Source organism: Thermobia domestica, chromosome 12, assembly GCF_964235325.1.
Source record: "Thermobia domestica chromosome 12, izTheDome1.hap1.1, whole genome shotgun sequence".
In the NCBI taxonomy this organism is placed as follows: Eukaryota; Metazoa; Arthropoda; class Insecta; order Zygentoma; family Lepismatidae; genus Thermobia; species Thermobia domestica.
The window spans coordinates 116,425,707-116,554,165 of NC_137465.1; the positions used below are offsets into that span (position 1 = coordinate 116,425,707).

The 128,459-nt window shown below is 35.8% G+C and overlaps 1 protein-coding gene across 3 annotated transcripts; it reads left to right on the forward strand.

The window, feature by feature from the left end:
• The first annotated feature begins 11,249 nt into the window (after positions 1-11,249).
• Positions 11,250-113,488, forward strand: LOC145666601 (uncharacterized). Of its 3 annotated transcripts, none has more exons than XM_081734006.1 (5): positions 11,250-11,448; positions 27,360-27,514; positions 28,245-28,449; positions 36,951-37,794; positions 99,856-113,488. In XM_081734006.1, exons 1-5 carry the CDS (start codon positions 11,397-11,399, stop codon positions 100,028-100,030), a joined length of 1,431 nt encoding a protein of 476 aa, XP_081590132.1. In that variant the 5' UTR covers positions 11,250-11,396; the 3' UTR covers positions 100,031-113,488. The 3 variants fall into 3 exon arrangements, with proteins under 3 accessions (XP_081590132.1, XP_081590134.1, XP_081590133.1); XM_081734008.1 differs by lacking the exon at positions 99,856-113,488 and adding an exon at positions 55,007-55,144; XM_081734007.1 differs by lacking the exon at positions 99,856-113,488 and adding an exon at positions 73,982-76,301 and having other exon boundaries at positions 11,251-11,448.
• Positions 113,489-128,459: the final 14,971 nt, after the last annotated feature.

A 128,459-nucleotide genomic window follows, 5' to 3' on the forward strand; every position in this document is an offset into this window, starting at 1 on the left:
AAGTTATGATTTTCTTGAGAGGTCACGACTATATGAGTTTCAGATGGGATTAAGCAATGTTTTGAGGCAAACCGCGTCCCAAAATCGAAGAAGTTTGACAGTTCCGTATCCTTTATTCTGTCTACGTGATCTTCCCCTACAAGATAATAAATACATAAGCTTTATCTGTGCCTGATCATAAGTTTCACACGTACGGAAAACTCGTAAACAAATAAGTCCAGTGCATCAGCTCTGGATACACAGTGCTGCATGAGTAAATCCATCTAAAGCAAACAATACAAAAACTGATTTTTGATTTATCAAGTTCACTTTAATATTAATGTTTTTTTAAAAAGAGACTGATCACTTATTTTCAGGCTGCAGTTAAATATTGTGTGTGACAAGGAAAGCAATCAAATGTTTTCAAACAGCAATTAGATATTGTGTAAAAAAGATTAATTATTTTGAAGCTTAAGTTATATAATAATAATATAAGTAAAAGAGAAAGACAGCAATCAAATTTATGTATGCAGAAGAATGACTAAAATTTAAAAACTTCTCTTTCAGTCTTCATTAATACCGGTTAAATATTGTGTGTGACAAAAACAGTTGATATTTTTCAAACAGTTGAATAATGTAAAAAAGGAGGATCAATTAGTTAATTTCAAGCAACAGTTATATAGTAATAATATAATAATAATATAAGTAAAAAGAAAGACAAATTAGCAATCAAATTAGTGTATACAGAAGATTGAGTACAATTAAAAAAAGTCTCTCTCTGGTCCTTAATATCGGTTAAAAACAAGGCAAGGAAAAGTGCAAAAAAGTATGATTTCTTTTTTAAAAGAATACTATAAAAATATAATATACACACTTTTTAAATCTTGTTATTCGCTGGTAAACCTCTAAAAATAATAAGATGGCGTGGTGACTTCGGTACTCATGATGATCAGCAATCAGTAAAGTGATAACCTCCCTTAAAAGTGGATTTATTTCGCTACTACAAGTTCCACTAATAACCCAGCAAGGATTAGTTTACCGTAATATAATAATAATTGATCTTAATAAAAAAGTTCTTATCTCCTTTAAAATTCTACACCAATATTTTTATTTAAAAACAAGTGAAAAAAGTGTTTAAAGGCAGACGGAACTCCTGTCTTCGTATTTGATCTTTTACTTGTGACTGTGTGTGTGTACGTAAAAGGAAATTATATCGAAACCGAATAGCTGGCACGTTCTATCATGTATGCCGACAGCGCTGCTAGTGGCGACACCTGGTGTCAACTTTTAGAATTAATAAGCAGTTTACTGTGAGGTGGTGTTCACGTTGGATGTTCGTGCGTACTTTCTCTCTCTCTTCAGGTATGTAAACTCATTTTGTGACATGAAAATTTATTATTATAAATAAATAAATAACCACTTTAAAATTATTGTACCTAATGAATATTTTAAAACAATTAAATAGGTTTAACAATCAATCGGGCTTTTGTATTGTACCATTAGTGATGAGCAAATGCAAGTCGAAAACCAAGACCAGGGTGGTCTTGGTCTTGGTCTTGCACACGTAGTCTTGGTCTTGGTCTTGCACTGGAACCCTTGTCTTGGGCTTGGTCTTGCACACCTAGTCTTGATCTTGGTCCTGGTTTTGGTCTTGCTTAGAAGTCTTGCAAGTTTTGCATTTAAGAAGTCTTATGCTTTTTATAGATAAATTTTACTCTGGATATAAGGGATAATAAACTCTACAATGCACCAATAATAACGGAAATACATGTATTTTTCTAAATGTAATATAGTTTACCTTTGTGTAAGTATGATGATAGTGTGATGACCTTCATTTTTTTAACGTGTCCACCCTTAACTACTTATAAGATAAATCACAACATTTCGTAATCTGTTTATAATTTTAACAGATCAAACACTCCACTGGTCCCCAAACTTGGGAGGCTATCCCTGAGACGCGTGAAAGAAAATCAAGACGGCACAGATTATTGGAATACCATGTATTGCAAAATTATTTTTACGCTCTAAAGGCGTCAGATTTTTCTTTTCAACCACGATTAGCTAATCCTTGTATTAAACAAATTTCCAATTAAATATTGAGATTTTGATTTTCTGATTTCAATATGTACTCTATGGGGCAGAAACATTGTATTATTCAAAAGCGATGAAAATTTGCAGGCTTTCGAAACATGGGCATGTAGAAAAATGAGAGAATTAGCTGGGTTGAACGGAAAACGAATGAGGTTAGAAATAGTAGCAGTAAGGAAGAAAATAATTTTAAATAGTGTTAACAGGAGGAAGAGGAACTGCTTGGTATATTGGTGGAGGAAGAACTGTATTATGAAGGACGGGCTAGAAAGTATGGTGGAAGGAAACAGAGGAAGAGGGCGAAGGAGACTGTATTTGAAGGAAGGTATTAAAGCAGCAAATTGCTACGTTAAGGCAAAGAGACTAGCTGAGGACCACCTACGTCGAAGTTTTTCAGTTCCAGCAAGTTACCTGCTAATAATAGTAGAATGGCTATGATGATGATGATGAAGAAGATGATGATATGTTCAGAAATATTGACCAAAGAGAGAGAGATAATTAAAATAATTATTATTATAATCAAACCTCTTAATATTTTAGAATAATTTGAGTGAAAACTGAAAACGCTTCAACTGTCTGTCTTTTGTGTAAACTCAATTTATGTATATACTCTTGACCTGTATTGGAAATACAGAATAACGGTATCAAACACCAAGTTATTTCAAGTCTTACTTGTGAATATGGATTAATAGCACCAATTGCCCACTTCGTTGGGTTAAATAAAAAATAATAATATATTTCGTTAGTCAGTCACTTTTTTACTATTTCTAAAGCGCTCTCTGATATAGGTCATTTTGATGACTTTTATATTTCTCTCCCCTCCTCGTCTCCAAGTTACAGTGTTGAATTTGGATCTAAATGACATCAGAAGTGTTACTGTTCGTTTTAGAGACCACGCAAACGATGGATTCGGCACTAATACCGATCATTTTCAATAGACTTATATATATGTCTATATATATATATATATATATTTATATATATATCCTCCTCTCCCATGTGGGGAGGCACGGCATCGGAAGTGTCATTGTTCATCTCAATGACCTCGAAAACCATGAGTTCGACATTGATATTGGTCAATTTGGATAATTTTTATATATCTTCTGCCTGTCCCTTCCCAAACTTGCAGTGCCGAATTTTCATTTAAACGAGATCGAAAGTATCACTGTTCACCTTAGACACGCCGAAAACTATAGATTCGACACTAATATATGGTCATTTTTTAACATTATTATGGATCGTCCCCCTTCGCCAAGTTACGGGGCTGAATTTGGATTTAAACAGCATCGAAAGTGTCAGTGTGTATTTCAGCGACCCCCAAACTATAGATTCCACTTTAATATCGTTTTTTTCGACCATTTTTAAGTATATCTCCCCTCCCCCTCCCCCTGCTGCATAGTCAAAGTGATATGACAGAAACCATCTCATTTCCGAAACTCATCTATGTTGAAAATGTTATTGAGACCAATGGGCTCGTTCAAGAGTGATGAATTCCCGAAGACAGTCATTTATATTTTTTATTTTTTACATATATCTTCCCCCTTCCCCTTCCATAGGTTGCAAAGTCAAAGCAAAATTATAAAAATCTTTCCAGGGCTGAGCTTCATCTACGTTGAAAATTTGATCAAGATCGGTTGGGTGTTTCAAGAGTTATTAAGTTTTTTATATATATATCCTTCCCCTAGGTTCTACCATCAAAGTGAAACACTAAGAAAACTTTCCAGTTCCGAACCTCATGATGTTAAAAAAAATTGATTGAGAACGGTTGGGTTCAAGAGTTATTAAGTCACAAACTTAGTCACTTTTGTTTTTAATTATATTCATTTTTGTACATCTCCCCCTCCTCCTCTAACCCCTATGTTCCTCCGTCAAAGTGAACTGAAGAATAACATTCCAGGCTTGAGTCTCATCTACTTTAAATATTTGATCGAGATTGGTCGGGTGGTTCAAGAGCTTAGGAGTCACAAACATAGTCACTTTCAGTTTTATAGTATAGATTTGTTGTTGTAGTATAATGTTACATCGCTCAATTTTCGATTTGCCGTATACCTAAGAAGGCAAAAAGTTATATTGATAAACAATTATTCAGCGTATAAGCATCCGCCCATGAAATAAAACCTGCGGTCACATGCACTAAATTTTGAAAATGTTATTTCGATAATAATTTTATGAGCACACATTAAAAATTTCCAACGGATGCTTGAGTCTCGAAGACAAGGCCATACGCATGTAGTCGACACCTATGGTGTAAGGAATTGCTGATGTTCTATATTACATTTCTCTTTAGTTTTAGATGAACACCACTAATATACTTTGAAATGAAATGAAGTATCTAGTTTAACGTCCCATGATTATGCACCAAGGCTAAGGGAGAAGGTGATCATGAGAAATGACTGAAATGGTGGAAGGAAGAAGGTAGGAGGAAACGGAAAAATACCGAGAAAATCCACGCACACGGTGTTTGTCTACCATAAAAGCTCACATGGCGCAAGATGACATCTGTGTGTATTGAAAACGAGCAATATCTACAAAAAAGGTGAACAACCAATTCAGAAAACGACACACTGTAGCTATATTCTACAGGAGCAGATCGACTCACACGGATTGCATAAACTACTGGGACCACATTCACTTCTGCATCATTTTACTGAAGCCAAGAAATCCATCCCCTTCTTTTTTTACATTCTATAAAAAATCAAGTAGTGCCGGTACTTGTGCAAGACTTTTGCGCAAGAGTCTTGGTCTTGGTCTTGCAGGTATGGTCTTCGTCTTTTTCTTGCATCGGGATTCCTGGTCTTGTTCTTGCATGCAAGACTCTTGCAAAAACTGCAAGACCAAGACTTGCGCTCATCACTATGTACCATCACCACTGGTTAAGGACCCCTCCCACCTTTTTCATATAGTTCCAAACAAGTTTCTCTTTAGAATATCGAAAAATTATGAGGAAAATAATTATAATATTGGACCATTTCCAACTTTTTATATACTTTTTAATACAATCACAAATAAATTTGTTCAGAGCTTGTAATATAACGATCCGTAAATAACTAGATCCCTCACAGTGACAGTTCATGTAATTTAATAGCATTTTCTATCCGTGTTTCCTAGGAAAGGAGATGGTAAATAATTAGGATTTCCTCTCGAAAATTAGGGGTACACAATAATTACGGGGTGGGATATCCCTTACTATTAATTTTAGTATGCTCACACTGAGTTTTCGAATAATTTAATAGCGTTTTCTATCCGACTTTCCTAGGAAAGGAGACGATAAAAGATTCGAACTCGCACCCCCAAATCCGGCACCTTGGCAAAACCATTTACTCAGCGCGTCTTCTATGGTAAAATTTCTAAGTTTAAACCCATACAAACCCTCTTTTCAGCTCGTCTTTGACGTTAAAACCTAAGTTTTAATCGTTGCGGAAACACTTATACCGTAAGTCGGCCTGTGCATTAACGGTACGCGTTAAAACGGCAGCAATAACACGTATTGTTTCCGCCTTTTACCATGAAAACTAGTCTGGTTAATTTACGCGTCTTTACCTAAAGACCCGAGTTCAAAACCCGAAATACTCCCGGACGTAGTACCGTAAACAACCGCGTGGTACCCCGGTAAAAATACCTCGCGTGCAGTACTTCATATACTCTGTTGTGAAATAACCTGACAATTATGTGGTTCAAACCTTAAACAGTACAATTATGTGGTTCTGATTGTTGGTAAAATGACCAAAGACAAGCTGTTCTGAAAATATACAAAATAGCTTTCTTAACTATGTAGATAGCTATTAACCAATTAAAAATTGACCACTAAAAAGTGTAGGTCCACGTCTCGTGTAGCCTTGGTATTGAACAAGTTATAACAATAATTCAACTCTTAATTCCTAATTTATTCCCATTACTTTTCATAGATTGTGAAATAAATATAACACGATTTTCAACAAGCTAGTTTTGTACTAAATAATTACATTATGTTCGTGGATTTTCCCGAACTTCTCCCGTTTTCTTCTACTTTCTCCAGTCCCTTATTTCATTCATTTCTCAAGGACTGTAATTTAATACCGATTAATATTTTTAGGGGCCGTTAAATATAATACGCCTTGTGTTTGTCCCTGTGGGATTTCCCAGTTCTTCTCGCTTTCTTCAGTCCATTATTTCATTCGTTTCTCAAGCATTGTAAAATAGCTCTTAACGCCTTTTCATGGAGCTAAGCTCAACAACTCAACAAGTTAGGTTGTAGTAAATAATTACAATATGTCCGTGGGCTTTCCCGGACTTCTCCAGTTTCCTCCCGCTTTCTTCAATCCCTTATTTCTCAAAAATTATAATATGAACTACTCTTATTCGAAGTTATTAATTATAAACTGGTTTTCAACAAGCTAGCTTTATTCGATACAATAACTGTGCCCATGGATTTTCCCAGGATTTTCCTGTTTCCTCCCACATTCTCATTCCTCCATTTTTTAACAGTTTAAGCTCCATCTTTATCCCTTTTCATACAAAAATACCATAAAATAACAAAGCATAAAAAACATGTATTTTCGAAGACGAAGAAGAAAAAAATAGAAAAAATAGGTCGCAAAAAGAAACACCGTATACACAGGTTAATATCAGAATATAAGGAAAAAAGGATAAAAATTAAGCATTATAAATTTTATTTGCCATATTAGGAGGTTATTCATCCAGCTTCATTTTCTGTAAAAAAAATCCGTAGACGATTTCAAATATTACAAAATGGGAGATTGGATTTTACATCTTATCTGGACAAAAAATTTTCAAAATGAAATCTACGTAGCTTCTGGGATATTGTAGACGTGTATTTCATAAATTAAAATGGTGATAGTATCAATTTTCTGTTCGTCTAATTTCAATAAACATATTTGCAAGTAATCAATTATCTCTCTGAACCAATACGAAAGTTGGTCACGTAAGTTATTCACCCAAACAGTCAATTCCGGCTACCCCTTCAGCCTGATATCGTCCAGTTCAATCACACAGACAGACTGTTCAGAACTGCAAAGAGAAGAAAGGGGGAAAATTGTCTGTATGTACGCATCATACAGTATGCACAACGAGGAGGAGGGAAATTTAGCTGCATAGTATTGCAAGCAAAAATATGTAGTCACACGTACAAAACAGAGTCGCTTCCTCCTCCTCCCTTCACCCCTAGCACGCATCATAGTGCTAGGTTAATCACACAGATACCTGCTTTTTCCTCCTCAGTCAGGTCATTCACATGCTGTATGCACAAGAAACCACCGTAAGCGTTAGCAAGGGTAACGGATAGTGGAGTTCATTGCCAGGGAATGGATGATGTACGGGTTTGCTGTTGTCACGAGCACAGAAACAAACTTTCACTCTCTGACAAGAGCAAGTTCACGGCTAGTTTCATTCAGTCTCCTGACTCCGAGCAAGAAGGATGTGCGAAGACCATGCTACGCAACGTGCTATAGCTGTGTGTTCATCCAAAGAATAAAAGATATACATACAAAGTAATAAATGAATAAATAAAGATTTTGCACCTCACAAGTTCGGGACGTCTTTCAGATTATCGGCAACGAGTAATATTTTACATATTACGAATGAATAAAGAAATATTTCTTCTTACCTTTCTCCAGTACACCTCCTCCTTCTCCTCCTACATGCCTTACTGTACAGGGCTTTCACATAAGGGTCCTGGAAGGACCATTTTTGATGGCCCCAGAAGAGTCCTATACCATTGGGAACTATTTGGGGAGGGGATGGACCATTCTCTTTCTCTTCTCCCACAGAGGGTTTACATTTTAATTTTGTTGCATCACAATTAAAAATTGTTCATTCCTGGCTAGCATACACTTTTTTGTCGTGGGAGTCCCGTGTTCGATTCCCATTTTTAGTACACTCACGTGGATCTGGAAAGCCAGGAGCTCATTTTTTTACATTTGAGGACCCAGGACGGCCATAATACCATTGGAGGGGTTCTACAATTATTTTCTATAAGGACAGAGTCCTAAATCCATTGGAGGGGTTCTGGGGTCCTAGAAGGATCCTACACAGGTACACTCTTCAGGGCATCATTCTCAAGCCAGGGTTTTTCTGGGGCCTATATTTTTATACTCTACCTAGTATCGAACTTGGCAATTCAGGGAACAATGAGTTTTTGAGGGGCCAGGGGCTAAACAATGTCCATGCATAGGAACATATTTTAACAATGAGTATTATTATAATGCGAATGTTCTAATGCGAATGCGAATGTTTAGAATGCGAATATTCTAAATAATGCGAATAGATAAAAGCTTCTCAAACCGGAGGCCATGGATCACGGTCGTAATGACGTCAAAGGTCATTCCACTTTTCCAGGAAACACTCAGACCAGTGTAACGGTCATTCAATTAAGACTACAACACTTTCTTCTCATGTAGTAATTAAGATGACAACGTTAACAACTCAGAAACAAGTCCCGTCAGGGCGGCATGTCTTTTACCGTGTACAAACCTACATCATACTACTTAGAAGTACTGAAAGTTTCACGTATTTGTTCACTATTTACTGTAAGTAAAAAAAAAGATATATTCATAAGTTTATATAAGTTCAGTACCTGTGTTACATTCATAAAATAATAATGTATATTTTACTTAAGTTCTTGAATCTATTTCTTTATTTGTTTACCTTAATTCTGCTTCATACTTGTCACATCTGTGGTATATGCAAAAGGCTTTGTATATTTTATTACGGAAAATGCCAAACTATGTGTATCTGATATATCAAAGAGTGAATTCAAATTTTTGTTATGCCATCTAATTATGAAAGAGCAATAGATAGACTATGCAGAAAAAAAAAATCAGTGTTGTATTATATGTTTTTTTTTCGAAATTTTTATTTATTAAATAAAGCCTTTAATAATTATTTCTCTTTCAGCATTTGTTTTGGTCCATCGTGATTACTTTTGGTACTTCATATAGTCGGTAATCTTTATATTAAGATTTTGATAGAGTTAGTAAATACTTAGTTAAGGGGATTCAGGTTAAATAGTGTATCGTTGAAGATGCTTAAATCCACCATATTTTCCGTGTCTTTTGATAGTACATTTAGACCAGGGCTGTCCGATTACAATAATCCCGAAAGCAATAACCACATTAACCGGAAATATCGAGGGAGACAAGTCGTTAAACTCTTCAACAAAAGTAATAAATGGGGCATTTGTGAGCCACATGAAATGACTTCTAGGATCTGCGGACCGCCTATTGGAGAACCCTAATTTAGATCGTTGTTTTGTCTTCCATTAATTTGAAGATTCATTCTCAGATCTTCTAATATTTTCTTCATTCTCGGTCAAATATGTGTTAACACACTTCTAATGCTAACAATTGATTACCTAATTGATTAAGCTGCTGTAGTTTCTGTTTCTACTATATTAGTGTTTCATTATTTCATTTCAAATATTCTGAATTTCTCGTTGGATTTCATACAAAAATTAGTCAACTTCACGGATAGAGTTTAGAAGCACTAAGGTTTTAATACGACAGTAACCATTAAATGATTAAGCCTTAACCATTAAAAATTAAATGATATATTAAGAACAGTGTCACTTATACTTTATAAAATACAGAAAGTATGATGTGACATTCACAGTTCACACGTTCGTTCTAAGCGATGCAAACTTGAATGTGTGACACAAAATGTTATCGTGTAACGGGGCTTTAATTTGATAGCTCATATTCATGATCCAAGCTGTTACTAAGTTCTGTAGCCTAGTGAAAAGGTCTTAAAATATGCACTGATCTATACTTGAATGCAATAGGATCCTCAGGTTTCAGTTCTTTCTGTACCATTATCATCTCTCCGCCACAACCATACTTCTTTGCGGTTTTCGTTTTAAATATAACTAACGAAAGTGTTGTTACAACCATTACATCTTTATTTACTTCACGCTTTAATTTTGGAGCCAACTGCACTTTTCTTTGGTGATTTGTTTGATATGTCATGACAAAATGGCTATCAAAATGCTACCGTGTAAAAGCACCATATACTTTCGATGCCATGGAATATAATACGAGATTTTTGGCAGCACATCTGCTACAGAAATTGTTACGATAAATGCTTCCGTCTAAAACTAGCCTTAAGCATGAGCTTATTTTGCTTTATGGGTAATCAGTCCCTGACCCTATCTCATATCTATATCTATATCTATATCTATATCTATATCTATATCTATATCTATATCTATATCTATATCTATATCTATATCCAGTGGCGTATTTACGATTTTGTTTCGGGAGGGGCTTTGCTAACTTTCGGGGGTGGGGGTGGGTGGGCTTTGCCTGGAAATGAGAAAATTCTGCATTATATTTCATTTACTTTACTATACTAAGTAAGATTTCGGGGGGCTTAAGCCCGGAATCCACCCCCCTAAATACGCCACTGTCTATATCTATATCTATATCTATAACTATATCTATATCACTGGGTGATTTCTACTGATATACAGGGTGGTGCAGGAAAATGGTAAAATTTCAAAATGCACTAATCAACACAGGATAATTCTCGTCTCCATACGAGATCTATCGGGTCAAATGGTTCAAAGGAATTAAACAGTCCTATCTGTTACTGTCTTCAAATGGGTAAAAATGAAGCCTAATATTGATCCAACGGGCGGTCCAGAATATATATATATATATATATATATATATATATATATATATATATATATATATATATATATATATATATATATATATATATATATATATATATATATATATATATATTTCATTTTCCAACTACCATTTTTCACTCTGTTGTTTGCTTGTAAAGTTTAATAAGTACAAATGTTCTATTCTAATATTCTTCCCTGCCTGTCACTTCATTACGGGGAGTTATAAATGATGTTGTCAGGGGAATGGCTGGAACGTTATTTGGTCCAAGGGCATTATTCCATTATAGTCCTTGCCAAGTTTGCGGACAACAACGCAACGCAAGAAATGCTATATGAACTTGAAAGTGGTATAATAATATCACAGTGGAATGAAGTCACAAGCAAAATAAGAGATGAATAGTAGGGTATTAGTGAACGACAGTTTATCAATCACCTTGAAGGATATTGTACTAATTCGATCGATTGGTTAACCTTTTACCATTTTATATGTCATTGGTCACAAAAGTTCAGTGGTCGTGAAATGTGCAATATTTTCTGGGTTAGTCTGTTGTGGTCCATTAAGGAGTGAAGTGATCTTGTGTAGGTTTTAGCTTTTGTGGAAAATGGCGACGGAAGTGTTGATAGTAAGTGACCTTTATTTTAACTGCAAAATGAGGTGATTAAGTCCAACCACAAAACTAGAAAGAACTTTAATGTGAAGATGATTACCAAGTTCATTTTGCTAGGAAGTACTTACTTTTTTGGTGTATCAGGTGCGTATTTTTAATGTTTATATAATGGCTATGTCTACCTGTACGTTTTTTTTTCTTCGGAGTAGCCCTATATTTATTGAACTTTATATGTTGATGCTGAATGCTCAGGTACTATTATGAAAAGTTACAGTTGAGTGATAGTATCAGCTTACGTTTTACTAACAAGAATTGATACTACAAAGGCTTCCAATACCAAAGTTCATTGCGTTGTTGATAATTGTTGTCAAAAATCTGATAACATTGATAGACATATTTGTAAATATTAATATTCACTTGTATTTCAGAGAAAAAAATTGAAACCTACAGAAAAATAGGAGAAACACATGAAAATGTTGGAGATGTCAAATAGTATGTTTCTGGAGTTAAATTCCATTAATCATCAGGATTAAAGTCCATTACTTATATTATGGTACACCAAACAGAACCTATTCTACTCTAGCTAATCTTAATTAAACTAATCTGAACTACTTTAAACTTACCAAAACTAACGTCTGTACAGGTGCAGAATAGTCCGTCAAATTGAAAAAAAAAAGTTTTCTCGCTTCAAAAAATTCTCTGACAACATTCTAGACTGTTATATTCTACACGTTCTAGGCTAGACTGTATATTAAATTGCGTGAGAGGTTGATAATGTGCTTCCCCTTGCGGGTATAAATACACGACGTCCTGACGTACGCAATAAGAGTGACTGTTCAAAAGGCATAAATCAGTTTGTGTTAGTGGCCACTAAGATCAAGAATGCCATCTAACCAAATCAGTGTAGGAGGGAAGCAGGAAAGTCCGGGCGGAGATTCATCCATAAGAAGATGGTGCGTCAGCGAAGGAATGCTGAAAATAGACGAGAATATATATAAGCTGCGCATCGATAAGTAAGGCCCTTTTAAAAAGAATAGTAGAGTAGGGAAGGGTAGAGTGGAGTAAGATATAAATAAGTAGGGTAGGGGTTAGGAACGGGTTAGCTTAAGGTTAAGTAAATTTGATCCATTTTCATAAAATTATTAGTGTGTAATTTCTCGTTTCTAAATAAGTATACCTGCTGGAGCGGGCGTTGTAGTTAACCCCAAAATTACTCCGCCTGTGGAATTCGTATGATGCGCAGTTGTATTTTGTATGCAGTCACTTATTTTAACTCCAGTGTAGCCCCCCTTGTAATAGTTTGACACTAACAACATTACACGTATAAACATAAATTATTGGTTTCGTGCGCTGTGCAGAAATGCTTTGGAAATTAATATCCTAGACAATCCACTTTCACATACATTCACTCATTTAAACCGTAGAGTTATTTTTACAATGGGCTATTCTCACCAGTAATTACCTTACCCTAACCTAAATCTACCTAAATTTCAAGGTGCCTAAGCTAGCAGCATGTAAAGGAATTTATGCTTGTTCCTGTATTTTACTGCAAATGCTAAATAATTGTACGTAATAACAACGCAACAGTTTTAAAGCCATACACATTGCGAGAAATATTAATTTGTAATATTTCGAGAAAAACTCGGTCACCATTCATGGGCAGAAACAATTTTCAAATTTAGAGGCTCCTTTCTTCCTTCATTATTATTTCATTGCTAATCCTTAAAGTTTATCTTGTCTAACTTAAAAAAAATTAAAAAAAGATGTTAAAATTAAATATACACCAGTTATTTACAATCATAATATTCAGGGTTGGCAAAAACCATGGTTTTTATTGAAAAAACCAAAACATCAGGTTTTTTTGGTTTAAAGCCGGGTTTTTGTTTATTTAAACCAGGTTTTTTTTGATTTAAATAATTTACTTTATGTATTTATATTAGATATGGGAAGAAATTTGTTTGTTTCGCCTTGGTGTTATTATGCAACAACAAGCTTATGCTGGAAGGGGTCACATAAGTTTAAAGCGGAATCCAACCCGCTTCTCGGCTTACATCCAAGAGAAATTGTCCATTTGGACACGAAACCATGGCTGATTGGTCACAAATGTAATTGCCGACTCACTCACGAAGGACTCTTGATAAAAATACGTTGTACTTATCTTTACATAGGCTTATTTGTTAATATAATTGTCAAGGGTCATTTCAGGACAAAAAGATAAACAGTTAGACAAGTAAAAACATTATACAGAATTATATATAAATCGGGGAAACTCCCGCCTTAGTCATTGGGAAAATACTGTTATTTAAATTTATTTCTGTGTAAAATTTTAAGATCGACGTCAGATCACTACGCTAAAACTAAGGTATTAAATTACAAATTTGGTATGTAGATATAATTCAATAAAATTAAAACAGTCAAATCTAATCTGATGTTGGAAGCTACGTAGGCAGTTGATAAATTTTGCCAATTTCTATCAATATGTTTAAGCAACCTTGACTTCTTTATAAAACAACAGGCATTCATTCAAGTAGAAATATGTAATTTGGTTTCATTTCGTATGTTTAGGCTTAAAATCCTTATGAAATACCAACGTTATCACGGAGAAGACTTTCGCTTAAAGAGACACCTCGAATCGCTACTTGGTTTACACCAGAGCCCTGCACGGGCCGGGCGCGCCCGATTCGGCCCGACCCGTTTCAAGTAATATCAAACTGGACCGGGCACATTTCGGGCCGAGCCGGGCCGGCCCGACTCGGCCCGATAGTCTGAAAGACGGTTCGGAAACTAATGTTGTCAGCCTATTTGTTTTTTTAATGTCCTCCACTACCTCTATTTTTGCCGTGTTTGTACGGTCTTACTGTCAGCCTATGTTAATCGTAATGTGTTTGGGAAACTGACTCTTTATTCAAGACTGCGATGTACTGGTAATACTATTACTATTACTACTTCTACTACTACTACTACTACTACTACTATCACTACTTCTACTATTACTACTACGACCACTGCTAATACTACTACAAGTGCTACGACTTCGCGTCAAAGTTAATATGTCTGGTGGTACCGAATTTACCTTCTAAGTACAGAATAAAATGGAGAAATGCTAGTTATTATGGCCGGTCTGCGTAGAATGTGAGTCGATGCTTGATCTACGAGGGAGAACAGTGGCTCAGTAGAACAAACACTCACATCTGGTGCTAGAGGTCGTCGGATCAATCCCTGCTCATGCAATGTGAGCTTTGTTGTGGACAAACATCGTGTGCATGGGAGTTTCTGGGGTGGTCCCGCTTCCTCCCACTGTTTCCTTCCACCAATTCCTCCCATCATCATCCATTCAGCCTGAGCCGTAGTTACCTAAAGAACGTATGGTAAAGTCAAGTACTTGACCTAGTAAGTAGAATTTGGTACGCTACCATTGGACCACAGAGGGCAAAACCATAAACTGGCGTGCTCATAAGATCAGTGCAATTTGTAGTAATGTTCAATTAGCAAGGCAAATATCGAATGGTGTTACATGTTCATGTATTGTTTATAGTATGATGCTACAAATATAACAAAATATAATGATCAAATAAATCACCAAATCGCCAGGGTCGATTAGGTGTTCCTGGAACGGTGGCTCAGCGGTTGAGCGTTCACCTCTGGTGTATGGATTCCCTGGTTTGATCCGAGCTCTCGCCAAGTGAATTTTGTGGTGGACAAACACCGTGTGGGGGGGGGGGTCGCGGCGTTCTCCTGTTTCCTTCCACTTTATTTACTTCACTATTTCATTTATTTCTCACCATCGTCTCCTTTAGGCTAGTTGGCATAACTTGGAACCACCTACCAAGAAGAATAAACTAATGGGTTGGGAAGATCGACATTCAGTCTCTGGTGAATTTGAGGATGAAGTAGACATCTACCTCAACATGTCATCATGTGTAAGAGAACTAGATATACTGCAGTGGTGGAAGCAACAAGAACAAACATTACCAAAATTGTGTAAATTAACGCGTCAGTATCTCGTCATCCCTGCTTCTAGTGCGTCTACTGAAAGAGATTTTAGTACTCAGGAACGGAGAAATGCTCTAAAGCCTGAAACTGTTGAATCTGTTTCCGTGCTATTCGATGCGTACAAGGACATACAGTAAAGCGATGTTCATTTTGCACTATTGGTTTCTTAGGAAACCTTATATTTTCATTTTCTTAATATCAACTATCCCTTCTATTATATGTGATGTTAAGAGGCATTTTTGATAGCGTATATCTATACATTTTTCATTCAGGGGACTTTTGAGGTATTTTTTGATCAACAATGATATGTGTGGATTTTGTTTTGATTTACTGCCTCGCATTCCGTCATATAGCTCTGTTATTTACTTGTTACGCACCGTTCCAGGAACACTTCATCGATCCTGGGGTCTGGGTGATTTATTTGATCATTGTTTTTTGTTATTATTATTGTAGCATCGAATTATAAAGAATACAGGAACATGTAATATGATTTGGAATCTGCCGTGCTAATTGAACATTACTACAAATTGCGCTAATCTTATGAACACGCCAGTTCATGGTTTCGGCCTCCGTGGTCTAATGTAGCGGAACAAATTCTAATTAGTAGGTCAAGGACTTGACTTTCTCATATGTTCTTTAGGCAATTACGGCTCAAGACGTATGAATGATGATGGATGAATTGGTGGAATGAAGACAGTGGACGAAAACGGGCTAATCCAAAAACTCCCACGCTCACGATTTTTGTCCACAACAAAGCTCACATAACACGAGGAGGGATCGATCCGACGACCTCTAGCACCAGATGTGAATGCATTCTACTGGCCAGACTACGCAGACTGGCCGTAATAACTAGTATTTCTTCGATTTTTTCTGTACTTAGATTGTAAAGTATGTACCACCAGACATGTCAACTCTGACGCTCGTAGCAGTTGTAGTAGTAGAAGTAATAATAATAATAATAATAATAATAATAATAATAATAATAATAATAATAATAATAATAATAATAGCAGTAGCAGTAGTAGTAGTAATAAGAGTAGTAGAAGTACAGTACTTTACAGTCTTGAATAAAGAGTTAATTTCCCAAACACCAGTGGCGGCGGTTGGACGTTAAAAGTGAGGGGGGAAGACATGATCTGAATATTTGTATATAAATGTTAGTTTTCCTGGTTGTTTCTAACATTTTGTTTGACGAAAGGTTGTATAACTAATAGGATACTATATTTTCAGTTAAAATACCGTATATCGTATATAATAGTTTCTTAAGTAAATTGAGAAGAACAACGCAAGTAGATACTAGCCCTTTGTACTCTTAAACAACGAAAGTGTAAGAAGAGATTTGATTCCTTGCTCATGAACATCTTAAAATTCTGTCTGGAAAATTGTGTGATCAGATTATTTAATAAATTTGCAAAACAAATAAATAGAAAGGATAATATTAATGATAGTAATGAATAATGATGCTTGTTTTGCAAAAGTTATATTGAAACTGAGGATTAATGAAAAACTTAATATTTAATTCCACACATGATATTAAATGTATGTTATTACTCTTAGAAAATGAAAGACAGTAAATACTACAAGCATATGCTACGACATTTAAAGAAATATTTGCTTTTGCAACTTCTTGAAATATGTTCGTTGCCATTAGGTGCAGATTTCACTTTCTTGGAACACATCAAAACACAACAATACTTACAGTCCACACTTCAGTTATACAAAATAAACTTAAAACCTAGAATTGTGTTCAATTTACTAAATTTTATTGTATATACACTCGTACATCCTTAAACACAACACTTCACTCGTATATTACACTACAAAACAATGGAAAAGGTAGAAGTTGTTTCTTATCACGCTCTTTTTAATCGATATTCCTTACTTTAGAAAGAAGAAAAGACATTTTAGGAACTGTCAATTTTTGTGCAATTAAAGAATAACTTGTGAAATAGGCCCTACTTTTTTGCATAATGTTCTTTCGATTAGCTTCAAAGCGGCTCACTAACATATCGAGCCCTTGTAAGAAGAAATGAAAGTATGCTGAAATTGTGCTCCAATAGGTTATTTTTTGTTGTTATTTTCTGTTGCGATTAAAACGCAATTACTGTAGCTTTCTTTACTCCACGGGAAGACAACCAATACGTATTCACGCAACAGCAAATATTATATGGCAGCATTTTTTCCTATTAATCAGTAACACATACAAAATCGTTACATTTCCAAATGAAACTATATACATTAATTGGTTACTTAAAAAAAGTGCGAGGGCAACTGCCCCCCTTTGCCCCCCCTAATCGCCGCCCATGCCAAACACATTACGATTAACACAGGCTGCTAACATTAGTTTCCGATCCGTCTTTCACAGTGTTCGGGCCGGTTAGAGCCCGGCTCGAGATTCGGGCCAGGCCGGGTCGAGCCGGGCACAGAATTCAGATCCATTCGGGTCGGGCCGGGCCGTCTTCGGGCCTGGGTTTGCAGGGCTCTGGTTTACACTTGAAAGAAGGGTTGTGGTTCGACCGAGAATTGAACATGGGACCCCTTGATTAAAAGGTGAAAGTAGATAAACGTAATGCGGATGGTTTGATATGTGGAAACGTCACCATGAAGTTCACACGATTTAAACACTTTTCTTTTTTCTTTTTTGGTTTAAATCAACTTCGTTTAAACCAGCCAACCCTGATAATATATTATAAAAAAAAAAAAAAAAGCCAAAGACAGTATATAATTAACTTGCAATTAAAAGAGTGTGGGGAAAGTTCTAGAACACAGGTCCCCCTATATAGGTCAGTAGCTAGGTTGCTTCCTTTCTGGACCAAAGTTTAATATTTAATTTACATGGTATTGCCGAGCGAGCGTTAGCGAGTGAAGGCGGGTTAGAGCCCCGCAGGGCACGTTGTTTTCTGTCTTTATTACAGCTAAATGGGAAGGGGGACCTGTGTTCTTGAACCTTGCCAGAGTGTGTTTATAAACTAATTTTTTAATAAGTAAAAGTCAATATTTTTATTAATTTGTTTTTTGCTTTAATCTTTTAAAAAAATAATAAAATAAAGGGTACGGCCTACCACACTAAACCGTCTCGTTCTCACCTGTTAAATTGAATCATATGCTGTAATTATTACGGAAACATGAAATGTAAATAAAATCATAAGAGTTTTCGGAAAATTTTGTATCGAAGAAAACTCACCCCACAAGTCTTATTGTGATTTTTTAACAATATAAAATTATTTATACTACGTTGTATTTTTGTTAATAGTTGTTTTGTTTATGAAATATGAATAAAATTGCCTGATTTGTTTTTGAGAAAATCATACGAGAAAAACTAATCCCCTGGAGCTAACTGCCTCTTCTGGATTTTTAAATGAAGAATATTTATACCATATTGTAGGTTTGCTAATGAAACATTTATTTATGAAATTTGAACGAAATTACCAGTTTGTTTTTTGGGGTATTACATATGAAATGAACCAATTTTTGTAGAAATTTGTACATAAACATAAACATCTTTGTTCTCTGGAGGCATCCATTCTATCATTATTAACTACAGTATCATTTTTTATGCTGAGTTTGTTATTTAATTCGACAGAGGTTGTTTCTGTCGTGGATACCGCTTTTCAAATGGTAAGTTACATGGTCTTCAACGGGCTATCTGCTTTTTCCAATCGCAGTTACACGATGTTGTCAATTTGTGGCAGACTACTGAGTTTTCGCAGCACTGCGAATGTTGTCAGTACTAGATGCACTACTTAGGAATACTTCATTACCATTAAATTACTGTCTTTAGCAAGTAGAAGAATGGATTATGAACACATAGTGCAAACTACATGTTTCTATTTCAACTGGTTATATGAAACAATTGTGAGAATCTTTAAAATACGTAGTCTCACATAACTGCTAGTAGACTTTGATTCAAGCTTTTGTTCAACATTTTCCTCTTTAAATCTAACCCGTAACCTATCACTATCGTTAGTTATTTTGTTTACTATTACAGGATACAAACAAAGGAACTTACTAACACTACTTGGGTTTTCTTTGCTTGGAGATGCGTATGTATATTGTTAAATAAACATTTTCGTATGTATAATATAACACAAGCATTAGCGCAAATCCCTGGGGGAGGAGGGAGGCATGTCCTCCAATCTTTTAACTGGGGAGAATTGTCTTGGGTAGAAATATGATTTGTGTCCGACTGGCACACAGGAAAGGGAGATAAAATTGATGACCTTGCTGTATAATGTACAACAGGTGCACCTCAAAAATCAGATTCATCTACTGTAATATGAATCTCCCCTCCCCTCCCCTCCCCTCAAAATAAGCCTCAGATCTGCCCGCCTCCCAATGTTGAAGACAACTTTGCTCCCCTGATTCTCCACAACATTGTTTTTCAACTTCATAAATACTCTGAACATCGCTTAAAAAAATATGGGAACGGTCTTACCCCCCCCCCCCCGCCCTTATGTTGAAGACATTTGCGCCGGTGAACACAAGTAATATAAAGAAAGAAAGCAGATTCTATTTCTTTCGAAAAACAATTCTTTATTCGGTATTGGTAGCGTGATTTTTCTTCCCGTTTCTGGTTTATCTATTTCATAATTTATTCCCCTCTCTCTCTTCCGTTTCTCTCAACATATGAACTCATGGTTATTGAACAAACGCATATGCATCTAAATACTACCATAAATCATTGCACCCAAGACAAACGACTGCTTCGAGATGCGGAAAACTGATACAATTAGGCTGGAGCAGGGCTTCTTACCTTTATCAGGTCTTCTTAGCTTATAACTATTTTTCGTAAATGGCATTCGCATCGTGTTTTCGTGAGCTGTAGAAAATATTTAAAAATTAGTTGTCAGTTTCTTAAGTGGTCGCAATAATTATTTTTAGAAATGAAATGAAGTGAAATCTTTTAAGTTTAACGTCCCACAATTATGCTGGCTAGGGTAAAGGAGCCGGTGGTGATGAGAAATGAATGAAATTTTGGAATGAAGAAAATGGAAGGAAACGGGAGAACCCCAAGAAAACCCACGCACACATTGTTTGTTCACCACAAAGTTCACTTGGCGCGAGCTGGGATCGAACCGTGACACCCTGCACCAGAGGTGAACATTCTATCACTGAGCCAGCGCGGCCAAAATTATTTTCAGAGTTTATATATATTTAAAAAGGTAAGAAAGAAATTCGCATCAGAGGAAGAAGAGCAAAAACTTAATTTCCAAAACTTTAAAAACACAGGCTTTAGAATTCGTTTCATGTGTGTGATTCATCTATACCAAAGCAAGGTAGTCCTCAGGAAGGGAAGCCTCTCTCTACACAATCTAAGAAACTAACCACGTAACAGGAAGACTGATGATCCTTTACACAACATATACCTAGGTAGGAAAATTAGAAGGGATTTCATGAAATAGTGATTAATAAAATTTGTAAGCTGTTATAAATTTAAGATTCAGGTAACACATTGACAACAAAGTACAAATCACCATTGACGATGGTGATAGCAGGATGATTTAGTCGACGAACTTTTAGCAGTTCTAATGGAATAAATTAAAAGACAATTTAGTTTATATTTGTATTTCCAGCATGGGCAGTAAATATTTTAATTTTTATTGGAATAACATTTTTGACATTATGAATAATGCTGTCAATTTATTTGCTGTAAAACTAGGTGGGAAAGAGCGAGAAGGGAAAGGGGGGAGGGCGAAATCTGGCAACGTTGTGTTAAATATCACATACCATTGGCTATTGTTCATGTTGCTTCTCATCTGAAGAGAGCTGTAGATGAAGACTTCTTAATTCTCTTAGTTCCTTTCTGCACCTTTCTCATATCTTACTGCAGATTGACACAGCCCCAGGTCAAAATTTAATCATCCATCAGGATATTGGTCAAAGAAATTTCCTTCCAGACTTGTGGCCAGATATGAAAATGAATACAAGATAAATACGATAACTGTTGCCAACGTTAGCCTCCTTAATTTAACAAACAAACAAACAAACAAAAAAAAAAAAAAAAAACGCAAAGTTTATTTAATGGGTGTAACGTGGGTCCTTGTCACCACGGCATGGCGCGTCATCAAATTGCGGATCGAGGAGAAGGCCTCTTAATATAAAGGTTAGCTGCGAATATATTGCATAAGTAGTCGCGGGCAGACGACAAGGGGTGGTTCTCCAGCTTGGGGATTGGGCATGAGGCTAACAACCTCATCCTGTAAAAAAAAGAAAAAAAAAGGCGCTTGTTCACAGTAGCCTGAGAATATTGTTATTTTAAATGTGCATACCAACAGAAGATAACAATATAAAAGACGATATGACGATATACCAACTCCTACGATATCATATGGAAATTCTCTTAGGAGATTTTAGTGCGAAGGTAGGACGGGAGGATATCTTCAAACCCGTAATAGGAAATGAAAGTCACCATAAGGAAAGTAATGACAACGGCGTTAGACTCGTGAACTTTGCAACATCAAAAAACCTTATCGTAAACAGTAGAAGAAGGTAATCTAGCATAATTGATGTTCGGTCCTTGATGTTGAGAAAATCATTCGGGAAAAGCTCCCCCCCCCCCCCCCCGAGTAAACTACCTGTTGTGAATGTTTCTAATGAAAAATGGTTTATTTCATATTATAGGTTTGTTAATGAAACACATACTTACAAAATATGAACAAAATTGTGAGAGTCGTTTTTGAGAAAGGGGCCGCGGTGGCTCAGTGGTAGAGCGTTCATCTCTAGTACCTGGGGTCCTTGGTTCGATCCCAGTTCGCGGCGAGTAAACTTTGTGGTGGACAAACATCGTATGCGTGGGTTTTCTCGGGGTTCTCCCGTTTCATCCCATTATTTCATTCATATCTTATCATCACCGTCTCCTTTAGACTAGCCGGCATAATTGTGGGACCTAAAACTTCATTTCATTTCATTCTTTCGTTTTTGAGAAAATAGTCCGAGAAAGCCCACCCCGAAAAGTAAACTACTCTTTCTCGATTTTCCTATAGATAGGGCCTACGCCTTATGCTAAACTATAAGGTTGATAATGAAATAGTGATTTATAAAAATTAAACGAAATCATTAGAGCCATTTCAGAGAAAATCACAAATTTTTGTTTTCGCCCTTCAGTACAATATCTTTATTTTTGGGAGAGGAGAAAATTGAAAAAATCCTTTGGAGAATCTTGCAAAACACTAAAGCGTAAAATTTGATGCAGGTACATTGAATGGTATGGGCTTTAGATATCCATTGAAATCTTAAATCTTTTTTTTTTTCCCAACTCATCGTACTTTTTTCTTTTCTTTCGTCATTCGAAAGTAAAAGTATTATTAAAATTAAGAGTCAGTACTGAAAATGTAAAAGTGGTTACTTGGAGATTAGGTGAACTCAAACATATGCAAAAAACTAACCTGTATAATATTCCTTTTAATGATTCCCCCCCCCCCCCCAAGTTTCCAGTACGTTCTGCGAGTACTCTTTTTCGGGGCTAAGGCTTATAGTCAGGAGGCAGAATCTGGAAAAGTCTTCAGAATAAGAAGTTTGATCAACCCGAGAGAGTGAAAGCAACCGGTGGTCCTAAATCATTAAGTTCACTATCCTGATCATTTCTAGACCACCGGTCGCTTGGTGCGAACGGAAGGTCCCTCCCGTACACCCCCTCTACTGAAGCTAAAAAATGAGCGTTTCAAATAAAAAGCCATATCTCCGAAACTGATCAAGATATTAATGCATTTCTTTTTCCGGTCTGTTCATGCTTTGGATAGACCCAATGGGTTTACGGAAAATTTAATTTAAACATTAAAACTGACATATTTTGTCCTTAATATTTTCTTTTTTGCTGTGTATTTACCCAATGAGCTGAGATATGGAAAAAACATCCCTCATTAAATTTGTAGAGCATTAAATTATCTTTCCAACGGTACTAATATTGTTAGGTTTACTTCCAAAAATAGCTGTACTGCGAGGTAAGTTTGAAGCAAATGCACCTTGATTCAAATGTTGATGCTCCGAATGGCACCACTGAATTCACGTCAGCTCACGTCAGTCAATAAAGGTTTTCTTTCCAAGATAAAAGCTGATTTTTTCCCCAATATTTGAAGAACAGTTCTCACCCTTCTCGCTTGAGCTCTCCTGCACTCTCATGATCATTTCTAGATATCCGGTCAGTTGATACGACGGTGTGTTAAGGATCACAAAATTTTGAGATAAGTAGACGCATCTTTTATAGTGTTAAAGTCCATTTACAGTTTATATTCAGGTTGATTCAGATTTTTCAACACTATTTGTGTGCAGTGTTTCCACCGGTTGTTGAAAATAATTCCTTATTTCTTTACCATAATGAAAAAGCAGAAAATATAAATAAGAACATATGTAAAGATCAAAATGCCCGACATCAAGTGAGCACACCTTCAAACATACATTTAGCGGCACGCCAGCGACTCGAATATTGACTTCCTTCAACTCGAACATTTTGGTTGGCAAACTACGAATGGAAAATTGGTGCCCAAATGGAGCACTCAGGAGTCTATGGCTAAAAGTTGCTCAGGGTTAAAGTCTTGTACATGTAAACATACGTGGAACACAAACAATTGCAAGTGTGTTTAGGCTTCAGTGGGGTGCATGAAAACCTGTAGCTGTAATGATAACAAGTGTTATAACTTACTTATATACACTTATGTATCAGAAAATGATTCATCTGATGAGGATTCAAAATACTAAAGAAACATGTAATTTTGCGCAGATTTGATATGATAATGTAGAATATTATTATAGTTTTGCTTGTTTCCAGAAATTAGTAAGTATTTAATGAAGTTCGATGTAATATTCTCATAAATTACATACAAATAGAGGTATTGAGATATCTGCAAAAACATTTTTTAAAGTGACCATTGAGAAAATACAGACTATTCTTGATTTTAGAAATACCCTTTAGGTGTAAAACGATGTTATCAATCATCCTATATATATCACCTGTAAATGGTGTTTGCCCTCACTTAACACATCTTTACATATATTCTTACCTTATTTATATTTTCTGCTTTTTCATTATGGTAAGATAAACAATTTTGTTACAGAAATAAGGAATTATTTTCAACGACCGGTGGAAATACTGCACACAAATAGTGTTGAAAAATCTGAATCAATCTGAATATAAACTGTAAATGGACTTTAACACTATAAAAGATGCGTCTACTTATCTCAAAATTTTGTGATCCTTAACACACCGTCGTATCAACTGACCGGATATCTAGAAATGATCATGAGAGTGCAGGAGAGCTCAAGCGAGAAGGGTGAGAACTGTTCTTCAAATATTGGGGAAAAAATCAGCTTTTATCGTGGAAAGAAAACCTTTATTGACTGACGTGAGCTGACGTGAATTCAGTGGTGCCATTCGGAGCATCAGCATTTGAATCAAAGTGCACTTTGCTTCAAACTTGCCTCGCTGTACAGTTTTTTTTTTTTTTTTTTGAAGTAAACTTAACAATATTGATACTGTACATAATTTAATGATCTACAAACTCAATTAGGGATGTTTTTTCCGTATCTCAGCTCACTGGGGAGATACACAGCAAAAAAGAAAATATTAAGGACAAAATATGTCAGTTTTAATGTTTAAATTAAATTTTCCGTAAACCCGTTGGGTCTATCCAAAGCATGAATAGACAAAAACCGGAAAAATAAATTCATTAATATCTTGATTAGTTTTGGAGATAGGCTTTTTATTTGAAACGCTAATTTTTTAGTTTCAGTAGAGGGGGGAGGGGGTTTGCGGGGGGACCTTCCGCTCGCATCAAGCGACCGGTGGTCTAGAAATGATCAAGATAGTGGACTTGATGATTTAGGATCACCGGTTGCTTTTACTCTCGCGGGTTGAACGAAACTTAATAACCACGTTTTCTGCCTCCCGACTATTAAGAATATCCCCTGTGCTGTTATTCATAAGTTTATGTTATGACATCAGTAATGTGAAAATACATACAAACTCTTAATATTAAAATAGTTAAGGCACAACCCTAAATTCCACCGATTCTATATTCAACAAACTTAAAAGTTTGTTAGTGAATTCTCTATGTCTCTTTACTTGCGAATTTTTCAATTTTGAGCTCTCCATTCAATCAAGAGCATCAAAAACTATCTGCGAAAGTGATGGAATTTTTCGTGTCACTCTTACCGTTCCCAAGATATTGGCCCAAAAAGTTCCGATTTCGGGAGGTTTAAGGAGCCATATATCGGGAACTATAAGTTATAGAGTGATGATATTGGTGTTTACCAATACCTAAGAGAATGGTAAACGTTTTGATACCAAATAGTAACCGGTGGCCACTGGCCAAGTGGTCACCGTTCGCCAAATATTGACCAAATAAGTTCGAATTTCGGAAGATTTAAGGAGCCATATCTTGGGCACCATAAGTCGTAGAGAGATGATATTTTGCGAATTTTTCAATTTTGAGCATGTGTCTTTATAAAACAACATATGGTAGAACGTTTTAACAGAACCTTTAAACAAATCATGTGGAAAATTTGAGTACTCAAGGAAATTATAAATGTATAGATATATTATAAGAATTGTTTAATGAGTACAATAATAAAGTACATTGAACAATTAGTATAAAGCCTGCAGAAGTTACTAAGAAAAATTCATTCTTTTTAAGTTCGTTCTGGCAGTACTCTTGGAGCATTCTCAACTAGTTTTTATTGTTATTATTATTAATAATAATATCTAGTCCTCTGATCTGCGTTCCATATGTCTTCCAATCTTCCGTAAGTTTAAATCCTATGTATTTCCTGTTGCCAATTTTATAAAAGTGTAACCTTTAGTTTACGCTTCTGTATGCTTTATTTATTTATTTTTATGTTTAAACATTAATGAAGTATTTGCAGTCTTAAATTTTGCTTTTAATAATGTAAGTTATAATAATCGTATTCCAGTCCTTCTCAAGATTACCTTTTACGGTGTTCAGAAGTGGGCTTTTAGTTCTAATATACCAAGCTTGAAATACGTTCCTTTCAATGTTATTGGAGGCCAGATGTAACACTTCTTTTCTTTGTACTGAATGTCATGTTTGGATAGGCCCAAAACAGCTTTGTTCTCGTAAGATTCCTTCAATCTAGTGCTCAGTTATCAATTATGAACTCACTTTGGCGCGGGAGACCCGGGTTCGATTCCCGGCGGGAGCTCATGGGATTCGGATTCCACGTTAATCAGTAGGTCCACGTCTTATATATCCTCGCTGCTGAACGGGACGTAAAACTCAAAAGTCAATCAATCAATTATGAACTCAGTGTTCAATTTGCTTCGAATTGTTAGAAATATATATTGTCAGAGAAGCAGTTGTTAATAAACTACACAATGAATAATGCACTGCATATCGTTTGGGTGGCATATAATTTTACTGTAGACGTCCGCCTTGGGGCAATGTTTTTAAACCATATTTATGACAAATCGTTTTGAGTTTTTTTTTTTTTTTCCAGTCAAATAAAGTAATTGATTTCCCCCTAATCGGAGTTTCATTTTGTATGCTCAGTTTAATCATACTCGTACTTACTGTGTAATGAGAGGCTTATACGTAGGCAGATTTATTTTAGGTACATTTTTAAAAAGGCGTTTTTCTATTGCCTGTATGTGCAAACCGAACTTCGCCGTTTTTAAGGCTAAATGCTTTACAACACGACCTGTTACCATGCATGCGTCAATGCTGTTCTGATGGCACTACACGGTACTGTGGATGCGATACTAGCAATTTTATTACTGTAATGTATCAAAAATATGCCATGATTTAAGTTTTTATTTCAGTTTTCTGGAATAGTGAATTTTCTTTTCAACAGCAATGCACATTGTTTCTGAAAGATTTATTACCACATCGTCTCATGTAACAATAGAATTGCCAAATACAGCTGAATAGATTGAATTAACCTGATAAATCCGAGAAAAATGTTGGATGTGTTAATATATGAATTATAATGATGAAGTAAAAAACCGCCATTTTTTCTACGAAAGTTTTTTTTTAGAAACAAAATTTATATAATGGAACAAATAAATAGTGTATTTGTAATATACGAACCGTTTTGTGTTGCTTTTGTTTTAGATGCCACTTCTTCCTCTGAAGAATGTAAAGACCTTAATGGAAGGAAGATTCCAAGTGGAATACACTTCGTTCCTGGTCCTGATACTTGTACTTTGTGCGTATGTGACAGTGGAAAACCAAAGTGGTGCAAGGCAGTTCTCTGCTCACCACCTCAGGTAAATATATATTGTGAATCCCACCTCCACTCCATCGGTATATTTTGATCTTTCTAACGTAAGAAGAAATATTTTACATTGGTGTAAGAATTAATAGCAGCTTAACTGCAGCCATTTACCTTGTTACTTTAATCCAAATAGGACATAAACATAACAAACTTACGTCCCTTTCATTTATTTTTGAACTATAATAGTGTTTGCAGTTGGATATGCACTTAGAAGTTCTGTTAGGTTTCAGGTGAAGTGTGTGTGCGTAGAAATAATTTTTGCTCTGTTGGCAAAAGGAAGTAATTTGAATGGGCTACTTTATATTTTTTACTTATATTGTAATTACTGCTAGAAAAAGTAACATATCGTTTTTAGAACATTGTCCAATTGCATAGAGTAGCCAGAAATTAAATACTGTCAGGCGGAAAATTTCTGTTCATTATTATGGTTTATTAGAATTTTAAATGTTAACTACAAAAGGAAGAAAATATGGCAGTGGTCTAAGAGAAAGTTTGTGAATCGTTGCTTTAACTTGTAGCGTAGTGCCGATAATGTGTGTTAATTTATACTAACAAGATGTGACTCTTCATCGTGACTATCTAAATATTAGATTCAGTCTTCGAAAAAGTTTACCGCCATTATACCATAATGTTTTGAATATGTTAGACTTAAAATTCAATGTTTAAAATAAATGTTAACGTGCTCAGTAACGTATGTATGTATATTTTCTTTTGTGTTACAGGATTGTAAGTCCTTTCGCTTAGGCAATTCGTGTTGTGAATTTATATGTTTGGACGATACGTTGCCGACTTCTCCATCCGGAGGTGGCGGAAATGAAAACAATACTGACCTAGGACTGCGACTAGTAGCAAGTGCGGTTACTGCAATTTTATCCTTGTCTTTATTATTCTTTTTGATACATCGTTTACGACAACGGAAAATACGAGGTAAGTGCATAATTGTTGAAGAGAATAAGAAGTACGCATTTTATTACTTTTTATACAGGATAAAACAGAATATAGTTTTCATATGTATTATTTTACTTTTATATTTGTTTATTTTTTAAGTTAATTTTTCATTGAAAGGGTAAAGGAAGGTAGTAATAAAAACAATGGTAAGCTGAAGATCTCACTTTGATTCCAGACCTATTCAGTGTTTTGAGTATTAGAAGTAGCCACTCCAGTAGCTGATCTTGTACGCTGGAAGTAGTAAAGTCGATTGTTTCGACCACTGCTGCGGCGAATACCCAAAAAGTTAGATGAAGTGATCCTTTCTGTTTACCTTTTATAGAACAAATCGTACAGCGAGATATTTTTATGTGATGGATTAAAGTTAGAGAGAAGCAGACATACATATATGCAATATGCGATTCGGGTATTATATTTGAAATTTTCACGTAAGTTAAAAGATTGGATAAAGCTTGAGTTTAGCAGTGATGTTAAAAATTTTATTCTGGTGGAATATATTGTACGGCACTAAATACCTCACTTTTTGTCTTAGTGTTAGAGGAGCAGGCTTTCCATTGCTCCTATATTTCCTGTTTTTCCTATATATTTGCGGCTCTTCCTATAAACTCCTATATTTCCTAAATTTTAACGAAACCTCCTATATTTTTGTGGCATTGCTACTTCCACTTGTAAAAATAATATAAGGAAATAAGATGTGGGTGCTTGGAGGACCTTTTTGTCTCCACAGTAGGGTGATTGAATCGAGACTCTTCTGTGTTTCGTCCTTCCCTGCTTATTGTCAAAAGATAATGAAACCAAACAATATACAGTTAGCACAAAAAAGTATTCATACCCCCACAAAATGGTACCAAAAAAAAAGTTTCGTCATATTCATTAAAAAGTTCTATGGAGTAGTGATTTTAAAGACTTATAAATTATTAATTTGGGTGTATCAATACTTTTTGCACTAATTGGAGGCAAATAATTGTAGAATGTTGCACATACAGGGTTCCCACATTCTGGAAAATCAGGGAAATCATGCATGGAAATGGAAACATGTCAATGAAATCATGCATTTTCCGTAAAATGTCATGGAAAGTTAGGGAACTTAAATGTGCAAGTGTAACATTCTTTTTTTCAATCTAACATTGTTTCCTCTCTATCAGTTGTACCGATTGACATGCGAAGAGGACCACAATGATACAGCATTCCCATGGTGACAGTGATGCAGTGTTTCTATTTCGTGCTGAAGGTGCTGTGTGTGTGTTGTGTATGTATGTATGTATGTATGTATGTGTATTTGTGTGAGAGACAGAGAGGGGGTAATTGAATGTGTACAAGCAGAAATCTACATATGAACTGTCATCTTCGTGCATGTCAGTTTTGAAGACAGAAAAACTACTGAAAAAGCTGAAGCATCAGATAAAGATAAACTAGCCTTCGGGCTTGATTGTTGAAACTTTTTACTGGGCACAATTAACAAAATTGTGGAAAGGAGCCTGCTGAAGTACAAACTGGTACGTACTCTGTCAGCTTTGGACCCCAGGCTACAAAAAAACAATCCAGAACTTGCTCAGACTAGGATGAAACGCATCCTACAAACACTGCATGAGCATAACAGAATATCTGATTCTTAGCTGAGAAAGCAAAGTGTCAATTTTTGTCTTTCAGTCTGAAATTCAGTGGTCTCATGACTTCAGAGAATAAAAAGAGAAGATGGGCAGCATCAGGTTAGATGACTTCTTTGCAAATGTCATATACAAGAAACAAGAATATTCTGATTTGTGGAATGTTGTGAAAATGCTCAGTTTCATCCCACGGCAATGTCTTAGTGGAGGGCGGGCTCTTAGTTACACACTTGTAGGAAACCAAATCGAAGATTCTGTGGTAGCGCAGAGGCGGGTGCATGATAACACATCATTCAATAAGTCCCGGGACTGGGGCCGCGGTGGCTCAGTGGTAGAGCGATCACCTCTGGTGCTTAGGGTCCCGGGTTCGATCCCAGCCCCCGCCAAGTGAACTTTGTGGTGGACAAACACCGTGTACGTGGGTTTCCTCGGGGTTCTCCCACTTTCTTCATTGCACCATTTTCATTCATTACTCATTATCACCGTCTCCTTTAGCCTAACCGGCATAACCGTGGGACGTAAAACTCAAAGATTTCATTTCATTTCAAAGTCCCGGGACTAACCCATAGATGGTGTTAGTAATATCAACTCGGCTTCGTTTTTCGAAAGAACAAACCTTCAAATGACACGTGTCTGATTTTCACGTCAATCGGACCATAAACAGCAAAGCTACTGGGGTGAAAGTGACGCTACTTGTGCATTTGTGGGAAAAATTGACAAAAACGTATTTCGTGTGTTAAAAAAAACATTGCTATTTAATTGGAAAAAATACCGTGCAAGCTCAGCAATGGGTTGAAAAATGTTATCCAAACTCTGCTCCGTCGAAAACAACCATTTGCCGGTGGTATGCTGATTTTAAGCGCGGTCGCACGGATACAAATCATGCAGAACGCTCGGGTAGGCCAAATGAAACAGTTTCTCCGGAAAATGTGAAACAAGTTTAGAAAATCGTGATGGATGACCGCAAAGTGAAAGTTCGTGAGATTGCTGAGATGGTAAACATATCAACTGGAAGTGTGTGTACGATTTTACACGAAAAGTTGGACATGAAAGAAGTCTTTTTCAAATGGGTGCCGCGTTTGCTCACAATGCACCGTGCCACAAGTCAATGAAAACAATGGCCAAATTGAACGAGTTGGGCTTCAATCTCCTTCCCCCACTATACTTTCTAGATCGAGCCCCCAGCGACTACTGGCTGTTTGCTGATCTTAAAAAGATGCTCCAGGAAAAAAGATTTGGCTCGAATGAGGAAGTCATCGCTGCAACTGAAACTTATTTTGAGGACAAGAACAAATCGTTTTACAAGCATGGTATCGAAAAGTTAGAAAAGCGTTGGAATGATTGTATAGCTCTTGAAACTGATTATGTTGATGAATAAAAATTAATTTTGCAAAACAAATGTTGTTTTCTTAATTAGTCCCGGGACTTATTGAACGATGTGTTACAATTATCTACTATGGAGGTGTAGAATCTGTTCCTGTTGATCGAAGAATGCTTCTCTCAGTTCGTTCAACTCGGAGACGCTATGATGAATACCTTAAACAGAAACGAATCAAAAGTGTAGAGGAAAGTAAAATCAAAGGGGAAAAAAGAAAACTAAGTGCTGAAGTTAAGAAATTGGAAGCAAAGAAGAAACAAATGGAATTATGGTACAAACAAGAGGGTGCTCTTGCAGAACAAATTCAAGAACTGAAAGCAAAACAAAATTCTGTTTAAATATGTAAATGTGAGGATTAACATGCCTCAGAGTTGGCAATATTAGGACTGATAATGGGAAACGGTGGCTCAGTGGTAGAGCGTTCACATCTTGTTCACGGGGTCCCTGGTTCGATCCCAGCTCGCGCTAGGTGAACTTTGTGGCGGACAAACACCGTGTGCGCGGGTTTTCTCGGGGTTCTTCTCTTTACACCCAATTTCCTCTTTCCACCATTTCATTCATTTCTCATCATCACTGTCTTCTTTAGCCTAGACGGCATAACTGTGGTACGTAAAACTTGAATGTTTCATTTCATTTTAGGGCCGATAGTCTCAGGGAGAGTTGGCAATATATTCCTGACTAGTTGTTATATTGCTTTTTATTGTTTTATCAAGCAAAAAAAAAAAAAAGTAATTTGTAATGTCAAGGTATATGGTACTGTATGATACATATCATTATATACTTACAAATATCAGTTACTCATATTGAACATAACAAATATGTAAATGGTAAAAGGAGTGTGTTGGACTGCTATGGGGATGGAGGAGGCTGTTAAATAAGTGTATGATAGAACTTACCCATATCTTCTCATTTATATTCATGAATTAATGTTAGGGAAAATAAGAATTTCTATCTGGGAAATCGATCTTCAGTTTTTTGTGGGAACCCTAACATAGTCAACTCTTAACTTAAAAGAGCCAACTGCAGAATGTTTACATTTTAGATTTTATTTTACACTTCAGATAGTTGCTTAATACTGGTGAGATACGTACGAAAACACTAAGAAACTCGTATAAAATGTTGCAACAAGATATTTATCCATTTAGTTATATTTAGAGTAGAATATATGTTTATATAACAATTGGTGTAATTTCCATTTTTTTTAAAAAATATTTTTATTTCTACTATTGGACAATTGAAATGTTTCTCCCAATAAGTAGAAATATTGTTATATAAGTTTCTTTGTTCCTTGCTCTTTCAAAATGTTCCAAATGCACAAATGTTCCTGGAAATAATTGAAATGTTTCTTTTTCACAGTTTCACGAAACCTGCTATATTTTTTCGTCTTGATTTCTTATTTTTTTCATCATTAGCATTGGAAAGCTTGTGAATCTTTGAATGGATTGTTTCAAGTGTGTTGGTTGTTAAATAAACATCGTAAACTAGCGGAAATTTTAGAACCTATAGTTTTTATACAATGGCAGCATGTATGGAGCTATACTGAAAAGACAGAAAGCTCTGGTTAGTGGACTGACAAAAGTTCTAAAGATTTCGAAAATTGGCATTTCCAATTTTTATACGATTTACTAAAGCACAAGAAAGCAATTTCAACTGTACGAGTATTACTTTTTCAGCTTTACACACTTGGGTAGATGAATTAGTTAAAATTAAAAGAAAAAACGATGAAGACATGCTCAGGAATGTTCCTAGTCATCTCATTTAGTAAAATAATAATAATAATAATAATAATAATAATAATAATAATAATAATAATAATAATAAGTAACAAATTCACTGGAAAATGCAGTTAAAAAACACTTGGTCCATTATATTAATGTATTTCATCGCCAGTGCCCTGTTCTCGATGGCAGTGGAAGTTTCTGCCTCGGATGGAAACCCGTGGGGAAGTTTTGGTTCCATTTTAAGCAGTAGACTTTGTTTCATATAGACTCGGTGCTTAAAGGGGAATCCAGTCGATTGATTTTCCACGTCGGGCCAGTACCACCCATCCACCAATTGTGGAGTAACTTAGTAAGAAATAGCGAGTCCCGATCTAGAAATGCATAAATAATAGCGTTGGGAACCGGTGTGTTGATTACACATTACACTGCAAAATTGTCTGACCGGCTATTGCCTTTAATGCCCATTTAAATCGGGAGTTTAAATCATGATTTCGCTACATTTTTAGTCTTGTTTTTAGTTACAGCATTCAGAAGACTTAATTTCAAGTGCAGTTAGTTCTGAACAATTCCAATTAAAACTCAGCAAGATTCATAACATATACCCATTTTGGTTAGATTTCTTTGAGAAATTAACCTTCCTATCCAGTAATAAATACTTTTTTCGCTCCACAACTATCTCTATCCTCAGTTTCAAATCTTCACCCTGTTACAACCCTCACCCCACTGAAGGCATGTTGCAGTCCGTAAACCGAAGTATTTTCTTCGTTCTAAATAGGCCCTACAAGCAAAAATCTCCAGTGGACACGGAAAGGTCTAGTGTGTCTGTTTTCTTAAGTTTTAAAAAATGAACTGTTTGCAAAATATACTGAACATCCACAAATTTATTGCACGAGAAAAACAAGTGTACAGAAGATTATGTATCTTGAACCATTATCTTCCCACTCTTCCACATGTATCATTCCACAAATACGATTTCCTTATCAGTTTGTTTCTATCTTTAATTAACATTAATTAACAATTTTTTGGTCACTTTTTCGTGTAATGCATACTACACATATTACGAAATTGAATGTAGAATTTATGTAAAGAACAATTATTATTGAAGCCTCTTATAGCCATTACGGAAGAAGATCTAAGCAGTTCGAAGAGAATAAGTATGTAGCGTGTATAATAAGGATTTGCAGGATTGCGTAGGACACACTCACTGAGAGACAAAATCTCGGGTTCAAATACAGTGAAAGTAATCACGTAATCAACTTCCCTTCTTTCAGTATGTACCTTAGGGACTATATGCAAATTTACCAAATAACTTCGTTATCTGAACTTATGAAGTCTTTTTCGTCTGCACTATTGTATATGCTTCTTGAAGTTAATTGGCATCAACTGGATAATGACATTGGTTCCCATACAGTTCATTTATGGTTTTTAAACACTGTCCATGTCACACGATAAGTACCAATACGTAGAGATAAGAGAAGAAGGCGTTCGTTAATTTTGTTATAACTTAATATAAAGCATAGTGTTCAATTCCCTCCCTCCAACATCTGACATCTTCACTAATTCGTAGGGTTCATTATGCAGACAATTTGCAGTCTATTTCACCTCTAAAATATATAGAATAATATCATCTGGTGGAGAGTTACTTTTTCTCTCATTACTTCATAGTTAGGTCCATTAGCCCACACTTTCCTCATCGCCAATAAGTTCTCTTTCTTACCATTGGCTGGTTGTTATCCGAAGAAAACAAACCATTAATTATTCATTTCGTTGATTGGACTCCCTGTTTTTTGCCTAGCTGTGAGATGAAGGAAATTTACTTCTGCTCTGTTGAATTTTTCAGTTCGCTCTCTGTCTCCATTTCTTCGCTATACACAAGCTACTCACAGCTAGTCAGCTCTGCAGTGAACTGGGTGAACGCAAAGACTTGCCAAACGGCCATTTCAGCTCTCTTACAGGCAAAAACTGTAAGAGATGTCGAGATTTTTTTTTTCAGTCGATTTAGTGTCCTAACAATAGGTTCCTTCTCCTCCTTTAACCGTTTTCAAACCGGAAGGGTAGAAATCAACCAATTTTGTCTTCAACGTATTGCCATAGAATAGAAACGGTAATAAATATCGATAGGCAGTTTTCTTGCAATCGGCTCAGCGTCTTAATTGAACATACCATCACTTAATTGAACTACAACACTACCAAAACCAGAAGTGGTTAAAATTTACTATTACTTTCTGTTTCACTATTGATATCTATAGAACAAAAACGGCAATAGATGGAAAAAAAAAAAATCAATCGATTAAGCGTCTCAAGAATAGGTTCCATTTCCTGCGTTAAACTTTTATTCAAACAGAAAGTGTTAGGAATCAAACATTTCCGATTTCATCGTTGATCACCATAAAACAGGAACGGTAATAAATAACAACAATCGACTTTTTGCAATCGATTCAAGGTCTCAAGAAAATCCATTATGACCTGAAATGCTCTACCGAACCCGGAAGTGGTTGAAATTTTACTATAGTACTTGGGCTTCCGGTTTCAATGCTTATTTGCATAAAGCAGAAACGGCAAGAGAGATCGAAAAGTGGTTTTTAGACAGATTTAGTCTCCCGCGAATGAGTTTTGTCTGTCCGTTCAAACCGGAGGTGTTCAAATCTACGAGTTCCGTTACAGCACTGATTGCATTAAGGATAAAACAGAAATAGATACCGACAGGAAGTATTTTGATATATGGTACCCCAAGAACATGTTTCATGTCTGATTTTATTCCTCTATTATAAGTAGAAGTGATATACATCAATTAGTTCTTCTGCTTTCAATATTAATCTTCATAGAGCAAACATGGTAAGAAATAGCCAGTAGTGGTTTCTTGAAGTGGATTCAGCGTCCGGGGAACAGGTTCTATCTTAGATCTTGCCATCAGTAATTACAGATGTACTACTTTAGTTTTAAGTATTAAATTCACATAGTTTGGAAGTCTACCATAGTTTCACACTATGAAACGAAACTCATTGTTCTACTTAACAGAACTTCGTGACCTACTTTTTTCAGCTAATCTCATTTCATCTTTTATTTGTTTTACAAATATATTCCTTTTTCTATTTACATAAATTCCTTTTTCTATTTACATAAATTCCTTTTTCTATTTACATAAATTCCTTCGATATTTAGACAAATTCCTTTTTAATTCTTGCAGCAAAATTTTTGCGTGCATCATTGACTTGTATACATTTTTTAAAATCCAAATTATTTAACTCTGATCTTGCGCTTTTATGGGAATGTTTCGAACATCATAGTCTCAGTTATAGATTTATTTTTATTAACAGTTATTATTTTTTTTACAAATATTACTTCTTTATTAATTTATTAAAGTACTTATTTAATTTGTTTAAATATAATTATTTTCTCGAATGTGTCTGTGTGTGTGTTTTAAATAATATGTTACTGATAAGACTAGTAGTTTGACGTAATAATATTCTTGTGATAACAAAGCGTATTTTAATTGACAAGGTCGGGAACTTTCCTTATGTTATATGGAATTTATTCTTTGGAAATCATACAAAAATACACTTAATCCAAGTATTGTAAAATGAATCAGATCTGACTTTTTGGGATTATTTTAGTCATAATATTTTTTCAGAAAATTACTAATTGACGACAGTTATTTTTCATTATTGTGATATTATTACATCATTTAACCGTGCAGCATGTACTGACAGTTAGTTATATGACATATTTATGTTCTAAATATGATATGTTTATATATCTCACTTCTGTTTCTAGGACGGCAAAATCGACAGCTTCGTGAGGACCAACGAAGTTTAGGAAGCATCGGATATATTGCAGACAGTTTAGGCTATCTTCCAGGAAGCATGGGTTATTTGAGCAACGAAGACCGCATTGAATTCCATTATGAAGAACCTCCATCCCATTATCTCTTGTGGAAGCCTCCAGAGAATTATTTCCCACGTGGAGAAGCTCCACCTCCTTACGAGGAAGCTTTGGCTGCTGCACGAATAGAAGCGCTAGCCGCTGCTCCAACTCCTGCTCAGATTCCAGTTGCTCCAAACAGTGTTGAAACGAGAACTGCTCGGCGAGAAGAAAGGAGTTCGAATACTTCCGAGAGACACTCAGCTCCAATTTCTGTCAGTGCTATATCAGAATTGACCAGTGAGATTCGAGAATCGAGATCAGAACCCAGTGCAGATGTCGAAGCAATCCGTTCCGATGCCTTCTACGAAGACATGCGCACTGGAGGACCAGCGTCCGTTGTAGAATGTGTTAATGTCACCGTTCATTGTGCGTCTGCTGGAAACGAGGAGGCGGCTGGTGCAGGGGAGGCCAGTGCCGGTGCAGTGTGCCCTGTGTTGGACCCACTCAACAGTAATCTTAGTGTAATGAATGACTTGAATAAAAGTAATTGTAGTTGTCCAGATGATAATGATGATTATCGCAGTGAGTGTGAGAATTGTAAGAGTGCCCATGGGAGCAGATACTTAGATATTGAACCAAATATAACTCCACATGAGACGATGACTCTTCATAGGCGCCCACCAAATTATACCCAGGATGATGCTCACGATTATCGAACAAGCCTTACACTGCCAAGCCAAAGTAGGCGTTTAAGGTGAGTGATTATATCTGTAAAATATTAAGTTTTAAGGCTAGATTGTAAAATGTCTACATGAAAATATTACTAACTCGAAAGTATTTTCACCTTTTACGTAGGGATGTACCGATATATCAATATCGGTATTGGTGATATCGGTCACTTTTGAGAGTATCGATATCGGCAAATGGACACCGATATTTACCGATACATTTTCCGAACTATTTTCAGTTTGTTTAGTACTAACAGTGACACTTATATTTCATCGATTTCTTTTAGGCTTAAAGTTGATCTAAATTTCATCAATTGTACAATCGATTTCTTTATGCATAGGTACGTTTTTGATTTGCACTACTCGTACTCAACTGATATTTTTAGTCCCTCCATGGCAAAGTACAGGCGAAGAAAAGCCAAAGGTCCTCAGTCAGGATCATGGGTGCCCGAAGAAAATTTTCTAGGGAGGGTCCATACCATGGTTGCTATATTACGTCTGGTATTAATATACGTGGTTTGCTATATTACATATATATTTTCGTGAGCCAGGGGGGCCGAGCTCCACCCTGCCCTTCCCCTTCGGGCGCCCATGATCAGGATAGCAAACCCGTAATTTGAATCCCAAACGAGACAGAGGTTTCGACTCAGAAGAAAATACTTTGGAACAGGGTTGGCTGGTTTAAACCAAGGTGGTTTAAACCATGGTTTAAACCAAAAAACAAAAAATGTTCGCAAAAGTGTAAGTGTTTGTAAAATCTTGATGAACACACATTTGTGGGTTATCACGTTTCACTCCCGTATATTATTCATATTATATTCAGACCTAAATTCCCCATTCATTACTCAGAAAGATTATACTACAAAAGCAACTTTTTTTAAAAAAAGTTTATAAATGTTTATTTTGTGATTTTTTGTAGTTATTATTGTTATGTAATTGCAATCGAAGAAAAATTCTAAATATTGTTTCGTTTCAATGTTTACTATTGATAAAATACATCGAAAATGCCGTACTTTGTGTGTGTGTGTGTGGGGGGGGGGGGTCATACAGACCCCACGAGAGGCATTTAGTGAAATAAGTATCTTTGGTATCTATTTATGTGCAAATGAGTCTGAGCCAAAGTGGACTCAAATAATTCGTATCTTTATTCACTTTTCTTATTGATATGCAGATTAAGTCGGTGTATTTCTTTAATTTGGACCAATAAAAGTCGTTGTTAACTAACTTGAACTAGATTAGTTCTTCTGTACTCCGTAGTACTTTGAAATTGTTCATATGTAATTCTGTGTAATTGTTTCACTTGTGCAACTGTTTATCTTTTTGTTCTTCTGAAATGACTCTTGACAGTTATATTAAGAAGCATGTAAAGATCAGTACAACGTATTTTTATCAGGATTCCTTCGTGAGTGAGTCGGCAGACGTATCGCATTTGTGGCCAATTAGTCCTGGTTCCGAGTTCAAATGGAGGACAATTTCTCTCGGATGTAACTCGAGAAGCGGTTTTTATTCCGCTTTAAGCTTATGTGACCCCTTCCAGCATAACCCGGTTGTTGCATAATAACATCAAGGCGAAACAAACTTACTTCTGTCCATATATGATATGAATATATACAGCAAATTATTTAAACCATAAAAACCTGGTTTAAACCAAAAAAACCTGGTTTAAACCAAAAAACAGTTTTTTTTTGGTTTTTTAAATAAAAACCATGGTTTTTGCCAACCCTGCTTTGGAAGAAACCCATAAGACGCTCACTTTGTCATTATTTTCTCCTAGTTACTGGTTAAAAATAGTTAATAAATAGTTTTATCGGTTTCGATTTCGCTTAAATAACCCTTTTATTATTATATTTTTTATGGTATACATAGCTACACCTAGTTCACCATGCGTAATTTATTAAACAATAAAAATTTGTAACGGTAGTATCCATTTGCATTATATGTATGCAGAGGCGGTGATTAGGGAAGCAGGAGGTAGTTGCCTCCTACTTTTTTGAAATGACCCCTTAATGTATATAGTTTCATTTGGGAATGGAAAATTTTGTACGTATTACTGGTTCACAGGAAAAATTGGTGCCATATAATATTTGCTGTGGCGAAGTACGTATTGGTTATTTGTCTTCCCGGGAGTTAAGAAAGCTACATGAATTGCGTTTTAATTGCCACGGAAAATGGCCGAAAAATTAACCTTTTGGAGCGCAATAATTCCAGCGTACTTTCATTTCTTACAAGGGCTCGATATGTTAGTTAGCCGCTTTGAAACTAATTGAGAGAACATTTCGCAAAACAAGAAAAGTCTTTCACAAGTTATTCTTTAATTGCACAAAAATCGACAGTTCCTAAAATGTCTTTTCTTCTTTCTAATAGTAAGGAATATTGGTTAAAAAGAGAGTAATAAGAATCAACTTGTACATTTTTCATTGTTTTGCCTACAGCATTTGATATTCCGCAGTTACAAATTGGTGCTGAAAGAAAGAAAAAATATTTCTTTTTTTACTAGTAGACACAACAATGCCCTTTTCACAGACGTAGCAAAGCCCTTTCCGTTGGCTTTTTTCTTTGAACAGAAAACAAGAAAGAAACAGTTGAGAATGCTCAAAGAGCATTGCCAGGACGAACTTAAAAAGAATTATTTTTTCGAAATTTATATGAAATTGTATATGATTAAATTCAATAGATAATGCATTTACATATTTGGAACCTGCGTATTAAGAGATCTATTGAATTAGCTATATTGAACTCTTACTTTTTATCACCGTATTAATATATATTGAAAATGATACAACCAGTGGCCACCGGTTACTATTTGTTAACAAAATGTTCACCATCCTCTTAGGTATTGATCAACACCAATATCTCTCTCTATGACTTTTGGTTCGCGAGATATGGCTCCTTAGATCTCCCGAAATCGGAAGTTTTTGGCCAATATCTGGGGAAGGGTGGCCAGTTAGTCAGTGACCACCGGTTACTATTTGATACCAAAATGTTCACCATCCTCTTAAATATTGACCAACACCAATATCTTCTCTCTATGACTTAACCGTTCCCAGATATTGGCCAAAAAAGTTTCGATTCGATGCTCATGAGCAAGGAATCAAATCTCTTCTTACTAGAGATGTACTTGAACCTCAACTCACATAGTGGAGGTGATGTATATATTTCCTAAAAGCTTGGTTCAAGATAAGATCAAAACCGGTTACCAAAATTGGGGGTCTCATGCATTCCGCTTAGAGGCAGCACTTTACTCATTTTTATTAAAATCTTTAAGCGTGTCCATAAAGTCCGTTGCAACCTCGAAAAATCTGAAATGGTGAGATTGATATGAAAACAGAAAAAACACGTCTTTCATCATTTCAAAAGTACAATGTATCAAGTAAAATAAATTTTACCAGGGTCCCAGACGGGGTCTAACTCAAAACTTTTACGTGGAAAGGGAGGTCAACTTGCATATCGTATGAAAGTTGGTGTTAAATGAAAGAAAATAAATCAAGTCTCAACTCTACGATAAGCCTTTGCAAAATAACGGTGCGTCAAAATACCAACACAACCTTCGTTGGAAAGTATAGCACTCATATGAATCTGAAACGGCGGGATAGATGTAAAAACAAAAAAACAATATGTCATTATTTCAAAAGTATAATGATCTAAAAGGGAAAAAATACTTTAATTATGAATAATGATTCAGGGTCCCAGACGGGATCCAACTCAAATGTGGAAATGGGAAAGGGGCTCAAGTTGAACATCATATGAAAGCTGATGTTAAAAAGAAGATGAAACAAGTCTCGACTCTTGATGATAAGCCTGTGCAAAATCGGGGTGGGTCAAAATGTCAACACAAGCGTCATTCAAGTCTATGGCCACTCCTACTAATCGGAAACGGTGAGACAGGTATAAAAACAAAACAAAAACTAGAATATATCAAGGAAAAAAGAATGTTCCAGGGTCCAACTCTAAAGTTTCAAATGCCAAGGAGGGCAAATAAGCACATCATGTGAAAGCTCGCGTTAAATGATACAGAATTGGACATAGGAGACGTCTCGACTGTCGATAATCATTGCAAAATGGCAGCGGGTCAAAATATACTAATCGAAACGTCTATAGCCACCCCTATAAATCTGAAATGGTGAGACGTGAAAACAGGAAGACGCGTGTTCCATTATTTCATAAGTAGGACACACTGAAGGATTTTATTTTGTTAGAGATCCAGATGAAGTCCATTTCAAAATATGTAAATAGGAAGGGGATTTATCTGGCATATCTTTAAAAAGAGTTGTTAAACAAGAAATGAAAGTATCGACATTCTGCGAAACCCTTTGCAAAATAGTAGGGGGTCAAAGTGACAAGATTTTTTTTTTTTTTTTAATAAAAATGTGCAAGGCCATTCCTAGAAATGTGAAGCGCCTTAAACTCTACGGGAGGCTATGGGAGACTTCTTTACTTTGGTACGTTGTACTTTTGTAGTGATGAATGATACGTTTTGTGGCTTTTGTTTTGGTGATGTGAGGACCATGTAATGCACCAAGGATCTCCGCTCATTCGATGACATGATAGTGAGGCCGAGCTCCTCCGTGGCTAAGCGGTTAGCGTACGCGCCTTTGGCGCGGGAGACCCGGGTTCGATTCCCGGCGGGAGCTCATGTGGTTCGGATTCCACGTTAATCAGTAGGTCCACGTCTCATATCGCCTCGCTGCTGAAAGGGACGCTAAACTAAAATCAACTCAACTCAATGATAGTGAGGCCTTAGAGTTTCATGCAATGGCTGTTCCATATCGTTATTCAAGAATACACATTGTTTCTAAACACCAACTGCACTGGATGAAACTCTTCTTCATGCAATGCTGATCATCGGATTTCGAGCACAATGATAACGCAGAATCACTTTTAGCGAAGCTAAAGGACAAATCCTTGACTGACTGGTAGGTGAATCTATGTATCCGCATTTCCAAATGCATACTTTATCATGTCGCGGAACCTTTCAGACTGTAACTGGTTCCGAATGACTCCGATGAGATGCTCACTTGAAAAGCAGTTGGTCATGTCGAGAGTGTCACCAGGTCCTTCATTTCTCACGTGTTTATGTGCTTTCTTAACCATCATCTTTCTGTAGAATATGTACCCCACGTCGAATGGTTGTCCAAAAGAAGTACATCCAGGAGTGATGGTTCACTGGTGTAAATCCGGAAAGTGCTCATATATGTCATTGTTCCGCATGATACCAGCATCATCTTTCAGCAGCAGAAATGGTGTTCCAATAACAGCTGCAAAATGCGGCAAGTATTCTTTGGTCATCATGCCAGATTTATTGGCTTTCAAAAGGACACCAGGGATAACAGGAAACTTCGACTGGACTCTTGCGCCGAAGCCGCCAGACGGTTCCCTGAATACGATGACTTGTTAGCCCGACAAGCTTTCCTGCCGCTGATATAGCTTCCTGAACTGTGTATGAGTGAGTCGTTTTGGATTCAGATCTCACTTGTACCACATCATCTTTCACGCCACGTTCCGTTAAGGTTCGGCGAGTCAGAAGTTCATAGTTGAAGCCACTCTGGTCGAGGTTCACAATTTGATCACGGTTGTAGTTGCCGTCATTGATTTCTCGTCTGATGTTGCAGACAAAGGTATCGAATTCTTTGGACCACTCCTCAGCTCTGGTGTGAGCTGCGATTGTCTTGACTTTTGTGACTTCGTGATTCCCAGTGCGTTTCGGCCAGAAGTGTGCGGATCCAAGGTCGAGAAGCTTTGAAATCATTGATTTCCAACTTACTGTCTTGACCCAAGGCCTTCAACTCAATGTCATTATCGGCCACTTGATAACATGTTTGTGGACTACGTTGTACCTTACACCACATGTTGATAGCTTCGCGAAGCTGAATAAGCTTCTCTCGTCCGGCACTCTGCTCCAAAAACGATCTAATTCGATTTATGTCACTGGTTCTAACATCATCTTTGGCCGCATAGTTTGCAACTTTCTGCTTCTTACCTGTTTCAGCGGTGTCCTAGGCGTGGAGCGTTTTTCACATTTTTTTTTGCTCGCTGTAGCTTCTCCAGATGGCCGATTCTTGAGACGTCGTAGGACTGTAATCTTCATCGTCAACAGGTCGTTTCGTTCCTTGACTTCAACTATCCATTGGTTCTACTATATGTTCAAATGTCACGTGATCCTCAACAGTAATCGTGACATTTTTAAAACACGAGGTGGTCACCATCATTTTCATGGAAGTTGGTACCCTGCAAGCGATAGATTTTGCTTCCTCGGAAGGTACCACGTCCTTATCGAATTTATTCAAGCTGCACAAGGCAGAAAACACACCATCCATTGTGGTCATTATTTGATCAAATACTCTTTATTTACTTAAGAAGCGAAAATAAAGGCACGTCGATCAGTCTCCCCTACTGAACGTAAAAAGTTCAAGTTTCTGCCGCAAACCTATAAGGTACCTATTCAGGGTGCTGCGATCACCTTTCTAGAAAGTAAGTCGCAGCGACCTTAACAGGTACCGTATAGTTGCGGCAGAAAATGGAACTTCTCATGTTTAGGAGGGAAGAGTCTGCGCGATTTCTTCCCAATTTCTCAGGCATTTCTAGTTAGCATAGTCACGACTTTTTCAATAAGTTTTGTCTTTCCAATTTTTACATAAACAACTTCCAGGCAGCGCCTTTTCTCTCGTAACCCAAACCTTGTCGTAGGGAGAGGACGTAAACCCTTCTGGGGTTCCTAAATAGTACATGTTCATGCAATGACAATATGGTTGACATGTTAACAAAATAACTATTCAAGTTCAGTCCCTTGACATTTGAAACTTTTGAGTTTGACCCCGTCTGGGATCCTGCTGGGTACTCTGGGACATTTCTTTTTTTACTTTGATACATTCTAGTTTTTGTTTTGTTTCTACACCTGTCTCACTGTTTCAGATTAATATGAGTGGCCATAGACTTTTCATGACGCTTGTGTTACATTTTAACCCACCGTCATTTTGCACAGGCTTATCGTCAAGAGTCGGAGAGTTGTTTCATCTTCTTTCACTTAACATAAACTTTCATACGACACTCAACTTGAACCGCTTTCCCATTACAACATTTTGAGTTGGACCCCGTCTGGGACCCTGAATCATTATACATTATTAAAATATTTTTTTTTTAACTTTGAATCATTATACTTTTGAAATAATGACATATTGTGTTTTTGTTTTTACACCTATCCCGCCGTTTCAGATTCATACAAGTGGCCATAGATTTTGCAATGAAGATTGTGTTGATATTTTGACCCACCGCTATTTTGCACAGGCTTATCGTAGAGAGTCGAGACTTGATTTATCTTCTTTCATGTAATACCAACTTTCATACGATATGCAAGTTGACCCCCCTTTCCATGTAAAAGTTTTGAGTTAGACTCCGTCTGGGGCCCTGCGGGGGACCCTGGTAAAATTTATTTTACTTCATACGTTGTACTTTTGAAATGATAAAAGTCATGCTTTTCTGTTTTCATATCAATTTCACCGTTTCAGATTTTTCGGGGTTGCAACGGACTTTATGGACATGCTTAAAGATTTTAATAAAAATGAGTAAGGAGCTGCCTCCAAGGGGAATTCAATTTTGGTAACGGTTTTAATTTTACCTTGACCCAAGCTTTCAGGAAATATATACATCACCCCCACTTCGTGGGTTCAGGTTCAAGTTCATTCCGGGTTAGATCTTCGTTGAGTACAAAAGGCTAGTACCTACTTGCGTTGCTCTTGTCAATTTACTTAATAAAATACGGGACAGGACGTTTGGGCGCCGCCATTTGGGCGCGGACGTTTTGGCGCTGCCGTTTGGGCGCCGGACGTTTGGGCGCAAAGCCGTTTAGGCGCCAGACGTTTGGGCGCGAGGTACATAGTAAAAATCACAATTTACGACATATAAAGTAAGCTGGGCACTGAAAACTAAGCGCCAATCAAGATATATACATTTCCTACATTTCTATCTTTATCTCACCTCATTTATCTGTATATTTTCTATCTCTATCTTATTTATTCATCTAAATTAAATAGTTTAATGCGTTTGTGGCATTTGTTGCCTAACCTCGTCATGGATTGATTTTTCGCTTGTTCACGATTCTTGTACTTCTGATCTAATTTTTGTATTATATAAGAAAGCTAGGAAATAAAGGAATCAGACGAACTGTTAATTTTCTTAATGTTAATTAAAACATATTGATTTAATTTTTGTATTTTTTTAAAGAAAGTTAATAATTACATATTTATGAATATTAAATTTTTTTTTTCTTTCGTATTACGTTTGCCAAACTCTTCTCTTCCTTAAGTCCAATAAAGAACTACCAATAAAAGATTGCAGCGTAGTCGCTAACACTCTCGCCTTCGGTGCGATCGGTCCCGGGTTCGATTCCCGGTGGGTAGCACTCTGTCGAAAAAGTGTAACACGCTCTTTCAGGCCAGCCACCCTGAATGAGGTTTTCCTGGGTTTTCTTCATTTACATCAGGCAAATGCCGGGGTGGTACCTAATTTATAGGTCCAGGCCGCTTCCTTCCTTCCCTTTCCCTGGATAGTGTGCTCCCTCAAACATGACGGGCTAAATGGCCTTAGATGCCGAGAGCCCAAAAATCTAAAAATCCTATATCCTAATCGAGTTGAGGGAAAGATATTTTGCATACATGGTGTGTAAGACATATTTTGCATACAGGATGTCTAACACATTGAGTTTAGGAACTGTAGTATGCCGTATTTCTGGTATCACTTTTTTTTATTAACATTCCAATATAAAAATCAAAACTTACCACACATTTTTTTCGTCCCATTGTAAGCATTTAATCTGCATTAAAGAAAGTGGCGAAAGAAAAAAAAAACAACGATTTCAAAGTGAAAAATAATAGTTAAGTGTACATATATTGGTCATTTAGCCACTAGAAATGTTTGACATTCACACTTATTGCGTAACTACAGTAGAAGGCCTGCTTTAAGTTTTTTTAATGGAATAGGCTCACTATGTATGTAATGCAGTCCATCATATGTAGTCTGTAATTTGGCTTGAAAAGTTATCAAATAAAAAGCACACTTAACTTTCGTTGAAACTTAAATTTACAAAATTTAATTGTTAATTCAGTTTTTATAATTTTGAAATTCCAGTATTTCTAGTATGTAAAACAAAATCCAGTATAATTCAAGGACTTCCACTACAGTAGACACCTTGTGATATCTTGATTCGAACTTAGTACTCAGCGCCTAACATAACGACTTTTTAACTCGCGCCCAAACGTCTGGCGCCCAAATGGCTTCGCGCCCAAACGTCCAGTGCCCAAACGGCGGGGCCCAAACGTCCGCGCCCAAACGGCGGCGTCCAAACGTCACGTACCGATAAAATATGAAATACAATATACGGTATTTTTACTGAAAAACTAGTATCCTATTAATTATACAACTTTTCATCAAACAAAGTGTTAGAAATTGTCAGGAAAACTAACATTGATATACAAATATTTAGATCATGTTTTGCTCCCCCTTACTTCTAACGTTCAGTCGCTGTCACTCTATGTATGTAAGAGAGACTAGTAAATGCAATGTAACTATCAAAGTAAATTATCACTCTAAAGATCAATCACTGGTTCTTAGAATTAAGTTTACACTATAAATATTTGCTTCTTTTTAGTTTATTTTATGTAAGCTGGATTAAATTTAGAGGAAATATATTTTTTGTGTGGAACTTAATATGAAATTCTGCTTGTCTTTTTATGTCTATTAGAATGTTGATCATTTCATTATTCTGAAAATTCCTGATAATATATAAGAAATGTGTCCAAAAATATCGGCCTCTTCAGTATCGGTATCGGGTATCGGTACATCCCTACTTTTACGTGAACCAAAAAGGGTCTTAAGTAGAAATATGGGGAGTTGGTATCATTGTTTTTAATGTGCATCCACCTGTGGGGGAGAACCTCATTTTTGGGAGAGCGAGAAAAAAGAAACAAAACTAACTTATAATTAATATAACATGGTTTCGTCATGTGCCCACAGAATGGCGCGTATGCGCGATATTAAATGAGCGATTGTAATTGAATAGCACAACCTTACGTTATCACCTAGAAATGTTCCTCTTCAATTTTTCTTCTAATATTTCGAGTGAGACACTCGAGTACTTACCTTCAGATACACAATACCTTGAGTCCTTCTCCAGAGCACGATTTTTACATGTGCCTCTACAAGGATAATTTATGAATATTGCTTAAGATTTTATTGCTACTTACGGTCGCCCAATAGTTAGAGATTGCTTCTATCATTGCGCTATACGTATAAAAATATATGTATGTAATCCTAATGTTGGTGCACTAACTTAGTTTACTAATAACCTTTTTTTATTAGGGTTTTAGGTTTTCTTTCCGATGAATTTTTCTTAATCAAAAAGTCATAATCACTCAACAGACAATTAGTTTAGATCGCTGTGTAAAGAATGTAGCCAGGTCAAACTTAAGTTTTTTATAACTGTATGTAGAAAAATAATTTGATCTGGCTACATTGTTCATACAGCGATTTAACGTAATTCTCTGTAAGTGATTAAGACAGTGTTTTGATTAAGAATCCATCGGAAAGAAATCCTAAAACCCTAATAAAAAAAGGTAAATTAAGTTAGTGCACTTATCTTAGGGCTATATACATGTCGCACTCACAGAATAAGCGTGTCGTAACTCAAAATAGGTTTTAAATTATAAATTTGTAATGTTAATAATTGTTATTTGTATGTATTGAAGAAAGGCTTTCTCTACAGTAATTAATATATATTGAAATAGGGTAGTTGGAATTTTCACCAGTGTTTTTTGGGTGGGGGAGGGGAGGGGAATAAAACCCACATAAAAATTAATGTCATACTCCTAAAAATGTACTTCAAACTTGGATGGAAATAATAACCTTAGTGTGTTTATAATTCTCATTTTTTTTTAAAACCGTGTTTGTTAGTACGCGCCTAGTTTCAGAATTGGCTTAAAATATGTATTTATCAAGAGAACGTCACCAGAACAAATTACCATTGAAAAAATAATGGTAATCATGCATAATGAATTTAGTTTGAGATCGATCAAATGCACTGTAACAGTGTTCAACTGTAACCTATTACATAAAAATGAAAATCATCTTTTTGTTGTCATATCACAGGGAAACGGTCAAGCCGTTGGAAATTAATTTTTTGATAGTTATCACATACCTCGAACTGGGTTTTCATCATGTTACTTTAATTAAAATATGTATTCTAAGAGGGGGAGAATGGAGGGTCAAAATCTATGCGAGAAATTGAGTATTTCACGTTTCTGTCAAATTAGAAAGATGGAAGTTCTCATTAAAAGTAAGTAGACCTGTGTGCTAAGGTTTTTGAGAATTTCCATTTTAAGGAGGCATTTTCTATAATTTCTTTCTTTACATTAAAAGCGATGTTGCTTGTTTGTGATCGGAGAAACGATTGAATAGTTTGAAATGAATTTTCAAACTCAGTTAGTACCTGCCTTGAGCTTTTTAAATTGTGTTACTTTGATTAATGAGCGCATTTTAATGAAAATAGTGGAGTTCAGCCCGTCAAATTACGAAGATGAAACTCGATATGTAAACTCATTAAAAATAAGAGGACAAATCTCTGTCCGTTTTTGAAAATTTCCGTTTTAAGAGGAGAAGGAAGGCATTTTCTATATTTTTTTTCTTCTGATTTTAATCAACGTTGCTTGTTTGTGATCGCATCACAGGGAAACAGTTGAACAATTTGTAATGAGTTTTTGAACAAAGTTAGTACTTACCCTAAGCTGGGATTTTATTATATAACTGCTTAAAGGGCATAAAATGTGGTCAGAATTTATGCCAAAAATAGAATATCTTCCTGAGTTTTTGTAGTCACACTCATTAATATGCGTATCCTAAGGGAGGGAGGAGGCTCAGATATTTTCCATGAATCTAATTGCCAGCTAGTCTAGAGCAAAAATCAATGAAACTACAGTCCCTATGTTCTTGTAGCACAAACGCGCGTGTTAATACAAAAAATATGTTTCTCCATGTGTCAGTTGAGTACAAATTGAAAACGTTGCACTGAAAAAAGGAAATAATTAAAGACAAACCTCTATCTTGTCAATACTAACAGGAATCAGATTGTGAAATTCCCTAATTCTTTTTGTGTATCTGGTGAAGTATGTGACGTAGGCCCTTAAGAATTTACGATTAATTAAATCACAATTATCTAATAATTGTATTGCACCTTAGGAATTAATTTGATGAAAATAATAATAGTAAAAATAATCATATTATGGGTTTTTCAAGTTAAGACATACATGTATATATAGGATGGACTATTTATCTAGATACGCTCTTGTAGCTTTTAAACTAACAAAGAAAAAATTGAGATTTTGTACCATGCAAGTATTGGCAGGGGATATCGTTTGGCATTCTCTATGATACCAAAAAGTTAACAGCGTTGCTAACCCAACATAAAGTTGTAGCTTTTCAAATGGCATTACGTCACATTATTACGAGTACATATTTCAATTCTACATGTAAAACGGAAACATACAATACGACACTTATCATGCAGTGCTACAAACTAAGGTCGCTACAGTATCGAAGAAAACCAGATTTTGGAGTGTTTTACACAGGGTTGGCTGGTTTAAACTTGTTTAAAAAAAAAAAAAAAAAACACCTGGTTTAAACAAAAAAATGAAAAATGTTCGTAAAAGGGCAAGTGTTCGTAAAATCTTGATGAACACACATGATCCACGATATGGCAAGTATCTGAACCCGGTTTTGAATATGCTGAAAAACTATTGTTTATGCTGTGCCTGTGGCAATAAATGTTTCAAGCCTCTGTGTCTTCTTTGAGTTTACCGCCCTAGGGAAACTTACTTTTTGGACAAGCTTCGTGTATAAAAAAAATTTAAAGACGTTTCATAATTATAAGCATTTGCATATAAAGTCTCATTATTTTTTTTAGTGGTTTTAGATTTAATGATCATTGTATTGGAGAGTACTTACAAAGAGCGGACATGAACGTGTCATCCGGACATCCAAATCAAACCTAGTCTATTCGATAAACATAAAAAAGATATGTTCATGCACAAAAAATTAGGTGCCATGGACAACGGAGTAAGTCCCAGGGGCCCATTACTTCTGTTAATATAAAGAAAATCGTAGACTCGCAGTGAAATAGCTATTACATCAACACTGTTCATTGGAAAATCATGGCTTATAGTTTGGCCTCCTTTGAAGTGGCTCCGGATAAAAGTACACAATCCAAATGTATCTCGAAAAATACTATAGGATATAAGAAATGACTCTACCAAGTTTTGTATTGATAGACGGAATAGATATGAGGAAAAAGCTTGTATACCAATACACGCTTTCACCTCATACCAGTACATGCTTCATGTCCCACGTTTATTCCATGTAGGCTAAGAGAGAAGAATGATCAATGAAAGTGAATAATTTAAAGGAATTGGCGGAATGGTCATGGAGGAGGAAACACCAGAACCGCGAGAAAACCAACGGACACAATGTTGTCCACCACAAACTCACATGTCCTAGAATCTAACCAGAGACATCTCGAACCAGACTTTAGCGCTGCACCACTGATCCACGATATTCCTCTGATTATGAACGTTTGTGATATGCTTTAACGAGTGATATACACAATGTTTTGTTCCACTGACAAGGAGACTTACGGAAGTGTCACTCAGCGATTTGACTGAAATTTTGCATACTTGTAGAACATCGAAAATTAATCGACACGTATTTTTTTTATTTGGGCAATGGTGTGGGTTTAAGGGTGGAAACCACCCTTTGAACGTTAGGGATGGTATCGAAGCGTAGTCAGAAAACAATCATTCAGTGTAGAAGAAAACATACTACCATGGAGGTTTTAAGATAGCTGATTCAGAATCTGACGTCAAATTTACAACATTCAAAATGACGGACCCAACATGGCGATTATAATTACAAAAGATCTTCTAGTTTAAAATACTGTACATTTAACCAAGAACAATCATAGTTGGCAGGGATTACTGCGAGGAGGTTGCAGACCGATTTGAAATTCCTTTCTGTACTTATTTTAATGAGTTACTTGATTGAAGTGCGTCTCTACACCTTCACTATTCGGGGTGCTTATGTATAGTGAGTCCCCTTGCCTCCCACTTGAAAGTGAATCCCTTCTCCTGTCACTAGTCGGGGTACATCTTTAAAGTGAGTCCCCTCTCCTTTTACTATTCCGGATGCTTATTCAAGTGTCTAATACAAAATCGATTTTGTTATTATATTCGTGGAGTGGTCACAATTCAGCAACTTTTAAACCCATTTTAAGAACAAAAGAGTACCTCAAAATAGAAACCATTCCTGCAGAAATAACTAGTAGGATTCAGCCTCTTGATGTGTTGTTCTTTAGGCGATAGAAAAAAACTTCTTGATACACTTCTGACATTGTCCTTCTCTACAACTATAACATTAATTTACATATCCGTAATAATATAACTAAGATCCAAACACTGATTGATAATCAGTATTCTTCTCGCAGATTTGCAAATCTTATTACGTATGCGTGGCACGAAAGCGGTTATTTGGAAGAAAAACTACTTGGATTTGAAAATCACATTTTGTTTCAAAGATGGTGCAGCAGTTTTACGATTTGGGCACAGTTATTGTCTTAATAAGCTGTGTATGTGGTGTAAACAATGTTTATGCATCACACACACTTATTTTTTTTTTTTTTTTTTATACGGAATATCATTACTGCAAAACATTTTCTCAATAAATTCATAATTATAATTGAGGATAGACTATAAAGTTCTGACATAGTGAAAGGCGAGGGGACTCACTATACATAAGTACCTCGAATAGTGAGAGGTGAAGAGATTCACTTTAATCAAGTATCTCGTTCAAATAAGTATAGAAAGGGGTTTCAAATCGGTCTGCAAAATTCTCGCAGTAATAACTGCCAATTACGATTGTTTTTGGCTAACTGCACAGCATTTCAAAGTAGAAGACGTTTTGTAATTGTAATCGTCATACTGGATCTTCCATTTTGAATTTTGTAATTATGACGTCAGATTCTGAATCAGCTATTATAAAATCTCCGTGGTAGTATGTTTTCTTCTACATTAAATGATTGTTTTCTGTATATGCATCGATATCACTCCTAATGTTCAAAGGGTGGTTTCTACCCTTAAATCCACACCATTGCCGAAATAAAAAAATACGTGTCGATTAATTTTCGATGTTCTACAAGTGTGCAAAGTTTCAGTCAAATTGCTGAGTGACACTTCCGTAAGTCTCCTTGTGAGTCAAGCAACATAATGGGAGGCAACGTACACTAATGATACTTTTTTTTTTTAAAAAAAAGGGCTAAACTCTTCAAATATTTGCTTTTGCGATTTTTTTCCCCCTTGTGGACCTCAGAAAACGTATAAAACGCAATATTTTCACGATTTATTCTTTTGCAAGTATACCACCATATACCAAACCTTATTCACACTCAAAGCCGACGAGAGAGAATACTAAATATGTTCGTATTTTCAGAAGATTATTTCGTGTGAGGGTGTTGAAAAGAAAAAGTTTAAGTTTCAAAGTAGTAGCACATGTAAAACAATGAATTTTTGCTAGTATTTCCCAGTTCAGTCTCGAAATATTTCCGGAGCGAGGTAGCCACGGCGATTGGAAGTATGATTTTGGCACCTAGATCCAGCGGTAATATTCCCTTCCCCTAATTTTTATTATGATATACCATTCAAGACATTCTTGTATCCTATTTCTGTGGAATTTGGAGAAAAATTAAAATGTCTCAATAATGTAATTAATTGTATTTTTCTTTATTTACTACATATTTTTAGAAGCTTACCTAATTTGTTTTTACATTGAAGTACTATTTTAAAACTTTTCTGAAAATCTCCATGTTACAGTTGTTCATTGGGAAAAGGATAGCAAATTTCTTAAAAAGTATTTCATTAGTTTAACGTACAGATAAAATTTGTTCGGTAGCACAAATACCGATTCTTTGGTTTGTTTACAAGTTTTTTTATCTACTTACCTTTATTTAGCTCTAAACTAAACCTTTATTTAACTCTTACAAGCATTCTTCATTAGTGGAGCTTTATCTTATTAAATGCCGCGGGTCAGAGAAACTTGTTGCTCTAGCACCTGGAAATCAGGGAAAAGATAAAAAATTATTTTATAAACCTTGATTTTCGGATTGTCGTATATAAGAATTAGGACATTAGATAACTCTTAGTTTGAAACAATAAACTTTAATTTTTACCGATTTAACTTCCCTCACGAGCCGCGTTTGCATGAACAGTTATTTTGGACAGAATGTTAGTTTAGTAGTAAAAGTTCATTCTTTGTTTATTGTTATATTGTGTAAGTATATTTGAAATTAAAAACGTTGAGACAACGTTTATCACTTCCCGAATTTGAAGACCTTAATAAATTCTATATATTTTGTATATATACTTGTTCGGCCAATGCTTCCACATAAAATGTGTTTCTAGACAAAAAACATATTACAAACTGAAGTTTTAATTTATGCATAAATTTTAAATTACAATTTCGTGGAATAAAAATGTAACTATTACATTTTCAGTACTGTTATTGCTAATACTATTAATCTTTTTGCTAAAGCGTTTCTGTCTTTGAACACTATTCCAATAGCTCTACAAACAGTTCGTTGAAACTAAAAGACCCACTTCATTCCCCGATTTGCTGCTTTTCTGTCTTATCGAATTATTAATTATTTTTCAATTTTTGAAAATTTACTTCTTGATGTTTTTCTTCTTCAAAACACAATAATCAAAAATATAGTATATTGTAGTAGGAAAGATGGAACATACTATTATTCCTTTATTGAAGTTGAAATAAATAAATAAATAAAAAAGAATTTGAAATGCAAAAAACCGTGGGGAGAATAAACTTCGGTTTTTTCATGAAAAGTGTCGTTTTTACCGAACAGTTGCATCTCTACTCTGCACAAAGAATGTGTTAAATTTGTAGAATCTTAATGATTATTACAATTTAGAAGTTAAATACAAACTAGAATAAATCTGTACGCAATACTATATACGTACGTTTTATTTGAACTTTGAAAGAACCATAGATAGTTGAGAAATAAAAGGTGGAGCATATATAACGTGATATAAAACCAAATTTCATACAGAGTTATAAGCATATTTGTTGGATGAAACTTCCAGTAAATTTAATTGTCATAAAAAGAAAATATAACATATTATAATTATTTATTTGCAGTGGTGGTTTTGGTTTAGATATGAAATCTGCTTTTGCAGTTACTGAGAATAGCAAATATGGAGACATTTGAAGAAACAAAACGATCCTGGGAAAGTTTGTGTGATAGACGGTGTTAGTGAAAGTGTCAACTTTTCAATTTGCAGGGCAACAGCGTTTGCAGGTTTGCGTTCATAATCACAAAAGGAAGCATAGTGGTTTAGTTAAGCTTTTATCTGGTGCAAAGGGTCCATATATTGATCCCAAGCCGTGAGAGTTCATATTTGACAGCATTGTGTTCATACTATCTGTGGCTTCTCCAATTTCCTCTACCCTCATTCCACCATTCCTATGTATTTGTTATTCTCTCCTAGAACCAAAAGGGTGTAATACGGGCCGTAACAATTTCATTGTAAGAATCATAATCGCAGGTCGAACATGTGCTACGACTCTCAGCGAGAAATATCGGACTGAGACGAGGTACAAAAAAGAATCTGCATAGTCACACAATAAATAGAAATAAATACACGCGGATTAAAAATAAATAAACAGATTGATTTTTTAAAGCTTTCCTATATGTGTTTTAGGGAAAAGAACAAAATCAGTCAGTTAACTCAATTAAAAGCAGCTGTTTTAAAAGCTAACAATGCAGTTGCCGTGAAAAGTGGAATACAGTCTATACATATACAAAAGTAAACTACAAGTTTTCGCTAAATGCGTTATCAAATAGAGAATAGAATAAATAGGAAATGTAGAATTAAAATTGAAACATCCGAATCCGAAGTCACGTAATATGTTATATAGTTGAAAGCGAAGAGAATTGAGTGAGGGAATATAAAACTGATTGGGGAACAGTTGGTCGGGAAGATAGAAGGAAAGGCATTATTAATTAAGGGAAATATACGTACACCGGGTGTTTCTGTAACTTACGGAATCACTGTGTGGAAATGCGTAGGTTCTGAGCTATAGACCGCCGAAAATCTGTCGGAATAATACAAAAATGTACGTAACTGGAGTTGTTGAATCAAGGCGCGGTTCAAGATAATATTTGGTTGTTGAACCTGTAGATTCCATTAATGTAGAAGTGGATGGAGAGCAGGGGCGGCGCAAGGATAGCTCCAAAGAAAATACCATATACTGCCTACCATACACAAAATTATGGCGAATAAGTTTATATTGTGATCACTGTCAATATTTTAAAAAAAGTACAATATTGTGGGCAAAAATGATAAAAATATGGAAAAATAACACATACGTTGAAGGCACCTTGACCTTAAATAAAACATTTAAGGATGACGCACAATGGCAAAATAAGCATTTTGAGATATGGAATAACTACTAAAATGTATCTGTTTCGAGCTATAGCCTACCGAAAGTTTGTCGGAATGATACAGAATGACCAAGATTAAGGTCTGGTTTAAGAAAATATTCCTTGTTGGACCTGTAGATTTCAGTAATGTAAAAATGAATGGGAAACGCGGGCGTCACAAGAATAGCTCTGTGAAAAATAAGGTATTCCGTGTGCCTTATTGGAAATATGAGGAGAAAACAGTTACTGTAATTGTTTCAAGAAGAAGCATGGCATATCGTGTACAAAAAGACAGAATGTTTGGCCGAAAAGCAATGGAAACGTTAAAGGCACCATGACCTCGGATATAACTTTCAGGAATGATGGATAATGGTAAAAGAACCACTTTGAGATGTGCAGCCGCTACCCTAAAATCCGGCAATAAAGTGTTAGAAGCAATTAAAATGATCAGCAGTGGGATAGAACTGCATTCTAGGCATCAAGACTGTCTCATAGTAGCTTAAAAGCTATCTTGTTAAGCTGAATTCTTGGAGGAAGAAGAATTTGTGATGTGAAAGACAACTGAGCGAGAAAGGAAGGCAATTGCAGTTTATCTCGTAACATTTGCACCAAGGCGAAGTCTGCTTTCGTGCAGTCCTCGTCTTCGGTAGTGGCTAAACTAACTCAATAGCATTCGCAATATCCTGATTTCCCGTTAGGTCCACGCCGCAGCTATTCACCTGACATATAATTCCTGTCATCCCCACCTCCGATAGCATTGCATAACGACGACAAACTGGAATAAACAACAGTAGCTCGCAAGTCAGGAGCATTCTACTTTTATGTTGGAATGCCCTTGAGCCACCCCTGTCTCCAGGATTTTTTCCAAGTATACTTCGGGAATCAAAGTCTCCGAGAGCTAAGATAAATTACGATTACATGACACCATTCTTGTGCAGGTCATGTCCTTTAGGAAATAGTGTCCCAGTGCAACCCCCTCACATTTTATTCCTTCCCCTTCGATAAAATTTTCTGGAAGAAAGTCTGCCCGTCTTCCACTAATTTTTGCATAATGAAATCTACAGTTCCTTAGACCGGACCTTGATCTGACAGTTAATTCTCCAGTTATAATCATTAGTGTATTTTTCCGACAAATTTTCTGGGCTATAGCTCGAAACCAACGCATTTTTGGATAGTAGTTCCGTATCTCAAAATGCTTATTTTGTCATTATTACCTTTGACCTCACCTCCATCGGACAGTTCTTTCTCAAATTATGGACATTTTTGTATCACGCTTTTTCGGACAGTGGTTCCTTATCTCAAATTGCTTCTTCTGTCATTGTTCATCATCCTTTCAAGTTTTACCCAAGATTACGAGAATACTTGGCTATATCATAATGCCTGAGCAATACATAATAATATAATGAAATCTTAAATTTAACGCTACATGGCTGTGTTCTTTAGACGAAGAGAGAATGATGATTGGTAAAAGTGAATTGTTGTGAAAAATGGTGGAATGAGAATGTGGAAGGAAATGGGAGAACAGAATGAGAATGAGAATGTGGGAGACATATCTGGCACACACACACACATGATTTAAGATTGTATCAAGGACACTTCAGAGATGAGCACTCCAACTGAGCCACCATGGCCCCATAATAACGTAAAATGAAAAATGATAATCGATAAAGATAATAAAAATAAATCCAAAATGAGAATAAGAATCGAAATAGTTGGGTGGGAACCGTAGAGTATTGTAATCAAAATCGTGGCTTGCGAATGTGATAGTAGTGTAAAATCTTCCTTCCTATAGAAATAATTGCCGCGTCACGGCATTACTTTTCAAATGCTGATTTTTTATCATAACATTTCTTCCTACTTCTTTCCTTCCATGTTCAATGGATGTTGCAAAAACTTAGTCACTTTCGTTTTTTGTTTTTTTTTTTTTTTCAATGAATGTTAATACGTTAGTAATATATGTATGTTACGTCAGATGCCTGATTCGGGACTCCTTTGTTCCAGCTATACGACATAATGTAAAATAATTTTGGAGAAACTTAACGACCGAACTCAAACTAGTTAATTCATTTCGAAGCTATTGTGAAAAGAAAAGACTTACCATTCTGTATATGTGGTAGGAATGGTGATTTTACTGAGGATTATGCAAAGACTTCATATTAATTGCTATCCTGAGTACGGACAGAAAATACATTTTTAAACTCAATTATACCCCCATGTGCTCATATGATATATTAATATTGTGCAGTACTTCTGATTTTATACTGATAGCTCAGTGGGTTTCCTTTGAAAAGTCTATTTATATTGATTGAGCATAACAGGTGTACACAAAATTACAGCATTACAGCAATAATAGAGCAATTATATCTTAGATTCAGCAATCAGCTGTTTTAGGCATAAATAAAACTAGCTGCAATACCTAATCTTCGTATGAGGAGATTAGGTTTATGGAAAATACTGGAATTTCCTTCCCCCTTACATTTCAATGAAAGTGTAATGATTAAAATCCATAAGACTTCTGCTTCTAGCGTGTAGAATATGTCCTTTATCCAAAGTAACATGAATAAAGAGCATATTCATGGGGTAAACTATTTTCCAAATGTCATTTCAAACGGATCAGCCGATTTCCTGAAGCCGAAGACTTTGAATTGAATTCGAATATCGTCTGTTTTCGATTATTTTCACATATCCCCTTTACCCACTCCATTCTCTGGATTTTAAGGGTGTTTTCCTTTTCCGACTAAATTTGGCCTTAAGTGTTATCGAAACTGCCACCAATCAGCTTAACGACCCAGAAAACTATGTATTCGATACTAATATTGAGCGCTTTCGATTATTTTATCGTTCCTTTCCACCTACTAGGGGCGATGGGGATGTATTTTTCCTCCCATATTATAAGTCATATGTGTGTGAAGTTTGGTTGAAATTGCCCCAGCGTGGAACATACATACATACACACATCATACATACACATTCATTCATCCATCTATGTGTTACATTTCGCTCCCACTATCTGAGAGAATTAATAGTAAACTGATTTTAGTTCGATCTTAGTAAGGCAGTTTGAATCGAACACTGCCCAGAAAATGTTCTATTCATAACCATAGTAATTAAAGCCCCCACAATGTCGAAGAACATAATATCGCTTATAAAATATTTTCTAAGGTATTAAGAAAGTATTTTGTCCAAAAGGTGGAATATATGCAATTATTTTGTATTGGTACAGTTATTCTTGATCTACACCGTAGAGGTAGTTAGCTATAGATAAATGTATAATATTTCATGAATTGAAATAGTCACTTTTGATAATTAATTAATAGAATGAAAGCAGACTGTGTTAAATAAAAGAGAAATAAAAATTCTCATTTATCCTCTTACTAAATCATGTATAACGTAGCCTCATGTATAAATCATGTATGAATTCTTGTCTAACAAATTTTCTCTTCGAAATTGATTTGACAACTTCTCAATATGGTCTGAGATCTACCGAAATAATTTTATCGTAAAAATTAAGACCCCTCTTAATAATAAACAGAAAAACACGTTCATTTTCATATCACTGTCCATTTTCAAATAAAAGCAGGCAGTGAAACAGAAGTATAGCGGCAGTTGTTAACTATAGGAATTAACGTTACTTCCAGACTGAGAACTTACTGTATTATAGATTCATTTTTCTTTCATTAAATGTGTTATATTAAGGATGGTTATTCAATGTAGTGCTGTACAATAAGAATTTAACATATAATACATCATTTTGTCTTAGCTCTTTGAGCAGATAGAGATTGAGAACCTCATCTCGACGTGTTGTTTTGTAGGAGACATGAAACCACATTTGTTTCTGATAAGTTGTTTATATTGCTTTGTAATAATTTATCTAGAAATGACTAAAAGAAATTAGTTTTTTTATCATAGTGATAATAAGTGCTTATGGGTCAAATTTCATTTCGCACTGAGTTATTGGGGTGATATATTACTATGGTGTTTCCTATCTTAGACTTTTTTTTTTTTTTTTTTAATGGTATAATTAAGGCATTGATTTTCAATGAAGCTTCCAAATCTCAACCTGAGATGTCGAAAGACTTCACTGACAGCAGATTGACATACATGTAAAATATCAGATTTGCTTGCAGTCTCACTTTGAGATCTGTAATAGAACCAACTCTCGCTGCTGGGATCAACATAGGTGGTAGTTATATTTCGAATAATTTGCTTTCCTTCTGTGTCTGAGTAATATGATATTCTTCTTAATTTTTTTTAAACAGTTGTTTGTTTTACTCCAGTCTGATTCAGGTTCATATCATTATGCAAGAATAGTAGCATCAAATACAGTGGAAACACTAGTGGATTTTTAGATTTAGAAATAATACTATATGGGAGGATGATATTACAGCAGACAACTAGTTTAAAAATAATCGAAATAAAAGAGGCAGAAGATGTGACCTCCGAGGTTCACCAATTTTGCCTTTCGCGGGAAATTGAAAGATAATAGGTTTTTGAAAATTTCTTGAAATAAGTATTTTAGAGCAGCCTTTAACGATACAGAGAAATACTCAATCATTTCCACGAGATATTCATGATCTAAGTTCTCGAATAATATTTTCGACTTCTCTCTGTTTAACGAAGTCAGGGTTTAAACTTAGAATGTTGCTAACACTATTCCACTTAGCTGATGCTTTATCAAGAAAAATGAATCGTCGTCAACATTGGAAGAATTGTTATCCAACTCTCCATATTTTATTATGTTTAGATTTACACATGATTAGTATGTTGAAATTCAACTAATAGGCAGGAGGTGAAGGCACTGAAGGAGGATGTCGGAGTATTCGATAAGGCTGAGGACCTATCGAATTTCGAGAGTGAAAATTTATCGAGTTGTCATCGGTTACTTGAAACCGTTCGAGTATTTGAAATTATTGAAATTTCGAGTATTATCGAAATTTCGAGTATTATCGAAGTTTCGGGTATTATCGAAATTTCGAGTATTATCGAAGTGTCGATTATTATCAAAGCAAGCTAGCCCCCTTTGCTAGGAAGGTCGGTATGAAATCTTAAGTGCCAGTGACAATGCGGATATTAATAATATGTCAGGTATTAAGGAAAAAAAGTATTTATTAATGCTTATATTTTACCAGTAATTTGCTAGGTTTAAAATTTATCAATGTCACCCCATAGGAAAGGGAGTGGATGCTAGATGTTAACATGGTTTCTAAGAAATTGGGTGGTTCAGATTCAAATCTTAAAGCTGTCGAGCCGTCCACTCTGACCCATTCTTTTCTGTCCTTTTTAGCCCGCCCTGTAAGAAGGGACAGGCTGATGTAAGGTCTTGCGCTGTGACGTGTGTGTCTGTGCCATCCAGAGGGCACCAGATAAAGAGATGCGCTTTTGCACACACTCTAACATTGTAAGTTAGTGCCACAGACAACAGAACCGGCACAGTAAAAGCGGTGTTTCTCTCAGACATGTTTTATGGGGGCACTGCCCCCCGGAGCTGTGAGGGTCCTCTCCCGGAGGAGATCAAATTAATACGTCTGTAATATAATAATAGATTAGTATCATGTGAAAATAGTATGAGCCCCTCCGAATACACTTTTTTTTTTTATTTTTTAAAGAAATACTGGGTAAAAGTTGTCATTGCACCATTTCAACATAGTGGCCAAAAGAAAATGGAGACAAGGGGAAAGTGACGAAGTATAATCACCCTAATATTCTAAACTAGTGAACCGAATCAAGTGATTCATTGCACCATTACTGACCTTAGTCACCTACTTACGGTTATAACTTCATGAGGCGGGCTCCGAAGGGTACCAAAAGCAATGTTCGGAAACGGCAAAATTGAGGGTTCTTCTGCGAACCTTCTTATCGGAGGGGGGAGGGGAATGGGTCCAATTACTGCGGTGCGTGGTCATAGGTATTTCAAGTGGTGACAAAACCGAAATTTTAGCCGCAGAAAGCGGTCTCAAGTTCCGATTTCTAATCGTTACGTATTAATGTAGTACGTGATTATAAGCATTTCAAAATGGCAGCAGAGAAGAAAATGGAGGACAACAAGATGATGGTAAAAAACGAAAATGAAAATACTCTCGAAAGGGTGGGCCTAGCTTATTTTTCACACACATGCAACAAGTATTTGATGGAAAGAGATCTTTAGTAATGTAATAAAATTTATTTTTCTGTTACCATAGCAGTATTCATCGTTATAATAATAATAATTATTATTATTATTATTATTGTAGTTAAAATTTAATTTCGTTGTATAACTTTAAACTATTCTAAGACATATCAATAATTTGGTGTAAAATATCCCTGCTTCACATAATAACCTACATAATACCATGAGTGTACCAAAAAAAAAAAAAAAAGGTGGGGGTAAAATATGCTACTGAAACGAATTAAACGTCAGATGCAAAAATGGCAGTAAAAGATTATAGTGATAATAGCAGGGTTTGTCCAAGTGGGCCCAGCCCGCCCGAAAAATCCCACTAGGTTTTTTCGGGTTGGACTCACCTGGCTTTTTGAGCTTTTTATTAGTATATTATTGGTACAACTAAGGTGATGACATTGAAAGTGATTTTTACCAGATTTTGGACTTTCCTTGGGCGAATTAGATGATTTCACATTAAGGTATACAACAACATTCAACATATAAAGTGTTTTCTAAGACCTTTATAAAGTTCTAAATGCACTGAATGAGGAGAAAAAAAAAACTCTGCTTGAGATAATTATAGAACAAATTAATGTATGGATTATGCTTATAGCCTGTTTGAAGTAACATATGCAATTTTATATTTTAGAAAATACTGTAAAACAAAATGCAATAATAAAATTTGAAAACATAGTGACCTAGAATGTAGAAATTAGTATGAAATGTGGCTAGGTCTTTCAGTCCACACAAATGTCATTGAAGATTAAAAAAATTACAAAACATGGAAAAACTAAAACGTGAAAGATATTTTCTAATTTAGTTTGAAATGATTTTCTAATCTACTGTCACTAAGTTCAATATTGCACAATGTGAAAGGATCACCACTCCATAGAATCTTCCTTACTTCCTGATAGTAAGTTAATTTCCACAGTAGCTAAGTTCAGTGTTGCACGGCGTGAGAGAATCACCACTCTGTATCTCTCTTACTTCCTGACCTTCAAAATCTATATATCTGAACTAAATTCACAGTTTTTTCCAGCTCAAGCCTGTTTCTAATCTTATTCCACATCAGTTCAAAAGTGCTCAGGAAATTCCCGTAATTGAACGCATAAAGTATCGGAAGTGAATTTCAACAATAAAACCATTTATTTTATGCTGGAAGATAATTATTTCATATAAGGCATTTTGAAACATTTATTTTATAAAACGTGAAATATGTATTTATTTTAAATTTAATATATTTGGTATTCATATTTGGCGAATGCCACTGAAGAGATGCTCCTGGGATGACTCGATCTACATTTGTTCGTTTGTTTGCCTGTAGCACACAGGGTGCAGTTTTCGGTCTTTTAAGTTGAAATTTTGAGGGTAGAAGCAAAAGGCATTCTAAATTTGTTGTATAGATTTTCGAGGCGATCCAATTAAAATTTCAAAATGGTGGCCATTTTTCAAAGCAGCAGTGAATAGAAAATTGTTGCAAACTGTGACTATGACAATCTTGAAATATAAATCACATTTTAACACTTTTACCCCAATGACATTGAAATATTTCGAAAAACTCCGATTAAACCCGAAAAACCCCATATGGTTCCAGGTGAGTTGTTTTTTTTTTTTTAAAAAAAAAAGACCCGGGTTTTTTCAAACCCTGGGTAGTAGTAATAGTATTAATAGTGAGAAAACAGTAATAATAGTCGTAACATCACGAATACGCTTAAAGAAAGAACAAATACTCGGATTCAAATAATTCCCCTTGTCGCAAGGCATCCAAAAACAATGTGTATGATAAAAGAAAGAGAAACATCTTAAAGTAAGTTCCATCAAAATCTTACAATCTGTTCAAAAGTTATCATCGGACGTCACAAACAGACAGCGCGGTCTATTGGGAGCTTCGCATCCAGAATTCCCAAAGTTTATTTCAATGATACTTGAATTTTAGATATTAGACGAAATTTTGACAATCTCAAATACTCGAAGGGTTTCGATTGCCGGATAATAAATTTTCAAAACCTAAGTTCGGTAAGTATTCAGCCTTATCGAACTTCCTTACCTCTACCTATATCAGAACCTTTCTCAATCCAGATCTTTATTTTAGATTCTCGAAAACCAGATGTAAAATTTTCCTTTTTCTGCCTGCCCTGTTGTTGGAGTAATCGGTGAAGTACCAGTTTGTACACTAATAGTGTCTTGGATTCCAATCCTGTTCGAATGATTCACTTTTCTCTTCCTTTTCTCTTCCTCCCTCTCTCTTCCCTGACATACTACTTAAGTCTTGTCCGTACATAAACATCGATCTTAAAGACGTATAGGAATAAACTCTTCTTTCACTTCATTTCAAAGGAGGCAACTTTTAAAATGAACACTCTGCATGTATGTAGTACATATTGTGTAAACCCATGATAACCTCGATTACATTGTTTCTTCCAAATAATCCGATAATCCCGAACTTATCAAAATATTCAAACGACTCGATAAATTGCAGTCATACTGAGATCTTTTAGCATTTGCTGCTTTCAAACAATTCGAGACTCACGAACAGTTCAAGTGTCTCAAGCTCGTCGAATGTTTCTAACATTTAGAGTGTCTCGAACATTTAGAGTGTCTCGAACATTTAGAGTGTCTCTAACACTTTGAGAGTCTGGAACACTTCGAGTGTCTTGAACACTTCGAGTGTCTCGAACACTTTGAGTCTGGAACACTTCGAGTATCTCGGAACACTTCGAGTATCTCGAACAATTCGAGTCTCGAAAGTTCGATAATTCGATAAAATTAAAATTCATTATCGATAAAACGGTTTTGAAATCTTATCGATTGTTATCGATTACTCGATTATCGGAACAGCCCAAGGAGGATGTTCGGGTATTGCGTCAGTGGTTGGTTGCTTCGGAGTTCGTTTTTCAGAATCAATGTTGTGTGAGGCGACCTGAGCCTACAGCTTAACGTAGGATCCGATATTAGTGAGCAAGCACTAAGTTACATGTTGTACTGAATCTTCTTCTAATATTATTCAGAGTTCTTAAGTTATAAAAATATATTGTAATTATAAATTCCGCATTGGTTCTAGCTGAGCTAAGTAAGTTGAAATTATTATATGTTAAATGAGGGAAAGAACGGTTTTTGCTCTCCGTATTTCTTCTATAGATATGAATTCGATGAAATTTAAACATTTAAAATGTGCCACTGCACCGAGTATCAAATTCGTCTCTCCAGCTTACCGTGCCAGTGTGTTAACCACTACGGTGATTGAGATCGATAAGTGTTCATTATTCTAGGCATTAAGTTGTCCAAACAGCAGAAGCCCTACAGTCTCTGTGGTATGAATGTTCGAGTCAAGTGTGAAATTGAGTAGCTTTTCAGAAAGCCACACCTGGTAAGAGTTATACATCCGTTTGCATCTCGCCTTCATTCAGGAGAGTACCACTATACAAGTTAGATTCGTAAGGGCTTCAATACTATCCTTCGATCTTATCTGGGTATTTTGAAGGTTCTTATCTTCCAACAGTATAACGCACACCCTTCCTACCGCCAACGTAACTCTCGAGCGCTCTCCTCGATATTCGCATTCTCTTCTGGCCTGCTTTCTCCGGATCTAAGCTTTCTCGAGTACGTCAAATTGCTCCACAGAAGTTCGCTAATCAATTTGGCATCTGGGAAAACCTAGGGGTAAATGGGGTAGAGCGTGATACTAACTATATCACCTCTTCTAAGTGCTTGGGGCATAGAAGTATGGAATCGTACTTTTACATTTGCCCTTTCCGAATGACGTGCATATCTTTACAAGTCCAGAAACTATGAATATCTTTTACCCTCTGTATACAAATAAGGAAACTGATTGTTCGAAAGTACAATTATGATTTTAAAAATAGAAGAAAATAGTGGAAGTTGAAAGATGAAGCTGAAGATCGAGAAGTTTAAAGAAACATTTTCAGGCCCACATCTAAGAAAGAAAAAAATATTAGTGCTAGGTCCTGCCAAGAGGCAGAATAGTAATAATAAAATAAGTGCAATAAAATTGAAGTTTGTTACGTAGATTTCTTATTGTCTCAGAATTCTTATGCTGATGTAGAGTAGAATGTTATTTTAAAGGTTGTTTTATTTAATCACTTAAAAGTTTACGTATCATTGTTCTGGTCCTATTATGACACTTCATTGCTATTTTATATCAATACAGTGTTGTTAAAATTACTAAATTATTCGAAAATTGTTCTAATAATGTACCTTCCTTTATTCCAATAATTACTGCTGTATCTACACAACACTACCAAAACAGCAGACTGAAAATTTGAAACAAAATTATACATTTTATTATATAATAATGGCTTTCGATAAAATAATTTGAAGTTAGCGCTGAAGAACAGGAGGATTGGATGGATGTGCAAAATGTAAAAACTGAACAATTTTGTACTTGAAATTCCGTGTGCTATTCACTGTCGTAGTTGAAGACGTTACGATGTTCAGAAACATACGTGATACATATATATAGCGCAGCAAACTCTTGATTATTCATGCGCTGGTTATTCGTACAGGGTATATTATTATTATTATTATTATTATTATTATTATTATACTTTGGTGAAGGAGATCAAAAGATTGAATTGACAAGAAATTTCAAATATGGGTGAACTGAGCACGCATATCTAGCATCGCGCGTAGCATAAGCAGTTAGGTGTTGCTATCTTTTGGTAAATCTGAAGAAAGAGGATTTCAGATTGCTGCTTCCTCATACTTAAAGTTGCACGTGGAATAATTTATTAAGAATAACAGAGAGAACTATACATATTCATAAATGAAAATTTAAACAAAAACACACGAAAAAGAAAATTAGTAACGTCAACTTGTTGACTGTAAGTTGAAACAGAAGTAATGAACCACTGAATGACGAAAGAATAACACCATTGGCAATGATTTCACTGCTATAAACATGTAAAAGTTTAGTGATAGAGCCATATTGGCATTATGGAAGTCATTGATATACATTGTGGATGTCGTAACAAACGTCGCTGAATTTATGTTGCATATTCTGTAATTTTGGATTTTTTGGTGTTCCGCCACATACTTCGTCCCTCTTAGACGTAATTCGGGACGCTGAAAAATATCTTAAAATTCAGGATGTTACGCCTAAATGGCAATCCTATAAAAAGCAACAATCGGAGCACAGGTAGTATAAACACAGTACTAAATAAGCGAACCAAACTGAAAGAAAAAAGAGGTAATCTAACAATGTTAATTTCTATGCAGTAAAGTTTTTTAATCAGAAACAATAGTGTAGAATGTAAACATCGTATCTTGACATAACATAGTGTCTTTTTTTTATCGTTAAAGCAGGAAAGGAAGCTTTGCCTTTCTAATTACAAATTAGTTATTTGTATTTTTCGAACATTGGCAGCATTTGCGTGTATGTTCGTGATTTTTTAGATATAAACCATTATTGTAACAAATCAGTATGTCCAATTAGTGTTTTTCGTTTATTCCTACCGTTTTGTCCGATGATTAGCACGAATAATCGGAAATTACATAGTGTACCATCGCTACACACATACATACTCACTTAATAATTGTCTTTTGTGAGTAACTTCGGAACGATTGAATTAGTTTGAGTCGTAGAGAGAACGTGATTCTGTTCGTTACCGAAATGATCATTGACAAAATCTCACTTCAGAATTATTGGTAAAAGAACATGTACAGGCTTAATTTCAGTTTTACTCCTCACGTTTATGGTTTTTATGTTAAAGGAGACAAATGATTAAGGAAAGTAAATGATTGTAAAAGAATTGGTGAAATGATAATGTAAAAGGCCCAGAAAACTCACGGACACGATGTTGTCCACTACATTGTTCCATGGTTGGGATCGAACAAGAGACCCCTCGCACGAAAGGTCAGCGCTAACTACTTAGCCACCATGCTCCGTTTTGCGAGCTTAGACATACACAAAAATACCGCGTACAACTTGTCTATCAATTAGTTTTTTCCTTTGTAGCTGTGGATTCTTACATCCCATTGTTTTTCACTTTTTTATGCAGTCGTTAGTGAAAATTGTTGTACACGCCATATATGTTCTTTTCTCAGTGGCTTCGGAACGGGTCTACCAAGTTTGTTTTCTTTTAGATAGAGACGGTGTAATTTTCTGTACAATGCTGGAAGTTATTCTAATCGACGAATTCATTCGAGAGCCATGATCAAAAGAAAATGTAAGGTACGTACCCATGTCTCTACATTAGGTAACGGAACTGTAAATAAGCAATATTTTTTTCTTCGTGTTAGTTGACGTATAAGAGCACGGTTTACATCATAATTGATAAATGTACTTTCTTTCTTATATCCGAAAATGCAAATGTACAATTTTAAATAAGAACCACGCTTTTCTTCATTCGTGAGCGATCGCAGTGAAGAATGTTAAGCTGTATATACGAGGGTATACTGATAAGTTCTTAACTTTGCCCAGAAAGAGTAGAGCTAAAGGGATGAAACTACACAGTTTTTCTCTGAAACTGATGTACTTGGTACAGGATGTTGCAACTTTTCTTATCCTTACAGATAAGATCCCTTTCGTTTAGGATCGAAACCAGGTCTGCGCATCATGCTAGACGTCATTAATGTCCGTAAGATGATACCGAGATGTTTCTTCAAGTTTGGAAAAAATGATAATCAGTGGAAGCCAGGTCAGACAAATAGGAAGGTTGGTGAACAATTGGAATTCCAGGATGTTTAGTTTCGCAGTCACAACATGAGACGTGTAAGCTGGGCATATTGTCATTCAAAATGAGAAATTTCCGCGGCGTTTTATCCTAATTGCCCAGTGGATCTAGCCCAGTAGGTTAGCATAAATACTCAATGCTACAAATTCGAGTTCCGAGGTAGATAGTTCACAAACAAAACAGTCTTCGTTCCAGAAAATTGAAGTCACGACTTTCTTTGCCGATTTGTGAATGCTTGGCCATGTACACCAGGAGTGGCGCTACTCCACTGACTGATTCTTGGTCTGAGAATCATAGTTATGGAGCCAGGTTTCATCCTGAGTCACTATTCGGGTCAAAAAATCCTAAGCAGTAGCCCTCAAAATGGATCAAAACTACTTTGGATGCTTCAATTCGTTCGGTACCACTTGTTATAATGAACTCAGCACGCTCCCGTGAGATGTTCAGTTTATATATATATATAGCTGATACTAGCCTGTTCTCAAGGATCAGTTTATGAGCAACATTACATGTCGGGTCGGTTGAGGTTGGACGGTTTACGTTGCGAGGTTTTACTTTCAACGATGCAATGACCAGTCTTGAAACGATCTATCCAGGCTTTGATCGTGCTATAGAAAGGACACTGTCCTCCCAGTATTTGTGACATCATAGTGTAAATGTCCTTTGCAGACTCTTCCTGTAGAAACAAAAACTTCGTGACACACCAAAATTGAAACTTGTCTAAGCCTTCATCACTGCTTCATGCCTGAAGAAAGAAAGAAAGAAAGCAGTAATCACAAGAAACCTATTTTGGCACCATTATACACTAAGATATTAAACTTTCAAATAAACCTACACACAAGGTTTTATGTGAACGGAACGGGAGCAGTGCGGCACTTTTCATCACCTATTCGTATGCATAGTGCGGGCCATTCGAAGAAAAATAAGAAGACTGGTATCATAATTTTTTAGTTTGTTTATTCAAAATTGGCTTTGAAAAACTTTTATGCGGAAATCTTATTCGGCTGGTTGGTCATAGATTTTTGAATATCCTTGATAGTATCAAATTTTTCACTCTTTAGTTGTAACTTCATCTTTGGAAACAGAAAAGCTCCTCTGTGGCTAAGCGGTTAGCGTACGCGCCTTTGGCGTGGGAGACCCGGGTTCGATTCCCGGCGGGAGCTCATGTGGTTCGGATTCCACGTTAATCAGTAGGTCCACGTCTCATATAGCCTCGCTGCTGAACGGGACGTTAAACTCAAAATCAACTCAACTCAACTTTGGAAACAGAAAATAATCAAACGGAGACAGGTTGGAAAGTAAGGGGATGGTGAAACGGTACAAGTTGTTTTTGAGCCAGAAACTGTTTAGAGGAGGAGAGAAAAATCCCGAGCGCGGTACAAGGCAGGACTAAGTCTACGAATGCGTCGTAAGTGTATATGAAGTGGCCGGTGTGTTAGGTGTGTCGTGAGGAACAGAGTTCAAAGTGACGCTGCCGTGCAAACCATCATCGGTGGAGGCTTATAATGGACGAATGGGAAGCCTTAGTGACAAGGATCGCAGAGCATTATAGATAATTGTCACCAAGAACCGTAGAGAGAATACGGCAATGACTGTGGAACTCAATCAACATATGAAAGAGTCTATTTCGATAATCATAGTCGGATTCGAGTTGCGTAAACTGGCGGTCAGATTGCTATTTTTAAACCGTTGATCACCAAGATCAACACTTTAGCTCGAGGAGGGTTGTGTCTTGACTATGCGGAATGGACTGTCAACGATTCTTTCATCTTGCAACAACAAACGATATTTATGTATGTTGAACCCCCAAAGAAGTATAAGTTCCAAAGTGTTTCCGTTTTGCGTGAAACATTGCGGCGGCTCTGCGATGCTGTGATTAGAGCTTTTCCGTGGACCCTCTAATTGTGCTTATATACAGATTTGCCAGTGATTATGTGGACATTTTACGTGACCTTGTGCTCCCTATGGTTCAGATGCTTCCGGCAAGTGACGCAATCTTCCAATATGACAATTCCCCAGTTTACATAGCTGGAACTGCCTCCCCCCCCCCCCCCGTCTCACTTAATTTCCAGACCTTAACAGTTTGAACACTTGTTAGTTCTGAAACAGCCTCCATAGCAGTTTAGTTCTGAAACTGAGCCTCCATAACATATCCTCCTTCATCCTTGCTGATGGAGCTAAGTGATGCAATTCGTGAGGAATGGTACATTATTCCTGTGGAAACCATTGGTGACTTATATGCCTGCATTCTGCAGCGAATTAGAACTAGTTTGCAGGCTAACGGTGGTCCCTCGCCATGTTAATCAGGTTGTATTTTCTTCAAATGTTTCCATTATTTTGATAACATTTTGCATATGTAGTATTCTGTGATCAAATTAACGCTCATAATCCATTACATATATGCTATGCATTTCATCTACTAAATTGAAATCACACTGTCAAATTTATATACAAGAAAACTTACCTAGTTTCTTGAGTACGTTAACTGTGCTAATTTAAATTTTGCATTTGGGATCAAGTGTTGTATATAAAAGCTTTGATTCTTTCCATTTGAGTTTTTTTTATATATATATATATATATATATATATTCGTCAAGAGCATTCATTGTAGCGAATAAAATAAGTCTGTTTGTCGCGGATTATTCTAGTTTGGTGTGGAAAAGTAGAATTACTACAAGGAATGTTGAATTTTAGTTTTTTTTTTCTGTTTATTGGTTTTTAATAGTGCTTGATCAGTCTTCAGGTAATATTGGTTATGGCTATAGTCTGTTAACTAATAAATGCGCTCTAATAGTAGTATAGTGTATATGATGTTTCAGGAGTGACCAAAATTTGACATGAGATAGTATCCATTATTCTGAATTAAAACAAAACAGAACAGAAAAGAGAAAGTTCCTAAAAGTTCGATTTTCAATGAAACCAGCGGTGAAGGATTCGAGTGGTGTGGAGAAGGTTTAATACGACCAGAAATTCTAATGAAAAGGAAAAACAGCCAATAGATTGCTTATCCACAGACTTCTTAATAATAGTTTAGAAATTTATTACGAAAAGAATATCACCAGTCGTTATTACCAATTGTGATTTGTTCCAAAATAATGAAAACGTGCTTTAAAAATAAGTTTTAGTTAGAAGAATTTAACACACCTAATCATCATACATTTATAGAGTTGTGATATTGGGAACTTACTTCTCCAAGTGGGTTTTCGGTGGGAACCCGTAATATATATATGCACGGTCTGTCCGGAAAGTAATGCCACCAATTTACAAGCATGAAAGAAAAAAAAAACAACTTATTTACATAATAATAAAAATAATACCTATGCATTAAAGTTCTTTAAAATATTGCCCTCCTGTGTTGATACATTTTTGCCAGCGGGATTTCCAGTTTGCGAAGGCACCCTGGAAAGCCTATTCAGGAAGCGCGTTTAAAGCCTTTCACATCGTCAATTGTTGTCCTTTTAGGGGATTCAAACAGAGAAGCAAAAAGAAGTTTGCGGGAGACAAGTCGGAACTATAGGTTGGCTGGGGAAGCGTTTTCACGTTAGAGTTGGCCAGGTAGCTGGTTACGGCGAAGACAGTGTGGGCTGGCGCTTTGTCATAATGACATTTCCAATCGCTGCTAATGTCTGGTCAGTCTCTTGAGGACTTCTACATAAAATTTAGCGTTGACAGTTGTCCCGGGAAGTACAAACTCACGGTGGGAGATCCCCTTGATGTCAGAAAACATAATGAGTGTAAGTGTTGATCTTTGATTTGCTTATTCGAGCCTTTTTGGGGTGAGGGAATGCCAAGGTGTGCCACTTGGACTTTGCCTCTTCATTTAGGGGTTGTACTGGAATATCCACGTTTCATCATCCATGTTAATATTGTCCAGAAAGTGAGGACCATATTCACACATTTCCAAAACGTGTCGACAAATTTCTACTCGACGAGATCTTTGATCGTCGATCAAACTTCTTGGGACAAGCTTCATGCAGACTTTTCTAATGTGCAAACCCTTGGTCGCAATTTTGTGGACGATAGTTTTTTTGGAATATTGAATATATCGGTAATTAAACGAACACCCATTATATGTCTATTTCTTTCACATGAGTCACATTTTCGTCGTTTGAGGAGGTTGACGGGTGTCCAGCTCGTTCTTCGTCGTCGACCTTTTCACGGCCTTCCAAAAACGCCTTGTGCCATCTGTAGACTTGCCTTTGTGATAAACACTCATCCCCGAAGGCCTGTTGAACGATTGGAAAAGTTTCCGCTGCAGTCTTGCTGAGTTTCACACGAAACTTGTTCGCGTATCTTTATTCCAGTGAGTGCTTGCATCGCGACTTGTACAAGAGATGAAACAAAGGTTTACGAAATAGCCCGTCCTTTACTCAGAGAGCTCGGAGGCAACTGAGCAAGCACTCACTCGGTAGTTGACTTACACTACTTTCGATCCCGGCGGATAGAGCGCGCTACAACGTACAGTCGCTTCACAATAAAATGTATGGCATCTTTCTGAACAGACCTTGTATATTTCAATTTTGTATCTGTTTTGTAACTTGAGTTTTCCATCATATAAATAACTAATAAACCTAAGTACTGCCGTTCATAATTTATCAAATTCGAACATGAATTACCGAATGTATTGAGATTTTTTTTTTATGTCGGAGTAATGGATACTGTTATCTTGCAAAATTCTTGTTATTCCTCCTGAAACACACTGTGTAACGTGATATTTCTTCTCTTTTAATTTTACAGAGCATGCCTATTTTGCTTTATTGCAATATATTTGATAACTAATATTAATGAAGTAGATGCACTAATTCTTTTTTTGTAAAAATAGAAGAAAGTTGTAGCACATTGGTAATTTTCTTCTTTAGACTTCCATCACTGCATGGCAATCCATCCTTTTCTCTACATGGTACCTGTGAGAACTGGTTCCATAGCACCCCGGCTTCATCTTCTACTTCATCTGAAGAAGAATAATCGAAGTACTCATAGTATTACCAAATGTGTTGGCGACTTTTGCGGATCTGACTGCCAATTTGACCTTGTAGATTTTTTTTTTTAAAGTTTTTAATAGATGTATGTAACATATGTGCCAAGTCCATTGTACAGTTTTTTTTTTTTTTTTTTGATTGCTCATTGCCTGAGAGAGCAAAAAGTATACACGAAAATGTGATACATACTCATCTGTCATACTTTTTATTAATTTCTTTCTTTGCATAATATGTTCTGTTTCTCTTGTATTTTTTGATATTCTCATTTTAACTATTATTAACTTCAAGCTCTGTTGCATTTAGTGGGGTGTAATTTTCGGTGATAATGCGCGCAAACTTTGCTTACATATCTTGTATTATTATATGTTATTTTTGTTATTTTTTTTCTATCATAAAATGATGATTATATGACAGTAATGGTCATAAGTATATTTGTTACATTATAGCTTCTTGAAATATTTTTTTATAATTTTGCTGAAATACAAATTGAATTGTATATTATAGGGTAACTACTTTTTTATTTACATTTTGAATGTGTATTTTCATGATATTTTTGTTTATGTGTTGTCAACATTCCGTTTTGTATATTGTTTATTTTTATTAAACAACGTTAAACTCAATTAAATAAACATATTTTTGGTGTTCTATGTTTTGTTTATTTTAACTTATGTTTCAAACATAGTGACTGTGTCGGAGTTTACTAATTTGGAGAATTATTGTAATATAAGTTAATTGCTACAATTTTACATTTCAAAATTAATCAAAAACAACAAAAAAGCATAACTCAGATAGAAATTCGGAAGGAAAACAAAAATTAGCATTCATACCCTTCGTTCGCAGTACCTCTAATAAACGATTCAAATGCCACCTTGAAAGAGCAGACAAATACTACGCTCCGTGAAAGATCACAAAAGACTAGACACCGCAAGTATTTATTCAATCTTATGTGAATATGGCTTGATATATCTTGGACAAACAGGAAGTACAATAAAATCCAAATGTGAGGAGCATACAAGATATATATATATATATATACGATTAAATCAACCAGAGAAGTCAACATTAGCGCAACGTGCACTAGAACAGGCATGTGCCAGTTGGAACACGTGGTGGGGCAATCACAAAGGACTTACTGGCATCGAGGTGCGTACGAGAAAAAGTATAACATTTTCACAAGAATTGAATAGCTGTATTCAATGGAGAAGCTCATTCTCGTACACTAACATATAGGGAACATTAAAACTTGTTTTGTCGGTTACTAAAAATATTTACTTACTAAAGAAAAAAGTAAAAACCTTAGTTATGGCGAGTTTTGAAGCACAAAATTGAGTGGGAAGGGACGGGACTGAAGAGAAACGTTAGTTTTTGGATTGTTTTCTCATCGTTGTAAGTCTCACTGCGCGTTCAAGAGTTGCAGGTTCAATTCAGTTTAAAATATTAGGTAAGAAATACAGTTTAAATAATGGGTCAGACGGGACGGATGAAAGGAATTAGAGGACCAGAACCGGTCCGAGGGCCGGCTGTTGTACATGGCTGCACGAGAAGAAGAACATAAAATTTTATTTGAAAACGCATTCGTTATATCCAGATTCACCCATAGATATAAAAGGTTATGAGAAGCAATAGAAATATAATTGAGTGATAGTACATTGAACAAAGAGGAAGGTTTGAAATTAAGTAATATTTGGATTGTTATTACAACAATAATAAAAAAAGAGAATAACAATAAGAAAACAGCTATATTATAAATTTGAATGAAACTGTGAATTATAACAATATTTGATTAATTTTGAAATGTAAAATTAATCGTAACACTTAAATTATATTATAGTAATTCCGCAAATTAGTAAAACTGACGATGAACGCAATCAGTGCATTTGAAACGTAAGTTAAAATAAATAAATCACGAATGGAACACCAAAAAATAAGTTCATTTAATTATAGATATCTCCGTGAAAATTATGTGGAATATATAACATTAAACTTGTCAATTACTTGAACGTCGTATAACGGGCCTCAAAAATGTTAGGCATTTGTAAATGTAAAAAAAAAAAAACTTCTTTATGAATGACTGTTTTCTTCACCATTAGTTGGTGTGTTACAGAGTTAATGTTTTTTCTGAAGCTGTACGTTTAGACATTTTTCGTATAGCTGTTAAATTTGTTAAAGTGGAAATAAAAAGAAAGTTTGTGTAAATCAATTTTAATGAATATATCAATACCTATACGTAGTAGTTGATCAGCCATTTACTCGGCTAACTATGTACAATATGATGAAACTGTTGTCGAACATACAACATTAGCTGCATTACGTAGTGTACCACAAGAACCAAAACTAGAATGGGAGAGCGTTCATGTTGCAATTATTTTACGTACCTGAAATTCTGATTTTTAAAATATCTTACGCTTTCAAGCTTTCGGATCTCACCTATAGCCTTGTTCACAAAGGATAAAAATAGGAGAAAAATAATGAAAACATGAGGAAATAAAAAGAAGATACTTACCAGAGTACAACAGTGGAAAAAACACTTTCAAATGATTGTACAGCACTTTGTGAAATATATTTGTAGAGTTAATATTTTGGGATCGAAAACTTAATGGAAAGACTGTTCTTTGAAAATTTGTTTTTATAAAAAGTTCAAAACTTAACATTGATAAAGGTTATTAAGCACGTAATAGGAGAAAGTATTTAAAAGAATACACAGAACATTGGCACAAAAACAAAAACTTTTAACACGAATTGGCAGCCTTCCCCGCTTGAATAAAATAATACATCGTGAGTCCACGATTTTACAACGTGCTGCACAACCATTTGACATGTAATCGCAGCCATCGACAAGGGGTTTTCTCGCGCTGCTCTACCCTGTGAGTCCATTCCGTTTTATTTTCTCCTCCGTGGACAAGACTAGAGGGACAGCCGAAAGCTAGGAAGTAAGATATTTTCAGGAATCAAAATTTTAAGTAAATAAAATGATTGGTAAAATTCCAGAGCATGTTAGTATATTATCTGCAGATGTCGCAAATTTATGAGCATTGTTTTTGAAATTATGAATCAGAGATAACGATCTTGCGACGCTATAAACATGAATCTTTGTGACAGAATAGGATGTAAACGTATATGAGCATATCAGTGGTGTAAAAATTTAAAGGAAATAACACTGCCAAACTGAAATGTGTAATTTTAAAATATTTTAAAATAGTAAATGAAATGAAAAAAAAAAAAAAAAAAAAAAAAAATGTGCATGGGTCAAAAACAGCGTTCTTAGATAGACATAGGTCGTCTTATGCAGAGTTGTTTTGACGTATGATTAGAGTCATACTAAAGGCCTGACTACTTCAGGAAACATGTTAGTGGAACTCTTTAGTATGGCACTAATCACGCTTCAGAACGAGTCTGCATAAGGCCAAGGGTGTCCATAAAGTGTGTGCTTACCCACAGAATCTTAGAAATGACAAAATACTGAAAACACTGTGATATATGTATCATTATATTAAGGGTTAACTTATGAGACGAGAAAATTCTTTCCAACCCGCAAGGACAGAGTCATTTCAAAATTCTGAAGATAGTAACAAAGAGAGATGTATATGATGTTCCTATCCAAAATGTCAGACAATCAAAATGTTTATTTTTCAAGATCTTTGGAAAATTATGTTACTTGATCTTTGTTTAAAATTTTGAGGTATACCGTCCACCTCGTTCACGGGGATGGAGGGATGAACTATTTCCAGCTCATGAATTTAACTTTTAAAACATGAGATAAATCATATTTTAGTAATTTCTGATATGATGTTAGGTGCGGACTTCTGTATACACTCTTTCTGTTTAAGAACGCATTTTAATTATTTCTTTCCTCACATGGTATAAAGAAGGTACCTCTCAAAGTTGGTCGGTATATTTCTTCTTATATCATAAAATGTATATGCTGGGTAAGTAATTTATTTCACAATGAACTTAAGGTAAAAAAACACCCATCAATTTGTTGTCGAAAAGGGACATATAAATGTGTTAAACTTAACTCATCCTTAGGAGCGGGCTCACGTATGTAAAATTTTAGGTAACTAAAATTACAATATAAGTAATACGATATATTGTTTGGGAAGTCTTTTTTTGACTGTACATCTCGACAAATCAAACTTAATTTTTTTGAAAATTGTCGGTCATTTTATTCGGTCACTAATAGTTTTCACGTAATTTATTTTAAAACCATTAGTGTTTGTGAAAATTGCTTATGGCTATCAATTTCACGAACTGAAGTAGTTCTGAAAATCTAAATTTAAATCTTACCTCAGTTATAAAGGAGGTAATCTCATTTAAAGTTTGTAAATAGCAGTATGATTCGTGTGATATATCGTTTGAAAAGGCTTTCAAAAAGTGTTCCTTTCCTTAAATTTAGTTCGACATATTTTGATAAACTTAATTACCAGGGTTGGCTGGTTTAAACCAAGGTGGTTTAAACCATGGTTTAAACCAAGGTTTAAACCAGCTGGTTTTTTCAAAAAAACCAACTGGTTTAAACCAAAAAACAAAAAATGTTCGTAAAAGTGTAAGTGTTTGTAAAATCTTGATGAACACACATTTGTGGGTTATCACGTTTCACTCCCGTATATTATTCGTATTATATTCAGACCTAAATTCCCCATTCATTACTAAAAAAGATTATACTACAAAAGCAACTTTTTTTAAAATAAGTTTATAAACGTTTATTTTGTGATTTTTTTGTAGTTATTATTGTTATGTAATTGCAATCGAAGAAAAATTCTAAATATTGTTTCGTTTCAATGTTTACTATTGATAAAATACATCGAAAATGCCGTACTTTTTGTGTGTGTGTGTGTGTGGGGGGATCATACAGACCTCACGAGAGGCATTTAGTGAAATAAGTATCTTTGGTATCTATTTATGTATAAATGAGTCTGAGCCAAAGTGGACTCAAATAATTAGTATCTTTATTCACTTTTCTTATTGATCTGCAGATTAAGTCGGTGTATTTCTTTAATTTGGACCAATAAAAGTCGTTATTAACTAACTTGAACTAAATTAGTTCTTCTGTACTCCGTAGTACTTTGAAATTGTTCATGTGTAATTCTGTGTAATGGTTTCAGTTGTGCAACTGTTTATCTTTTTGTCCTTCTGAAATGACTCTTGACAGAGATCAGTACAACGTTTTTTTTTATCAGGATTCCTTCGTGAATGAGTCGGCAGACGTATCGCATTTGTGGCCAATTAGTCCTGGTTCCGAGTTCAAATGGAGGACAATTTCTCTCGGATGTAACTCGAGAAGCGGTTTTTATTCCGCTTTAAGCTTATGTGACCCCTTCCAGCATAACTCGGTTGTCGCATAATAACATCAAGGCGAAACAAACTTATTTCTGTCCATATATGATATGAATATATAGAGCAAATTATTTAACCCTAGAAATACCAAGGGGGGGTCAATTTTGCCCGCGCCTCTTTTTTTGTTCAATGTGAATACCTTAAAATGTTCGTATAATATATCAGTCATTTCACGCATTTTTTGTATATATACACTACCAGTGCTGGAAATATTCTCGGTTCTGAAATTTGTTCAACAGTTTAACCATGAGGCAATAAATAAGGTCTGAAAATTACTTGAATCGAGCGCGGGCAAATTTGACCCCCCTTGGTACTTCACGTAGCTTACGCGAGCATGGTCTTTCTAGGGTTAAACCATAAAAACCTGGTTTAAACCAAAAAAACCTGGTTTAAACCAAAAAAACCGGTTTATTTGGTTTTTTTAATAAAAACCATGGTTTTTGCCAACCCTGTTAATTACGGTATAAAATGAATGTTAATTTTCTTAGGAAGTCAAGGTTGATACTTTGTATGTATTTATTGCATCAAAACCAGAAATGAATACAGGGTATCCACAAAATCTCGGATATTTATTTATGAGAGAGAGAGAGAGAGAGAGAGTTGAGTTGTTGATTTTGAGTTTAACGTCCCGTTCAGCAGCGAGGCTGTATGAGACGTAGACCTACTGATTAACGTGGAATCCGAACCACGAGCTCTCGCCGGGAATCGAACCCGGGTCTCCTACGCAAAGGAGAGAGAGAGAAATGCGTTGAACACATTAGTACGAGCAGGGACTAGTTTGTTTTTAAACCTTATTAACCAAACTGCTTGCTACACACTTAGCCGAGACTTCAGTTTCTGTAATGTGCGCTGCAACATGTCCTCGGTAATTGTCAAAATGCCATCGTCAGTACTTGATTTGAGACATGATCCTATGTTATATGAATAGTACCCTTCAAATATTTTATGCATACAAAGAAGTCAGAGGAACGGGGTGGCCGTGGAACTGGACTCTCATACAATACACTTTCCAGTAATGCCATATCCAATGTGCTAGCGCACTGTTCTGTTAGAAGATAAGTTTTTCTGCTGTAGAAATAAATGCAGAGATCTTATTAAACGCTTGCAGGGACATGGGTTTAGAAGTAAATGCAGAGAAAACGAAATACAGGAAGTGCGTCGGGACCGTAATACGGCAAATTGTGGAGGCGTTAAAATATTAAATAATACTTTTGATAAAGTGGATACTTTCAAATATTTAGGATCAATATTAACAGACGAAAATCATATTCACGAAGAAACTAAATGTCGACCAAAAGCAGGGAATTCGTGTTACTATTCGGTTCAAAATCTCTTGTCGTCGCGAATTCTGTCGAGGAATTTCAAGCTTAAAATATATAAAACGATAATCATGCCTGTTGTTCTATATGGTTGCGAAACATGGTCGCTTACTCTGAGGGAAGAACATAGACTGAAAGTGTTTGAGAACAGGATCCTGAGAAGAATATTCGGACCTAAGAGGAACGAGAATGGGGAATGGCGGAAGCTTCATAACGAGGAGCTACATAGTTTATACGGTTTACCCAACATTGTTAGGGTCGTCAAGTCTAGGAGGCTTAGGTGGGCAGGTCATGTAGCTAGAATGGAAGAAAGTAGAAACGCTTTCAAAGTCTTGACTGGTAGACCCATAGGAAAACGACCATTAGGAAGACCTAGGCCCAGATGGGAGGATAATATTAAGATGGATCTCGCAGAGATAGGAATACAAAGTAGAAACGATCCAATTAGCTAAGGATAGAAGTCAGTGGAGAGCTTTTGTGAACGCGACACTGAACCTCCGGGCTCCATAGGCCATAGAGTTAGTTAGTTAGTTAATACAGCATAATGCAAAACATTTAGATAAACATCTCCCGTCACTGTGTTCTTACAGAAGAAAAGGATAACTTGATTATACATAATACTGCATCACATATTCACGTTAGGATCCTCTCTTCGAAGTTCCATAAATACACGAGGATTTTCAAATCTATTGACATGGTCTGTATTTAGCTGCTTAGAAACATATAAGATTGCCTCGTCCGAAAACCAAACACTTGTGAGAAACTCGAGATATTTGGCCAGTCAAACCAACATCACTACCTATTTTTTTTTCAATGTTGTGTGTAGGTTGGCATCGATGCGATTGTTTGTAATAGTTGAAATTCATATGCGTGTAATTATCTGTATCATGAACTAGGGCATTTGTAGTTTTTTAAAGTCGCGCTTGTATGATCACATCTTGTTTCGATGAATTAAGGACATACTTCTCTTGTTACAGTCGCATTTTCATACAACACAAGCTCTCACGTTAAGTAAGGCACTTCTAACAGTGGCAATGTCAATTAAAATTGTAATATTTATTTTTAGCTATACTACAAATCCTATTAACTTACATAGTACTGAATGTTCTTAGTAAAAGTGCAAAATTGAGAAGAAAGTTTGTGGATACTTACAGTTCTGGAAAGAGAATCAAAACCTCTCAAATATGGTATATCACGTGAGCCATATCTTTAAAAATAATACTAATTAAGTGCACATGGGTGCTAAGGGTGGAGAGTTAAGGCACATATATATATATATCGTCGTATGAGAACCAGAGGAATGTAACCCCATTTTCGTAGGTTTACAGGCGAGAGGACAAAAACATTATTTTCTTAGAAAGATATGTTTTTAATAAGATGGTAATTGAGCTACATTACAAGAGATGATTGACAAGGAGAACAGATGGCGTTACGTTCCATTTACACCAAGTGGGGCTTTCAAAATTATGTCCAAACATGAAGGAAACGAAAACCGCAATTTTGGAGTTATGTTCCTCTGGTTCTCATGCGACAACATATCCCCTTTGGCAAGAAAATTTAAGGTGCCTGTCAGAATTTCCTATAAATATTGATTCATTTGGAAAGGGAAAAGAATTGCCCATGACATAGGTTGTGTAGAAAATTTGAGATGATATTCTAGTAGTGAATTGACAGTGGTTGATTAGTTATATATGGTATGGTTTTTCAGACAGAACGTCCAGAGCTTTAAGTCACAAACGACTGAAAATAAAAGAAAGTGGAATAGGAAAATATTAAAGGGCTCGTCAAATGGAGTGTTGTGTTTGTCCCACAACAGGGCTGGCCAATCATTCGATCGCTGCTGAGTATCGGGTAGATTGCCAAACACTTTAGAAAAAAATATCTGAAATCTTACACATGTAGTTACTCTCACGGTCCCATTCAGTCCAACATCAGACCACTGTAACACGTCAACGTAAGCCCCATATATTGTACAACTCGACCAGCTGTACACATGCAGATCGTAATCTGTCAGGTGCTGGTAACGTTTCACACGAGCATACGACATTTTTCGTGGTTATTCATAGTGCCAACTAATCATTTGACGCTGCACATGCCTTCTATATACTCTATCAGCTCTCATAACGACCACGTGGTGACAACACTTAATGCACTCTGGTGGCCTTCTGGCTGTCGCAGATCATCACATCTCTAATCATTTAGATATCCTCCGATTGTGCTTGTACGAAATTAGTCGACATGTGCACGAGCCAGAGTGACTTTCATTCCTGAATAATAACTCCCTCAATTCGTCACTTTCAACTCAACCAAAGAATGATATGTGCATTTTAACGGGTTCAGGCAATTTAACTGATGCAGATGAACCTTGTTCCTTCCAAATTCATTCCCATATTGCTGACTGATGAACAGATGAACAGTGGCTTGAAGTATTTCAAGAGATCTTAAAGTTGGACTAAATAACCTAGAGTTGTTGAATACGGTTATAACAGTCATTGCTACGAATCTAAAACTGAAGTCCAGTCTTCACAGTAGAAGGCCAAGGCTCATAGTGACTAAAATCCAAGACAAAAAATCGTTTGAATGTGAAAACAACCTTAGTTTAGTATTGTTCACCATGAATACCCGCGAAGCAAATAGACAACCAATCACACCACGTCAATTGGGTGGGTTCTCGAGCAATTGGGTGAAGATGCTTGGCGCAAGAGGCTGGCACTCAGACTTGCCAAGAATTGGATCGTGTATCACGATAACGCGCCTTGTCATCATCCCTTCCTAATCACCGACTAAATTGCTACCCTAACCCCAGTTTCTCTAGATTTGGCCCCTGCGGACTTTCACGTATTCTAGAATTGGAAATTCCATTCAAAGAAAAGAAGTTTAACACGATAGAAGAGATTCAAGCGTATGCGGATAAAATTCTTCATTCACCCAAGAAGGAGGATTTCCGGGAATGTTTAAAAAGGGAAGCGTCGTTGAAGTCTTGGTCTTGAATTTGCTCATCACTATTATTAATGTTCTTTTTGAGTAGATCGATTGTCCGAAGGTTTTTTAAAACATGAACAAGGGTTTTCTCTCCTTTATTTCACACGTTCGAGACTTTTTATAAATATAAATCTAGAGTGATAAATGCGGTAATCAAAGAGACCTTGACGTTTGCTGACAAACCTATTGTTGGGAAACACTACGATGGTACGCGCCATAGTGCTTTTCATTTTCACTTAAGCCTGTGTAGAACAATACAAATATTTCCATGTGATGTGCTGTTGATTATCTCAGTGAAAAATGGCCAAAATGTGCATTCCTGAGTCGACTCACCAAACTCCTGTCGTCGGATGAAGAGTTTTTTCTTTTTTTCATGTACATTATACGGGCTGTTTTATCAGTCATTCTGGGAATTAACCTAGCTTGATATAAAGGTAACCAAGAAATCGCTGTCGCTTTTTCACCCACCACCTTCGAACATCGATATGTCACCTAAGACGTACTTGGAAGATGAAAAATAGTCCCCATCAGCATCGACGACCTTCTGCCAACGTTCTGGAAGGTGATTGTAAAAAAAAATGGAGCAGGTGCAATATATGGGGAATATGGCGGATGCAATAGTGTTTTCCATCCAAGGCGCAGAATGGTGTCCCGGCTCATCCTAACCACGTGGAGCTTAGCGTTGTCCTGTAACAGGAGGATCCCTTTACGATTCAGAAGTGCTGGCTCCAGGGTTTTAAGTTTTTCTTCAACATGGCTCAACTGCTGACAATACACAGTTGAATTGATGCTCTGACCAGGTGGTAGCAGTTCTCGATGCACGATGCTGCAAGCAGTCCACCAAACACACTGGAGGACCTTCTTCTCGTGCAATGCTGGTTTCGGCTGTTTTGGAACCGGTTCAACTAATGATGATGGCGCCCTGGAGCTTCGTACAGGACCCAGTTCTCATCACATGTCAGCACCCTTCCAGAAATGGCTCCTTCCTCAGAAGAGACAGCAAAGAAACATAGGTGTCTGCTCGCGTTGCTTTCTGGCCCTAAGTAAAATCATGTGGGACACACCGACCCAACTTGTAGTGCTTCCCAAGTTGATGGAGATGCTGCCGAATGGTTTGTCCACTCACACGGAATTGTAGCCCCAGTTCCTCACATGTCTGGCCACTGTTCGCCACTACTGCCTGAAAATCTTCATTTTGTACATGTGTTGGTATTCCGGCACGTGGTGCTTCTTCGAGTGTTTCGTCACCGTCTCTTAAACTTGTTAAACCACCGCTGCACTGTCTGCTAGTCCCGACACTTTCACCAAAGGCCTGGCATATCTTCCGTCTCGCTGCATCGGCGTTTGACCCCAGTTTGATCTCGTACAGCACACACGCCCTTAATGACGCTCTATGGAAGTCACATATTCATTCTGTCATTACGCAAGTTCATGGTGTAACTGAACTGCCACAACCAGGTATTATGTTGGATATACCCACACCAATACCTGACCTCCCCCTTTTCTCGATTCGCATTCAACTCACGATGTGAGGGCCAATTGAACACAGACTTCCACAGAAAACGACAGAACTTTCTTGGTTACCTTTATATAAGAAACCATGCTTCATTTAACAAAAACAGTAGCATGGAATCCAAGTAACCATTAACAATCTCAGACGAAAGTCAGTTGCAATAAGCAACTCTTTTAGCTTCATCTTGATCATTCACTCATGCAGTCACATGACATGTTCGGAAACAAAGGTTTTTTTGACCCTCGGTTTTGAGCTGGATATACCAACTTGCTAATTTTCGTATTGATTTTGTGGAGCTTTGGTTGTGCCTGCAAATTCTGTCTTATTACATTCGGTGTATTTACATTTTTCTTCGCATTCTCAATGGATCCGATTGTCCTCTATTTCCTGTACAACCTTGAATTGTATTGCTTGTGGGGACCTTGAAACCAGGATATTTAGTCACAAAAATGTCTTTAGTTTTCTTACTGGAGCGCGTCTGTATTTAAAGTTCAACAGTATCTTTTCATTTTTGAAGTGGAAACTGTACCATTTCCCACTAATCAGCAACTTTCAGCACACATTTAGAAAATAAAACACAATACTATCAGCACACAATTATGTAAACCTTCACTAAAGTGTGCCAGAATGGTGAACATCTCATTGTAATTACATCCTGTTACTGGCTGGCGGAGAACAGAGACCAACTTGAAGCGACACTTTCTGAGACGGGAGCCATTCTCAGCTCTGGTTACAAAATGAAACTGAATAGAAGGAAAACAAAGGTACTTGTACGAACAGTAAGTAAATATAACACAATGACTAGGTGTAATTTGGGAGAAGACCGATTTGAGACAGTGAACTCCTTTACTTACCTTGGAAGCAAAATAACATCAGATGAAAGAGCCAAAGCGGAAATTGTGAGCCGCATACACCAAGCAAAGACTGCCTTCAACAAGAAACGCATCGTATTCACTTCCACGAACATTGACATGTCTTGGGAAGAGTACCAAGTATATTCTGGAATGTCTGAAGTGTATTATTCTGTGCCAGTGTAACTTAGACATTCAGAAAAGAAGAAAAGAGAAGGATAGTGGTATTCGAGTACTGGTGTTACAGACGTATGTTGCAAATTCCCTGTGTAGACAAAATGGCCAACAAAGGGATATTGAGAAGGATTAGAGAGGCAGTGCCACGCTTCTGCGAAATATTAAAGAAAAAAGAAATCACATTTATAAGCCATCTTCTGACACACAATGGACTTACTAACACCATCATCAAGGGTACAGTCGAGGAAAGGAATGTTAGGGGCCGACCGCGCCTAGAATTCATCAACCAAGTAATGGAGAACACTGGCTGCTCCAAGAGCTGGTATAAAGAGACTAGCAGAAAATCGCGAGGCTCGGAGAGCTTCTGCAAAGCAATCTTCGGATTGATAACTGAAGAAGAAGAAGAAGACGACGACTGGCGCGTATTAACCTTATGATGTGTTCGGAGTTTATGTAGAACACTCTGTAGGAGTGCTCCTATGTGCCTCACGAACACTAACATGTATACTGTTCATGTAAGTGCTTGAAAAACAAGTTTATAAAGAAAAATGCGGTACGCACTGACTTGCTTAGTGCATGTCTTATTTTCCCCAAGTTTCTTTTGAACATAGCTACTTGATAGATTAGTTGGCTTGGACTTTAACACCTCTTTCAGAACCGAAGCTATGCAAACCTAAAGCTTAACGTAAAACCCGAACCACATAACCTCCCGGTGGGAATCGAACCCAGGTTACATTATATACTAACCATTTAGCCACATGTGAGCTCGATATGGTCACTTCGTGTGTGGTCTTTATTTTCCAGACGCTTTTTTGATTCTGCTTTTCCCTCCATTAGCTTTCGAATAATTTGAAGTATTTGTTGGTCATATTAATGTCTGTGCCGGAAATATCAACTGTTAAACTGACAGATTTGTGGTATTGTTTATCCCAATCACAGAAGTATCAGATCAGCTGTGTCAACCCTGTAAGAAAAAATAAACGAAATGAAATCTTTCAGTTTAACGATCCATGAGTATGCCCTTTAGGCTAACAAGGAATGTATGCGAATCGTGACAACTAGATATTTATGAAAATTAGTACCTGACTAATTGTGGATCGCTAATCATTGTGGTGATGGTCGCTCAGTGTGGAAATGCCTTGTTTACCCGCTACGTACAATATATATATCACGTAGTGACAAGGTGAGGCTATGCCAAATTATACCTTAAAAACGCCGGAAAAAGGCAGAAAGCGAAAAATGTGTGCAGGTAACATGATACTTACGGAAGGGGGACACGTAACCAAGAACACAGCAGTAGTGTCACACAAGCAGTGTTTCCGCCCCAACACAAACTTATAATTTTTCAAATTTTACATGCCTTCCAAACCACAGAAACGACGCAGCGTCTGAAAAGATTACAGAAAAGCTGTGGCACGAAATGCAACAAACCTGTGACAAGAAAATACGTCAGAATCGATTTGCAAAGACTAATGACTTGTAATAAGTGTCAGTCAAGAGTATACGAAATGTTAACGTGTGAGATAACGATGAAGACAAAACACATTGTATTCAGGTTAACAGTAATATACAGGCGCAAAATATTTTAACATAATACACCAATACACACAACAGAAAACCATAGATAGCATGGCAAAATACGTACATTTCTCGTCCTAGGTGCATACTCGATATGAAGAATCAAGCCCGTTAGTCATCGAATGCTGTGCATGCTGTGCTTTATTCCCTACTGTACATTTGTTTCTCCCGTAGTCTTGTTGTTGTACATTTGTCTGTTTCTGTGTATGGGCCCCAAATTTCTCAATTTTAGAGCCTTTTATCTCCCTTATTTGGCAACACTAATAACCCTCCGTTTGCTTCTTTCACGTTTTATGCTAATTGTTTAAATACCATAAAATGATATACTTTCTATTTGAAAAATTATAAGTTTGTGTTGGGGTGCCAATACTGCTTGTGTGACACTATTGTCGCGTTCTTGGTCATGTGTCCCCCTCCCATAGGTATCAGGTTACCTACACACATTTTTCATTTTCTGCCTTTTTCCGGCGTTTAGAGCATAACTCGGCACAGTCTGACCCGGTCAATGCGTGGTATATACATTATGCGTAGCGAGTAAACAAGGCATTTCCTCACTGAGCGACCATCACCACAATGCTTAGCGATCCACAATTAGTCAGGGTACCAATTTTCATAAATATCTAGCTGTCACGATTTGCATACGCCCATTGTAAGAAAGACGGATGAACTTGAGAAAAGTTGGTGGAATGAGAATGGAAGGAAACGGGAGTACCCCGAGGAAATCCACGGACATAATGTTGTGCACCGTAAACTTTTTTTGGCCAGGAATCGTGTCGGGAATCTCACGCACAAGAGGTAAGCTCTACCACTGATCCACCGTAGGACAGAAAATCTTATTCATATATCAGCTAGTTCACAGCACATGCCAGACTAAGAAACATGTTCTTTTCGTGCTTTCTGTCAACAGTAATGTAATGCCAAATGCTATTGCAGTCGAATGAGATGTTCACCATGTGAAAATAATAATGATAAAATCGTATACTGTAACTGACGTTTTCTCCGAAAATACCTGTTTTCTTTACATATTCATAGTTTTTAAAGGAAGAAAGATTACTGACATATTTTCAAATATATCTGCTCAGTTTAGCGTAAAATAATTAAATGAGAAATAAGAGATTTAAATATGAATGAATTTTCTTCCACTGCCTACACTACTGCCGGACACTGAACACTGAGACTTTACTTCGAAGAACAAGACAAAGTGACAAAGTTGTTGTGATGTCAGATTCACGTAGAATTTTTTTTTTTTTTAAATCATGAAATGATTATACTATGGCTGCTATGTCTTTGGCTCTGACAGTTCTGCACGTGGACAAAACAATGTTGCCAATTTGTCGTGGGTTTAACCGCACACGCTAAGAAGAAACAGAAAAAGCAAGCAAATACAACCGAAATGAAGTGCTTAATAAATGCTGAATTTTCATGGATTTTTAAAACCTTCCGTGTAAGGAAACAAAACAAAAATGGCCAGAATTAAACCTAAAGTAATCGAGTAAACTGACTTACCTTCGCTGCCTACATGTATTTGTCACTATCGATAGGCTGAACTCCACAATCTTGAAATAATTCGTCAGAGTTAACTGCCGAAATTTCTTCTTCATCGTCACTGTCGTCGCTGCTATCGTCACCATCCCCCAATGTTATGATTAAATCTTGTACAGTTTGTTCGAAGACACCTTCAGCTTCCCAAGCTTGCTGCGTAATTTTCCGCGTATGCTCAACGGCGTTTTTCCAATTATTCGGGGACACTTCCTCGATCGCCTCTATTACTAAAATTTTCACGTCACCTACATGAAATGTTTTATTATGTTCAGCCACATAACCTTTAACTTGAGCTCAAATTAACTCAATTGGGTTAAAATGGCAATAATATGGTGGAAGTCGAATAAGTGTATGCCCGTGAGCCTCAGCAATTCCATCGATTTCATATGATGGCTGTCTTGGCCTATAGATTTTTAGTAATGCTATTAATTCGGCTTTTTTCGTATCTGATGATACTCCAGGAACATTATTTTTTTTTCAAGCCACCGTATCATGTCCTCCTTTTTGCTATTCGTATTTGGATTTTTATTCGTTTGAACGGAATGATAAGCCGCGTTATCAAGCACGATTATGGAATTCTCATTAATATTTGGAAGTAGACTATTAACAAACCAGTCTTTGAAAGTTGTGGAATTCATTTCCTCGTGATAATCATAAATGCTCTTTGATTTAAAAGGTAACATTGCGTCAGGTACAAATCCGCGCACAGTCCCGGCATGAAGCAAAATAGGTCAACTTTCCTTGCCAATAGATGTCTTCATTGTCCCTTCGGATGTATCGTTTGTCCACGCATGCTTCTCGTGTGTCCTGTATTCACCTATGTTTCGTCCAACCATACTAAGTTTTCCGGGTTCATTTTCATCATCACTCCCAGAAATTTGCACCGAGCCGCAACAATATCGCCTCTTTCCATAAGAACTTTTCTTCCAAAGAATTTCTTCCACCTAAAACCAATTTGCCTTAACACAACACTCAAGCTTGTTTTCCCTCCCTCGAAAAGCCCTGCTTCTTTCAAGGACTTGAGAAGCTTACCGCCCCTTATGAAAGAAAAAACAGGTACATGTACAGGCGCATGTAACACAGGCCCTTTATTCACCTGTGGGACAGGCACATGTGCAGGTGCCTGAAAATGACTCCAGTTTGAACGCCCTACACATGCATGTTGAGCAAACATGTACAGGGCATGAACAAGTATTACTGCACATGTGTTTGTACGGTAGATACCCTAATAGATCTACCATAAAAACGTATGTAAAGTGCCTGTCAACGAAGAAGACGTGCAAGTACAGCCGCTGTACCAGTATAGAACATGTGATGCACGTGTCATGTATAATGTCTGTAACATGCATGCTGAACACAAGTTACATGCGTGTACGATAAATAGCTTTTACCTGGTACATGTGAAAAGTACTTGCGAAATATGCATGTCAAATGTAAGAACTGCATGTAATGTATATATACATGTAAAAACCATACATGTGACATGCATGTTGCGGGTATGGAAAACATCTGCTGCTTGCATGTAACAGGTGGAGAACATGGAAAAACCATACAGGTGACATGCATGTTACAGGTGGAGAATTTATAAAAATTGTACATGTGACAGGTACATGCCATATGCATGCTACGGGTGTGGAAAACCTCTGCTGCTTGCATATAGCAGATGTAAAACATGTATAGTAACATGTAAGAAACATGTGTTCTGTTAATTATTCGCCATTTTGCAAACTGTTATCACCCTGCCACCTGGTGAGTCATAACGGAACCTACAATGACATAAACAAAAGTAACCATATTTTGGTCACGACTACCTTGGTCCAGGCCCGAGACCAAGAAAGCTTTTTTTTTCTTTTTCAAATTCGAACTAGGGTCACAGGGGACCAGCGATTTTGCAAGACATGTAAAAAGTCTAAAATGACCGATATTAGTGTCACACAGGGGCGTCATTTAGCGGGGGGCAGGGAGGGGCTATTGAGATTTATATAGATTTTATCAATAGAATAGTAGTAAATCAGCAAAAAATGCAAAATTTTAGTTATATCAAGGGGTCTTCCCCCCCCTGCCAATCCAAATCTGAAACGACGCTCCTGGTGTCACATCCATAGTTCTCGGGGTCGGTGAGATCAATGGTGCAATTTATGGGAATCCGCATCCCAAAAATATAGGTTTGTTTTCTTCTCTTCATCTTGTATTCAACCGAAGGTGTAGAAATCAAGTTTCCGATTTCAACATTGTCAAAAAAAAAAAAAAAAAAAAAAAAAAAAAAAAAAAAAAAAAAAAAAATTACAGCGACAGATTTGTTTTCGGAAATTGATTCAGCATCTCAAGAAAATATACTATCTCCAAACGTATCTATAAACACCGGAAATTGTAAAAGTTTGCTACTTCTGGTTTCGATATAAATCTCTATAGAGCAAAAATGGTAACATAGCTGGACATGACCTTTTAATATCAATTTATTGTTCCAACAGTAAGTCTCATCTCTGACCTTATCCATCTATTGAAATCGAAAAGCGTATGTCTACGATTTCCGATGTGAATATTGAATTTGCATATTTTGGAAGTCGACATGAGTTTCACACTTTGAAACGAAACTAACTTGTTACTATCATAAATCTTCAACCTGCATGTGTGTAACTGAAGAGGTATTTCTCATTGGTAGAATGTTAGCTTGGCATTCAGAAGGTTTTAGTATCGATTCTAGCGTGCCGCCATCCTGGCTGCAGTTCCCCAGTTACACCAGGTGAATACAGGAATGGCGGGCTACTTTACAACACAGGGCCTGACCACTGCCGTGCCAGTTACCTCCCCCTCCCCTATCCGGATCTGTAACTTAGATGTCGAAGATCACAAAATAATTTATGTCAAGTGCATGCTTTTTACATGTTTACGTTTATTTGTACAGGTGCTGCATATTGCATGTTTTTAATTTCTGACTTTTGCATGCTAGTGTACACATTATCGTATCCTTTTATCCATCTGCATGTACTTTCCAGGTGTTTTACATGTACATGGTAAGTACCTGGGCATACGGGGGAAATCTTGCATTTCGCATGCATGTAGTTTCCGATACATAGTGATTTACCTGTCTTATATTCCCTGTACATGTACGCTTTACCTACGTCTGCCAGGTATAATACGTGCACCTGTGACATTCATTTTCCGTGCATGCATGTTCCTTACCTGTTTTCATTTATATGTACAGGTATTGTACATTCCATGTTTTTCACTCCCAACTTACGCATGTAAACATGTAATTTACATTGCCTTTTTCTATCGTTCTGCAGGTACTTTGCATGTGTTTTACATGTACATGTTAAGTACATGGGCATAAGAGGAAAAACTAGCATTTCCCATGGATGTGACTGATAGATTACAGGCACATGCCATCAATTTGAATCATGTTTTTGAACATACCTATTGCGTTTGTATGTCCCAGGTATATTACATGGACCTGTACTATGCATGTACCTTGATGTATGTACATTACATGTCTCCTTGATATGTACAGATACTTTTCATTGCATGTTTGAGAACTTCTGACATTGAACACCACCTACATATGTATCACATGTTTATAGCCACAGGTAGATTCACCTGTCAGTGGGAAACTAACATGCTTTTCACAGCTACAGGCGCCTGTATAGTACCTGTTAAAGTCACATGTACCTGTACATGCACAGAACGTTGCCTGGAATTTGTCACATTTTCATATGGGGCGAGTCGGGAATTCTTTCCTTATATAATATTGATAAATGTGTTGCCTTATTGCGCCATCCTGGAAACGATCTAGAGACGTTTTAACATTGGGTCGATTTTTTTTTTTTTTTTTTTTTTTTTTTTTTTTTTTTTTTTTTTTGCCTGGAGTAACCAAAACTGCCGAAGGAGAATTCAGTTCTTCGGAACATTTTTCTTTTGTGCTCTAACAGTAGACTTTCCCACACGCAGGACGTCAGCCACTCTGTCTATCACCCTCGTCACAGGAAGAAGAGGACCACCATTATCGCGCTCTTTCTCGAAATATTCGCGAAGTTTGTATATCAATTCTCGGCTTTGTCCTTTATACACTCCTATTTTCGTTGGCTTCGGTTCTGAAGAACTAGCCATTGTCACAACAATATTCTTAACAACACATCCAAACACACAAAAAGAAAAGAAAAGAAAAGTACACAAAGTCGCAATAACCAAACACAATCTCAAAGCACTTTTCATTCAACTATGCACAAACAAAAGGAAGAACACGAAGCGGCAACAACGTCTAGTTTCCATGCCAGAGCGGTGACAGCTCGGTCACTCATTGGACCTTATGGGTGTGTTAGTGTAGTATCAACCCTCGCTTTCTTTTTCGCATAGCTGTCAGAGCCAGAGATACAGCGGCCCTAGTATAGATATTACCTGCAATGTCCTAATGTTTATATCGAAAAATTGATCTACATATATATGAAATAAACAAGTAAATTAAGAATCGAAGTATATGAATTGCAAACTTCGCTCGAAGTGTCTATACATAAGTCAGCAAGTGGAAGCAAGAATAGTTGTGATAGTAGTCTATGTAGTTAATTGGCGGACATAGTAAGTGGAAGAAACAGGAGGTTATGAACAAAAGCTGGTTCGAAACTGACTTATGAACAAAGACTCATTATTTAAGTAAAACTATGAAATAAAAGATAATAAGGGTTTAATATCCAAAAGCAGACATGTCAGAAAAATAGCATTGAGTTAGTGACTTCATGTATATAGGATACACCTAGCTTCATACGAAAAGCCTCGTTTCGACAAAACAAGTCAGCCTATGCGAGTAATTGAAATACATATTTCTGTGTAAAGAAGTGTAGATCCTTGAATGCTTTCTTTATGCCCTGGAAAACTTAGTTTCTTGACTGGCCTTGTTCTTGTAATCACTGTAAAAGCTTCCAGTTGGAAGTGTGACGTACTTTTTACGTAGAGCAACACAGTTTCAAACTAGTAACGTAATTACTCATTGAGTGCATGGAACAGATTGTAATAATTAATCAAGTATTCATCTAAATATTTTTTTCCAGTATTTCAAATATGTTATACGGGCTTTTTTTTCAGGGTCTCACAGTCTTCACACTATTCTTGTAACTCAACAGTGTTAAAATAATGAATATACACAGTATTTTTTATCGATACTAGTAGTTAACTTACTTGCGCTAGTAGATAGAAATTACTCTGTTTATTTGTTATATAACAATTATGTATGTGTATTTAACTTTAGTCTACTAACTTAATTACTAGAAACTTGTTAATTTATGTTTTTAGGGATCTTTTCCAGTGAAATCTTCTTAAACAGGAATTTCACCATATCCAAATAACCGACAGCTCTTTTAACTTTCCATGTACACAATGTAGCCAGATCAACACTACTTTTGATTTTTTTAAAAATCAAACGTAAACCATATTTTCATAATTCAGATGTTGTTTTGTATATGACTGAAAAATGTAACAAAGTTAATTCTATATGTGATCAATGCTGAAACATGTGCAGATTATTGATCTGTTACAAAATGTGTCAGTCGGCATATAGAAATAATCGGGTAAAACAGAAAAATAACCCGAGTGGTGGTTTTATTACATCCGAGAACCCTTTAATCTGAAGCTCAACACTTTTCCTCTACTCTGCGAAGCTCTTTTTAAATTTTTATGTATGAATAGCGAGGGAAGAAACTTATAGGAGGGAGGAAGTAGTCCACGGTGTGTGTATCAAAGGTATCATCCCAGCATTCAAGATGGAGCACTGAGGGGAAATATACGTATACCGTATTTGCGCAAATATAGGCCGCATTTTTTCCCCTAATTTTGGCTTGAAAAATCATTGTGCGGCCTATAATAGAGATTTTCCCCTCAGATAATAAATAGTCAGTTTCAAAATGACACGCACATGTATCTTCTGGGTTGAAATTAATACTATTATAAGTTACTGTGTAAACTATCAAGGACTTAAGAAGAAAATAGCAGAAAAACTCACCTTGTTCGCAAAAAATTGCCACCTTCATTGGGTACCAATAACATCTTACACTGGTACAAACTTCACTTGTACACTTAATAGTTGTATTAACAGGAATATGTATTTTTGTTATACAGTATATATAATATATACGATATATTTATATACACTACCTGTTCTTGAAAAAAGAAAAGCAACTTTATCAAATCTGCATCAGCTTGTTTGTACCAGGGTTTGCCGAAGTGGGCCCAGCCCGAAAAAACCCAGAGGTTTTTTTCGGGCGGGTTGAACCCATCTGAAAAAAACACCTTAAAACCCACCTGGGTTTTTGACCTTTTTGTTAGTATATTATTGGTACAACTAAGATAATTACATTGAAAATTATTTTTATCAGATTTTGAACTTTCTTTGGGCAAATTATGTGCTTTCATGTTAAGGTAGACAACAGCATTCAACATAAAACCTTTATAAAGTTCTGAATGCAGTGAATGAATGAATAAAAAAGAAAGAAAAAAAAAAAACTCACCTTAGTGAGATAATTTTAAAACAAATTAATGTGTGGATTATGCTTATAGCCTATTTGAAGTAAAATAAGCAATTCTATATTTTAGAAAATACTTTCCGTGAATAGTGTGCTTCCTGACTCGGCGCTGCCGAGGGACGTTATCCCTCATACGTTGACGGGTTTAAGGTCATAGGTGCCGGTACTAACAGTAAATATGTAAATACATTAGTAAAACTGTTAGTATTATTTCTTACCTTTGAGGTAACAAAAGTATTCAGTAAAATTCGGTTTTCCAACAACAGTTCAGTTCAGTCATTTGTTGCTACCCTTCCAACACCAGCAATAGCGTAAAAATTCTTGTCAAAATTAAGAAGCTTAATGCTTGGAGCTTCCAAGACTACGTAACGCTTACTATTTTAAGTGCTGAATTCAAACTTCAGTATTAATGGAAGTTTCGATGTACAGTAAAGCAACCTGCATTTTCAGGGAAAACCCGTCGTGAAAGAAGTGTTCGGGAAATTCCCGCAATTGAACCCACAAAGCATCGAAAGTGAATACTTCAACAATAAAACTATTTATTTCACGCTGGAAGATATTTAATTTCATTTATGCCATTTTGAAACATTTACTTTATAAAATATGAATTATAGGCCTATCTTCGTTAATTGTGTTAAATTAATTTTCAGAAAAGAACCGCCTTGCAACAAGTGCTCGGGAAATTTCCGTAATTGAACGCACAAAGTATCGAAAGTGAACTTCAACAATAAAACCATTTGTTTTACGTTGATAAATATTTATTTCAAATAAGACATTTTGATGAATTATGTCTTTGTTTTAAATTAATATAGCTATTTGGTATTCATATTTGGCGAACGTCACTGAGGCTCCTGAGATGACTCGATCTACATTTGTTCGTTTGTCTGCCTGTACCACACAGTGTTTAACTTTCGGTCTTTTAAATTTTCAGGATACACGCTGGAGACACTCTATATTTTCTGTATATCTTTAGGCGGAATACCAACGTAAAATTATAAAATGGCGCTTAAAAAAAAAATAAAATAAATCCGGATATCCACGCTACGAAGGGCAGTTTTCGGTCTTCCAAGTTGAAATTTTCAGAGTAGAAGCACGAGAGACTAAATTCGCTGTATATGTTTTGGCGGCATAAAATTTTAAAATGGCGGCCATAATTCAAAATAGCGAGTATCCATGCTACAAGGTGCAATTTTCGGACTTTTTAAGTTGAAATTTTGAGGGTAGAAGCACAAGACATTTTAAATTTGCTGTATAGATTTTTTCGGCTGTCCAATATAAAATTTTAAAGTGGTGGCTATTTTTTCAAAACAGCAGTGAATAGAAAATTGTTGCAAGTTATGACAATGACAATCTTAAAATGTAAATCATATTTTAACATTTTAACCCCAAAGACATTAAAATATTTGGAAGAAACCCAATTAAACCCGAAAATACCCCCCAAAAAAACCACATGGGCCCAGGTGGGATGTTTTTTTTTTAATACCAGGGTTTTTTCAAACCCTGGTTTGTACCCACCCAAATCTAGCACAATCACTTCCCACCATCTCAGAATCACTGTCACAAAGGTCATCTTCAGTCTCATCAAGATTATTGGAAATTCTAGTTTTTATTATTATTTATTTATTTATTTATTTTAACTTTTCATGGCAAGTTCTTCCGATATTCGCCGCCAAGCAACCAAAATCCAACGACACACTTGTGCCACAGGTGCAGGCAGGTTGCGAATAGCCTCCTGGCGTCGAAGTTGCCTTGTTCATGATGTAATTTCTACAGAATTGTCTTACACTAGCTTTGAGTGGATGGCTGATATACATATCCAAAGTTGCAACATACAACTTTGTCGTAAATTTGTTAGTGCGGCCTATATTCCAGATTTACTTTTCTATAATCTCGTGTCAAAAGTTTCGGTGCGGCTTATATTCGCACGCGGCCTATAATCACCCAAACACGGTATATAGTAAAGATAACAGCGACTTCCATAATTTCGAAACCAGAACTTTAATCGTATACTGAGTACCTTCTTTAAGAAACGAAAACATATTAACTGGACAAAGGAATAGCGCCATCAAGTAGTTAGATATCAGGAATGGTATGATTTTCCAATTGTCAGATATCTTTAAAGGCGAGGATTTAAGCTGCAACTCTAGAAAATTGCTGGAACATACAACGAATAACTGAAAACATCAGATCACCTATCTGAAGCAAACACAACAGATGACATTTTTAAAGATTATATTTTGCGAATTGATAAAATTGTTTAAGTGAACTATGTATATAAATCCTTGCACTGTTCCGGAAGATCATTGGAGAAAGTTTGGCTATATGTTTATTTTTCATTTAAAATAGAAACTGCCTAGGTGTATGGCTTAAAAGTACAAAGAAAGAAAGGAGATGGAAAATGTGTAAAGGTTCTAACTCTGCACCAGCTTTCCATCCTTATCTTTCCAATTGCACAGTACCCATCTTTCAACACAGTACAGTTGTCCAGCTTGTTTCGGAAAATAATAAATCACACGGTGTAAAAGTTATTTCATAATCTCGAACAATTCGCTCCATGTTCATAAAACCTTTTTGATTACATTGGTTTGTATATAAGCATGTCAAAAACAATATGTATCATGTACAATCCGCGGCAAAAAACCTGCAACATGAGTATATAAGTTTATTGTGAAACGACGAAGTCTTTTGCTCCAAAATAAGTGTGCACAGGAGGAGGCCGAGGTTTATCCTGGCGTGATTCGTTCTACTTAGAAGTTAAGTTCATTCCTTGTGCTGTTAGGCGTAGTTTCACAATAAACTTACATCCTCATGTTGCAGGTTTTTTGCCGCGGATTGTACAAGTTTAAATGAAACATTCAGGAGGAATAAAAGAACAGAGTTTTAAAATGTTCACAAAAAAATAAAAAAGAAACCATGTTTTAATTAACACAAATATTTATTAATACAATTGTTTTTTTTTTTTTTTGTTTTTTGAGGGTGGGGGAGATGGTAAGGAGGAGAAACATTGGAAATTTAACAGTTGTGTTTCAAGGAATATTACATTATTCTACAATGGAGGAAACCGATCGAAATATATAGTTCTACAAAGAAGATAATTTCTTAAGGAACACGCATGAAAATACGTAGTTAACCATTGAAACATTTGTGTTTAATTGCCGATTATTACTAACAAGTAGGGACCAAATGGATGAATTGAGTTGCGGGATGAGACTTGTTGCGCCGGATAGAGGATGTAAAAGTATGTGTATGTGCAAAGTTATAGCGGCTGAGCGCCATAAGAAACGGAGGGGGTCAAAATTGGTGGGAGAAGGGCTGTGCTGTTTTATTGAAATACATCAAAATAAACTGTTAAGTCGTGAAAATAGTGAAAGATAGACAACACAAACAGTGGTAGTTTCACCTATTGGCAAAAGAAGAGTGAGCAGAGTAGATCATGAACCTCCGCTGCGTTCTTGAAATGCGCCATTTTCAAATCTATGATATTTTTTGAAATGGAAAGGTAGCCATGTGATATATCAATTAGGGTCAGCATGTTCTCAAAAATTCAATTATGAACTTTAGTGGTGGTTATCTGTACCTATTAGGAAGATTTAGGATTATCTTTATAGTTATTTACGAAAATCTAGGAGACTAATATTCGTATGCTGAAAGTTTGGATTATCACGGAAACATATTAGTTAAACGTATCTATAAGCCAAGAAAACTAACAGTGAAATTTGATACCCAAGTTGTATATTATAATATTATTATTACATTTCACTCAGCCGCTATAACTTTGCACATATACATATTTTCACATCCTCTATCAGGTGCACTATGTCTCATCCCGCAACACGATTCATCCTTTTGGGACTCTTTGCTTGTGTTCTTACGTGAGTACATTTTTTAAATAACCATGAATCATGAAGCTGTTCTAGGGTAATTAATTGCACTGTATTTTTGGTTATAGAGACCCCGCCTTGATGAGTACGTCGTCACAGTCTGCTCTTCAACGCTTCAGTTTACAGCTGGTTCTGGACTGGTCTGACTCTAGTAGTTCAAGCCTCACACCAAGTATGGAGCGACAGGCAAGTCCTTCTTCCTCGTCAAGTGAAACAGGATCTGACATCAATACTCATATCTAGCAGAGCTTGAAACGTAAACAGTCAGCGGGAAAAACTTACATGGTCATTGAAACAAGTTGAAATTTTAAAGTATACGGATACAGAGTTACGGGAACAATTAATAATTGTGAAACCTTATAGTGATCCTTTAGCTTATAAGTGTAAGGTGAGGAAAGTACTACTGCACTTTAACTACTCCAGTAACTTCTTTTTAACAGAGTAACATATGCCAGTGTAAGTCTCCGTCATTTTAATAATCCTATTATATGCAGAGTAAGCCTAGTAATTTAGTTTTTCTTTACTGTTCTATATTATGTTTACGTATGTATTTCGGCTATATTTCAGAAGCATCATCTCACTGACAAATTTTGCAGTAGATATCAATAGACGTTTATCGATTTAGGCCTTAATTATTGTGCGAAGCATTATTAAAAGTGTATTTCCTGTGTAGTTGACTTCACTGCGTAGCTCTGTTCTTGTAACTGCTAGTTATTATTTTAAATCCTTAATTTAGAGAGAGCATTTGATCACTGTAATTTAATGCAGTAGGAATTATCTCTACAACAGTGTAAAGTAAGGTTGGAAAAAGTAATATGTAATCATCATTAAAATTCTTGTAGGGTACAAGTATAAAAATGTATACGTGTAACTGGGAATGTCAGCAACAATGTTGCCTCATCAAATAGAAAGAAAGTAACATTTTCTAGAAACACTCCTAGAATATCTTGACGAAATTGGAAATTTCTCTCCTGTCATATAAGTAGCAAAAGTGCAGTGAAACCTGGAACTCACTCATGGCTGTATGGGTAGCGTCTCTGTTTTTGGTACGGAAAGCTCTGGTTGACCCAGTTCCTTTCTGCTCGTGTAATTTAGAATCGCACCGGGAGTTACAGTCCACGTCTCATATATACTTAAGATTTTAAAGATGAGGGAATAATCTACGTCTCATATATTCTCAATTTTGAAAAGAAGCGTTAAACTTCGGGTTGGATGAAACTTGTTCTAGCCACCTGTGATTTTTACTGAAAACTAGTCAGCCTCAAGTGGTGACAAACTCCCAGAAAAGTAGGAGTGATGGAAGTGTTTTGAGATAAAATTTCTGCTATTGATAATTGATTCCAATACATTCCATGACCTGTTATGAACAATTCTTCAGGATTCCGCAGCCCGTGCAGGTCTTTGACTGACCAGATAAATTATTTATTGATTGATGTGTTACGAGCATCAAGTCCTATCTTGCCATATCAAGTTTCTATACCAGTCTGTTGTCACTATGTTGGGTCAGTGCCGAAACATCTATATCCCTTCTTGAAATTGAATTCAGTTTATACTCACCAAAGACAACGTTGCTCTTCTTGCTTATCATCATTTCAAACGAGAGCACAAAATGAAAATAATTACTCAATGTAAAATCATATGATCACACCTTTACTACAATTTACTGTAATTTTGTAGTTCGAAAAATATCGATCTTGATTTATGCTATAATTTGAAATCACTGTTGAATAGAAGAACAGTAGTCATTACAGATATGAAGACATTGTGTGTTGATATTGAATGAAAAATTACCGGTGTAAACTTTTTACAATAATGTATTCTTTACTTCTGTGTCTGCTCCCAAGCCCGAAAAATTATTCTTGTACTTTTACAACTGATTGCCACGTATTACTTATCATAAAAGCGTTGAATTTACACACACTAAGGGAAGAACTTGTTAATTGCTCATCCATAGGAAGTGTATCTTAAGATCATTAACTTCTGTTATTGTAATATCTGATGGGGAATTATTTAGAAAAAGAAAGCAAGAAATTGAAAACATACGTCAATCCCGATCAACTACGTTAACAGCATTCCGAATAATTATTCCGGTTGCTGATGTCCTGAAGTACAACAATAGCATATCTTAATGATAACTTTTTTAAGGTTTTTAATGTTCTTCATTACGGAAGTTGAAACGTAGAAATAAAGTTGTTGTCATGTGTCGCAGCTTGCTATGAAGTTTTCGCACAAATGAACCCAAGTTAATAGGTTTCACTGCTTTAATAAAGGAACAACAAAAATGTTGGAATTTTGTTCTATAAACAATAACTATTTTTTGGTTATTCTTGATTGTACAGTACAGTTTTGGTTGCTGGTGATAAAATGTAGAGCAACCATAAAATAATAGGGCCCTCTATGGGTACATTTTCCTATACAGTCCATTAGCATTTATTAGCCACATTCCAAATTATAATGCCACATAATAAGTACGAGTTATTCCATGGTTTTAGTTGCATTTCAAAATAAAATATTATTGCGAAGTAAATAGAAAATTCATAGTTCTACTTTTTAGAAATATTTCTTCCAGTTTTGTGAAATTTTGTAATTTTTTTTTCTATTATTATACTTCATTTCGTGTTTCATTGGCATGTCATTATAATGTCATATTGTATTTGGTAATAAGTTATTAAACCATAGAGGACATACAGTACGTTAATGTGGCATTCTTATGCATATTGGGAATGTACGTAATTTAGAACTTCCAAAAACTATTAAGTAAATCATAAATTTCGAGATCATTGACGGTATCTCTTGTCAGTTGATAATTTGACTCACATTTCCTTTTCAGTTTAATAGTATTAATACAGGCCTCTGTGTGTGAGATGGAATACAGGTGCATTAATAACTCGTAACAAGATTTATAATACTCAGTTTATTTAATTAAAACTGTGTTATTATTTTAATTTAAAAAATCCAGAGTTGCGAAACATATAGAGGCTAAACACAGATCAATTCGAAACATCAAGAAAGAAATATCCATTATTTGTACATTTATCGTGACCGTAACACAAGAGAAAAACAGTAAATTTGGTAGACCAGTAGTTACAAGTAAAGATGCATTTAATTGCGTCCTTTCCTACAATAACAGATTTCTCACATAGTAGTACAATCGACTACAAATATCGGTCAGTATTAATTTACAGACAACATTTTGTAAGTTCAGTTACGTACATAGTATGATATCTCACGTGTCTCTAGAGTAGCATAACATTTCATGGTGCGTAACTTCCCAGTTTAATATGATTTATAACTGTACCATATTCCACTTAAAAAAAAAAAAATCCAAATGAACCAGCAAATCAATTTGACAGTGGTTTGTTGAAACAGGTTTTGATTGAAATTATAGAAAAATAAAATAGAACCTTACTCTGTACACACATTCATTTATTCTTGGTGTAAATAAACTTGAGATAACAAAAACCAAAATAGAAACTAAAATTTCTGGTTTGCGTAATGCATACAGTTTTATAATCAAGAAGACAGTGCTATAAATGTTTCTCGTGTGTAATCCACCATCGTAGAAGGTTCTTAAGAGTCCCTTCATGGTTACGTATATTTAATATCATGGTTACGTATATGTTAAAAGTGTATGTTTTTCTGTTTTAAGGCAACATATACACAATTAGATTGTTCCTCTTCTTACCTCATTTTTTTATGGTCTTAAAATAATAAGATCAATATATTCGTACTTAATAAGGATATGATGAGATCTCGGTCCTGACGCTTTTATTATGGCTTCCCATACAATTCCGCAACTAATGTCTTAAGTCTCATCCAGATCTGACTTCTAGAATTCTACGTGTTACTGTCTGCTGCACATTGTTATGATTCTCGTTGCTGTTATGTTCCTTTAATATTACAGTAAGACTAAAACTTCGCTATATTTATCTGCTGAACAGAGTTACTAGTGATGGCCCTGAGTATCATAACAAAAGCTTCTGTGCGGTTTCAATTATCATTTCATCACAACCGTTCTGGCTGATTGACATGGAGTAGGAAAATCCGTCTGTGTTACACGAATTGCTTGTTACAGAAATATGAGCTTGGTTTGATCTTTACTCTTCTAGTTTTAACTAGCCACTGCGTAAGCTACCTAATATCATACTACCGTTTTCTAGCACCGAAAATTCTATTTCCACTAGAGACGTCACACCAAAAATTTTTAACTGTTTTCATCAGCCGTTTGTATCTAAAGCGTAGATACTCAACTTGCTAGTTTCGGCACAGTTATATATATATATATATAACGAAAATAACTGCTTTCGTTGTTAGTGAAACTTCAACTGCTTCAACTTAAAAGGTAATCGATTCGGTTTCTTTTGTTAACCCTCTCATGATTCACTATATGTTTGGAAGCTATAAATGCTTGCTAAAGATGACTGCAAAATAAAAATTTCAAACTTTGTGGTATGCGATTGATGATTTTGACTGTTAGTTAAAATCACTAGAAAGTGTGTTGAAAAATGTACATGCTGCACAGAGAATCTGTAAAATAAGGTATTGTGTTTAGAATTATTTTCAAAAGAGGTCCTAAAGAGAAATTCGATTCATTTCTTGTTAGGTGATGTAGAAAATGCATTAACGCTATAAGTGTAACGAAATCTGAATACAACTACACTTATTGTTTGAATATAAGCCTTGTCTTCGTGATTTAAGACAGTAGTACTATTTTGTGTATTAAGTAATGAAAGTTTTGCTTCCTGGGAGACAAAACCATTGAAAAAAAGTTTGAGAAAAAGTCAAGTGTGTGAAAAATATTTCTACATTAAAAGATTTGAGGTTTTTACCTACGTATTCACAAATAGCATTGTGACAAAATCGTTACTATTAGACCAATCAAATCACAAACCACTTGCATCACAACACGTACGTTTGTATGCAGGAGATCCTGAATGTCTTAAAAAGATCTTTTCTATAAATAAAAATATTCTGAAAATGCATGTTAAAGACAGGGATGTATATTTTTATGATCCATATTTAGTTTTATATAGGTAAAATATTGGCTATTAGTGACTATGAAAAATTGATTAAACGTAAAATATTACAGTAACTGATTTTATTGTTTAATTATTTGAACAATTGGGTGACACTCGATATACAAATGGCACTTGAATACATTATCAGTAATTTATTTCTAGAGACTAATATGTATTGAAATCTGTAATATACGAGAGCATTATGCACTGTCTTCTTGTTTTTATAAATTTCAATTATGATTTTTTTGTGTGTGTGTGTAACTCAGACTAGTTTTTATCTTGCAAAAAATTATTTTTGCGCCATACATTAATACCTAGCAATATATTGCACTTTAGTAAGAAGAGTTTCAAATTACGATTTTTACCTTATTTTACATATGAATTTCATCTACAAATATAAATGTACTGATAGTATATGCTTGACAAATAGTCACAAGGAATCCTTTATAGGTTGTATGAAACAGAATAGGAGACAGATACATCCTTACAAAGCAATGAATTAATAAAAAAGAATAAAACAATTTAGAAATAAGCGTTAGATTCGCCTGACCTAAATGAGCATAGGTAATAGGATTTATAAAAGTGTCAGTAGTTTTTATAATTTTAGGCCTGGACTATACGATCGCTAAAAACATAGTGTTAACAACCCAGCGTTAACCTGGCTGATTGAAGCAATAGCGATATCATTGGAGGGACTGAAATGTGAGGACGCGCTAAGTGAAGGTCTGGGCGCGTTAACAATGTGGCGTTAATAGTGCATACGTGTACGAAATATTATACAGTATACGTGTACGAGGAAATTTAGAAATATTCAGTGGTATAGCAAAGAGTAGAGTCCGAGATGGGAAGGCCCATAATTTTAGTAAAAGATTGAGAGAGAGAGATAATATAGTGAAAAATACAATCCATGCGATTAGCATTACAATTGTTGCATACAGAAGTATTTTTTCGAAACTGAAACAATAAGTAGCGTCCTCCCAGTACAAAGTTTAGTGTAGTACTACAAAAGTGATTATTCTAAATGAGAAAATATAAAATTGAAGAGAGGCCTGTTGTAGTGCATATTCTGTGTGTATTTAACGTCAGTATAGACCGAAAAAAATAACAGCCACTCTTCCGCGTTGCTAACGCCACGTTAACAGCGTTCTTGTAGACCAGGCATTATGTGTAATTTTTGTGCATGTTAATATTATTTATTTCTGTATTTATTTTTGCTATTGAAGCTGCTTTTCCTGCAATAAAGCAGTCGTGTAAATATGTGTAATGTATTGTATATTTTTTCTCGTCTATAATATTTTTTAATATCAGCTTTAAGTTGTATATTATGTATATGTGTAACACAGAGAGATATATTGCTATCATTTTTTATGGCCAAAAAAGTACAATATTTATTGATCTCTCTCTTTTTCGTTTTTAAAATTGTATGTTTGTGTTATTCATTTAATGTACATCATTTACATAGGCATGCGTCTTTAATGTGTACTTTGAAAAGCACAAGTTCACATAGAATCAACAACTGTATATTTGGATTGGGTAAGCTAGTGGGACTGGATCTCTTTTCCTCTTTCTACCCTCTAATCCAGAGATTTACGCATGTTTGTAGGTATTTGTTGAGACACCTGCTCTTTTACAGTATGACAAAAGACGATAGCGCATTTTGTATACAGTCTTATATGAAATTGCTAATTTCTTTTGTCAGTGACTAGGTGACTGTGGCTATGAGCTCTAGTATTTATACATTCTTAAGAAATAGAAAATTTTGGTATCGGTAAAATTTGTACACAAAGCTAATTCCGATTATGGTGAATAAGAAAGAAAAATTTTGTTTGTTTGTTTCAGGGAACATTCTTCTGTAAATAATTTTGAAATTGTAACGATGATAGGTACAATTAATATACGGGAAATAGGACTCCTTCTATTGGTATTGTTCCATAGTGATATGAATAATACACTAGTGTGTTGGGAAATCAAATATTGTATTAATTATAAATTTTGTATTTCCATGCTAATGATACTTTAAATAAGAAAGTAAATGGCAGAGTGAGTGCTGCATGAATGAATATTTTAACAATAATTAGGGGCAATATTTTGTACATGTAAGTCATTTACAAATCTTTAAGATTTTCGAAAATAATATCTGAACTAGATTCGTTTATAACAAATTATTAGTCTCTCGTCATTTAAATCATAAATAAATTACGGAGATAATTATGTAATGCACAGTTTGATTATCCTATACTGGATATTTAAATTTAAAAAAAAAATAGTGTTTGATGAGAGACTCGCAGTAAGTTAACCGTTTCCGTTAATTAACATACATTCCTAAACTCATGGAATAAATTCATAAAAACAATGAATAAGGGTTAGCGTGCTCTTGACAGAATATTTTTTTACAGAATAATACAGTGACTGTACAATATTTGATATAATATTTTTTTTTTTTAAAAAAAAGTCCTTTTTTGAAAATTTAAAGGTAAGCATTTTTTAATAGAGAATGCGTTAATTCATGCATATCATAATAATACACTTCAAAAATTATTAACAATGAGGAACAGATTAAAGTAAAAGGGAAAAAAATATAGTACAATTTATATTTGTACAATGAACCTAAATTTTAATACTTAAGAAGGTATTTACTTATGAAGTTATGAAAATTTGATATAACAGCAAATATAATTACAATGTTTCTTCTTACAAAAGACAAAAGTATGTATAGGAAGTAGTATGTCCTTTGCTATTTTTAGTCCCGATATCGTGCGCAAGTTTTTGGATTGTCTTTAGGAAACGTGGCGAGAAGCAGAGTGTAGGAGTATATGTTTTTATAGAAATGGCAGCAAATATTCAAAATGTTTCCTTATCCTTGTGGTAAAACTCGATATCCTCTAAAATGATTGTTTTTACCCACTACTACGGTTTCTGTTCTCAGCTATCAGTGATGAAACAATTACGTAGTTGTTTAAACTTCCTCACGAAACTTGATTACTAGAGAGAATTTTATGCATTTCAATTTTTTTTGGCTTCCTGTAGTATTTCTGTGTGTTCTTGATAGTGGATAAGTAGAATTGGTTTGCTTGTTTGTTTGAGTAAATTACAGAGTAATAATGTATAAATCCGTTTAACTTCTATGTTCCTTCGCATGTTTACAAACATATCTACAAATGGCAGTACCAGGATTCATCTGGTATATAGATTGATGGGAACAGAAAATGAGTTAAAATGAATCCAGTATACATATAATTTGGAAAGCAGTATACATATAATATTACACGTAAGTGATACGTGTAATAAATAATTTCAATATCGCACAGCGTTTTGAATCGTGAACTCTAAATAATTCATTTAAAACTTCGGAGACAAACTTAATGTTGGCCATGTATTTCCTTTTACAACCATACTCTGTAGTGAAGATAAAGAAAATCCGATTAATGTAACCCTCATGCAAGAAGGAAAATACTATATTTGGAGGTCTTATATATAATGTTGGACATGCATTATTAATAGGTTAGGTTCACTTTTGACAAATATTTAAATAGTAGAAATAAAAGTACCGGTAACCAGTGTTAGCATATATTTGGATTAACTTTTTTAGCTTATTATTATTACTATAATGAAAATAGATTATTTATTTTGCATTGTTTGTTTGTATTAGTGATGACACTATCACTATTATTTGTAATACTCTTTAAGTACCTGAAGGTACAATATAACAATGTAATTATACAGAAATATTTGGACACTGGACTGAACACTCGAACCCATCCATCCAGCAGGCTGAAGATCGAGATTGGAGTCCCCACGGTAGTGGTTTAAATGAGGAGTACAGAGTAAGGAATTAAGAGAATATTTAACATATACAGGGTATTTCAAAACAACACCGACAACGTTTGGGAGGTGATTCCTGACACCATAAGACAAAAAGTATAGACAAACCTGGGTGCACAAATGCTTCGTTTCGGAGTTATAGGCTACCGAAAACATGAAAAATTAACTTTAAAGGTTCATAGTTCCAAAACTATGGGACCTATCATAGTCGGATCAAGACTTTACTTAGGAACTAATATGTGCGCTATCCAAAAATACATGTTTCAGAATCCTAAGGTACTCACGCAACAACTTTTATAGAGGGAGTTCGGCTACTGACACATATTTTGAAGTACTCACTAACTACTTGCATCTATAAAAATTGCTCCGAAAGTACCGCAGGATTCTGAAACATGGATATTTGGATAGGGAACATATTAGTTCCTAAATGAAGTCTTGGCCCGACTACAATAGGTCACATAGTTTTGGAGCTATGGACCTTTAAAGTTAATTTTTCATGTTTTCGGCAGCCTATAACGCCGAAAGGAAGCATTTGTGCACCCAGGTTGGTCTATACTTTTTGTGTTATTTTGGTGTCAGGAATCACCTCTCAAAGGTGGTTGTTGTTTTGAAACACCCTGTATACATGTCAGCTTATTAATTCTTGAAGTATACTTTCGGCAGCTTTTCGAACAGAATTTATATGAAGCGTGTTTCTTCTTTGCTGTTTTAACTAGAATGGTCGAAGTTCTTTGTGGCTCACTTCTGCAATTTTTAGTTCCAACACGTCTAAGCTTTCTGAGAATCTTCACCAAATTTGACATAGTGTTGTAGAAATTACCGAAAGGAAGGATTTTACGACAAGATTTTTTTTTCGAACGAGGAATGGTAGCCGAAAAATTGTCTTGCATACCTAACCGTGATATGTATGTATTGTATTCGCATTGCAATGTTTGTTGTTGGAGTATAAATTAGTTCAACATTGTTTCACAATTGAACGCTGTTAGTGCCTACTTTTGATTAAGTTATGAACTTTAGTCCCCAACCAATTTCGAATTGTTAAGAACATTTTTGCGTTAGTAGGTGGGTTTGGACAAAATGTATAATATTCCCATAATCAATGTTTAATGCACAAATGAGGATGAAATGGAAATCTTTAGTTTAACAGCGAAATGATTCTCATTTAACGATTCTGGCCGTAAAACTAAAGAAGATGGATGGTTGATTAAAATAAATGATAATTAAAGAAGTGGGGAATCAGGATGTGGGAAGAAACAAAAAATTGAGAAACCGGCAGACACGATGTTGATAATCACAGACTCACATACCTCGTAATCGAACGAGAGGGTCCTCAGGTCAGAAGTGAAGGCTTTATCACAGCCAACATTCCTCCTGTGTTTAATTGAAATTAGCAAATATAAACAGTGCATTCAAGGAAGCAAAAGCTCAATTCGTTGTTCTCTCGAATGTACTGTTAACAACTCAAAAGGAAGAAAGATTCGAAAAAAGAATGTATGAATACCTTTAATGGTCTAAAATCAAGGCATTATACTTTTATTCGTAAACAGTCATTTTTGTACACCGATCAAGATTGACCGTTTGTTAAGGAATGGCAGCAAACGGTGACTGATATCAGGGAATTGCAATTTGGATAGTCGCGCACGTTGCTGATAAGCTCGGTAGGGCCAGTTTTGCGTTTCAGATTCTGCTATTACCTAGTTTTATTTGTAGAATTTATATCAAGGAGACTTCAGTTTAATAATTTCGGAAACTATATCTTACTACAGAAAATGTTTTTATTCATGTTGTTGAGTCGAAAAACCTGATCTGTTATACTTTATAAGTATGCACTGGCTTCGTAATTTAGCTCTTTATTTATTGAAATCACTGTACTTAAGTGTATACTCTCCTCTATTCTCTGATACGCATTTTAAGAACACAATAACCCTTTTCATGTATTTTAGTTTCTGTGAAATCTAGTGAACTACTCATTCGCCAGCTACCCTAAACATTTTACAACCAATTAACAACGAACTTCACTACGCAACAATATGTGCATTCACCTGTTGTACTTTTCTCCACATTGCCGTTAACTACAACTTGTATCCTCATTGTAACTAACAACTCTTTCCGGTTTCTCTTTATAGTAGCTACTCCCTAACAGTTCACAGTTTTTGTTTGTTCCATCTGATAATATCTAAAATAGAGGGACAGCTGTACGAGCATATTTAATTGTCATTTACTTTGCGATTTGAATTAATATTGATTTTTATTCCTTTCTTAAATACGTTAATAGTCGACAACTAATACAATTAAGAATACATATTAATAAAATTTAGGGGGTGAGGCTAGCATTAGTTCACAATTAGTAGTGGGAAAGTAAAATTGTTTTTCAGTCCAGACCAATGTATAGTAGACAAGAGATACGGAGTGGGGAAGGAGATAGACTCGAATCCAAACCTGTCTTCTTATACGTCGTCCATGTATATATATATATATATATATATATATATATATATATTTTTAATGGGGTTTATTTAATGTTACGCAGTTCGTTGTGCAAGTGGATAAGATAAATGGTTTCCCTTCTTTTAAATCTCTACTTCCAGTGTTCTATACGTCATTTATCACTATGTTCACAATTACTGTTCATTTTAAATTCGTATGTGACTTAGTATGGAGAGGTTACATAGCATCGAGAAATGAATATGTATATATGGTATATGTTTTGCTGTTAAGATTGTGTAGCAAAAGTTAAACAACAGAATCCGGAAACCTTTCCCTCACGTAAAAGGTGATTTATTTCAGTTGTTGAACAATATTAGTGATGTTAGTCCATTATGAGGTTTGTGCTAATACTTGAAGTGATTGATATCTACGTCCATTGTGCTCAAGGTAATCTTAATGCCCATGTCTGTGTGTGCGTGTTTGTTGATGTAATACAATACAAATAAGTAATAATTGTGAAAGCATTTATTTGTTTTTTGCTACACTATTACTTGAGGAGTAAGTTACAAGTCATTTTTGTCTCAATGTGACCTGATAGTTTCGAAGAATGTAAACTCTCTATTGAACACATTTTCTGAATCCTAAATTCGGAGAATTGCTATTAGAAAAGAAACTCAAGTAGTATAATATGTCAGGATTTTGTATTTTCCGTAGGAAGAAAGAAAGAACAAAAATATTCTTCGGAAATTCTGTAACAGTTATTGCAATTGCTTAGTTTCTTAGTACTTTTTTTTTTCTAGCAAAGGATGTTTAAGGAAATTATTTTTAATGTACTTTTGAGTATCTAGTGTAAGTATTAACTTTCACTGTAAGAATTTAAATTATTTAATAGCCATTAATAGATTATAAGCAGGCTTTAAACCCATGTTTATGTACTTTCACTTGAATTAATACGTAAAAAGAAAACTAAGCAATCATTCAAATATTGCTAATTCAGAATACAATCAAACGTTGATATTAATCTTGCTGTTTGGTTCCTTGAGAAAGTGTTGCCATAAAAACCTATCAACAAGCAAACATTGTACAATGCCATGTAAATGCTTACTGTAATGTATGACTCATTTATCAGAACTTTATTTATATTGTAAGTGTAATTCGGGTCGTTGTCTATATACATTTAGAAAGATGTGAATGGTGCGTCCGAAATACCTGAACTCGCAATGGGAGAGCGAAAGATAAGAGGGCCTACACTACTGCTATACCTATTCGTCCGTATTCATCTGTGCGCAGTCAGATTTTGTAGTTGATCCCGAGTTCAGAATAAACTCTTCTTGGCATTTCTGTGATTTTGTCGATCGCATTTTCTATCAGGGTGTCTTCGTCATGTAAGTCTGAATTTAAAAAAGAAAGAAAAAATGTGAGTTTTGTATGTTAGTAGCGGATCTATTTGTAAAGTGGACTTGTTGAAATTTTCTTTCACACTTAATGTAGCGTTCTCTGTAGTTTACGTATTAGTTTTAAATGATGAGAAATTTACAACTAAAGGGATATTTCATCCAATGGATTACAGTAAAACTGAAATTAACGCAGCATTTTCCTGAGTAATCGTACGACCCAATAAACACTTTAACTCTTTCATCCAATGGATTACAGTAAAACTGAAATTAACGCAGCATTTTCCTGAGTAATCGTACGACCCAATAAACACTTTAACTCTTTTCATCCAATGGATTACAGTAAAACTGAAATTAACGCAGCATTTTCCTGAGTAATCGTACGACCCAATAAACACTTTAACCCTTTTTATACTGCTGCTATATTCTCAGTTCCGTCTTATTTAATTTTAGAGGCATTATTAGTATTTTTTGGTCAGTTCAAAGAATTGAGGTATGTAAAAATGTATTATTTGAAATTTGAGATTAAAATGATAAATTTGTGTATGCATACAAGCAGAAAGTAGGTCAGTATGCTTCATGTACAATTAGAGCATTAATGGAGTACCAGTGTTCAAGTAGAATTAAATTAAATTATTCGAGTCTACGCAGAACAAAGAGTGACTTGTCTGTCTTATGTTGCTCTGAGGCACTCCATAAATGCATTTTTAATAATTTTTTGAAAACTATTTATTTGCAGTAGCTTGGATAATTGTTATTTAAGCAAAAAAGAAAAAGAACACCACATTGAAATTCTTTGTATATGCTTGATGTATGTTAGAAAATGGTACTGTTTTTTTTTTTTTAAAAAAAAAGCTTTATTTATTATTTTTATCGTTTGTTGTTAAGTTGAATTATAGTGTTTTTAATCAAATAAAAGCTGCTTTTGTGTAATATATCAAAATATGAAGAGCTTGAATCAGTTTTTGATTTTTTAAAGTATATGTATGTAAAGAATTGTAAAGAGAAAAATATTTAAACAAATAAATGTATGTATGAATGCGGTAGCATTTTGAGTTCTATTTTTAAAATATTATAACTACTTGGTAGTGGAGCTTAGCAAAATGTGCTCCTATTAATGAGATTCACCAGTAGTAGTTGCCCGATTCGTAGCCTACAGATAGTGCTTGTAATATCAAAGGCATGTGCGCACACGTGGGCGCATTCCCTGCTCCAGTGTTACTTCAATATTTAGAAAATTCTGTCACAAAAATCATCTGCTTTTTATTAGTTGCTTTTTGCTTTCAGATAGTGAGACACTACTGCTCAACGTAAGTTCAAAACTTATTTCTATATGAAACTAATACATCTGTCATATTAGATGCTAGTGAAACCTCCCTTAAGATTCTTCACTACAGCGAAATTAAACTACCGCCAATTTTAGTTTTTCTGTAATATCTTCAAAATAAATAAAAATATTTGAAAAGCAAAAACGTAGTGAAGTAGACAATATTATTTTGCATGTGATACCGTTATCACAACTCATCTATGTGCTTTCGATTTGCAACTGTCGATAGATTTAGCATTTTTTTACGGGTTCTGTAAATAGCGACATACCAAAAGCAGATAGATGAATTGTGATAAAGGTATCACATGCAAAATCGTATAGTCTAGTTCACTACGTTTCTGCTTTTCGAATATTTTTATTTGTTTTGAAGATATTACAGAAAAACTAAAATTAGCGGTAGTTTAATTTCATTGAAGTGAAGGACCTTAATGAATATTTCTCAATAACGTAAACCTCCATATTACGGACAAACTTTTTTTGTCCCGCCAAAAGTATATGTACTATTATGCGAGAGAACCCTCCCTTTTACGGACACACTCAGATACGTATATGGACAGCTTTCTTATACCCCACCGTTTTAGTAATATCTTCATAAAGGATAAAAATTATTCTCTGCTTATACATACGTAGCACAGAAAATACTTTAGAAGCAAATTTTGACCAAAAACTAGTGTCTGCAGGATTACACGACACTTAACCCCATTGGGGATCTTATGGTACAATTTGTACCATACGGGGTGTTTCATGGTACATTGCGTTATAACTCTCCTATTTGAGCTTTTTCGTCCGCCTTTTTTTTTTTTTTTTTTTTTTGTTTTTGTTTTTTTTTTTTTGTTTTTCAAGTCCAGAGGCATTGTAGAAGACATTATGTATGGTTTCACACCTTCCTGCGTCGAGACATAGGAGGTGAAGACGTCATAAGTCTAAAATTTATATTTTCGTGTAATACTTTTTTGGGGGGGGTTTATGTAAAGTATTTTTGGCGGGCTTATTTTTGCACGTAGAAGATTGAAATTTTGCACAAACATGCAGTCCACCGAGTAGTATTTACCAGATTTTTTTTTCAGATTTCTGCGTTAAAACAGGAGGATCCAGAGGGTAAAAAATTTGAAAAATGGGATATTTTTACCCAAAACTCCCGTTTTTCCTCATTTTCCCGCCTTAGATACATGATGGAGACAAGTGAGTGGTACCGCCTGAAAGGCAGTTCTATTCTGAAGGGAATGATATGCGACACATGGCCCTAGGGTAATTAGGGAAGTGTCAGGGAATTTTTACCAAAATATGCTTCTGTATAGGGGAATTTTGGACATTTTCGGTATTATTTTTTTGCGGGCTTATTTTTCCACGTAGAAGATTGAAATTGTGCACAAACATTCAGTCCACCGAGTAGTATCTACCAGATTTTTTTTCAGATTTCTGCATTAAAACAGGGGGTACAGAGGGGTTAAACCTTGAAAAAGGGAAATTTTTACCAAAAAATCCCTTTCACGGGATTTTCCCGCCTTAGATACATAATGGGGACAAGTGAATGATATTGCCTGAAAGGCAGTTCTATTCTGAAGAGAATGATGGGCGAAACATGACCCTAGGGTAATTAGGGATGTCTCAGGGAATGTTTAAAAATTTCCCTCTGTATACCTGAATATGGGACATTGTCGGTATATATATTTTTTTTTGGCGGGCTTACTTTTGCACCTGGAATATTGGAATTGTGCATAAACATTCAGCCCACCGAGTAGTATTTACCAGATTTTTTTTTAGATCTCTGCGTTAAAACAGGGAGGGTCCAGGGAGGGGCTAAAAGTTGAAAAAAGGATATTTAGACCCCAAAAATCCCGCTTTTCCTCATTTTCCCGCCTTAGATACATGATGGAGACACGTGAGTCTTACCGCCTGAAAGGCAGTTCTAAGCTGAAGAGAATGATGGGCTAAACATGACCCTAGGGTAATTAGGGATGTCTCAGGAAATTTTTTACCTGAGATCATGGTGTTTTACGGTAATTTGGTTCATGGTGGGAATTCCTGATAAAATTTCTCCCGCCCTTGGTATTCAAGATAGAAACTTGAAATTTGGCACACACATTCAGTATACCAAGTACTATTTATCAGATTTTTTTTATATGGCTACGTTCACACAGGGCCGCTCCAGACGGGCCCAAAGTGCGAGAAAAAAATTTCCCTCGGAAATTTTCCCTTTGACATAATTTTTCCCGCTCCTGGTATATGGTATGAGCATGCAAGTGGTATCATTTGAAAGCCAGCTCCATTCTGAAGAGAATGAGGTATGAACCATGATCCTAGGATAAATAGTGACGATGCAGTAGCTGCTTGACTGAAAGCCTAAAAAATAGCCCAAAAAACCAGGTGCCGGAAAGGGTTAACTATTGCAGATTTTCTCCCAAAAATTCATAAATTCTCATGATTGGTTAGTTCTGTCTATATTTTAAGAATTTAATAATGGTGTTGCATGATCTTATCGGATTACATTTAGTTATAATACAGTCAGTAATTCAAGGGACTTTTCTATAGATGTATGACTTATACTTTAGAAGAAAATTATCATACAATTACTTTATTTTGCAGTACATGGCCATATAAACACATCTCCTAGCGATACTGTTGTTTCTTTACAGAGGGCTGCTTTGCCCAGAAATGTCCTCATTCCCCTAGTACTCGATTTATATTTATTACTAACGTATTTTCTGTATAATGCATTCAATTGGTAATGTAATGAAATGTGAGCAATCTTAATCTGTGTAACCTCTCTGTAACGGTTACCTTTCATTTATGGACAAATAATCATGTCCCATCAATGTCTGTTATTGAGAGGTTTTACTGTATAAGCATATACTGTAAGGATATATTTTAATAACTACGTATATTTCGTTTTACTCGCCGATTTAAAACCATATCAAGGCACACTTATAATAAAATAAGATAAAAATGGATATACTAGGTATAAATTTTTATAAACAAACGCAAAACATTTTAAATTGTACTTCCTCAGTCATCGTGAAAGTACAGTGAAACCTGTCTATGTTGGCCACCATCGGTTCTATCGAAAAGTAACCAACTTACAGAAAATAAGTGTGATTTGTGTATTTTTAGAATAGGATTTCTAGTATTACTTGATTGTAAAATTTTAATAAGCAGTGGCACAACAGCTACTTATAAATAATGTATATAGAGTAATCATAAAAATATACAGTACTAGAAAACATTACTATAGTATGCAAGAGCGCCGATTTCTCTGTAATTTTTTTTGGGGGGGGGGAGCATTCAGATGCAGAATGTATATATATGAAGATTTTAAGACAAATTGCATTCAAATTATACCAAATATTGTATACTCATTAATAAAATAGGGGCCACATGAGCTTTGGGGGCCCGGGCCCCCTCGGTCCCCACAGGATCGGCGCTCTTGATAGTATGTTTAATATATGCATACCTTTCTCTTCCTGAAAACTAGTCTAGTACATTGGATTATTCGGATTGAAAACACAATAACACAAACAACCATGAAATAGAAATGTATGTACGCAGTTTATTGAAATTGATATTATAGCACACTGAGTTATTCAGATTGAAAACAAGAAAAGCTAAGTTATAAATTGAGAAATTCATATGCAATTTATATGACTTCTTTTCAGTTGTTACTGAATGATGGTTCATTCTACACGTATTTGTTTTGTTTTATTCTTTTTGGCAGATACTGCACATTCTAATATTGTAGTTAACTACCTCTTGTTAATGAGCTAGAAGTGTTTCCCTCGGAGCAAAAGATGTTTTGAGAAAATCTTGAGGGAATTCATATCTCAAAACCTCCGCTACCTTTTGACATGCAGTCAGGTGCCAATAAATGACAATTGAGCTTTAACCTTGAGAATTTTCCGGAGTTACTAAAGCTTCCCACTGATGAAAGGAGCCGATATAGCTAATGGTTTTACCAAAACAGACAGGGTAAACAAACACGTACAACCATTTCCTGAATTCCTGTATGTGCTTTTTCTTATTCACATCTTCCTTCACCACCCTTTTATGAGGGTAGTGTTCTGGCCATTGACCTCCAAGAACAAATCGTGCGAATCTATGCTTCTTTGAGTCCAGTCACAAATACAGAACATCTGCCTCTCATATGGGAATTCGAAAGAGTTAAGAAAAATAAAAAACTGTATTTTTCGTGGCCAAGATACGCAGGTAAATTTATCATTATCATCATAGGGTAAACATTGCTTCAGTGTGGGCAACTTCCAAGATAGACAGGTGGCCCACTTATAGATTAGTAAGTAACGAATGTCTTATGGGAAAATGCAGGTTCAAGACGAACTAGGCCAAGATAAGCAGGTGGCCAACTTAAAGAGGTGGCCAAGTTGACAGGTTTCACTAACTAACTAACTAACTAACTCTATGGCCTATGGAACCCGGAGGTTCAGTGCCGCGTTCACAAAAGCTCTCCACTGACTTCTATCCTTAGCTAACTGGATCCAGTTTTTACTTTGTATTCCTATCTCTGCGAGATCCATCTTAATGTTATCCTCCCATCTGCGCCTAGGTCTTCCTAACGGTCGTTTTCCTATGGGTCTACCAGTCAAGACTTTGAAAGCGTTTCTACTTTCTTCCATTCTAGCTACATGACCTGCCCACCTAAGCCTCCTAGACTTGACGACCCTAACAATGTTGGGTAAACCGTATAAACTATGTAGTTCCTCGTTATGAAGCTTCCGCCATTCCCCATTCTCGTTCCTCTTGGGTCCGAATATTCTTCTCAGGATCCTGTTTTCAAATACTTTCAGTCTATGTTCTTCCCTCAGAGTAAGCGACCATGTTTCGCAACCATACAGAACAACAGGCATGATTATCGTTTTATATATTTTAAGCTTCAAATTCCTCGACAGAATTCGCGACAACAAGAGATTTTGAACCGAATAGTAACACGAATTCCCTGCTTTTAGTCGACATTTAATTTCTTCGTGAATATGATTTTCGTCTGTTAATATTGATCCTAAATATTTGAAAGTATCCACTTTATCAAAAGTATTATTTAATATTTTACCGCCTCCACAATTTGCCGTATTACGGTCCCGACGCACTTCCATGTATTTAGTTTTCTCTGCATTTACTTCTAAACCCATGTCCCTGCAAGCGTTTAATAATATCTCTGCATTTATTTCTACTGTTCTCCTATCATCCCCTATTAAATTTACATCATCAGCATATGCCATAACCTGGTGAATGCCGTTCAACTCTAGGCCCTGGTTGGTATCTTTGATTTTCCTTATGGCGTATTCCAGCACAAAGTTAAATAATAATGGCGACAACGCATCTCCTTGTTTCAGGCCATTTTCGACGTGGAAGCTCGTGGACAAAAATTTTCCTACCCGGACTTTACTTTGGGATTCACTTAAACATATCTTAATTAATCTAATTAGCTTTCTCGGTATTCCAAGCTCTGTAAGAACGTTGTATAATGTTTCTCTCCTAACCGAGTCGTAAGCCTTTCTAAAATCAATAAATAGTTGATGTACCGGGGTATTGTATTCCCACTTCTTTTCGAGTATTTGGCGAATGGTAAATATTTGGTCGATAGTTGATCGATTTCGTCTAAATCCGCACTGATAATCTCCAATAATTTCATCTGCGTATGGGGTCAATCTTGCTAACAGAATATTTGAAAGGATTTTATAGGATGTTGACAGAAGAGAAATGCCTCGATAATTATTACAGTCAGTTTTGTCGCCTTTCTTGTGAATTGGAACAATGATTGACTCTTTCCACTCTTGTGGCAATTCTTCCTTGTTCCAGATAAGGAGAATGAGTTTGTGTATCTTGTTCCACAATTTTTCGCCTCCAGCTAAAATTAACTCAGCCGGAATTTCATCTACACCCGGAGATATGTGTTTCTTTAATTTCTTTATAGCGGCTTCCACTTCTATTCGATTGGGTTCTGGAATATACGGTTCCGCGGTGTGTATCTCCTTTTCTCCACGCACATTAGTTTTTGGCTGCGTGTTCAGCAAATCGTCAAAGAAATCTTTCCATCTATTTAAGAGGCTATCCGTATCAGTGAGAACTGTTCCGTCAGATTTCTTTAATATATAAGCACGAGGTTGATAGCCTTTCTTAAATTCGCTGATCCCCTTATACATGTCCCGAATATTTTTATTTTTACTATTATCTTCAAGTTCCTTAATTTTAGCTTTCAAAAAATCCCGTTTCTTTGTTCTAAAAGTTTTGGAAGTTTCCCGCCTGATATCTGCGAAATTTTGTGTAGTTATTTCATTCGGATTTTGTAGCCACCGTAATTTTGCCTGTTTTCTCTTCTCTACTAGTTTAATGCATTCTTGGTCGAACCATGGTTTGTTCCTACGTATTTCCGCGTGTCCCAGTTTTTCTATTGCTGAACTTTTAATGCTATCTCTAATTTCAATCCAAGTATCCTCAACACTAGTGCACTCCGAGTCTTCTAAAACCGAGAATCTATTCGAAACTTCAATCTGGTATTCCTCTCTTACCTGGCTCTCTTCTAATTTCTTTAAATTAAATCTCTCCGTTTTCGGACATTGAGTATTACCTTTATTCAACGATAATCTCTCCCGTATTATCGCTGCTACCAGGTAGTGATCAGTGTCACAATCAGCCCCTCTAAACGACCGGACGTCAATTATGCTAGATTGTCTTCTTCTATCTACTAAAACGTGATCAATTTGATTATGTGTTTTTCCGTCTGGTGATGTCCAAGTGTATTTATGAACGTCGCGATGTGGGAATTTTGTACTCTTCACGATTAGGTTTTTGGATGTTGCAAAGTTTACGAGTCTAACACCGTTGTCATTACTTTCCTTATGCAAACTTTCGTTCCCTATAATCGGTTTGAAAATATCCTCTCGTCCTACCTTCGCATTGAAATCCCCTAATAGAATCTTCATATGGTATCGCGGGAGTTGGTCAAATATCCGTTCCACTTCTTCGTAAAAACTATCTTTTATATCGTCACCCTTATCTTCAGTTGGAGCATGTACATTTAAAACAATAATATCACACCACCGTCCCTTAAGAGTAATAAAAGAAAGTCTGTCAGTAACAAATTCAACCCGTTTAATTGCTGGTAATATTCGTTTGTGAACAAAAAACCCTGTTCCTAACTGGTGATTTTTATTTCCTTCCCCGTAAAAGAACTTAAAATTTCCGGAATTCTCAGATCCATTTCCTTCCCACCTAACTTCCTGAACTCCTACTAAGTCCATCCTGTATTTCTCTAACTCACTCGTTACAGATTTTAACGCGCCTGCCCTATAAAGACTTCTAATATTCCATGTTCCAAATCTCATGTCCATTTTCTTTTGCTGATGTCGTGCCAAGTTATCAGTCCTTGTCCGAGGCTTTTGTGAATGTTTCTGAACAAGTGCCTTTTTTTACAGGATGAGGGTGTTAGCCTTACCCAAACCCCCAAGCTGGAGGACCACTCCTAGTCGTCTGTCCGCGACTGCTTATTCAGTATATTCGCAGCTAACCTCTATATCTAGAGGCCTTCTCCTCGATCCGCAACCTGAGGACGCGCCATGCCGTGGTGACAGGAACCCACGTTAACAGTCTCTGAAGGTTTCACTGTAACATGAATTCAATTGCATGTACCACCACAGGCTTATACAGGTTGTTTCAAAACAACAACGACAACGTTTGGGAAGTGATTCCTGACACCAAGATAAGACAAAAAAGTATAGACCAATCTGGGTGGACAAATGCTTCCTTTCAGAGTTATAGGCTACCGAAAACAATAAAAAGTGAACTTGAAAGGTCCATAGTTCCAAAACAATGGGACCTACCATAGTCGGGTCAAGACTTCACTCAGGAACTAATATGTGCTCTATCCAAAAATACATGTTTCAGAATCCTGAGGTACTCATGCAACATTTTTTTATAGAGGGAGTTCGGGTACGGACACAATTGAAGTGCACACCAACTACCTATATAAAAATTGTTACGCAAGTACTGCAGAATTCTGAAACTTAGATATTTGGACAGGGCACATACTAGTTCCTAAGTAAAGTCTTGATCCGACTATGGTAGGTTACATAGTTTTGGAGCTATGGACCTTTGAAGTTCATTTCTTCATGTTTTCGGTAGGGTATAACCCCGAAAGGAAGCATTTGTGCACCCAGGTTGGTCTATATTTTATTTTGGTGTCAGAAATCACATCCCAAACGTTGTCGGCGTTGTTTTGAAACACCCTGTATATTTTGCGAAGGATGCTTTTCAACCATTCATTCTCCCTTTCGCATTCCTCCGTCACTTGCCTACAAGGAATAAAAAAAAAAAAAAAAAAAAAGAGCGCAACAAAAGTAGAGAAATTCGGAACTATTACGGGAGTAGACTGCTGGTGGTTGTCAAGTGGACTGCAACCACTTGCCGTTAGTACGAGAAGATAAAAGCGATGCTAGTATAAATGTGTTTCTGCATAAGCCCTCTGCCATTTGCTCAGTACTTAATGTGGTTGCAGTGCTTATCAAACCTCATGCATAAATCACTCTTCCGCCTTTTTAATATATTTTTTTAAATGCACTGTAAGATTTTAAAACCATTTTTGGGTTAAAAAAATAAGATGATTACATAGAAGGTTGATTGATCTATTTGTGTCCGATTTTGACGTCTCACCTACCCTAGGAAGAATGAAGAAAGAAGAAGAAGAAGAAGAAAAACGGAACCACTATCGGTGAGCACCATGTGCGCTGGCGATATACCTACACCGTAACTTCCATTGTAGGGAATTCCATTGAAGTACAGGAACGCGAAATTTTGAACCACTCCTCCCGGCAGGCTTTCCAAAGCCCACGGACAGTGGTGACATGACAAGATGCAAGTGCTTTTTCAATAAGCCAAACCCGCAAAAATCCATGGAACTGGCATCAGATGGCTTAACTAGTATGTCCTGGCAGGGAATAGCCTGAATGCCGGTGTCTTGCGTCATGTTGCAGAAATATCTGTGTATAACGGGATGTATGTTATGAGGCATTATCCATATGCACAGGAACTTGATTTATTGCATTTCCATACAAACGGGGCAGATCTGTGTAAATTTTTGTGAGGATATGTTGCTGACAAAACACTGAAGTTGATTTTGCAGTTTTTAGGCAGCTACCGAATCTTTAACTTGCTTTCATAGCTGTATTCTGCGACAATTAGAAATCCTTTCGAGAAACTTGCTTTGCACTGACGAATGAAGTCAGGACGAGTTTTTGTCTCTCGTAGGTGTACGTTATGGCTTGAATTTTGCCACAGTCTGATGGATGAATCCATTCTTCATCGAATGTGGCAGCGAACTTCCACTTTTCCCCGGATAGATGGCGTTCGTAAAGGCCCCTACAGTGGGTCTTTCCCTCCTATGGTCCGCAGTAAGGATATGTCCACTACTTTTAAAACACCATGCACAGCTTGAATGTGCCACGTACTGTAGGCTGAGATTCACAGTTGTCGGTGCTACGTGCAATCGTATTGCTATCACACGTTATGTAGAAGGGGTGTCCTAGAGGGCCATTCGGCGGAACTTCCGAGCTACAGGTAGAGTCACCACAGTACACGGTCGCTTTCTACACCCGTTACCGGGTAAATGAAATGCTGGAACGTCCTGGTATTTATGTCGATTAAATGTTTTTGATGGTTGTTGACCCCAATACACATCCACTTTCCCTGCACTGTTTTTGACTGTGGCACCTAAAACTTGGCGTAGAAAAGTGCTACGATGTAACCTTCCTAAAACCGGTTCACTTTGAGAGCCATGATGTACACACAACAAGTGGCGAATTGTGAAAATTCCATGTTTTTCATTAATAAGAATCATATTAGCTATTGCCATCGCTGGTTACCTGATTATAACACTTTAAAGATAAAGGACAAAGTTATTTATATTAGAGGGAAAAATTATACCTAGCAAAGCTGAATCTCAAGTGTGATTGGCATTTTGAATAACAGTCTCTGAAAACGTTAAGCGATGTGAATCCATCAGGATGACTACTTCGTATATTTGTTTTAATTTTGTGCTTATATAAATTACCAGGTATTTGCAAGTTGTTTCCGCAATAATTAATTTTTGCTTTTCTCGTTTTAGATATACAGAGATAAAGCTCATATATGTTTGTGATATCTGGTATTAAGTGTAGCTAGAATGCACCCTGGTACTGAAAAACGTGGATTTTCGCATATCATTTGTACAATACTTATGTGTAATTTTTGTAACAGTTTATATGAGTATCTTTTTCGCTTATTTTTATGAGCAGTCATGAAGACTGTTCATTGGTATTGATAAACCTTGCAATATATATATATATATATATATATATATATATATATATATATATATATATATATATATATATATATATATATATATATATATATATATATATATATATATATCATACGGAACCCATGTGTACAACTAATTGCAAGATTTATCATACCAATGAACTGTCTTCATAACCCATACAATAAGAGAAAAAATGCTCATATAAGATGTCATGAAAATTGTTCATAAGTATTATATAAATAATAGATGATCTCAATATACAGGGCATAATTACCACATGGAGAGTTTTCTTCATGCCATATTTTATCCAGAGTTGCGCGATTTTTTGAATAATCTGCATATACGAGGATCATTCAATAAGTAGAGACAAAGTCTATATTTTTAACACTAATCAATTTTTTGTTTTTTTGTTTCAGGGGTGTTAGCTGGCAACCTTGGGATATGCTCTGATCTGCTGTTTCGTAATTTTATGTCAACATAACTTCAAAAATATCAATTCATCATGGCAAGTCCTCTAGAAGATTGCACCTTAGAAGAACAGCGCTCAGTCATTAGGTTTTTAGTCGCAGAAGGTGTAAAACCAAGTGAAATTTTTTCTCGAATGTTAAGACAGTACCGTAACAGTTGTATGAACCGTGCGAATGTGTACAAGTGGGTTGATCGGTTTAAAAGTGGCCGAACAAATGTAGGTGATGAACCCCGATGTGGACGTCCAGTGGAAGTTTCTGGTTCTTCGTTGGAATTGAGGATTGACGGACTTATTCGTGATAACAGAATTACTGTTGAAATGATAGCTGAGGAAGTTCAAGTAAGTGTTGGAACTGTTCACAATGTCATTAGGAACATTTTAAAGTACAGAAAAACGTGTGCCAGATGGGTTCCCAGACAGCTTACTGACGCTCATAAAGAATCAAGGCTTTCCATTTGTCAGGCCTTAACGCAACGAAGTTTGATTGAAGGAGACGCTTTTTTTGAAAGAATAGTGACTTGCGACGAGGCCTGGATCCATCACTACGACCCTGAGACCAAAAGGCAGAGTATGGAGTGGAAACACACTAGCTCTCCAGTTCGCAAAAAATTCAAGGTTCAACCTTCCGCTGATAAAGTGATGCTGACCATCTTTTGGGACTCACAGGGTCCAATCTATTGCGATTTCCTTGAAGATCAGTGAACTATTAATAGCCTATACTATTCTAAGATGCTAGAACACAAAGTTAAACCAGCTATCAGGAGCAAACGCCGTGGACTTTTGTCAAAAGGAGTCATTCTTCAGCACGATAACGCCCACCCTCATACAGCCCAGCTGACCCGAGATAAGCTTCAAGAATTGGGTTGGGAGGTCTTACCTCATCCTGCCTACAGCCCAGACCTCGCCCCATCTGATTTTTACCTGTTTGGACCACTCAAAGACGCCCTACGTGGAAAAAGATTTGCTAACAATGAGGAAGTTAAGGCAGTGGTGCAAAGGTGGCTTCGGGGTAAATCTAAAGATTTCTTCGCCAAGGAAATTAGGAAGCTGCAAGAAAGATGGGACAAATGCATAACTGTAAAGGGTGATTATATTGAAACATAGCCTTAGTTTTGAAAGATTGAAATAAATCTTTATTGAGCTATAGCAATTTGTCTCTTTACTTATTGAATGCCCCTCGTATGTCTTAATAACAGTTATTAAGCTTCAGTTCGTAATAACAAAGGTATATTTTTTTTAGGCAGGTTCTTTCTTTCGTGATAAATGTTGAAATCCTTCACTGGTCAGTTATGGAAACTTGTCCTTTCTTTTTTAATATCTACATTTGAATGTTTCGAGCTTTTGAGTTCATTTGGAGCGTGTAAGTTCTGTTTAAGATTTTATTGTAGCTTGTGCCTTCAGTTGAAGAATAGTTAATATTTATTATTAGTACCATTAATTATTTTAAATGAGAAGTGAGATCATATTTAACCATCTAAATATCTACTAGATTATCTTTTTTTTATTTTAAATAAACGTTGATAAAATGTTTGTTGCGTAGCTAAGCAACTTTGTTGCTTTATTATCAACGTTCCGTGTCCACATATGAAGGTAAAATACCTGGCAACGAGCACTAATATATAATTCATAGGATAGTTCGTTTATCATTAGAATCAAAGACAGTTTCAGCAATTAAAAGATTCTCGTCATTTCCAGCCCTCAAATTGTCATTTTCTGTATTGATTCAGAATTGTACGTTAATAACTTGAATGATCATTATCTCAAAATAAAAATAATAGAACTTTTTAATAATAGCATTAGTGTGTAAGGATTATAAATGTTTAAACTTGAAAAATCAATATTGAGTTTTCAAGCATTCACTTTGCAAATATTACATGAGCTAAGAAGATTCGGACATACATTTTAATATAGGTAAAATAAATTATTTTGATTTAGATGTAGAGTTTACTTAGGTTAAAATGTGAGTGATTTCGCGATGTTGATATTTTATACAAGTAGTATGTGCGTCACAGTTAGGAGAAAATCAATGTGCTAGTTAATGGTGTATATTTTTATATACTCATTAAATAAATCATTTACTCTAATAGAATAAAAAAAAGTATCAACTGCATCAGTGTGACAGCGAAAGACGTACTTTTGACGCCATAAAAATTCGTTTTCCCCGATTTTTCTTGAAACTTAGACATGAGAGTTTATCCTCAAATATGTCATTGCGTTCAGCACGATCCTTTTGACTATATTCCATTTCAACAGATTTTAAAGTTTAACAGTTAATGATAATTTTGAACTTTATCTTCTTAACAATACAATACTATGCATGGGTACCCGAGGGGTAGCAAGGGGGCCGGCCCTCCTTGGCTCATGAAAATGTATACGTAATATAGCAAACCATGTATATTAAATACTAAACGTAATATAGCAACCATGGAGGTGCCCCCCTCCCTAGAAAATTTTCTTCGAACACCCATGATACTACGCATTGAAATATTACTAATGTTACATTGAGTTGAGTTGAGTTGATTTTAGTTTAGCGTCCCTTTCAGCAGCGAGGCTATATGAGACGTGGACCTACTGATTAACGTGGAATCCGAACCACATGAGCTCCCGCCGGGAATCGAACCCGGGACTCCCACGCCAAAGGCGCGTACGCTAACCGCTTAGCCACGGAGGAACTCTAATGTTACATTGAAGGGGGTGATGAGGATATATTTCACTATTACTTTCACCCTAATATGTAGCATGGTTTTTGTATAGCATCAATTTTTTAGGTTTAAAAAAAATCGTTTTTCTGGACTTTCTCTAAAATTACGCATGAATTTTTATCTATCGATTGATTATGTCTTGTCTGTGGAGCAATTTTTTCCGTTAAACGTTAATATTGTAGATTGTAAACAATGAATGGATAACCCAATTTCTTTGTGTTAACGTCAGTATCACTACCCAATTCAAAAATTTTAATTTAAATGCTCTGGTATTAATGTCATCGATGGCTAACCAGACTGCTTTTCAGTACGTGATATATGGTCAGCACAAATGTTACCCAACATAATTATATCTAGCCTTCTAGATAGGAATTCGCTGTTTCTCTGCTGTAACCTAATAAAATTTGACTGCCTGTAACCTTCGCACTTACCAACCAAATGTTCTTCGAGCAAAAATATTTGCATTTGAAATCATGTTTCTTTTTTTAAAACAATTATGCATTTTCTTATCGTCATATTTTTCGATGATGAGCAAACTGTGGCCTATCGCACTCAATTATGAGTTATAACCAAACGAGACTTTTCATTCACATGTTTTAGTCGTAAGTTGGTGCTTCTTTTTGCTTGGGAAAGCAGATTAGGGATGCTGTGTGACAAACCGTATTTGGCCAAGCTTAATTTGCTTTATATCCCATCATCCTTATTCACTGCTTTAGTTGGATGGAAAATGTTAATGTATCTCCCATATTCAACGTACACGACCGAACCATCGGTGTACTGTTTTGTTCTTTTCATTTGATAACCATCTTCGAGGACGACAGTATCTGAGATTCGAGGAGTAACTCAGCACTGAACTAAATTCACTAAATTCTGTCACAGTAGAATCTATAATCTACCGAAGTGTTGGAGACTATTTCCTATGGGAACTATTTCCGACTTTTCTGATACATCTCACAATAGGTTATCGCTTGTCCTCATGTAGCGTCAAAATTCAACATTACTTTTTGGGAACTTAATACATATTAATGTCATACAGTATTTAACTTTTTGATATTTATGTATCAGGACTTTCCTTATATTGATAAGAACGTTTCTTTAATAAGTTATCAACAATGAACATACGCATATCCTTCCTGCACATAAACACAAATTAGCACTGATTGAATGAAATGTAAAACGAAATCTTTCATTTTAACGTCCCACAATTATG

Bases quoted from the DNA above. Each gene is read 5' to 3' on its own strand.
- LOC145666601 (XM_081734006.1), top strand. From the start codon at position 11,397: ATGATTACCAAGTTCATTTTGCTAGGAAGTACTTACTTTTTTGGTGTA. The intron at 11,449-27,359 runs GTGCGTATTTTT...CTTTTGTTTTAG, and splicing joins TTACTTTTTTGGTGTATCAG to ATGCCACTTCTTCCTCTGAA. The intron at 37,795-99,855 runs GTGAGTGATTAT...TTTTGGTTATAG, and splicing joins AGCCAAAGTAGGCGTTTAAG to AGACCCCGCCTTGATGAGTA.